The 144,179-nt window shown below is 37.8% G+C and overlaps 1 pseudogene; it reads left to right on the forward strand.

Moving 5' to 3' along the window:
- Positions 1-8,317, forward strand: part of LOC106972480 (UPF0711 protein C18orf21 homolog) — an 11,806-nt pseudogene extending 3,489 nt beyond the window's left edge.
- The last annotated feature ends 135,862 nt before the right edge of the window (positions 8,318-144,179 follow it).

The raw sequence follows: 144,179 nt of genomic DNA on the forward strand, positions 1-144,179 counted from the left end.
GTAACATATTCATGTGATATAGAAGGACTAAGGGCCATCTCAGAGAGCTGATCAGCAAAGAGCTTTTAAAATAGCTGAATGACAACAAAGAGCCAAGCAGAATGGGAAATGAACATTTCAGGCAGAGCGTCAAGGTTGTGGAGGAGAAACTTAGTTCTGGAGGAATGTACTGAAAGCCAGTAAGGTGGGAACTTGGCAATGAGGGTGAGTGGGTAGATGGGAGGTTAAAAAAAAGGAGGGAAAAACCAGGTTCAAGTTCTGAAATCATTTTGTGTTACATGTAACTATGGTCATCTCTACTTATATTTGCATTGACTTCCATGTTAAGATGTGAAACAAAACACCAAATATTATCAAGTAAATATGAACTCAGATCTATCCCCCTGCTTCATGAAAAAGGCTTAGGTTCAAAGAAGTCAAATCAATAAAATATAATTGGATTATTGGCACTCATCAGTGACACTGTGCTAGGTTTTATAAAGTAAAGGCTCACAAGAGCTCTTCAAGATAGAGATCACATATTTAACTAAAGGAAATTAAAAAAAAAAAAGAGTCAGGTGTTTCTTAGCATGAGAGAAGTCAATTAGTATTTCCTGAACACACACTATCTGCCAGGCACTCCAGTAGGTGCTTTACCTACACTATCAGTATTAATGCCCCAGTAAACAACTGCATGTCCCAAGCACTTTGATGTTAAGTCAGTGGCTCAAGATTCCACTCTTAGGAGAAGAAAGGCAAGTATACACTGGTCTGTCTGCCTCCAAAGGTCACACTTTCCCCATTAGGCCATGTGCCACTCACATTGAGCAAAAGATTCCCTACATAAGTCACATCACCTCATTCTCTTCCTGTACGAAATGACATGTGGGACTAGATGATCTCAAAAATCCCTCTTACCTCTAACATTCTGTGATTCCGTGATCCTATTACACTGGCACAGACTGTCCTCTCCCATTCTTGCAACCTCTGCACCTGGAAATTTCCTCCTCCACAAGTTGTACTGCAGTTGCTACCCACCAATGAGGAATGTTTCCTTCCACCAAGAAATCAGATTCTTGCCTACACCTGCGCAACACCAGAGAAAGCCAACCAACTTCCCCCTGTTGCAAGGGGAGCGCAATAACGGGAGTCTGTATTAGCTGACCATGTTTCTCTCCCATTTATTTCCTGCTCACTAAATGACTATCAACCATGTGACAGTCATTCTCAACCATGTTTGTGGGTTGAGACACCATGATGAGGAAAATTCACAGATCAACTTAAAGTACTGTTCTCAGCAGCTTAATTTGCAAATGTCAGTACTTCCCTTCTCCATACTGGGCTCACCTTTTTCAATTCTAAGTCAGATAGCAGCAAATACAAAATTTGCTTCTAAGCATAAACTGTTTCTGGGGAGTATAGTTCTCTGCCTCACAGACTTCTCACCTGAAAAATAAAATATTCAATGGCAGATGATAATTAAGTCAAGTTTCAAGATTTGGTGTGTAGGTAGCTAATCATTTTTCCTTGATATTAAACAAATTATACTTAATATTCTGGAACAAAAATTAAATATTTGAGTGTAAAAGTCATTATTTGTTATATATTTAATTATTAAGAATAAGGTGCATCATAATGAAAGAATCCGTTCTGATTATTCTGTAAGGCAACACTAGGACTAAAAAAATTCAGTGTTTCTTCTATGTACTGCTTTCCTTGATGTGTACAGAAGTTTTTCTGTGCTCTAGGAAAATCCTATGTGTCTTCCAAGTCACCACTTGTAGTAAACAGTTGCTATTTTTGCCCGCTTAGCATCCTGCAGGTGGGATTTCCTTTAGATATCACTCTACTTCAATGCTCTGTGCAGTGGTTCAGGTGGTTCAAGAGGATTATAACTCCAGATCCAGGAGCAAGTGATGCCTTGCCAATCAGCATACATCCTCCTAATAGTGATGGGCACATAACCCAAGTCTAATAGAGTTTAATTCCTAGTTTGCTGCTGGAGAATTCAAGATAAAAATGATCTCTTCCCCTGGAAAATGTCTATCAGTCTGGAACCATTGGGAGCTATCCTGCCAACACATGTAAGAGTTTACTTGAGCACAAACCAACATAAGACAGCAAAGAAGCAGAGAGAGTTTGGTAAGTTTTGGTGATGAAATCTGAACTCCTGGATCCACCTGCACTAAAGCCCACTTGGACTTTTCAGGTAGTTGAGACATCATTCCCTATTTGTTTATATTAGTTTGTGTTTTTTAGTACTTGCAACCAAAAAATGTCGAAATATCCCATTTTATACTACAATGTTAACGTAATATCCTTCAATCATTAAAAGTCCATGAAAGTCAACTAAGTTTGTCCATAGAAAAGATACACAAGTACTCTTAGAGAGATAGGATTCTTTCCACCAAAAGAAAATGTGTTTACAGAATTATTCTAGAAGTACTACAAAGGAGTATCTACATTCCCATCACTAGCAGCGGAAGAAAATTATGGCTGTTCTGTTAAAATAGAAGTTCCTCTATCCCTGATCTCATCCCTCATTTTCATTTTAAAATAAAATTTTGGGGTGCCTGTGTGGCTCAGTCGGTTAAGCATCTGCCTTCGGCTCAGGTCATGATCTCATGTTTCATGGGTTCAAGTGCCACATCGGGCTCTCTGCTGTCCATGTAGAGTACACTTTGGATCCTCTGTCCCCCTTTCTCTCTGCCTCTCCCTCGCTTGTTCTCTCTCCCCCTCTCAAAAATCAATAAATAAAAATTTATTTAAAATAATTTTCTTTGAAAGAGAGAGAGACAGAGTATGAGTAGGAGAAGGAGAGAGAGAGAGAGAGAGACACAGAATCCAAAGCAGGCTCTAGGCTCTGAGGTGTCAGCACAGAGCCTGACACAGGGCTTGTACTCACAAACCATGAGACCGTGACCTGAGCCAAAGTTGGATGCTTAACTTTCTGAACCAACCAGGTGTCCCCCATTTTCATTTTTAATAAGTCAACGACATGTTTTCTAAAAACGTATTCAAATTATGTGTATACATACTATATCCTCCCATGTAAAAACAGAAAGCCTTCCCACTAGAGCACTTTGTCTTTAATTGTACAATGTAGAAATTTTTATTTTTCAGTCTTTTGGGAACAAGAATATTACAGACTAGTACACGTAACTGTAAAAACAACCTGAATCTGGATATCTCAACAAGCAGTGAGATCACAATCCATTTGTAGAAAAATGGGCTGATAGACAAAAGCAAGTACACAATGCCATAAAGGCAAATCCCACATAGTCCACCCAGGGGAATATTTCAAAAGATATACATAGAGAACAGATGGGGAAAGTGGTGGACATAATCTGGTAACATTAAGTAGATCACAAGATAACAATAATGATACCATGCATATATTAGGAAGGGCCTGTTCTCCAACAATCACAAAGTACTTTTCCAACTCCTAGGTCAAACACCAGTAGTCAGAACTGATAGTGAAAAAGCATGATTCTTATTTTTCCTGTATTACAGACCTGAAACACTCACATTCTAAGAAATTGGCCAAATGGAGGCATGCATTGTGGAATATCTCTGAGTAGACATTAAAAGACAGCCACTGGAATAAAACATGCCAGGGAAGAAAAGAACACATCAACCCACACAAGAGAGAAATCCATTTTGTTCAACAATTATATTGGTGTACAAATAATGTATTTTTTAATGTACTGCAATGTAATGTATATTCCTGTAGTAACCACAAGGAATGGCCACCACAAAGGAAATACTATTTTTAAGTAGTAATATTTGAAATTTTGTGACATTAACTTACCATAAGATTGGAATTTCCTGACCTAAAGGGAAGTTCTTACTCTGGGGGAGAAAAGTAGCATATGGATTTATGCAGAAAACCTCACAGTGGGAAATGTAGTTAGCATAAAAATATAGATGATCCAGCTTCTACGAAACAAAGTTGAGCTACTGTGCCTACCTGTGGTTCAGAGTAGAATAGGAATACATGTAGGACTTCTGAGCAGGAAATTCTTTACTTGCAGACCCTATTTTCTAGTGGCCTCGGTAGGGTATGTTATTCCTGCACACCCAGAAGGGCACCACCTCCACTTTACGCACATGAAAGAAGGACAAATTCAATAAATTAGGTATGGCCCATTCAGGATTCACAGCTAAGATCCAGCTCCATAGTCACTTACATTTGTAATTCACTTTGCTTTCCTAATCTTGAATCCCCCGGGACCAGATACCATTCTCAGACCCAAGTACAACTGTAGTCTACAGCACTCACCCCTAGGTAATGCTAAATTTGTCCAGGAAGTTGTACTGGCCTTCTGCCTTTGCACAACCATGTGCCACACTGAGAGCATGGCCTTGTTTCCTGAATGCCTATTTGAGGCACAGACATCATGACTCGTTCTCAACAGTACCTCTCTCTGATGCCTAAAACTGCCTTGCATACTCTCAGCACTGACTCTATTCTCTATCAAATGAGCACCCTGGAATCAAGACACAACAAGTGGCCAGAAGCATGCTCTGCAGGCATCAGCATGGAAGATGCTCCAACATTGGAAGGGACTCAACATGTTCAGTGAACTGCTGGGAGATGACAGAGTCCATTTAGCAAGGGAACTTGTAAAAATCATCATCATCATCATCTCCAACCTGAGCCACTCATACTCACATAACCGACATTAAGATGTTTGAAATCCCCAAAATTCCAGTGTTATTTTATGTTACAAACACAGTTTCCAAGTAAAACATAAATTTATGTAAATTTCCTTTTACAAAAATGTAAATGTTTTTTAAAGAATTTTCAACACATGAATTTAAGCAAAGTGGGTTTGGTTTTTTGCTTTGTGTTCTTGATTTGTTTTGTTTTAATTAGGAAGATCCATTTCCATTTTCTGAGCATTTGGGTTAATTGTAGCTTAAAATTATGTACATATTATAGTTATCTGCTGAATTATAGAACATCCGAAACTTAACAGTATACAGCAACAACCAAGAATCTCCAAAATAAGGAGCCTACAACCAAGAATCACTGAACATTTTAGGAAAACCAACATCACAAAAGAAAAGGCATCAAACAAGGGAAGAATTGACACATGAAGAAGCTGAAACCCTCATACTTTACTGTGGCATAGTAAAATTTTGTGGCCACTCTGTAAAACTGTCTGACAGTTGCTCAAAATGTTAAACCTAGAGTTACCATATGAGTTAGAAATTTCACTCCTAGGTATATACAAAGGAAAATTGAAAATACATGTCAACACAAAAACTTACAAATATTCACAGCAATACTATTCCTAATAGTCACGTGTCCAACTGATGAATGGATAAATAAAATGTGGTGTATCTATACAATGAAATACTTTTCAGCAATAAAAAGGAATGAAGTTTTGATACATACTACAACATGGATGAAACTTGGAAACATTAACATTACATTAAGAAATCAGCCTTTTGGGGTGCCTGGGTGGCTCAGTCGGTTGAGGGTCCAACTTCGGCCCAGGTCATGATCTCACAGCTTGTGAGTTTGAGCCCCACGTCGGGCTCTGTGCTGACAGCTCAGAGCCTGGAGCCTGCTTTGGCTTCTGTGTCTCCCTCTCTCTCTCTGCCCCTAACCCACTTGCATTCTGTCTCTGTCTCAAAAATAAATAAATATTAAAAAAAATAATTAAAAAAAAAAAGGAAATCAGCCTTTAAACAAATAATCCAGTGAAGAAATGGGCAAAAGACATGAATAGACAATTCTCCAAAGAAGACATCCAGATGGCCAACCAACACATGAAAAAATGCTCAACATCACTCATCATCAGGGAAAGACAAATCAAAACCACAAAGAGATACCACCTCACACCTGTCAGAATGGCTAACATGAACAACTCAGGCAACAACAGATGTGGTGAGGATGCAGAGAAAGAGGATCTCTTTTGCACTGCTGGTGGGAATGCAAAGTGGAAAACAGCCCAAAGGTTCCTCAAAAAATTAAAAATAGAACTACCCTACAACCCAGCAATTGTACTACTAGGTGTTTGTCCAAGGGATACAGGTGTGCTGTTTCAAAGGGGCACATGCACCCCAACATTTATAGCCACACCATCGACAATAGCCTATGTAAACAGCCCAAATGTCCACCGATGGATGAATGGATAAAGACGACATGGTATTTATATACAATGGAGTATTACTCAGCAATCAAAAAGAATGAAATCTTGCCATTTGCAACTACCTGGACGGAACTGGAGGGTATTACGCTAAGCAAAATTAGTCCAAGAAAGACAAATATCCTATGACTTCACTCATATGAGGACTTTAAGATACAAAACAGATGAACATAAGGTAAGGGAAGAAAAAATAATATAAAAACAGGGAGGGGGACAAAACATGTATCACTCTTAAATATAGAGTACAAACAGAGGGTTGCTGGAGGGATATAAACACAGGGAGGGAGGATGGTCTAAATGGGTAAGGGGCATTAAGGAATCTACTCCTGAAATCACTGTTGCACCATTAATATTTTATATTATATATTTTTTAATATTTAATATTTTATATATATAATGTTTATAATGTATATAAATTGATATATATATTTATACATGCACAAATTATTTATACACACACACAAACATATGACAGAACATTGCTTTCATAAAATAAGAGCAGGCAACTATGAATAAAAACAAATTAGAAATGAAATAAGCAAAAATTTGTCACTGAGACAAACAGATCAATGGAACAGAATAAAAAGTCTTGAAATAGACCTACATAAATACAGCCAATTGATCTTTGAAAAAACAGCAAAAGCAGTGGAGTGCCTGGATGGCTCAGTTGGTTAAGTATCCAATTCTTTATTTTGGTTCAGGTCATGATCCCATAGCTCATGGGTTCAAGCCCAGAGGAATGGAATTCCCTCTCTCTCTGCCCCTCCTCCACTCCTTCTCTCTCTCTCTCTCTCTCTCTCCCTCTCTCAAAATAAATAAATAAACAGCAAAGGTAATATAATGGAGCAAACATAGTGTCTTCAACAAATTGTGCTGAAACAAATGAACATCCACATAGAAAAACATAAATCTAACACAGACATTATATTCTTCACAAAAATTAACTCAAAATAGATCACATACCTAACTATAAAATACAAAACTATAAAACTAGAAGATAACGTAGAAGAAAATCTAGATAACCTTGGGAATGGCAGTAACTTTTTAGATACAACATCAAAATCACAATCCATGAAAGAAATAATGGATAAGATGAATTTCATTAAAATTTAAAACTCATGGTCTGAGAAAGATTTATCAGTAAAAGGAGAAGACAAGCCACAGACTGTGAATAATGATTGCAAAAGACACATCTGATAGCGCCTGGATGGCTCAGATGGTTAAGCAACCAACTCTCGATTTCAGCTCAGGTCATGATCTCATGGTTCATGAGTTCGAGCCCCACATCACACTCTGCCCTGATGGTATAGAGCCTGCTCGGGGGTTCTGTCTCTCCTCTTTTTGTTCCCCCACTTATGCTCTCTCTCTCACTCTCAAAGTAAATAAACATTAAAAAAAAATAAAAACAAAAAGACACATCTGATAAAGGTATACTATCCAAAATAAACCAAGAATTTAAGAGGTCAAGGTCCAGCAGGCTGCCAGATCCTGGAGTCTCCTGTCTTGCAGGGAGCGGCTTCCAGCAGCTATAGCCAAGAGGCAGAAGCACTACTTTGAGGCTACAGCATGGCAACTACAGGAGAGCTGGCCAGGCCAGGCCCACTATCTCCTCTGGGCCTACAGTTCATCATACAATGATAACATCACTTTTGAAGGAACATGTGCACACTGTTTCCAGTTGCTCATCTTGGATAACTCTCAAGTGTACCTCAAACCCAAATCCAAACTGCCACCCAAAATACAGAAACTTCTTAGCGAGAGGCAAGAAAATATACACTCAGTTTTAAAGAAGCAAAAATTGAGAAAAAATACAAAGACCCCAAAAGTGTGTTGATTACTTGTAAAACATGCAACAGAACAGTTAAATATCATGGTGAAAGTAGAAGCTTTCTATCCACACTGAAGAGCAGTCCTACCATTTGTATGACTAAACTTGGCCTGAAGACACCAGAAAGACTCTGAGTTCTACAAACATAAATCATATGTGTGGTTCCAAATGCAAGAGCCCAACCTTGATATTCAGGACACCGACATCTCAACACTCAACACTCACTTGCTCCTCAAAGAGTGTGAGCAAAACTAAGAAACACTTCTCTCAATTAAAAACGTTGCTTAGCCAGAGTGAATCCCAAAAGAATTCAAAGGTGGACTTCAGAAATTTCTTACTATCTTTGTAAAGGGTACGCTGTGAAAATAAATGTTTAATGCAACTCTGAAACTAAAGGTAGTAAGAAAAACATCTGTTTTAAAGCTTTACTTATTTAAATACATGGATACTAGGGTCCAGGAGCAAACTTCTCTCGGCATTTTTCAGTGTTTATGGAGAAAATACTTCATTAAAATGAATAATTGAGGGGCGCCTGGGTGACTCAGTCAGTTGAGTGTCCGACTTCGGCTGAGGTCATGATCTCGCAGTTTGTGGGCTCAAGCCGCACATCAGGCTGTGTGCTGACAGCTCAGAGCCTGGAGCCTGCTTCAGATTCTGTGTCTCCCTCTCTCTCTGCCCCTCCCCTGTTCATTCTCTGTCTCTGTCTCTCAACAATAAATATATGTTAAAAAATTTTTTTACATGCATAACTGAAACCTGTCTACCTCATAGGGTGGCTGTGAGGATCAACAATATATGGAAGGTCCTTGTAAACAGCAAAGACATTATGAACATTGAGTGGTTATATTATTATTTTCTTTCCCTTAATTAGCACATTAGTCATGTTCTTTCATAAGGAAATTGAGACCTTTATGAGGGGACCTACTCACTCCTTTCTAGGTGTCTGTTATTGCTAATTCAGGAAAAGGATCAAGTGTCCTTGTTTTTCCACAATTATCTGCATAACTGTATTAGAGTGCTGAACATGATTCCTGTTTTGCATGCTAAAGTAAATATATGGATCATTCTTTATTGTAAATCATTCAGATACCCAAAATTTCATATTTTACAACTTTCTGTTGTTCCTAGTAATATTTTATCATAAGTGGCATTTCATTTGCTCTGGTGAAGACTTATTTCTATGCCTAAAATTTACAGCAAAATATAACATAGTAACAGTTTAACTATCTTAAACCTTTTCTGGAACATAGATATACCAAAATGATAGACTGAGGTTGTATTCAACCTGTCTTTTAAAAATTCTTTCAATAAATAATTTAGATACTTTCAACTACAAAAAAAAAGTCAACAATACGAAAGCAATCCAATTAAAAATAGGTTAAAGACCGTGACTCCTCACCAAAAAGGATACATATATTAAAAATATGAATATGAAAAAATGTTCACATCATATTCCATATCAATATAAATTATAACAGTTATGAAATACCACTACACACCTGTGGGAATGGCCAAAATCCAGAACACTGACAACAGTAAATGCTGGTGAGGATGTAGGCCAACAAGAACTCTCATTCACTGCTATTAAGACCACAAAATGATACAGCCACTTTGGGAGACATTTTGGCAATTTCTTATAAAACTAAACATACAATTATCATACAACCCAGCAATCTTGCTTATTGGTATTTACCCAAAGGAGGTGAAAACATATCCACACAAAAAACATCTGCACTCAGATGTTTATAGCATCTTTACTCATAATTGCCAAAACTTGGAAGCAACCATGATGTTCTTCAGTAGGTGAATGAACAAATAAACTAAGTACATCCAGGCAATAGAATATAATTTAGCAGTAAAAAGAAATGAGCTATCAAGCTATGACAGGACATTAAGGAAATTTAAATGCATATTACTAAGTGAAAGAAGGCAATCTGAAAAGGCTACATACTCTATGATTCTAATTACATGACATTCTAGAAAAGGCAAAACTTTGGAGAGCATGAAAAGCTCAGTGGTTGCCAGGAGTTGGAGGGTAAGAGGATGAGGAATATGAGGGTTTTAGGGCAGTGACAATACTTTGGATGATACTATATTACTGTACAATAATATATTCCATATAATATTACACATACATATTATAATAATGAATATATGTCATTACACACTTGTCCAAACCCATAAAATGTACAACACCAAGACTGAACTTTAAGGTCAACTATGGACTTTAAGCAGGATATGTCATTACAAGGTCAGGGGGTAAGATATGTACCACTCTGGTGGAGGATGTTGGTAATGGCTTAAGCTAGGCACATGCTGGGGTCAGGAGATATATGGGAAATATGGGAAATCTCTTTACCTTCCACTTACATTTATTGTGAACCAAAAACTGCTCTTAAAAAAGTAAAATCTTTTTAAAAATCACTGAAATTAGGGGCACCTGGGTGGCTTAGGTCATGATCTCACAGCTAGTGAGTTAGAGCCCTACATCTGGCTCTGTGCTGACAGCTCAGTCTCTTGCTCTTTGAAAAAATAACCATTAAAAAAAAAATCAATGAAATTAAATCCTCAATTGGTTATCTAAAACCAAAATGGACAAAACTAAAAATTAAAATCTTCAAGTTGAAAATACAGCCCAAGAATTCACTCAAAACACAACATAAAAACCTCAGAGATTAAGGAAGAAAAAAGATTTTTAAGACAGATGCAGAAACTGTAAATTTGTCTGCTAGGAGGCAAAGAAGAAAAGAGTGAGAGGGGTGGGGGAGGTAACACACACACACACACACACACACACACACACACAAACACACACAAATTCTGGCAATTTTTCCTAATGTCAAAGAAAGAAGCAAATCCTAAAAGATTCAAGATAAAGTTCTGCCTCCATTATGAGAACTGCCAATACATGTGCCACAGAAGATGCCTTGATTTAAAAGCAGCACTAGGAGTTCCATTCCACTTGCCCTTAGATCAAGGATTCCACAGAAGACTACCCAAGATTCAACAAACCTGGGCACCCAGGGCCATTTGGGTAAGATTAGCACCCTGTATTCCTTTATCCCTAACCAGCCTCTCCACAGAGAGAATATGCAGAGTGTCTACCATATGCCAGATGCTGGGCAACAGTAACAGCTATACTCTCTATCCTCTCCTTTTCCTAAACCTTCTAGAATATAGTGTTCTGATAGACTGTGGAACACATCTCTTAAAGAGGTGAAGAGATGAAGAAGCTTGAATATTTGATCTATTGACTTCCAAACCTCACTGGGTGAAGGGGCCACTCTGGAACCAAGAGTTCCACAGGATACCCTGTCTCGTCTTCACAAAGGCCAAGAACACCCTCTCACAGTTAGTGAATGTGCTTAAGCAGAGAGAGCCAGGAAGCCTGACTTATGGAAAATAACTGTCCACAGGTGACCTCTGGGGCAGCTGGGGGTATCTGGGTAAATGAGTGCATGCAGGTGCATATCTACACACACATAAAATCAGCCCTAAGGTCAACTTCTGATATAATGTAGAAACATTGGGAGCATTAATGCTAACGTTAGGCACAAAGATGTCATCACCATATTTAACGCTAACTTGAACTAACGCAATTAGGCTAGAGACAGAATTGAGAAGTGTAAGATTGAAATAAGGCAAAGCTATCTCTATTTTGAGATATGATTTTGTATCTGTAAACCCAGTAAATCTGCTAAAATACCACAGCAAAATACAAGATAATTCAATCAGGTGGCAGTATGTAGAATTAAAAAGAAATCAATACACTCTATATAATAAAACAACAGTTAAAAGGTATAATGGAAGGAAGAGCCTATTCACAGATAGGAACAAGCTTAATATGAAATGTGCAAAACCAAAAGACAGGGGAAAAGAACTACTACCAAAGGATAAATAGTAATATGAAAAAGAGATGCTGTATTCTTGGAAAGAAAGACTTAAAAGTCAATTCTCTCTTGGTTAATTTAATGCAATCCAATAAAATACCAACAAGGTGGGGTTTTTGTTTGTTGTTTTGTTTTTACCTAAAACCAGACAAACTGATTCTAAATTCATACAGAAAAATAAATTTTAAAATATCTAGGAAAACTCTGAAGAGAAGAAATGTAAGAAATAGACCTATTAGCACACTAATTAAAAATGTGTAACTGGTGACTGAAGAGACAGGCCAAAATGGTCATAAATAGACCAAACAGACCAAAATAGGGCACTTGGGTGGCTCAGTCGGTTAAGCGTCCGACTGCAGCTCAGGTCATGATCTCGTGGTGCACACACTGTGGGTTCCAGCCCCACGTCAGGCTCTGTGATCACAGCTCAAAGCCTGGAGCCCGCTTCAGATCCTGGGTCTCCCTCTCTCTCTACCCCTCTCCCATTTGCACACTCTCTCTCTCAAAAATAAACAAACATTAAAGAAAAAATAAAAATAAATAGACCAAAATGTAAATAGGAATTTATTATATTATAAAGATAACATTTCAAATTACTGAGATGAAGAAGGACATTTTAATAAATGTCTGGACAGCTGAGTAGCAGTTTGGGAAAAGATAAAGTTGTTTCCCAACTTCACACTGTACAGAAAAACTCCCAAATGATCCAAGCGTTAAAGGTAAAAAATGAAATACTAGAAATACATGAAAAATGGAGTGGGGAAGGGGCGCCTGGGTGGCTCAGTCAGTTAAGCATCCAACTTCAGCTCAGGTCATGATCTCATAGTCCATGAGTTTGAGCCCCACTTCAGGCTCTGTGCTGACAGCTCAGAGCCTGGAGCCTGCTTCAGATTCAGTGTCTCCCTCTCTCTCTGCCTCTCCCCTACTCATGCTCACTCGCTCTCTCTCTGTCAAAAATGAACATTAAGAAAAAAATTTTTTCAATGCAGTGGGGAAGTCCCTAGAAGTTAGACTGCAAAATCCAAAGGCAATGTAAAATTGGTAAATTTGAATGAGTAAGAATCTTAACCTTATCCGTGCCCCCCCCAAAAAACAAACAACAACAACAAAACACCATAAGCAAAATTAAAGTCCATGACTAATCTGGGAAGAGAGAAATTTAAGATTTATATTATAAAACCTGATCTCTCTAATTTATGAAGATTACCTAGAATTCAAGAATACATGAACAACAATCCAAAATAAAAATGGACAAAGGATACAGAGTCCTTAGTAAAAAGAAAAAAAACATACAAATCACCATAATTTTGACAACTGTTAATGTTGGAGTGAAACAGGCTCACAGGGTACACTGCTAATGGGAAAGTTAAATGGTACAACCCTCATGGAGAGTAATCTAGCTATCTCTACTAATAATACAGATGCATTTACCCTTCGACCCAGCAGTCCTACTTCTGGGAATCTATCCCACAGATATAACTGTACACATATAAAATGGCCTATGTATTTCACCTACCATTATACTTTCTAGCTCTTTCCATGTTGTGTCAAATGGCAAGACTTCATTCTTTTTTGTGGCTGAATAATATTCCAATATGTGTATTATGTACACACACACACACACATCCGCTATATTGTACACATGAAATAATGTAACACTATGTATTAACTATAATGAAATATAAAATTAAATTAAATTTTAAAAATCCTATTCAGAAACGTTATGTAGTATACTACTTTTTCTATAACAAAAAGGAAATAGAAATACACCTTTGCTTTTACTTTCCTTTGAATAAAGATATATAGAAAAGATAACCAGGAATCTCATAAAAACTTTTATCTATAGAGAGGGGAACAGGCAGGAGAGAAGAGAGAGAATTCTAAGTGCAATTTTTTTAAATTTTTTATTATTACCTAGAATAAGAAAAATATTTTAAACATTCCAGAGAGAAAAATAACACACATGAAGACATGGCCTAAAAGGAAGTAAAAACTGAAATTATTTCAGATTTCTGATGAAACAGTATCACTAATGTTCTAAGAGAAAAGGATTTGAACCTAAAATTCTACAGGCCTAATTATTTTTCAAAATAAAGACATTCTCAGACATATAAGATTTCAGTTTACCATATACAAACTTTCTCTAACAAGAATTTCTCAAAAAGGTACTCCAGAAAAAAAGAGACAGAGATGTTGGAAATAAAAAGCAAAGGTGAGCAAAGACACCAGCAAAATTAATCAAATGTCACTGCATGTTGATTTTAAACAAACAAAAATACTTTAACAACTTGGAACTCAAGACGTGAGAAGTGCCAAAGAAGATGGAAAGTGAGGTAAGTAAAAATATATCAGATATTCACCTCATTCAGGAACAACAGGTACTTTACCTGATGGTCCAAAGATATGTAATAAATGTGTTTGTTAAAGTTATCAATGTAACTAGTAAAAGAAAATAAATGGGAAGTATAACTTACAAACCATCAGTGGAGGGGAAAAAATGGAATAAAATAATCCAATCAACCAAAATTAGGCAGAAAGGAAGAAAACAAAAAAAGGCACATTGTAACAAAAAACATAAATAAGGTAAGTCCAAACACATTGTAAGTATGGGTGAAGAATGGGGTGTCTGGGTGGCTCAGTGGGTTAAGCATCCAACTTCACCTCAGGTCATGATCTCACAGTTTGTGGGTTTGAGTCTCATGTCAGGCTCTGCCCTAATAGCTTAGACCCTGGGGCCTGCTTCAGATTCTATGTCTCTCTCTTACTCTTTGGCCTTTCCCCACTTGTGCTCTCCCTCTATCTCAAAAAGAAATCAATACAAACATATTTTAAAAATAGAAAATTTGAATAGAACACAAGCAGTGACATCTGTGACATGGCTGTACCAACTTCTTTCTAGATACGTCCCCTGAGGCAAAGGAAACAAAAGCAAAAATAAACTATGGACTTTATCAAAATAAGAAGTTTCTGCACAGTGAAGCAAGCAATTAAAAGTAAAAGGCAACTTATGGAATGGGAGAAAATATTTGCTATTAACCTATCTAACAAAGGGTTAGTATCCAAAATGTATACAGATATAAAACTCAACACCCAAAAAACAAAGTATCCAATTAAAAATAGGCAGAAGACATGAATGAACATTTCTCCAAGAAGACTCCCAGATGGACAAGAGACACAATCATTACTTATCATCAGGGAAATGCAAATCCAAACTACAATGAGATATAATCACACACTTGTCAGAATGGCTAAAATCAAAAACACAAGAAACAACAGCTGTTAGGGCACCTGGGTGGCTCAATCGGTTAAGTGTCCGACTTGAGCTCAGGTCATGATCTCATAGTCTGTGAGTTTGAGCCCCGTGTCAGGCTCTGTACTAACAGCTCAGAGCCCAGAGCCTGCTTCAGATTCTGTGTCTCCCTCTCTCTCTCTGCCCCTCCCCCACTCGATATCTCTCTCTAAAATAAATAAACAACAACAACACAAAAACAAGTGTTGGTGAGGATATGGAGAAAAAGGAACACCCACGCACTGTTAGTGGGAATGCAAACTGGTACAGCCATTCTCGAGAACAGTATGGAGGTTCCTCACAAAGTTAAAAAATAGAACAATCTTATGATCCACCAATCACACTAGTAGGTATTTATCCAAAGAATACAAGAACCACTAATTCAAAGGAATACATGCCCCCTTACATTTAAGCAGCCTTATTTAAATAAGCAAGATATGGAAGCAGCCCAAGTGTCCATTGATGGATGAATGGGTAAAGAAGATTTAGTATATATATACAATGGAATATTATGCAGCCATTAAAGAGAATGAAATCTTGCCACTTGCAATGACATGGATGGAGCTAGAGAGTATAATGCTAAGCAAAACAAGTCAGAGAAAGACAAATGCAATAGGATTCCCCTCATGTGGAATTTAACAAACAAAACAAACAAAGGGAATAAACTAGGAGAAAGACAAATCAAGAAACAGACTCTTAATTATAGGGAACAAATTGATGGTTACCAGAGGGGTGGGGCATGAGAGAATTGGTTAAACAGGTGATGGAGGTTAAGGAGTACACTTATCATGATAAGCACTGGATCAAGTATGGAATTTTTTGAATTATTATACGGTACACATGAAACTTATATAACACTGTATATTAGTTAATTGAAATTAAAATAAAAATCTGAAATAGAAACTTTCATTTTACAATAAAAACTCCATAGGCTGTATGTAAAACACGTATCTAAAATAAGACAACACAGAAATAGTAACAATAACAGTGTAAGAAAAGATACAGTAAGTAATTCTTAGTATCAGAAAAAAATACAAAATTTTAGCCAAATGCACTAAAAAAAACAAAAAGAGCACATCAACTTTGGGGTATGTCTAACAACACAGCTACCTGGAACCAGTAGATAAAAGAGATGAAGAAAAACTAAGAATATAGAATATTTAAATAATCTAATTAACAAGTTTGATCTAACAGATATAAAATAGAACATTAAGCACATTAAAGAACATTTTTCTCAAAAAGTCAGGGACTCTCACAAAAGAAAATTGATAACACATTAGGTAATGAAGAAAAAATATCATCAACTCCTGTAAAGCAGAAAACATATAAGGCTTATTGACTGTACCCAATAAAATAAAATTAGATTCATCATCAAAAAGCCAAAAATATCTATGGACTCAGAAACTGTAAAACCCTTTGACAGTAACTCTTATATTTAAGAGAAAAATCAGTATAGAACCTGTAAACTATTTTAAAATGACTTGAGACCCAAGTAAAACCTGTAGGATTCAGGTAAAACAGTTTTCAGAAAAACTGAAATACACTCATTAACCTTGCTCGATTCTTGTCATCTTTCCCAAAGAAACATTTCCACTGTGCACAGAAATATGCACAGAGGTTTTTATTGCACCATCGTCTGTCATGGTTAACATTTCTCTATTTGGACACTTTGTTCTTTCCAGATCTTTCTAGCTCCACGTTATGGAATATTACACAACAGTTCAACAGAATACAGTTCTAAGTATTGAGATGGAAAATTTTTCAAGATGTAATATTAAGTGAAAAAATTTTTAATTCATACAAAATTATTACATATACTTTTATGTTAGAATAATTTAACAAAAATGAAAACTAATGTATTTCTAGAGGTACATATCTATTTCACAGAAAAAAATGTCAGGAAGAGTAGCTGCTAGCCAGTGTGTTACTTTTAGGGAAAAGAGTAGGTAAGAGGAATGACCGATGTAACATTCAATTAACTGTACTACTTTTTAAAAAAATTTTTTTTAAATGTTCATTTATTTTTGACAGAGAGACACAGAGCATGAGTGGGGGGAGGGGCAGAGAGAGAGGGAGACACAGAACCGGAAGCAGGCTCCAGGCTCTGAGCTGTCAGCACAGGGCCCAATGTGGGGCTCGAACTCACAGACCACGTGATCATGACCTGAGCTGAAGTCGGAAGCTCAACCGACTGAGCCACCCAGGCACCCCTTAACTTTTTTTTTTTTTTTTTACAACATGAGAGTGTTTATGTAAAATCTGTGTAATAGAAAAAAAAGTTACCTATGTGAATTATCTAAAATCATCATATAGGATTCCTCTCTTATAGACAGATTTTGCAGGAACCATTTATTCAGCTTACATAATTTTTTGCTCAGGCAAGTTTTTATTGATGAAGCTAGCCTTTTTTTTTTTTTTAACCATTTACAATCTTAGGTGAACATAAGGCATTAGACGATTTTCACTGATGTGTTTAGTTATATCAGATTTCTAAATTATCAGACTAGAAAAACAGCTAAAATGGAAAGGGGAGAAGCCTCAAATAAAGCACAATTTTACAAATCCTTTTTATTAATAATCACAAGGGTATCATCTGCAAAATAAATCTTCAAATCCTTAAATTCATCAATGTCAACATATTTTAAAGTCTGCATCTCAGGCTCACATTTAATACAAGGGTTTCTTTTAAGAGAAAACTCATCATTAACAGCACAAGATAGGAACCAAAATGTAAACTATAAATGTAAGAACAAAATAAAATGTTACATAAACAAAGTAAAAAGTGTGTACCCCTTTTCTCTAACTATACAACAAATTATTAAAATAATTCTCAGATACACTGGTTGTTAAACAGGGCAGCGGAAGTGTGAATAAGAAAGATACTCTAATTTAAACAAAATTAATAAAGAAATGTTCTGCATGGTTTTTTTTTCCTGTTTCTACTTCTAATCATTTATCATGCAAATGAAAGCAGTAATGGAAAATGTAAAGAAAACAAATTCTGCAATATACCAAAACCCATATCCAGCAAGAGATAAGATTGAATATCAGAAGGAAGGGGTCTGAAAATTAGCTGTCTGTACAATGACTGGGAGGGAAAACTGTTTTATTTAGCCTGGAGGGATTTTTTTGTAGCAAACTGACTAAATTAAAATCCAGTCTATTAAATCCAGTATCATACTAGGAAATGCCTTTTCCTTGCACTTTTAGATAAATTTTCATTGATCTCATTTTACGCATGATTACATTTTTAATGAGTTGTGCAATATTTCCAGGCTAATATTAAATCCCCTCTCTCCTCCTCTTCCCCCGCCCCCCACTTACTGCTTGCTGGATTAACATTTCTGATAAATTGTTGGACCAGAAAGAAGGAGCATTACCAAGAGGAAATAAATTACTTCCATTTTTTTGCAGCTCTAAAGCGATAATGAGAATACAAATGCCTACTGCCTAATTATGCCACATCTTCCAATTCATTTTACAAAAACAATTATTTTATTTTTATGTAACAGGCATGTTACCTTGTATTCATCATAAACGACCCTGAACACTGCATGGTTTATTAGAAAAAAAAGGGTTTTTTTCACCATAACACTGATCAAGTAAACTTATGATCATCTGAAAAGAAGCAACTTCATAAACTAAATCATATGGCAGTGATAGACAATTAGAAAATCTAAACGCTAAGAAATAAGTTTATTTTAAAGATAGAAATTATTTAAAATTAACTTCCAAGCAGAGTACAAAATGATATTATGCATAAATGCTTTAAGAGACCAGTTCCTGTGTGAGACAAGAGACCAGGAGAGTACCTTGCATATAGTCTCCCACTTTATGGAAGTAAGACCCATTTTTCTCTAGCAGCATCTTCAGGCTTATATGCCATAAATAAAGATAATGTCATGGACACTACTGGAATTCCAGGCTCCACTCAAGAAAGGAAGTCAGAAAAATCATTAAAAGTGGGTCTAGGACCAAGAACTTTGTAAGAGAGTTCTTAAACATCTATGCTTCCCCCTGTATTAGCTATAACTCCTCAATTCTTTGTAATGACTAAGAGCAAACTGTAAACATATTAAACTTTCTAATTCAAAGAATACAAGAACAAAATGAAATTCAGCTCTATGGTACTTACAAGAGATAGACCGAAAAAAATGGGTCTTGAAAGACTGAAAATAAAAATGTGGGAACAGATTTATCAAATACTAACTAGAAGACTGGTAGTGTAGTAATTTTAGTGATTTTTAGTAATTTTAGTAATCAATGTAGAAAATATAGCAAAAGGATTTAAAATAAAGGGGGGAAAAATAACAAGATTTATATACATAAATATGGAATTTATATGTATTATTACATGGGAAGAATGTATGTATTTGCATGTAAGAACATAGATATATATTAAATTTGAGTATTTATGTTAAATATTTATTTAGATACAGGAAAAAATATATATACACACATGTACATACACAGTACATATATGCCCACATGAATACACACATATGTACAAAGTATTAACTTGTATGCTCCCAACACATGGCTTTGAAACATAAAAATCACAACTGACAGAATTATAAAGGGAAAATGATAGAAGAAAGATCCAACATGTTAAATGGAGACATGAAATTTTTTTTTTTAAGTTTCTTTATTTATTTTTTGAGAGAGAGAGACACAAAGCAATCAGGAGAGGAGCTGAGAGAGAGAATCCAAAGCAGGCTCCATGCTGTCAGTGCACAGCGCAACACGGGGCTCAATTTTCATGAACTCTGAGATCATGATCTAAGCCAAAATCAAGAGTCACCTGCTTAACTGACTAAACCACCAAGCACCCCTGGACAATATTTTAAGAAGACACAACTGAATTTCTAGAGATGAAAACTACAATGTATGAGATCAAAAATATCCTGTATGGAAGAGACTAGACCAAGCAGAAGAAAAGATTAGTCAACTTCAAGACATGGCAATAAGAACTATACAAAATGCAACACAGATAGAAATAAAGACAGGAAAAAGAATTAACAAAGCATCAGTGAACCATGGGGCAACCTCATAGGGCCAAATATAAGGTAACTGGCATCCCTAAAAGGATGAGAAAGCAATACATATTTGAAGAAATAATGACTGAAAAATTTCCAAGTTTGTTGAAAACCATAAGCTCATTTTGTGGGTGGCAGCAAGCATAAAGTGGGCCCCATGAAGGCCTCAGATAGACTGCAAGAATATATAAGATGGTGGAGTACTGCCTACTCACTCCCAAATGCCACCCCCTGCACTCTACCACATGCCAATCTTTGCACCTAATCATGTCACAGCCAAGTCCTGTTTCTGGTACTTTCTGTCTCAGCTTAAGAAGTCTTTAAGGAAAGTGGTCTACTGGCAGCAGGTATTTAAGATACCTCCCCTGCAGCTACACAACTCTGGCACCTAGCTGTGCTACAACTCCTGTAATGACACCCACATATGCTGGATGTACAAGGACCTAGCCACTGTGGACAATGTCACCCAGGGCTATCATGACATGGGGGCCCAGCACAGCACCCAATCCCATACAATCCATATCATGAGGATGGAGGAGTTCATGGCCAGTCAAGCAGTTCCACAACCTCAAGATTAAGTTTTGTTGCCACACTGGGTCTTGGATTGACAGTAAAGGCCAAGGTTTACTGCCAAAAGCCCCAACACCTTCTTTTAGATGCAAGGTCCTCCCCATTCCCACATCTGCCCAAATAAACTCATAGGGACACAAAAATACAAGAATCTCCCATGAACCCCAAGCACCAAAAACAAAAAAATAAACAAACAAAAAAAAAAACCACAAGAAAACTAAGGCATATCACAATCACCAGGCTTAAAATCAGTGATAAAGAGAAAAATGTGAAAAATAACCACAGAGGGAAAATGGAGACATATTACATACAGAGTAATAAAGATAAAAAGGACAGTACATTTCTAATTAAAGACAACATAAGCTACAAAATAGTGTACCAAGATCTTTAAAATACTAACTGGGAGGGGGAAAAAAAAGAGGGGCACCTGGCTGGCTCAGTTGGAAGAGCATGTGACTCTTGACCTCAGGGTCATGAGTTCAAGCCCCATAAGGGGTATAGAGATTACATAAATAAAAATTTAAAAATTTTTAAAAAAGGAAAATAGATGGAAAAATGATAGTGAAATAAAGACCTTCCCCAGACCTACAAAAACTCAATCAATCACTAGTAGAACTGCAGAACAAGAAATAAAGCAAGTGCCCCAAACAGAATGAAAATGATACCAGATGGAAACCTCAATGCACACAAAGACTGGAAATAGAAACTACAAAGGTAAATAAAAATAAAAACTTGCTTTTTAACTGAAATCTCTAAAACATTATCAACCGTTTGAAACAAAAATAACAGCAATTTACTGTAGGGATTTGAACACACATAAAAATGAAATGTGTTGACAACAGCTTAAAGGCCAGGAGAAAAAGAAGTGATACCACTGTAAGGTTCTTCACTGTACGTGTATCACTTGAAGGTTGACTGTGCTATGTTAAACCTGTGTAATATAAACCCCAAAGCAACCAATAAAACAGTTTTAACCTATAAGACAACAAAGGAGACAAAATAGATTCATAAAAATAAAAAACTCATCTAAAAGAAAGCAGAGGGGCACCTGGGTGGCTCAGTCAGTTGAGCGTCCAACTTTGGCTCAGGTCATGATCTCATGGTTTGTGAGTTTGAGCCCCACATTGAGCTCACTGCTGTCAGTGCAGAGATTGCTTAGTATCCTCTGTCCCTGTCTCTCTCTGCCCCTCCCTCTCTTCAAAACTAAATATAAACATATTTTTTTTATAAAAAGGAGAAAATGAAGATAAAGGGAACATAGAACAGAAGGAACATACAGAAAACAAATAACAAGACGGTAGATTCCAATACAATCATATCAATAACCTTATTAAGTGTAAATGGTCTAAAAACCCTAATTAAAAGCTGGAGATTGTTAAATTGGGAGAATAAAGATGCAACACCAAACTCTATGCTGCCATAATTTTTTTTCAAGTAAAAAGAATGAAAAAGACACTCTGTACTAGCAACTTGAGAAAAAAGTCGAAGTGGCTGTGTTAGTATTAGACAAAGTAGACTTTAAACAAAGACTGTTAAGGATCAAAGAAAGTCATATCATAATGATAAAGGGGTTACTTCATTAAGAGGGCATAAAAATCTCAAATATTTATGCACCTAATAATACAGTTTCAAAATACATGAAATAAAGTAATTCAGTAATTGACAGAACAGTAGAAAATCAGTAAGATAGGAGATATGAAAAACAATATTAACCAACTTGATTTAATTTACATCCATATAATACTTCATCCAGAGACAGAAAAATATACATTCATTTCATATGTCTCTAGTCTAAGATGGACTATATTGGGGCTATACAAGAAGTGTTAAAAAATTATTAAGTATTCAAGTCACACAAAGTAGGCTGTCTAATGACAATGAAATTAAATTAGTAATCAGTAGCAGAAAAATCTCTGGAAAATCCCCCAATATTTAGAAACAAAATAAGATACATCCATGGTGTGTAATCCATGGGGAAAGTAAGAAATCAAACAGAAATTACAAAGTATTTTGAATTAAAAATAAAAACACAATTTATGGATTTCTGCATTGTATTTCTTAGGAAAAAAACTTCTCCCAAGACAATGCAGGTAACTAGGGTCACATTTAGGAACCTCATCCAGTATTTTATGTCTTAGATGCAGTACCAATTTCAACCTTGAATGAAAATCTTCACCTTGGTATTAAAAAAAGAAGTTGGTGTCATCATGACTCCCCAGCTCTTGTACTCATGGTGCAAAAGGAAGGAAGTCAATTTTTTATGGTCATTTCTAGTTCTACCTCTATGTCCTCTCCAAAAAGTAACAGAAAAATTCTAATAAACTTAACAAATTTAAACCAATAGCCAAATCTGACCAATTTCTCGATATATTTGTCATTTTTATCACCAAAACAGGTTTCAGGGAATTCAAGGGTATTAATAAAAATCCATGCCTGTGACTGAGCAATTTAACTATTTTTAATGATGGTGAACAGTAAATACATGACCAGAAAGATAAAATATTAACATCAAAGTGAAATAAAGAAAGTCTCAGAAAGTACCAATGGCCTAAAGGAATGCAGTAGAAAATTTAACAGACTATAAAGTTCACAAGAGAACATGACAAGAATCTAAGACTCAAAATAGTAAAAGCCAGTCTTATATTTGTTTAACCTACTGAAAAATTCTCTGCAGTCTGGACAGCCACAGTCTAAGACTTCAGCAATGAAAATGTAATTAAAATATGCTAATATTGGACAAGAAAATAGTAAGACCTGGGGATGTGGAAATGTCTCCCACATTGCTCAGGTGGGTAATATGTGAGCATGGAAAGGAGATGTCTAGGGGTGGTATGGAGAAACTGTCAAAGTCGCAAAAAATGTTTCTGCTGTTAGACAAGCCTGAAATCAGAAAGGGGGAGGAGGGAGGATTTCTTAATAAAATCATTTCACAGACCTTTGTCCTAGTCTGCGTGCCAAGGACAGGAGCACCCATTTCACGGAAATTCTGTGAGAATTCAGTGAAGTCAACAAGTCTAGTGGAGACGAATTTGACAGCAGTTTCTAAAAGAAATTTCATAATGGGCCTAAAAAAGAGCTACAATATTTCAGTACAAAAGTACCAACTTTGAAATCAGAAACCTCTACGTTTTCAAAGTTGGCTCTACTATATTATAAGCTCTGAGAACTTGGGCAAGTTTCTTATCCGTCCAAAGCCTCAGTTCTTTAAATCAAGAAAAGAGAAGTAATACCTTCTTCATAGGGTTGCTATAAGGACTTGCTCACATACATAAACAACTAAACTCAGTTCTGAGCACACAGTAAGGCCTAACTCAACAGTACCAATTACTAAGAATAATTAGGGCTACCTTCCCTAAAGAACAGAAAATGCTGGCTGACACTGGCAAGTAAACATAAGATTGTTCTTTTCAAAGAAACTGAAGACACATGAAAAAAATCTGATTTACAAAATTAAATAGTGCTAATTTAAAGTGAATAATGAGGCTGTGGCAAGTATGCTCCAAAGAAAGCTGCCATCAGGATACCTGGGTGGCACAGTCAGTTAAGTGTCCTACTCTTGATTTTGGCTCAGGTCATGATCTCACTATTGTGAGATCAAGCACCAGGTCAGGCTTCAAACAGGGTGTGAAGCCTGTTTAAGATTCTCTCCCCCTCTCTCTCCCTCTGCCCTTCCCCCACTCACACATGCATACTCTCTCAAAAAACAAAACAAAAAAATAACTGCCATCAATTATTTACTCTCTGTGTATGAACAAGGCACTCTCCCCATCAAGAAATGGAGTCTAATTGAATTTGGATTTTAACTTGAGTGGAAGTGACACTGTAGTAAATGCAGCCCTAGCCTTTAAGGGGCCCAGGCCAGCCACATGAAGAGAACATGTGGAGAAACAGCAAAACATGAGACATTTGAATGAAGGTTTCTTGGAACTTCCCTCCCAGCTAAGATGCCAAATGAATGCAACCAACAGAGTAACCTTAGTTGTTGACATCCTGTGAGGCAGGAGAACCACCCAGCTAAGTAAGCCCAGTCACCCTACAGAAACGTAAGGGGAAAAATCTATCATTTTAACTTCCAGGCAAAAGAGAACTGAAACGAAGACTAAAGCTGCCAACTATCAACTGGATTTATCTGTAGCCTCTGACTTTCAGAGCTGTTCCAATTATCTTTTCTCCTTTAACGTATTTTCAGAAGTTTGTCTGTATTAGGAGTTTCAGACAATGTTGGAAATGAGCATCACCCCCACAAGTAGAAGGGAGAGCTGAAATTTCAGAAATAATCTCTTTGCAGGGAAATGACTAACTCACTGGACAGGGGCCCCAAATAGAGACCCAGACAGTAAAAGCACCAAGAACACCTCTAGTAGAGGGGTGACTCTTTTTTTTTTTCTAACGTTTATTTATTATTGAGAGACAGAGAGACACAGAGCATGATCAGGGGAGGGGCAGAGAGAGGGGGAGACACATATCCTGAAGCAGGCTCCAGGCTCCGAGCTGTCAGTGCAGAGCCCGACGCGGGGCTCAAACCCACGAACCATGAGACAATGACCTGAGCCGAAGTCAGTCGCCCAACCAAGCCACCCACGCGCCCCAGAGGGGTGATTCTTTCTCACCTACAAATAAAATAATGTTTGTAAAAAAGCTTTCTCTGGAAAAGATTACACAAAAACAACTTGCCAATTATGTCTTACAGGAAACTTTATCACCAAAAGCCACTTTGCTAATATTTTTTTTCTTTCACTACATAGAACTGATATTTTAGAACACAACCACAAGTAGCCTTTTCAAATTCATAATCTCATTGGGATTTGATTTATGGTTTTTAAGAACCTGATGGAATCAAGTTCTCTGAACAAAAGATCACCATAACTAGTGGTCAATGCTGTCATGCCAGAAAATAGTTCTAAAAACACACAAGAATTCAATAGACAGAGAATCTTTGAAATACTTGGTCTTCTCCCCTTTTAATTCTCTTTCTTTCCTTAGAGAACAACTCTTTCTGGGTCTTTCAATGACTTAGCTGTCTTATTATCATCCTCAACTGATTTTGGAATAAAAAAAACTTTTCTACCTCTTCCCACAAGTTTTCTCCCTAAACTATTTCCCACACACTGTGGCAGGAGATGGCATGAAGAATAATTCTGGGCATAAAAGCTTTTCAGGTCTTTAATACTATGAACTCACCTCAATTAATCGGATGGAAATATTTCTCTAATTTGCTGACAGTGATCTTACTCTTAATGGCCTTCAATGAAGTCACCAAAGCTTTCACTCTCCAGAATTTCAAGACAGTTATTTATTCGTTTATTCCTTTTATTCTGCCATTTGTCTTCATAAAATAAGTTATAAATTAAACAAATTTTAAATAGCAATTTCTAACAGCAAGGGCAAAAAGACTTAACTTTTGATCTCACCATGGCCTGTTTTGACAGCCAAAGTAACATTCATTTTTATACACATCCTCCAAAGAGAATTTTCAAAAGCTTTAAAAAGGATTTTACAAGATAGAAACAAAAAGAGAAATTTTCATTAATTAAGCAAATATTTAATATAAATTGATTATGTGCCCATCATATCCCAAGGTACAGGAGCTGAAAAAAACAGACAAACTCCCAGGAAGGTCATGGCTGAATAGAGATGCAGACACTGAACAAAAAACTCTAACATTGTGGGAAGAGAAAATACAAGAGTGTGATACAAATGACGGGTTGAGTGTGTACACATGAAGTGGGAGGGGGGAGGAAGAAAGATTCTGAAGCAGTCAATTAGAGCAAAGCCTATAACACAATTCACTAGACAGTGAGAGAGAAGCAGGAGAAGGAAAGCATAAGGCATCTTCCAAACAAAGGAAAAGGCCCAGAACAGAAGCGTGAAGCACCATACATCTTCAAGAAATATTAAGAAAGAAAGAAAGAATGAGTATAAAGAGGACTGGGGGTGGGGGGTGGCGGGCGGCACCAGGTGGCTCAGAGGGTTGAGTGTCTGACTCTTGATTTCAGTTCAGGTTATGATCTCACGGTTTGGGATTGAGCCCCAAGTTGGGCTCTGTGCTGTCAGAGAGCACAGAATCCCTGCTTGGAATTCTGTCTCTCCCTTTCTCTCTCTGCCCCTCCCCTGCTCCCTCACTCTCTCTCAAAATAAAATAAACTTAAACAGTAATGATAAACATAACTGAGAAGGGAGACGGTATTAGTTTCCTACAAGCTGCTGTACCACAAACTGAGTGCCTTCAAATAACAGCAATTACTCTCTTGAAGTTCTAGAGGCCAGTAGTCAGAAATCGAATTGTCAGTGAGGTTTATTCCCTCTGAAGGTTCTGAGGGAAAATCTGTTTTGTCTCTCTCCTAGCTTCAGGTGGTTGCTGGCAAGCCTTGGCTTGTAGCAGCATACTCCAGATTCTGTCTCTATTGTTACATGCCTTTCTGATAAAAACACCAGTCATTGAATTTAGGGCCCATGCTAATTCAATAGGATTTCTTCCTAAATAATGACATCTACAACTCTATTTTTCTCACATTCTGAGGTTCTAGTAGTTTGGGGCACACTCTTCAACTCAGCATAGAAGGTATGCTGAGGAATTTGGATGCAGTAAGGCCCATAGTCCTAAACTTTAGTTGTTATGTACCACCATTCACAATTTTTCTCACACCTGTAAGCCACCCACTCTTCAATCTTATTATATTTTATTTTAAATTTTATTAGGTCATCTTTGTTTTTTACTTGTCTATATTTATTTCAAAATGAAGCATATCATTATTATAAATTAAAATCTTGCTTGCCATAACTGTATCCCTAAAATGTTTATCAAATTTTTAATGAAAAATCTTAACTATGAAATATCCAGATCCAATATATAAATCTGGTTTATAAAAACCTGAAAATAAGTTGCTCAGTGATAAGAAAGGAACTCTCAGTGACTAATTATAATAAAGGAGTTTTGGCTTATCTTCACTGGGTTTAAAAAGATGAAGTTCAACAGGGCACCTGGGTGGCTCAGTCAGTTAAATGTCCGACTTCACCTCAGGTCATGATTTAGCAGTCTGTGAGTTCAAGTCCCCCATCAGGCTCTGCACTGACAGCTCAGAGCCTGGAGCCTGGTTCAGATTCTGTGTCTCCCTCTCTCTCTCTCTCTCTCTGCCCTTCCCCCATTCACACTCTGTGTCTCTCCCTCAAAAATAAACATTAAAAAAAATTTTTTTTTAAAGATGAAGTTCCAGGGACACCTGGGTGGCTCAGTCAGTTAAGCACTGGACTCTTGATTTCAGCTCAGTTCATGATCCCGTGGTTTGTGAGACTGAACCCTCCATGGGGCTCTGAGCTAACAGCACAGAGCCTGCTTGGGATTCTTTCTCCCCCTGCCCCTCCCCCACACTCTCCCAAAATAAAATAAACCTTAAAAAAAAAAAAAAGATGAAGTTTCACACCAACAGGACAATTTCCCCTTAACAGCCACAGAAAATCCTGATTTTAATATGTACATAATTATAAAGAGCCAAAGCCACTTAACACCCTTCACTGATACAGTTACACACTGAGAATGAATTCCTCACCAAAAGAGTAATTATCACTTGTGCTCAACAATCTTTTGTCACCAGAAACCATCTGACCACAGCACCAGCACCTGTTCTGCTTCAGCATATTTCATGTTGTTTGGTAATACCAGAGAAATAATGGAGGAACGGTTCTCCATGAATTCACCCCTGACTCACAATTTGAGAAAATTCCTATGAGGACTTTCTAGCAAGTCTTTCAAGGGTCCTTTCATAACGTTCAAAATACTGGTGGTAAGTTCTTTAGGTGAGCTCAAAACCAGGGTTTTCAGATAAGGCTTTCACAGTATTGTTGAACCGATGAATGGAGCTGAAGGACATGGATGTCATCCCAATTGCTGCCATTTATTCAGCACTACTGTGTCTAGCCTCTGCAGGAAGCTATTGGCACTCATGTTCTCATCTCATTCTCCCAAGCACTCCCAAATAGCTACTGTTATTATCTGCACTCGACAGCCAAGGAGACTGAGGTTCCAAGAGGTGACAAGATTGGCATAAATTTACACTGTCCATGAAAAAACAGTCAGGATTATGGGGGGCGGGGGGAGTTGAGGGCATTAAATAGAAGGTGCAAGATGGTATGTGCAAACTATAAGTTGCTGTCACTTTCCGAATGGGCAAACTATGCCAGATACGATTAAATACCATTTCCTACTCCAGAATATAGAGGTCAAGGCAGTGATAGTCAAATTTCTGTAATTAACTTCTATAACAGTGACTACCAAGGCCTGTTTGGAGGGGCAGGAGTAACTGAAAAGTCTTTAAAATGGTTTAGATCCGGCCAGCCCTGCCCCAAGGGAGTTTTGGGCTAGATTCAAGAATGGGAGAGAAACTTCCTAAATGTTAATGGCTTTAACAAATAGACAAGTCACTTCTCAATAACTTATAAAACACTCCACTTTTCTATCACTTTGCTTTCAAACTAATGAAAACACAGCCTTAATCCGAGGGAGGAGAGTTGATTCCATCTAAATTTTTTCTGCTGGTTAAGAGATCCACAGGCAACCACTAATTTCCATTTTTATCACTGCTTTTTTATTTAAACATGTTCTGTCTATTGGCCCATTGTTTTAAGAAACTCCTACAGCTTGCTGGTTTTTAATCTATCTTTTCTTTTAATACCTATCATTGTTCATGAACTTCTGAAGCATTCTGCTTTGTGTCTATGAAAAGTTTAGGCATACGATTTTAATTTCCCTTCTGGGCAGCTAAAGGCATCAAGGAAATTTTCACTTTGTATTTCTGTGGGGCTTCAATCAAGGTGTGCTGATAATGCAGCTGATGGTCTGGTTACAAACTGAAGATTTGTGGTTCTTTCTCAACATGTACAACTTTGAGATGAGCTAATACCTGAAAGTAGAGCTCTAATGTAAACATAAGGTGACAGTTCCTACCTAAGATTCAGGAAGCTTCTTCCTTGTGGCAGTTTCTTTCATGAATGCATAAAATCAACTAGGTGTTATTTACAAGTAAAATTTAAACCTACAAATGCAAGGTATCTACCCTCAAGGTGTTTACAGATCTCCCCCAGCGCCCACCAACAGGCATATGGTAACAGAAGTATGCATGCACGTACACACACACACTCTCTCGCAGCCCCTCTTACTACAAGTACCTGGGTCACTGCCTGTGGACTTTCTCCAGCCACAGTACCATACCCAAAGGGCTGAGAGTATGAATTCCCTGGTGTGAGAAGGGAGAGGATTCATTTTCAGAAATACCAAATAAAAGCTGTGTTGTCTAGTTAACAGGTTTACAACTACATTGGAAATATGTATGAACTCCCCTGCTCCCCCCCCCCACCACCACAAGGGAGTCCCAAACTCTTAGAGCCTTCACTTACTGGTTCTTCTTCCCCTCTCCATTTTGTGGGCTTATTTTCAGGGGCTTGCAATGAGCATGCGCCAAAGAACAAAGGGAGGAGGGACTAAAAGTCTCTGCATCACCTCAGGGAATGTACATTTGTTCCAATCAGACTAATTTTTCCATTACGTGGGTGTAGGTGACATCAGGGTAAGACTGTAACCTCTGTAGGAGTCAGCCAATGAGGAACCAGAGGAAGGATTTGCACACTAAGAGATAAATTGCCTGCTATAACTGCCCCTTGTGTGCCTGTCCATCAGATACCCACTCTTCCAAGAATGTTGATTAAAGCCTTGTTCAACTGTTCTCTGAGTCTCTGGGTCCCTCCTTTGACTGGGATGGTGAGCTTATTTCTCATACTGGGGAGTAGTCTTCAACCAGTGACAAATTAAAAACAGTGAAGAGATATCCCAGCCTCCATGCCTCTCAGGTGGGAAAACTCTAAGACATGCTCTATACAATTTCTTCAAAGTCCTAAATAGGACTGCATCCCAATTGCCATCAACCGCCCCCTGCTCATCAATCCTCTTTGCACTGGCTTCTTCCTTTCCCTGTCTCACTTCCCTCCTTCTCTCCTAGAGCATCTTGGAATCCCTGTCCAAGTAAACTACTTACACACAGAGATGGGGAAATAAAATGGGTTCAAAAGAACTGTCACCAGGATAGAGATGGCATGTAATCATTCAAGTTGCATAATCTAATTAACCTGACAATACTAATAACTTTATGGTCTCTTTCATTATCTTTTAGGAAAAAGAAAAGAAACTTAGGAGAAAAAATAGGTTTGATTTCCATGTATAATATAAAAAAAAACATCACAGTCAGGATTCAGTCAAGGAAATAGAGTTTATGCCAGGTATTTTAGTAGAGGATATTTTATACAAGGAACTAGTTCTAAAGGAGCTGGAAACACCAAGAGGCCCAAGAGAAGATAATGAGATAAGACAAAGACTTGCAACAGAAAGAAGCCACTGTCCAGTTCTTCAAAAGTTTCAGTGTAAAATTAACATATGACCTAGTCATTCTACTGCTAGGTAAATCTTGTTTTGCTCAAGAGAAATGAGAATTTTAATCCAAGAATTGAAAATATAGGTTCACAAAGAAATGGTAACATATATGTTCATTTATAATTGGCATATATTATAAATGGCATTATTTATAATGGCCAAAAAAATGGAAACCATCTAGATGTTCAATAAACAAAATGTGGTAAGTCCATACAATAAAACATTCCATCATAAAAATCAAGTAGTAACATATGCTACAACATGGATGAACCTTGAAGACATTATGCTAAGTCAAAGAAGCCAGTCACAAAAGGCCATATGTTGTAGAATTACATTTGTCCAAAGTGTGCCAAAGAGGTACACACTCATAGACAGAACATAGATTCATGGTTTCCAGTAACTATGATGAAAGGAAAATGGGGAGTGACCATTGATGGGTATAGAGTTTCTTCCTGGGGGTGCTGAAAATGTTCAGAATTAGATAGTGGTAGTGGTTGCACAAGTTTATGACTATACTAAAAACCACTGAATTTTATACTTTACAAGTGAATTTTATGGTTTTTTATGGCATTATACTTCAATTAGAAGTAAATGAAGAAGGCAAAATAGGGGAAAAGGAAAGAAGAAAAAAAAGAAGAGAGAAAGGAACAACTATCACCACTTGGGCAAGAGGGACAAAAGGGTAAGATGTTTTTCCAGATCTCACAAGACAGGACAGAAACTGGGGCCAGTGTGGAAGGGGCTATGAGATGGGAGCTCAAACAAGGGGGGAGACACAGCCACTGCTAGGCCCTCATCCTGAAGCAGGAGGAGACAGGAAGACATGCTCTGATTTTTCCCTTCCTCCTATCCACCATTCTTTTCCCATTGGACAAACCTATTTGGAAACCATTAGGAAGGGAGCCTGAGAAACCATCTTAGGCATCTCATGTGTTGACCCAATAATACAGAGAAGTGCAGGGTAAGAACACAGAATGAGTCTGAGAACCAACAGGCAAATGACTCGCAAAGAACCCCATTGCTTCAAACATGAAACTCTTCCCAGTTGAGATTATTAAATACAACCTGGTCAACAGCATGGGTAGTATTATTTGTGAAAATTTAACACAAATCCTCAATGCTTTTTTTTTTTTTGAGATAATCGAAGAGGAAGGCAATAATTATTTCAGTAGTAGTTCCATTAAAACGGAAAATCAAGTGTTAACCTTAAGCCAAATGGGCATTCTCACTTGGCCTGACATTCCGCAAACATTACTGAGTACCCTAGGGACACAATGAAAGTGACACCATCCTTACCCTCAAGGAGATCATTAAGGAACTCTCAGCCTATACAAGGGAAAAATATTAACCAGGCCTGATTAATATGAATCAAAGATGTGGGAACCATAACAGAATTGAAAGTGCTTATTTAATAAGTAAATTTTAATAGCACCTCCCTATCAAATACCTCAAAGAGCTGAAAATCAGAAGGGCAACCTTTGGCAGGATGCCAAAGAAGCCTCATTCTCACTGAATTTCAATCTATCCAAACATCATTACCTTGGGGGCATACTACAGTCTTCCTAAACCATATTCCCACACGCCCATTTCCAACATGCCACTCACTTTAGTACACTCCATGGAATAGCTATTGGAACACAGAACAGAACTTGTAGTTTAAATTTCCCAGTGAGAACAACAGGGCTGGGGGAGGTTGGTGGGGGGAGGAGCCAAATTTACAGTGATCTAAGTTTGCCTAAAACCTTCAGAATATTTAAAATCTCCAAACAGACATGTCTGCAACCAACTCCTGACACTCAGATGGCCAATTATTCCTCTAACATTCGTGAGCTATTGCAACTTGCTGTTAATTTCATCCCTAGGAATAGTATTGGCAGACAATCGACTCAGAGGCATTAATATGAACTGAGGCTAGATTCCTGCTGACTATAGGAATGCCTTTAATCTAGGGTATATGTCATACCTTGAAGAAATCCTAAAAGAGAATTATTAAAGATGTCTTTCTTTCAAAAAAAAAAAAAAAGGCAAGAGGTCTTCCTTCATATAAGCAAGTGAATCACAAAAACAAATTTCCTTTTTTTGCTTAAGGCCAAAACAATGTCAAATAAAATAAAGCAAAAGATAAGCACATACCTCTGAGGCCATACTTTGCTCATTTCCACTTTTCCTCCTGGATAATTCTCAATATTAATACAGCTTGGGAGGATGGAGCTACCAGAATTGGGAGGGACAATGGATACAAATGAGAAAAAAACAACAAAACAAAACAAAACACCTATGGGATTACTAACCTGTTTGCAAGATATGCAAAGATTTCCAAGGATAAAATATTTCAAGACTGCCGACATAACAAAGAACTGAGTCACAATTATAGTAAAGTCAGACTTTTCAATAGTTCACTATTTATTTTGGGTTATACCTATACATCAAAGCATAGCACAAAGACAAAATCTTTTGTTTCTCAATATCTATTTATGAAAAGCAGAGCTTTATCAAGCAGTCAATACAGCTAATTTTGTTCTTAGATCTTGTCATTTGTGGACGCCTAAAATGGGAGTGCATTTGGCTGCAAAACTTAAAAACAATTTTCCTTTCCAGAGCTCCAAACGAAAATTATCAGGACTTAATGAGGTATGTGCATGAATCAGCAAATATATTAACTTTATTAATATATTATTTATTATACAGATGTTAACTTATGTTAATATATTTCATCAATATCTCAAAACCTAGCAAACCATTACTCAACATAAAGTTTCTCCAAGGGACTTTAAATACTTCCTTTAATTTGCTTAATGAAGAAAATTGCCAATTACCAGTTTTCAAGTTCTTACTGAAATAATTAACAAGAAATTAAGAACTCCTGAAGTTGCAGTATTCATTATCTTCTGATTACTTATACTGTGTACAGCCCAGCAGGGGGTGTTTCAAGCTAAAATACTTAATCTCATTCATACTGAAGACTACGTAAAATGCAGAAGCAGAAAAGGTCCACTTTCTCTTTCGTACCTACCTATTATGCAAAGAGAAACTTGGGAATATCCTGGGCGGATGAAGAATCATAAAAGGAAAGCTGAACCTTTAAGGCAAGTGTTGGTGAAATTATTAAATATCACAGATACCAGGTATTTGTATAAATGCACAACAAATTGCATCATCTTTTCTGTTAATGTGGTAATAAAAATTCACGATAGAATTCTGTACTCAAGTTACTATAGATTCTAAGATCAAGATGTGGATGGTATATGTGCACTACATCTGGAATTCTAAGGTATTCTTGTCAACGTTTTTTATCTAGTGCCATACAACTTAGCAATTAATACAACGTCTTAGGTAATTAACTGTTTGGTATATTGATCTCCTCTTGCTAACTAAATATTCCACTGTACTCGCAAACTTTATTGCACATGTAGCAGGTGTTCAAAAATACTTCCTGACTGATAAGAATGTTTGTCCAGATTGGAGGTTTCCGGCCTATAAATACACTGGCTAACTTCCAATTCTCCATTTTATGGTATTGTCTTAACAGCCAAAAGTTGATGTCTACCTGTTAGGGACAACTCACACCCAAGTAATGCATTAATATTCTTTTATTTATCACATTAAAAAATTTTTTTTATTTATTTTGAAAGAGACAGAGACAGCACAAGCAGGGAGGGGCAGAGAGAGGAGACAGAGAATCCCAAGCTCTGCACTGCCAGTGCAGAGCCCAATGTGGGGCTTGAACTCACGAAACTGTCAGGTCATGACCGGAGTTGAAACCAAGAATCAGACACCCAACCAACTGAGCCACCCAGGTGCCCCTATTGCTCAGATATTTAAGCACAACTTGAATTTTTGCCTTAATCTAGAAAAACAACCTGTTGTGTAAATCAACAATGAAACAGTGTGGGCTGTTGCTAAGAAAAATATTTCTTTTTCTCTTTTCATTGTTACTCTTGTGTATGATATATACATCCACAACATACACTTAGAAGTCAAAGTATTCAAGTGTAAAGAGCCAGGTAAAGAAACAAAACATGGCTATTCAGAGCCCCTGTGTGCCCCCTCTCCCCAACACGTCATATTACTGCTCTTCCCTACAGATAACCCCCATTCTAACTCTTCTATTACTTTTCCCTTTGCTTTCTTTGTAGTTTTGCCAACTGTGTCTACCCAAAAAGAATACTGTTTAGTTTGGCTTCTTTGCATATTTTTATAAATGAACAAATACTGTGTGTTCTTTCAGTGGTGTGCTTCTTTTGCTCAATATGGTCTATTCACCAAGTCCATTCCAACGTGGCAGCCAAACCAATCTTACTCAACTCTAAGTTAGGACACTTCCACTGCTCAAAACCCTCAAGTGGCTGCTCAATTCATTCAATAAAAGCAATAATGCCAGTGAGATTCTCCACATCTTGGCCAACAGCTACTACTATCTCCTGACCTAACACCCCTCTAGACATAGCACCTCCTTGTCTGAAATGTCTCTACCTTGTACCTTGTACCTTGGGGCTGTTTCCTCTGCCTGTTCTGTTCCCACCATGCCTCATAAGCTTATGACCTTCAAATCTTTTCCACAACGTCACATTCTCAATGAAGCCTATCTGACCTATTTAAAATTGCAGACATATACACACCATCTATCCCATTCTCACAATTTCCTGATCCCATTCCTTGCTTTCCTTTTCTTTCCCTCAACACTCAGCATTTTGACACTCCATTTAATATGCCTATTACTCTCTACCTTCCCTCCTCACTAGAATATAAGCTCTATTTCATATCTGTTGCTTTGAAAGATCTTTGGCTCATTTCCATTTTTGTTCTTTCATTTTTGAATCTTGCAAGCAATGCTACTGTGCATATTTTTAGATATGAATCCTGGTGCAGATAATGCAGTTGGTTCTCAAGGATGAACACCTGAGTGGGGATTTACAGTAAAACTGAGTATGCAAGTTTCAGCTCCCCTAGCAGTGCCCAACTCTCTACCAAAGTCGTTGTGCCAGTCTAGACCCACTGGCATCCAAGAGAACTCACTTTCCTCCACACTCTCCCCAGTACTCATTGCCAGGTTGCTCTTATTTGCCAACTTAGTGAGTGTGTATACTATCCCACTGTGCGTTTACTTTGTAATTCTCTGAATATCAATGAGATGAGCCATTTTCCCTACACTTAATGGCCTTTCTGAAGGGCCTATTTAAGACTTTTGTCCAGATTTCTATTGGGTTGTCTTTTCCTTATTGATTCTTAAGTTTTATAAGTCAAAGTCCAGTCAACAAAACCAAAACCACACAAGGTATTTTAAATAGAGGGAATTTAATTCGGGGAATGGTTACACGGCTGGGGAAGGCTGAAAGAACAGAAAAAGCAGGAGGAGGGAATCTTGAGGTAGCCTAGATCTTAATGACATCAGGAATCAACTTATGCCCCTAGGGAGGAAGAGACAAGAGAGAAGTCTGGACTTCTGGGCCGATCAGTCAATACTTGGACCCAATGGGAACCCCAACAACCCAGAGGTGAGTAGGAAAAGATTAATGCTAGAATCAAATACAGATGGAGACTCACATCCTTGTCTACATTTAACCTGTTAAATTATATGCTATTATCATATCCTAACAAGTATCTATTCATAACATCCTAGGAGGCCAGGTGTGAATTTTGGTGAATGTTAGTCCAAAGATGACCTGCAAACAAGTCCACAAACCAAGTCTACTTGTTCCATGCCAAATAAAAATAGACACTGAAGTATTTAAAAAATTTTACAGCAATTTGACAGTAATTTTATATTGGTTGTACACTTTTCAAGTTGTTTCTTGTATTTTTATTCTGTGTACCCAGAGTATCGGTCTCCAATAAATTTGAAGCTTAAAAAAGAAAAGAAAAATGGATTTTCACCACAGTTTGAGAAGCACTGCTTTTAACTTCTCAACCTCTCGAGGTGCCTGGGTGGCTCAGTCAGCTGAGCATCCGACTTTGGCTCAGGTCATGATCTAGCAGTCCATGAGTTTGAGCCCTGCAACAGACTCTGTGCTGACAGCTCAGAGTCTGGAGCCTGCTTCAGATTCTGTGTCTCCCTCACTCTCTGCCCCTCCCCCACTCATGCTCTGTCTCTCTCTCTCTGTCAAAAATAAACAAACTTTAAAAAAAATGTCTAAACTTCTCAACCTCTCAAAATTTTCAAGCCAGAATATAGCAGGCAGCACCTGGAAAGAGCCATACTCGAGGCTCAGACCCCTGGCCTGTGAGACAACCCTTCTACAAGCAGCTCCATCCCCCTCCATTAGAGGTCTCAAGTGCATACAGGTGATCCCCCCCAAGGCCACACATCCAAACTCCATTCACTCCCATACAATTATATATAAAACTATATATAAACAGCCATATTTTAAGCCAAGGTGTGCACAGCAGAGGCATGGCCACCCTTGGAAGGACAGACTCAGAGCACTCTGTGCATGGAACATCAGCATTCTGTGTTACCCATCCAAGGGCAAGTAGGGAACAGGCTCCAAGAAATCACACCCTTTTGGCCACAGACTCTTTGCCCCATAGGCAGAAATGCAGTCCCAAGAGGCTCAGAGTGGGCTCTCTAAAGCACAAGGTTCCATGTAGGGACCCCCTCACATAGTCTTTGAAGGGCAGTAATGGCCCCATGTGCTGAAAGGAGCTGGAATGTGGTTATGTGGTTGAGTCAACTGTATGGTATAGTTAGAGCCACAGTGGCAGGAATGAGAAAAAGGAAAGGAAATATCCCATCTCTTCCTATCAAGCTTCCTATCAGACTCTCATTTCCAAAACCTAACCAGAAGTCACCTGGTGAGAAGTGTGGGAAACATAGTTTGTACAGTCTCAGCTCCAGCCAGAGAGGTGTTTTCTATATCCTCTAGATATTGGTCCTCTGTCACATTCTGTTACAGAATATCACATTCTGTTACAAATATCTTCATGCTTACAGATATTTTTGTTTGTTGTTATTTTGCTCTCTTTCTCTCAGCTTCTGATGAATTTTCAAATTTGCTACAGTCAACTTTTGATAAATTTTCAATTTTAATTTGGACAAATTTATCAATCTAATCTCCTATATTAGTTTCTAAAAGCTCTATTATTTTAAAAATTCTATCTTAGGGGTGCCTGAGTGGCTCAGTCAGTTGAGCATCCAACTCTTGGTTTCAGCTCAGGTCATGGGTTCATGGGTTCCAACCCCAACTTGGGCTCTGGGCTGGCAGCATGGAGACTACTTGGGATTCTCTCCCTCCCTTCCCCACTCATGTGCATGTTCGCTAAAATAACCATTTTTTTTAAACTATAGCTTAAAAACCTCATTCAGTCTTAAATTTGATAGTGACTTTTATATATAGTGTGAGATGGGCGTACAATTTCATTTATTTTTTCCATCTCCATACCCAGATGTCCCAGCATCAATGACCATAGAATCCCTTTTTCCCGCCTCTGGTCTGAATGTGTCACATCTATCAAGTATCAAACATCATTATATATGTGGATCTCTGTCTGGGCTCCCATGTGCTCTTCCAGAGCCCTGTCTCTATAACAACACCAAACTGTCTCAGTTACTATAGTTTCATGACTCTTGATCTTGATAGGCAATTTCCTGAACTTTGTTCTTTGTCTTTAAGAATATTGCGGTTATCCTCAGTCCCTTGCATGGCCATATAAGTAGCTTATTAAATTTCACTAAGAAAAATAAATCCTGGGTAGATTCTAAACAGTATTACATTGAATCTAAATCAATTAGAGGAAACTTGACATCTTTACAATATTAAATCTTCTGATCCATAAGCATGGCTTATCTGTCCATTTGGTTAGGTCCCCTTTAATATCCTTCAATAAAATTTTGTAATTTTTTCCATAAAGCTCTTGCATCTTTGTTAGATTTATTCCTCAGCGCTTCATATCTTTGTGCTATTAAAAGCATCTTTTTATTCATATTCTGAATGTTTGTTACTGGCATGTAGAAATGCAATTGATTTTTGTATATTGATTTTTTATTCAACTACCTCACTTACTAATTCTAATGAATTATCTGTAGATTTCTTGTATTTTCTACACAATCTAAGCTGCCTTCCTTTATCACTTCACCCCAATCCCAAGTTATTTTCCTTGCTTGGATATTCCCATCCTGTAATTCTTCCCCTCATAGCACCTATCACATTATTTTGTAATTGTTTTTCTTTCTACATTTTCCATCTACTGTAAGTTCCTTGACAAAACAAACACTGTGTACTCTTTCACTTTTGAATTCCCAGTTCTTAGCACAATACCTGGCACTATTCCTCGCTTAATAAATATTTGTTCAACAAAGAGAGTCCCCTGTGTGAAATACTTCACTGGTTTTCTGTTGCCTTCTTACAAAAGGCAAATCCCTGTAGCATTTGGCCAATTCTGAAAGCTTAGTTAACAGAACACTACCATGATTATAAAATTTGTCCTGGCCACTGACCAGGGTGATTTTACCAAGGATATCCTGTGGCAGGTGGGCCTATGTGCCACATCCAAACGTGAATTGTCAAAAACTGGTCAGAAATGAAAGCAGGCTCCAGCACTGCCACTTGTAACTTCTGAAGTGAAATGCATCTAAGCAAATCTCTAACTTCCACATGTATACCACATTGTTTAAATATAGCTAGACAACCATCATCTCGTAAGTTAAAGGGAAAGTCCTATTTGTCAGTTTGATGAATACCTTGCTGTGCTAATTGAGACAGTGCAGTCTGAGCCTGCCTATGACTCAGGATGGTCCATTCTAGAGCAAGAGCAAGAGCATTTGTTATCTCTATAGCTGCTTGAGAGCACTTTCTACTGAAAAGCATTTTTTTAATATATGCTTCCTAAGTTGACCTTTCATACCCTAATAACATAAAAAGACAAAATTATGTCATTCTCAAAGTCAAAAGAATTCAGTAAGTTATTAATTAAACCTATGACTAGGACTTCATGTAAAGCCAGTTGTTCACCAATTATCAAGGGACAGGATGTCAGATTTTCCATTCCTGGTTCAATGCTTCAACAGTTCCTACTATTAGAAAAGTTATTATTCCTCACTTTGTCTCTGACCATTTAAACCTTCCAGGTTCTACCTGGCATTGGACAAGCCAGTAAAAGACAATTTACACCACATGAACTTATGTCTGTGCTAGAAAACCCAGGTGACCCAGGACCAACTGCCAAGACTTAGCCTTTTTGCTATCCATTTCCATGTCCTGGTCCTGTGCTTTGGAATTTGATATATGACTGACTTCTTCATTGATTCAGTGATATATTTTGCCTCTTGGCTTTGGGCAATGGATCTTGGATTTCTTTTTATTTTTTTCTTAGTTATTACCCAAATATAAACTTTATTCTTCTTAAGTTTTTATTTAAATTCCAGTGAGTTAACATTCAGTGTAACATTAGTTTCAGGTGTAGAATTTAGTGATTCAACACTTACAAACACCACCCAGTGCTCATAAGTGCCCTCCTTTAATACACATCACCCATTTAACCTATCCTTACACCTACCTTTCCTCTAGTAACCCACAGTTTCTTCTCTATAGTTAAGAGGTTGCTTCTTGGTTTGCCACTCTTTTTTTCCTATGTTCAGCTGTCATATTTCTTAAATTCCACTTATGAGAGAATTTATATGGTATTTTCTTTCTCTATTTCACTTTGCATCATACATGCTAGCTCCATCCATGCTGCTGCAAATGTCAAGATTTCATTCTTTTTGATAGCTGAGTAATACTCCGTTGTATATATGTATATATGTGTGTATATTATTGTACATATTATGTATATTATTGTAGTATTATCAATGACTTCCCTTAGGACTTGTTGATGTTTTATATATTTGGATGCTTTCAAGTTGGGGGCATAAATATTTATAATTGGTATATTATCTTATTGGATAGTCCCCTTTAATTTGATATAGTGCCCTTCTTTATCTCTTGTTACAGTCTTTGGTTTAAGATCTAGTCTGAGATTAATATAGCTACTCTGGCTTTCTTTTGACATCCATTAGCATTATAGATGGTTCTCCATCCCCATACTTTGAATCTGCAGGTGTCTTTAGATCTAAAATTATTCTCTTGTAGGCAGCATCTAGATAGGTCTTGTTTCTTTAATCCATTCTGACACCCTATATCTTTTCATTGGAGCATTTAGTCCATTTACATTCAGAGTAATTACTGATAAATATGCATTTAGTGCCATCTTATTATTTGTCATTTCTAGAGATTTTTCCCTCTCCTTTCTAGTCTTTGTCACTTTTGGTCTTTCCTACACACTCAAAGAGACCCCTTTCTTGCCGGGATGGTTTAGCAGTCATGAAATTTTTGTTTGAGAATAATTTTTGTTTGAGAAACTCACTCTCCTTTTATTCCGAATGATAGACTTGCTAGATAGAGTATTCTTGGCTGCAGACTTTTCCCATTCAGCCTGTTGAACTTATCATGCCACTCCCTTCTGGCTTGCCAAGATCTGCTGTTAGCCTTATGGGTCTCCTAAGTTACAGACTTGTTTGTCTTGCACCTTTACCATTTTTTATCACTATATTTTGCAAATTTAACTACAATATGTCTTGGTGTTGGCTTGCTTTTGGTAATTTTTGGGGGGGCTTTTGTTGATTTTAATGGGAGTTCTTTGTGCTTCCTGTATTTGGATGTTTGTTTCCTTCCCCAGATTAGTAAAATTTTCAGCTATAATTTCCTAAAAGAAACCTTCTGCCCCATTTTCTCCTCCTCCTCCTCCTCCTCCTCCTCCTCCTCCTCCTCCTCCTCCTCCTCTTCTTCTTCTTCTTCTTCTTCGACTTCTATGATACAAATGTTACTATGTTTGATGGAGTCACTGAATTCCCTAAGTCTACTCTTGTGATTCAAAATTCTTCTCTTTTGTTCAGGTTTATTATTTTCTGTAATTCTATATTCTATATCACTTATTCATTCCTCTGATTCTTCCATCCTTGTGGTCATTTCATTCATTTGGTTTTGAATCTCAGTCATTGCACTTTTGATTTCAGCCTGATTGATTTTTTAGCTCTTTCATCTCTGCAGTAAGGGTCTCCCTCAAGTCTTCTACACTTTTCTCAAGCCCAGCTAGCATCCTTATGACTGTTGCTTTAAACTCTGGATCAGGCATATTACTCCTATTTTTATTAGATCCCTGACCATGACCTTTTCTTGTTCTTCCTTTTGGGATAAATTCCTATGTTTTGCTATTTTGTCTAGGTCTCTGTCTTCTTCCATATGTTAGAAAAGCCTGTTATGTTTTCTGCTCCTGAGAGTGATGACTTTATGAAGGGGAGGTCATATAACGTACAGGGTCTGGCACTTCAGGTAGTGTCTCTGGTGTGTGCTGCGTGACTCTGTTATGTTTTGACTGCCCTATCCCTCAGGTCAGTCATTTGTAGAGGCTCCCCCTAATAGTGGGGAGCTTTAAATAGGTGTGTTCTGGTCTGCTTGTTAAAAAAAAGTGGATATTGGGGCACCTGAGTGATTCAGTCAGTTAAGCATCCAACTTCTGCTCAGGTCATGATCTCCCAGTTCAAGCCTAGCATTGGGCTCTGTGCTGACAGCTCAGAGCCTGGAGCCTGCTTCAAATTCTGTGTCTCCCCTCTCTGCCTGTCCCCTGCTCGTGCTTGTGCACTAGCACTCTCTCACTCGCGTGCTCTCTGAAATAAAATGAAAAAATAAAAAACAAAAAAGACATGATGCCATTGCCACTAGAATCAAAGACTTGCAGAATTCTGATCAACTGATGTGATGTGTGAAGGGGTTTCTGTTGGTCTTCTGGGGAAGGGGCCTGCTGTACTAGTCCTTAGGCATACTTGCCTGAGAAAAGCAGTGCGAGCAGAGTCTGGGGTGGGGGCAGCACTTGGGGTAAGCAGGTTAGGTAGCCAGTGTTGGTGCTGTGCTCTTTATTGAAGTTGGCTTATGCTGAAGAGCAGGGGCACTAGCAAGCTCCTTTGTCCCTGGAAGGGGGGGGGGGGGGCGGTTCTTGCTTGCTGCTCTCAGGGAAGCAGTTTCCATAAGCCAAATAATTTCCCCTCATGCATATGAGGCATTTTTCAGATTGCTGATTTCACACTATCTCCATGTTGCTTGCCTACCTTCTCTCCAGGAGCAGGGCAGTGCATTTTGGGCTCTTTCCCAGCCCCAACTGCTTTTTAAATTCCAAACTTCAGTGGCCTGGTATAGCAGGGACCTTCACTGGTCCTCTGGGAAAGGGTCTTGCCCACACTAGGACTGGTGCAGTTTTGACCCAGAAGGGCAGTCATGCCAAAGGGTAGGGGAGTGGGAGTTGGAGTAAATCAGGCTAAACAGCCAGTATCTGGGTTAGCTCCCCTCAGTGTCTCTGCACTTATGCTGGGGAGTGGGGGGAGGGAAATGAAGACCCCTGGTTCTTGTGTACCCAGAGAAGCAATGCCATCTCTCATAGATGCACTCCAAAAAGTACATTCAGTCTCCCCCCATGCACCTTAGGTGATCCTTGGATAGTGCAGTCTGCCCTGGGTTTCTTACCTGCCTTCTTTCCAAGAGTAGGACAGCGTCCTCAGTTCTCTATCCTAGCCAGGTCCAGGAACCTCTGTAACTCCAGTCTGGTCACTAACACTCATGAAAATCAGCCCCTCTCACTTTCCAAGCCAATGGCTTTGGGGAAGTTTTCTCTTTGTGTATATCCCTGTGCCCTCTACTCTCCCTCATCTTTCTCTGCTACCAGGGCTGCCTCCTCTCCTCAGTACCTGCACTCCATTTCCCCAAACCACGGCTCTCCATGCCCTACCTTCCTCATGTGGCCTCCTCACCCCTTAGTTGTACAGTTTGTTCTATCAGTCCTCAGGTTGATTTCTTGGATAGTCAGAATGATTTGATAGATTTTTAGCTGTGTTTGAGGGATAAAACAAGCATAAAGTCCTCCTCCTATGCCACCATCTTAGCTCCTCCACCTTGGATTTCTGATCTAATCTTACTCTGCACACCCATGATTTCAGCATCACCTACTCTGCTTTTTGTTGTTTATTTTCACAGAGAGAAAGAGAGAAGGCCCTCAGGGGAGGGACCAAGAGAGGATGAGAGATATCCCATGGTGTCAGTACAGAACCTGACACAGGGCTGGAACTCATGAACAATGAAATCATGACCTGAGTCAAAATCAAGAGTCAGACATTTAACCAACTGAGCCACAGAGGTGCCTCAGCATCCCCTATACTTTAGGGATAATAGACAATCCATCCACCTGGCTTGCTCCTATGCCAGTCAGCTTAGCTTTCTTTAACCCCATTCTCTCCTTTGCCTGCTCACACCCACACCCACACAAATGACTTTATACCACAAGCCAGAGAAAGGGACTTCAATTTGTCAGATATATCTTATTACTCCAGATTAATTCCACATTCTCTGATTCTATGTTCTATTAAGATACAGAGTATTTGGTCATCATCCTTCATATACTCAAATTCCTTTTAAAAAAAAAACAATGTTTTCTGTAAAATGAGATCAAATATGTTGAAAACACCAGTAACATTAATTATATTTCTGTGTATTTTCAACATTCAAGTCAACTTAACTCAATGACAACATCTGGAACAGTAGATCAAGAACACAAATACAAACAGAAGAATAAGCTATAACCTTTCTATTGATATAAAGGGAAAGCTAGATAATTGCCTTTCATTTAAGAACGAGTCTACACACCACTAAATGAAGTAAAAGGCTATGCAACCACCTAGGTAAAACATGTACCTTTGCCCTCACTCAAAAAACCTGACAAAATAGAAATCTAAAGAACTAACCTAAAAATGTAAACTAATCAGCCAACACTATATAGGGTAATGGGGGAAATTGTCACTCAGACCATTTGTAGAAAATGAGAGGACAGAAAAATAATTAAGCCACAAAAATTACCCAGAAGGTATAAAGAAATATTCCAACTCAGTAGGAAATAAGTCTAAAAAATAAGCAGGACTGAATGCCAATAACCAAAAAAATACAAAGCATAATGTTAATATTCTGTGTCATTTTCAGTAAATGGATTTCTGTCCTTTTATTCTTTTAATGGCTTCTATTTTCTATTCACTTGAAATTACTCATTCAAAATCCTCTTCATATGGGGTTGTTAATAACGTTGTCCATCTACAAGCAAAAAAATTCCATATACAAATATTATTTTGGCTTTTCCTCCTAGTCTTTGTTGGATAGGTTATAGATAGATGTCATAATGCTGTACTGCTGGGATCTAACACCAAGGGATATCTTTGTTCATGGACATTTTTCTTTTACATCCTTTTTGACAAAAACAGTGAAACATACTAAACAGTGTTTGAGTTTGTTTGAAATGATATGCAAAAGACAGAAATGGAAAGTCTGAAACAGCCCTTGTTAACAAATATGTCAATGGGAAGAATTGGTTTTATAACCCACAGAGACACAAAGACCATGCCATTTAGCACTCTGTTGAAACCTGTATTCTTAATGTGTTGCTTTAAAAACAAAATTATTGGGGCACCTGGGTGGCTCAGTCAGTTAAGCATCCGACTTCAGCTCAGGTCATGACCTCACGGTCCTGATTTTGAGCTCAGCATCGGGCTCTGTGCTGACAGCTCAGACCCTGGAGCCCATTTCAGATTCTGTGTCTCCCTCTCTCTCTGCCCCTCCCCTGTTCATACGCTGTCTCTCTCTGTCTCAAAAATAAATAAACGTTAAAAAAATTTTTTTTAATAAATAAATAAATAAAATAAAAACAAAATTATTGATCAAAGGCTACTACCTGTCTTTCTTTGGTATTAATTATCTCATCTTTTTCCATAAGAAAAACCATGTTGAATACATGGCTTCCTGTACCCTTGCAGCATTTTGGAACGGAGATTTAGTGGTAACATTTGTTGAGGTGAACGTGCATGTTGCCCATTGGCGATTTAGCACTTGTTGACACTAAGTATGCCCTTCTTCCTGAAACAGCTAGCGTAAGAATCTCTGGGCATTTGAAGTTTTTTGTAGAGAAGCCTTTTCTTCACTTTTATTGGCTTTCTTCCTGTCAGGAAGAATTTCAGGTCCTCTTTTTTGCCTGGGTTCTACAGTAGATTCTTAAAAAGGTAGGGACAAGGAAAGACATACAACCAATTAACTAGTAAAATGAAATCCAGCTCAAATTCTATCAGGGAACACTTCTTGCCCATATTCCCACCCAAAGGCTCCACACACACCCATGATCTATCCATTCTGATTATCTTTTTCCTTTTATCGGGGATTTAGTTCACTCACACTTATGATTAGCAACACATGTGTTCCTATTTATACCATCTTACTTTGTACTTTGAGCTTATTTTTCTTTTTTAACCTCTTATTAAAGTGTAATATAGGAAAACACAAATCCGAAGTATACACACAAACTGAACAAACCAATGTAAAAAGCACCCAGATCAAGAAACACTACATTACCACTATGCCCAAACCCCTGCCTTTTATATCCCCTTCCAATCCTTAAACCTGCCTCCACAAAGTTACCAAATATCCTGACTTCTAATATAAATTCATTTTCATATTTTTCAACTTTTGTTAAAGGAATCGAATTACAGTATATCACAGAGTATTTATTGTGCCTGGCTTCCTTCACTCAATGTTATGTTACTAAGCCTCACCCATATTGTTGCAAATACCTGTAGATCATTCTCATTGCCATGTTCTCAGCATGTGAATATATTTATCCATTCTATCATTGATTGTCACTGGGTAGTTTCCAGTTTAAAGCCTTAGGAATAATGCTGCTAAGAACATTCTTATACATATATTTTGATTAACATAAGCATGTATTTCTGTTGAGAGCATACTTCAGCATGGACCACTAGGTTATAAGCCAAATATATATTTAGTTTTAGCAGATACTCTCAGTGTTCCAAAGTGGCTCTATCAATTTCCACACCTGTCAGCAATGTATGAGAATTTGTGGTGCTTCACAGCCTCACCAACACTTGGTGTTTTCTATCTTTTAAATTTTAACTATTCCGCAAGGTATATTGTCATCTCACTGTAGTTTTAATGTTCATTTCCCCAATGACTGATAAGTTTATCATTTCAACTATTTATTGACCATTTAAATACCCCTTTTGCAACATGCTTCTTCAAGTCTCATTTCTTTATATATTGTGAATATTGGCCCTTTGTCAAATATACATGTTGCAAATATTGTCTACCATTCTTTCCACTAATATTGTCTTTGATGAACGGAGTTCTTAATTTTCATAGAATTCAGTGTATCTTTTTTTTAATGAATGTTTTGTCCTGAATCAGAAATATTTCCCTACTACAAAGTCACAAGATATTCTCACGTTTCCCTCAAAAGACTTTATCATTTTACCTTTAACATTTAAGTGTTCAATAAATCTGAATGTATATGGTGTAGAGGTCCAGATGTATTTCTCCCCATCCAAATATCCAATTAAGCCAATAATAATTATTTAAAAAACCGTATTTTCTTCACTGCACTGTACTTCTCAAATCAGATATGTATTGATCTGGTTTTGAATTCCCTATTCTATTAGTCAGTTTTATGTCTAGTATAAATGGTGAATGCCTATCAACCACAATGTCTGAATTTAGCTGTAACATATTTTCATACCCAGATTATACGGCCTACAAGTTGGTCATTCTTCAAGACTGCTTTAGCTATTTCTGACACTTCATATAACCATATAAATTTTATAAACAGCTCTCATTTTCCACACTCAAAAAAATCTTCTAGAAGTTTTATTAGAATAATGTCAAATCTACATGTGTGAGGAATTAACATAGTTTCTTTTGAGTTTGTCAATGAGCATGATTTTTTCCAATTTTTGTTTTTAAATGAATATAATTCACATATCATAAAACTCAATGTTTAAAACCTACAATAGTTTTCAGAATATTCATAACATCAGACAATTATCACTAAGTATAGAAAATTGTCATCACCCCACCCAAAAAAAATCCTCATCTCCATTAGCACACATTTCCATTTCTCCCAAACCCCTATATACACCACTTACTTTTCTGTCTCTATGGATTTACCTATTCTAGACAACTCATATGAAAGAAATCATAAAATATGTGGCCTTTTGTGACTGGTTTCTCTCACTTAGCATGTTTTCAAGATTCATCCATGTTGTATCATTTATCAGTACTTCATTCCTCTTTACAGCTAAATATTCCAAAATGCAATGTCCAAAATATTATCACTTTTCGTTTTAACCACTCACAGATATGTAGGTTGTTTCCACTTTTTCAGCTATTATGAATAATGCTACCATGAGAATTCATGTACAAGTTTTTGTGTAAACACAAGTTTTCAGTTTTTCTTGGATATATATTTAGAAGTGGAATTTCTAGGTCACATGGTAAACTATGTTTAACTTTTTCAGGAGCTGCCAAGTTATTTTTTAGAGCAGTTGCACCATTTTCTATTCCCATCAGCAACGTATAAGGATCCAATTTCTCCATTTATTTATCCACACTGATTATTGTCCTTTTTTCATTATTATTATACCCATGTTAAGGAGTTTAAGCAGCATCTCACTGTGATTTTAACTTGCATTTCTCTAATGACTAAAGATATTGAGCATTTTTCATGTGATTATTGGCCATTTATCTTCTTTAGAGAAATATCCAATTTTTTCATCCATTTTAATTGGGCTGTCTTTTTATTGTTAAGTCATAAGAATTATTTATCTCAATAATCTAGTATACAGAATAATTTGCTATTATTTTCTGTCATTGTGTGGGCTGTCTTCATTTCCTTGATAGTGTTCTTTGATGTACAAAAGTGTTAAATTTTGATAAAATACAATTATTCTTCTATTTTTTTTTTTTTTTTTGGTTCTTTGTGCTTTACAGGTCAGATTTTTTAAAAACCATGACCCAATCCAAGTCTACAAAGATACACATCTATGTTTTCACGTAAGTGTTGCTCTCAAATTTAGGTTTTAATCCATTGAGTTAATTTTTATATGGTGTGAGGAAGGGGTACAATTTCTTCTTCTCCATGTAGATAATCCACCTGTCCCAATACCATATGTTAAAAAAAAATTATTTCCCCCTATTTTATCCTTAGTACCTTCATTAAAAATCAATTAACTGTAACTATTAGGATTTATTTCTGGACTTCCAATTCTATTCCAATGAGCTCTATGTCTTATACCATGTCTTCACTACTGTATCTTTGTATTAAGTTTTGGAATTGTGGACTGTGAGTACTCCAACCTTGCTCTTCCTATCTAATTTGTCTATATTGTACTCTTTGCATTTCCAGGAGAATTTTAGAATGAGCTTGCCTATTTCTACAAAAAAATACCACCTAGGATTTTGATAGAAATTATGTTGAATCTGTGTATCTATTTGGGAAGTATTAAAATACAAATAATTTAAATCTTCCACAAACATGAACAGTTTATGTCCTATTTAGGTTGTCTAATTTTTTCAATGATGTGTAGTTTTCAGTATATAAGACTTGTACCTTCTTAATTACATTTATGAAGTATTTTACTCTTTTGATGCTTTTACAAATGGAATTTTTTAAATTTCCTTTTAAGATTTTTTATTGCTAATGCATGAATATAAAATAGTATTTTTTTTTCCTTTTGTGACTAGTTTCTTTTTTAAAATTTATTTGAATTCAAGTTAGTTAACATACAGTGTAGTAGTGGTTTCAGGAGTAGAACCCAGTGATTCATCACTTACATATAACACCCAATGTTTACCCCAATAAGTACCTTCCTTAATGCCCATCACCTGTTTATCCCATCCCCCCACCCACCTCACCTCCAGCAACCTCAGTTTGTTCTCTATATTTAAGTATCTCTTAGAGTTTGCCTCCCTTTATATTTTTATCTTATTTTTCTTTCCCTTACCCTATGTTGTCCATTGACTGATGAATGGATAGATAAAATGTGGTGTATATGTGTTTGTGTATGTATGTATGTATGTATGTATATACATATATACACAAACATGTATATATATACATACATACACAAACATACATGCATACAAATATATACACACATAAACATATATGTATATACATACACAAACACATACATACACATACATACAGTGGAATATGACTCAGTGATCAAAAAGAATGAACTCTTGTCATTTCCAACAACGTGGATGGAACTAGAGTGTATTATGCAAAGTGAAATAAGTCAGAAAGACAATTTTCCTAGGATTTCACTCATATGTGGAGTATGAAAAAAACAGATGAACACAATTTATTTCTATGTAGTGCTTGTGTATCCTACAAACTTGCTGAATAGTTTTAATAGTTTTTTTGTCGATTTCTTAGGATTTTCTATATACAAAATGACATCCTCTATGAACAGGAATAGGAACAGGAATTTATTTCTTTTTTCCCTAAGATTTTCTTAGGGAGAAAAGCTCTAGTCTTTCACAATTAGATATGTATGATGTTAGCTGCAGGTTTGCTATTTATTTTAATATTTATTTAATGGACTTTTTTCTAACCAAGACTAAAGTATACTATACATTTCTTTACTGCTAAGCCTTGTAGGCTTATAGTAGTTTAGACAGTTGCTACAGACTAAGAAGGGAACTTAAAGGCTATTAAACCACTAACAGATTTATTAGTCCTTAATCATTAAGACACAGAATTTCCCAAAATACATTGAATGGAAATGTTTTAGTTAATGCTACACAACCACCACCACCTTTTCTGTTGGGCAAGAAACCTAGATTTGTTTCTAACATCTTCTTCTTCTTTACCATTCATAGCCAATCTATAAACAGGTCTGGTTTACTTTAGTCTTCTGGATCTGTTCACATCTCTTTACCTACACCATCACCACTATAATCCAAGCTGCCATTATGTCTTGCTTAGACACTGGCAATCCATCTCCAAATCTTTCCCACAATCCCTCTTGAACCACCCCCCCTCCCCACCCCCCAGTCAATGTTCTATCATGTAGCCAGAGTGGTCTTTCTGAAGCACCATCTTCAAAACATACGATCTTCTGTTTAAATCTCTCCCATGCTCTCTGTCTGATATGCGCATGAAGACAAAAATCCTCAGCAACTGCACAAACTCTCTCAAGTTTAGCTCTATCTTATTAATGTCCTTCAGTTTTCCATAGTCTAGCTTTACTGGCCCCTTTTACTTTCTCAAGTGAAACAGGCTCGTTCTCATCACACTGGTTTTATGTATCATGTTCTATCTGCTTGGAAAGTTCCATATACAACGTCAAGTATAAGGAAGTTCTACCAGCATTAATATATCTGTACAAAACACCTGAAATTCAAGCGTTGGATTTATTCCTTTTACTTCACTCACGCATTCATATGACAATGAAAACAGCAGATAAAGGATCACCTTCATAGCTGATGTTTATGTTTAACTTGGTACAGAAACAGACAATTGGGATCTATGAATTCTTAAAGCCTAAAATACTGACATTCAGCTCCATTCCTTTCATTTAATAATCTGAGATATACTTTTTAAAATAAAAAAGTACTATCTTAAGCAATCCTCAAAAATTGTATTAGCCTTTTTAACAACTGTTTAAAAGTGATTTGAAAAGACATACTTATAGAAGGGTAAACATAGCACAGAAAACTCTGGGTGTGGGTTGAGGGAATAAATAATCCTAGTGGGGAAGAAAAAGATAAATGTCAACTATTTCACTCTTCTGTCTCAAGACTGTCAATTTTAAAATGTCTCAGATTAGTGATTTTAAAGTATATTACAGGATTATCTTCTATCATGCAAAGTGTTATAAGTAGAACACACATTCTTTCTAAGTGCACAAGGAAAAGTCAGTAAGATAAACATGTTGGCTCATAAAACCAGTCTCAATAAATATTCAAAAATTGAAATGACATAGACAACATTCTCTGATCACAACAATGTAACAAAACTTAGTAGCAAACAGATACCTAGAATATCCCCAAAATATTTGAAATTTGAACCATGCGCCCTTGAATTACAATGGGCAAAAGAAGAAATCATGCAATTAAAAAATAATAAAAGCATAACATATCAAAAATCTGGGGGTGCAGTCTAACCAGTGCTTAACAGGAAATTTCAATTCTTAAACTTAAATTCGTAATTTAAATGAATATATAAAGTCAATAATCTAAGCTTCTACCTTGAGAAGCTCAAAAGAAGTATAGCAAATGAAACCCACAATAAGTAGAAGAATAAAAATTAGAATGGAAATCAAGGAAACAAAAAACAGTAAAGATAGTCAACAAAACTTAATTCTTTGAAATTATTTAAGCCTCTAGCAATCAAGAAAAAAAAATCTATTACCATTACCAGAAATAAAAAAGTCAACATTATAGATCCTTAAGATATAAAAGCACAAACTGCCAATAAATTCAACAACTTTACATGAAATGACAAAATTCCACACAAATTAATAAAGCTTAAATAGAAACTGATATACAAATGGTTTCAGAAAATGGAAAGAGGGAATATTTCCCAACTTGTTTTACAAAGCAAACACAGAAACTTGATAAAGATCAAATTACTGATGGGTATCCCTCATGAACTTAAGAATAAAAATCTTTAAGAATATGTTAGCAAATTGAGGCACCTAGCTGGCTCAGTCAGGAGAGCATGCGACCTGATCTCAGGGTTGTGAGTTTCAGCCCCAAATTGGGTTTAAAGATTATTTTAAGAAAATAAAATCTTTAAAAAAATAGGTATTATCAAATTGAATCTAGCAATATATTAAAATAATATTTCATAATGAAGTGCAGTTTAACTCAAGAATGCAAGTTGATTTAACATTTCAAAATCAATATACTACATTTACAGAATAAGGGGGGGAATCATATGATCATCTTAACAGATGAAAAAAAAATCATCTGACAATACTTAATACCTCTTACAATAAAACCTCTCAACAAATCAGAAATTCTTTTAAAACTTTCTCAACTGTTGAAGGACATCTACAAAATCCATACCTATGATCATACCTAATGGTTAAAGAGTAACCTTTTTTCCCTAAGATCAGGAATAATATGAAGATGCTCATTCTCACCAATTCTTTTCAAATTGTTCTGGAGTTTCCAGCCCGTGCAGTAAGAAAAAGAAGGCATAAATATCAGAAATGAAGAAATTAAAATATTGAAGATTTTAAGAAATTTATAAAAATACCAATATGCAAAAAACCTATCTTTTTAAAAAATTTTTTATTCATTTTTGAGAGAGAGAGATAGAGTGTGAGCAGGGGATGGGCAAAGAGAGATGGAGACAGAATCTGAAGCAGGGTCTAGGCTCTGAAGTCTCAGAACAAAGCCCAACACAGGACTGGAACCCACAAACCAGGAGATCATGAACTGAGCAGGTAGTGGATGCTTTGCCAACTGAGCCACCCAGGTGCCCCACAAAAAACTATTTCTACAAAAGATAACCGCTATTAACATTTTGGTATTCTTATTTTTGTTGTATGAATACATATGGTTTTTTCCAAAAGGAGATTTTTTTGTTGAGTTCTCCACTTAATGGCAGTGGTCTATTTCCATGTTATTAAATATTCTTGATAACATTTTTCATTTTAAGTAGTATTCTATTGTATGAATATTGAATATTCTATGCACACTTTAATCGAAATCATGTGGTTGGATATGTGAATTGTTCCAAACTGGTAGTTAGTCAAAATGCTTCAACTTTAGATACATAATAGCTGGATATTTATATATATCCATGATTCTGAGATAAGTTCCAAAGAACACAATTTCTGAGTAACATTATAAGCACATTTTAAGATTTCAATTCTTATTGCCAGTTTCATGCCAGAATGTATATACCACTTTTTATGCCCAGAGAAATGCATGGATAATAGACACTTTATGTGCTTTCCCCAAACCTTTTATCTGCCTCTTGGTAACATCCCCAATTTTCATGCAGCCTTCTCATCTCTCTCCCATCCAACCTATGTCCTTAGGTTGAAGGTAGCCCCACTCCGTATCTGTGAATGAAACACATAGCTCCAACCTAAGCTGAGCAATTTAATGGGATAGGCTCATGTCTTAAGTTGGGCCAATAAGACCTATAGAAATTGAGCATTTCTGTATAAACAACTTCCTCTCCCTCCTATCATTCCTGTCATTCCTCCTGCAAGTAGATAAGGCAACAGACTATCTTAGGAATTGTTGATAGCCTCAAGCCAGCCTTAGGATGAAGCTGAAACTACAGAAAGCATAAAGGAGAGATGTTTAAAAAAAAAAAAAAAGGTTCTAAATAATACTGGTGAACCCCTGAAACAAGCCAGTCTTCTGAAATTCAAACAATGAGAGACAATAAATATCACTGAAGTTATTTGAAGTGGGTTTTCTGTTACTTGCAGCCAAATATATCCTAATACAGAAGAGTTATCTGTATTATTCTTCATAATCCATGAAAATCATCTTTCAAAAATATTACCTTATTGGGGCACCTGGGTGGCTCTGTTGCTTAAGCATCTCACTTCAGCTCAGGTCATGATTTCGATGGGTTCAAGCACCACGACTAGCTCTGTGTTGACAGCTCAGAGCCTGGAGCCTGCTTCAGATTCTGTGCCTCCCTCTTTCTCTGCCTCTCCCCCATTCACACTCTGTCTCTGTCTCTCTTTGTCTCTTGCCTCTCAAAACTAAAAATATAAACATTAAAATTTTTTTAAATATTGCTATATTTATATATTATTTTTGCTTTACATTTCTTTGACTACTAGTAAAGTTCAAAAATGTTTTCAAAGGGGCATATGGGTGACTCAGATCAATGTCCAACTCTTGATTTCAGCTCAGGTCATAATCTCGGGGTCATGGGATTGAGCCCTGCATTAGGGTCTTCGCTGAGCATGGAGCTTACTTAAGATTCTCTTTCCCTCTGCCCCTCTCTCCAGCTCACTGACGCTTTCTCACTCTCTCTAAAATAAATTAAAGAAAATAAATAATGTTTATTGGATGTATGTATTTCTTCTTTGGTAAATTTTCTGTTAATATGTATTACTCTTTTTTTCTGTTGGTGTGTTCAAATTCTTTATTTTTAACAACTTAATACATAAAATATTAGCACTTTGTCACATGTATTAAAGTTGTTTTTTGAGTTTGTTTTTAATTTTTTTGTTGTTTATTTTTGAGAAAGACAGAGCGTGAGTAGGGGAGAGGCAGAGAGAGAGGGAGACACAGAATCTGAAGCAGACTCCAAGTTCTGAGCTGTAAGCACAGAGCCAGGTGTGGTGCTCGAACCTAGGAACCCTGAGCTCTTGACTTGAGCCAAAGTCTGATGCTTAACCAACTGAGCCACCCAGGTTTTTTTGAGCCCGTTTTTTTGGTTTATTGCTCACCTTTTTGTTTTTATGGACAAAGGTATCAATAATTTCCTTTATAATTTTATCCATTAGTAATAAACTTAGAAAGTCTATTAACACTTTAAGATTACATAAATAGTAAGTACATTTATTGGAAAGACAAATAGTCACTGCTGAGTCCTGAAATAACAATAGTATGGAAGTTCAAATAAAAGAAACATTTTTAATCCAGAAAAAAGTACAAAGAGATTAAAGCCAAGGAAAAAAAGATCCAAGACTTGAGGGAATAGACACTAGAAATCCAAGATGTGAATACTAAGATTTCCAGAAGGAGAAAAGTGAAGCTATAGAGAAAAGACAATAATTGAACAGTAAGAGAAATTTTCCCTGAAGCTAAAGCCTGCAGGAGGAAAAGGCTCAAGAGTTCCAGGTAAAACTGCTAACAAACATACATTTAGGGATATCCTTAAGAATTTCTTAATTCCAAGGATTAAAAGAAAGTATCACAATCTTCAAGGCAGAAAGCACAAGCAATAAAGAAAAAAATTAGGCTGATATCAGACATTCATCTCCAACACTAAAATATAGATGATAATGGAATCACATTTTTAAGATTATTTTTAGAGGGGGAAAAAATGAATCCTAAGAATTCTGGAATCCAGCAAAAATATGAAAGGAAGACATTTGTAAAAATGCAATGAGTCAGATCACATATCACCTAATATAAGAGAAATTCTGATAATAAACTGGAATCAAGTACTAAGTTATCTTAGCACAATTAACATTGGGACAGTGAGAATGGAAGAGAAATGATAAGGAAGAAAACATTCCTTATTATTCTCTGAGAAATGGTAATAAGAAGAAAGAAGCCAAAGTGTTTTTAAGAACAAAATTCATTGCAAGAATAGCCTCTCTCGCAGAAATATTGTTCTAATATGAAAATAATAATGATGACAGTTGACATTTATATGGTACTTATCATTTACCACAAACTGTTCTATGTGTATTACATATATTAAGTCACTAATCCTCACAAAAACTATGAATAAAATTACAAGTAGGCAAATAAACATAAAAGTGTAAACTATATAATCAAGGTAATTAGGTCTTAGCTTAAGAGAAAGAAACTCTCTTGGTAGCTCAGTTGGTTAAGCTAATGACTTCAGCTCAGGTCATGATCTCACAGTTGGTGAGTTTGAGTCCCCGTGTCAGGCTCAGGCTCTATGCAGAGAGCTGAGCCTGGAGCCTGCTTCAGATTCTGTGTCTCCGTCTCTCTCTGCACCTTCCCCGCTCACACTCTGTGTGTCTCTCTCTCAAAAATAAATACTTTAAAAAATAAATAATAGGGGCGCAGTCAGTTGAGCCTCCGACTTCAGCCAGGTCACGATCTCGCGGTCCGTGAGTTCAAGCCCCGCGTCAGGCTCTGGGCTGATGGCTCAGAGCCTGGAGCCTGTTTCCGATTCTGTGTCTCCCTCTCTCTCTGCCCCTCCCCCGTTCATGCTCTGTCTCTCTCTGTCCCAAAAATAAATAAACGTTGAGAAAAAAAATTTTTTTTAAATAAATAAAAATAAATAAATAAATAAATAAATAAATAAATAAATAAATAAAAATAAAAAATAAATAATAAAAAAAGAAACTCAACTAATGCATTAAAAATAAATCTAGTTACACCATATTTAATATAAAGGTACCAACAAAAAGCTGAAAACAAATCAATGGGAATTCATATTAAAGAAAGTATTTGTGTTTATCTCTTTTCCATCCTGAAATCCAAAAGAGCAACTTTTAAAAATGTAAAAATACACAGAAACCCTGAAAAACAATAGAAAGGTAGTAATTAAGAATATTATCAAGTACTTGAGTCTGGAAATGTATCCAACTACTAAACTCAGTTGATCAGAGAATAATAAACCCAGGCCAGCAGCCAAATAAGGTAATTGTTAGCTGCACAGTTCCAGTAGAGCACATCAAGTAACCCTAAAGGCTGCAGTTCAATGAACTTGAGTATAAAGAAGAGTTAAAGTCCATACCCTAACTCTGCACAGTCATGATTGAAAGCTAGCTCTACTATTTATCACCTGTGTAATCCCAGACAAATTCCTTAACCTCTCTGAGCTGTTACTTCATCTGGCAAATGAATATGCTAGCAAAACCTACTTCAAATTACCATGTGAAGCCAGGAGAACATCATAAATTCTGATTGAAGATCAAGTATTAATAAGAGCTCCAAAAAAGAGAAAAGGGAGAGAAGTAAATTGTCAAGTAATCTTTTTAAAACCCTCTGTAACTAAAGAACTTGAGTTTCCAGATTAAATAGGCCTAGCTGTCCCCAATACAATGAATTCAAGGAGACTCCTTCCAGGGCACATTATCTGTTTCAAAAAAGGAAAACATCTAAAAATGTCTGAAGTGGAAAAAAAAAAAGCATTCTAAGGATTACAATTTAGAATTGCATTTAGTTTCCCAACAGCAACTGTGAAAACTACTATTTTTTCCTCAGAAAAACTAAGGGAAAATGAAATTCCAGCTTAGAATTTTAATATTTATTTTTGAGAGAAAGTCGGAGCATGAGCGGGGGAGGGACAGAGAGAGAGGAAGACACAGAATCTGAAGCAGGCTCCAGGGTCTGAGCTGTCAGCACAGAGCTCGACACAGGGCTCAAACCCACAAACTGCAAGATCATGACCTGAGCCAAAGTAGGACACTCAACCAAATGAGCCACCCAGGTCCTCCCTCTTTAGAATTTTAGATCTAGCCAAGTAGTAATCAAATGGGTGAGCAAAGACATGTTCACACATGTAACATCTCAAAAAAAAAAAAAAAATCTCCCATGCATTATTTCTCAGGAAGCTACTCAAGTATGTGACAAAACAGAGAGCTTAAAACAAGAAAGAGGAAGACTTAGAATATAGAAAATAGTGGATCCAACACCAAGAAATGATGACAAGAATTCACAGAATGCTTCTAAGAGAAGTCCCAGGGTAATGGCTGGGCAGAAGATTTAGAAAGCAAGCAATCTATACTGGAGCACAATGTTGGATGGTTTCAGAAGGAATGCTTAAATGAAGAGTAACACTGAGGGGTGCCTGCATGGCTCAATCAGTCAAGCGTCTCAGGCTTAGGACATGATCTCAGTTTGTGAGTTTAAGCCTCATGTGGGGCTCTGTGCTGACAGCTTAGACTTACTTCATATCCTGTGTTTCCTTCTCTCTCTGCCCCTCCCCTGCTCGTGCTCAGGCTGTGTCTCTCAAAAATGAAAAAAATGTTAAGAAAAAAAAGAGAGAGAGAGAATAGCACTGAGACATTATCAATTCTTAATCATAGCAACTTGGCAATTAATATGGAGTGGAATTAGTGATATACATAGTAAAATAAAATGACAAGAAATATGAAGCAATTACCAAATAAGCCTCAAGACTAAAGATACCTGTAATATTATGTATTATATGCTTTGCAATATTATGTAATATTATGTACTTTGATTAAAATAAAATATAAATTTAAAACAGTAACACCAGAGGGGAAGCCAAGATGATTGAACAGCATGGAAGTTTTTTTGTGTGTCTCGCATCCATGAAATACAGCCAGACCAACACTAAACCATCCTGCACACCTAGAAAACTGATTTCAGGATTAACACAACAATCTGCACAACCTGAACCACAGAATTTAGCACCACAGAGAAGTGAACTTCAGGAGCAACAAGCCACAGCAGGCAGTGCCCTGCTTTTGCAGGCAGATAGAGGACTGAGATGGGGGAGGGAGGGAAGAACACTGGAAAAGCACCCCTCCCCAAAAGCATCTGGAGAGAAAGTGGAAAATTGGAAACAGCCACCGGGACTAAACTAAAAAGGGAGAAAGGAGAGGGTTTAAATTCCATTGAGACTGTAAACAAGAGGAGCACAGAGTCTGCAACTCCGCAGCTCAATACCTGGAGGTGCTGTGGTGGGAAGGGCAATCCCCAGGAGCAGAGTGTGGTCTGGGAGGTTCTTGGGCCACATGGGAAAAAGTGGTTCCACTGCTGGAAGGACATTTGGTAGAGACTGTTGAAGCCACCGGGTCCCAGCAGACCCCAAAGAAGGGCCACATTCGCTGGTGCTGGAACAAGGTCATTAAGGGTGAAGCCTGGTGCCAGAGGTGTGTTGTGATTTTCCATAATCCCTGAAACACTGCTGCTACACTATCTTGTCAACTTTTTCTGGTGTGGGCTGGCACCTGGCCGCAGTCTCAGGGCACCAGCAGCCGCAGGGTCCAGCAAGCATTCCTGGGTGCAGCTGACATTCGGCCACTGCTCAGTGAGATCCTCCTGCAGAGGGGCAGAAGGGGTCAAAGCCACGGTCCTTCAGAAATAAGGGGAGTGAATGAAAGCTGAAATGAAAAAGCAGGGAGTGGATGAAAGCTGAAGACAGAGGATGGGTGCACGATTGCTGATGGGGAGAACAGAGTTGCGGTACTAGAGACTGGGTAGCTGGGCGATGCCATTTTCACCGCTCCCACGTGTGCATATGCACCTACAAGTGCCACAACAATCCACCCCATAGGCTAGCAGCGCCATCTAATGGAGAATGGAGCCATTACGCTAAGCCCTGCCCAACTGGGCCAACCTTGCTCTTCAAGAACACAAGTCTCACTGTCTGCTTAGTTTATGGATTATGAAGCACTTCATAGTCTGACTTCTAGGGGAAAACGAAGTAATTTCAGTTGTATTTCATTATGTTAGCAGATCCATCTATTCGATTTGTTTTTCCCCCTCTCTTTTTCACTTTTCTTTTTCTTGAATACAGAAAGAGAAAAAAATTCATTTTTATTTTCAATTTTTATTAATTTTTTACTTTATTTTTTACTTCTGTGTAAATTTTTTCAAATTCTATTTTACTTCCATCATTTTAGTTTAGTCTACTTCAGTGTATTCACTTTTTCAAATTTTCAACTATTTCCATTTTTTCTTTTTCATTTCTGTTTCTTGAGTACAGAAAGAAAAATTTATTTTTATTTTTAATTTTTATTAAAAATACTTTCCTTAATTTTTTCTACTATATTCTTTACTTTTGTGTAAGTTTTTTTCAAATTCTATTTTACTTCCATCATTTCATTTTAGTCCACTTCAGTGTAGTCATTTTTTTCAAGTTCTCAAATGATTTCCTTTCCCCCCCTCCTTTTTTCTCTAATCTATCAAACCACTTTCAACACCCAGACCAAAACACATCTAGGTTCTAGCATCATTTATTCGATTTTTTTGTATATGTGTTTTTAATTTTTTAATTTTAATTTTTTAATTTTAATTCTTTTAATTTTAATTTTTCTACCTCATTAATTCCCTTTCTCCCTTCAAAATGACAAAACGAAGGAATTCACCCCAAAACAAAGAGCATGAAGAAACGACAGCCAGGGATTTAACCAACCCAGATAGAAGCAAGATGTCTGAACCAGAATTTAGAATCACGATAAGAATACTAGCTGGAGTTGAAAATAGACTAGAATCCCTTTCTGTGGAGATAAAAGAAAAACTAGTCAGCATGAAATAAAAAATGCTATAACTGAGCTGCAATCACAGATGGGTGCCATGGCGGCAAGGATGGATGAGGCAGAACAGAGATTCAGTGATATAGAGGACAAACTTAGGGAAAATAATGAAGCAGAAAAAAAAGAGGGAGATTAAGGCAAAAGAGCACGATTTAAGAATTAAAGAAATCAGTGGCTCATTAAAAAGGAACAACATCAGAATCATAGGGGTCCCAGAAGAGGAAGAGAGAGAAATAGGGGTAGAAGTGTTATGTGAGCAAATCATAACAGAAAACTTTCCTAACCTGGGGAAAGACACAGACATCAAAATCCAGGAAGCACAGAGGACTCCCATTAGATTCAACAAAAACCAACCATCAACAAGGCATATCATAGTTAAATTCACAAAATACTCAGCCAAGGAGAGAATCATGAAAGCAGCAAGGGAAAAAAAGTCCTTAACCTAGGAAGGGGAAGACAGATCAGGTTTGCAGCAGACCTATCCACAGAAACTTGGCAGTCCAGGAAGTAGTGACAGGATATATTCAATGTGCTGAATCAGAAAAATATACAGGCAAGAATTCTTTATCCAGCAAGGCTGTCACTCAAAATATTAGGAGAGATAAAAAGTTTCCCAGACAAACAAAAATCAAAGGAGTTTGTGACCACTAAACCAGCCCTGCAAGAAATTTTAAGGGAGACTTTCTGAGGGGAGAAAAGATGAATGAATGAATGAATGCATGAATGAATACCAAAAGAAACAAAGATTAGAAAGGACCAGAGAACACCACCAGAAACTCCAACTCTACAAGCATCATAATGGCAATAAATTCATATCTTTCAGTACTCACTCTAAACGTCACTGGACTCAATACTCCAATCAAAAGACAGAGGGTAACAGAATGGATAAGAAAACAAGATCCAACTATATGCTGTTTACAAGAGACCCACTTTAGACCTAGAAGACACCTTCAGACTGAAAGTAAGGGGATGGAGAATCATCTATCATGCTAATGGTCAACAAAAGAAAGCCAGAGTAGCCACACTTACATCAGACAATCTAGACTTTAAAATAAAGACTGTATCAAGAGATGAAGAAGAGCATTATATCATACTTAAGGGGTCTATCCTCCAAGAAGACCTAACAATTGTAAACATTTATGTGCCAAATGTGGCAGCACCCAAATATATAAATCAATAAATCACAAACATAAAGAAACTCATTGATAGTAATAGCATAATAGTAGGAGACTTCAACACCCCACTCAAAGCAATGGGCAGATCATCTCATCAAAAAAATCAACAAGGAAACAATGGCTTTCAATGACACACCAGACCAAATGCACGTAACACATATATTTAGAACATTTCATCCTAAAGCAGAATATACATTCTTCTCCAGTGCACATGGAACGTTATCCAGAATAGACCATATACTGGGACACAAATCAGCCCTCAGCAAGTACAAAAAGATCAAGATCATACCATGCATATTTTCAGACCACAATGCTATGAAACTCGAAATCAACAACAAGAAAAAATTTGGAAAGGTAACAAATACTTGGAGACTGAAGAACATCCTACTAAAGAATGAATGGGCTAACCAAGAAGTGAAAGAGGAAATTAAAAAGCATACGGAAGCCAATGAAAATGATAGCACCACAACCCAAAACCCCTGGGATGCAGCAAAGGCAGTCATAAAAGGAAAGTATACAGCAATCCAGGCCTTCCTAAAGAAGGAAGAAAGATCTCAGATACACAACCTAACCTTATGCCTTAAAGAGGTGGAAAAAGAACAGCAAATAAAACCCAAAAACAGCAGAAGACAGGAAATAATAAGAGCAGAAATTAATGCCATCAAAACCAAAAAACCGAACTGATCAATGAAACCAGAACCTGTTTCTTTGAAAGAATTAACAAAATTGATAAACCACTAGCCAGTTTGATCCAAAAGAAAAAGGACCCAAATAAATAAAATCAAGAATGAAAGAGGAGAGATCACAACCAACATAGCAGAAATAAAAACAATAATAAAGAATATTATGAGAGATTATATGCCAATAAAATGGGCAATCTGGAAGAAATGGACAGATTCCTAGAAACATATACACTACCAAAACTGAAACAGGAAGAAATAGAAAATTTGAACAGACCCATAACCTGTAAGGAAATCGAATTAGTAATCAAAAATCTCCCGAAAAACAAGAGTCCATGGCCAGATGGCTTTCCAGGGAAATTCTACCAAACATTTAAGGAAGAGTTAACACCTACTCTCTTGAAGCTGTTCCAAAAGATAGAAATGGAAGGAAAACTTCCAAACTCATTCTATGAAGCCAGCATTACCTTGATTCCAAAACCAGACAGAGACTCCACTAAAAAGGAAAACTATAGACCAATTTCCCTGATGAACATGGATGCAAAAATCCTCAACAAGATATTAGCCAACCAGATCCAACAATACATTTAAAAAATTATTCACCACGACCAAGTAGGATTTATACCTAGGATGCAGGGCTGGTTCAATATCCGCAAAACAATTAACATGATTCATCACATCAACAAAAGAAAGGATAAGAACTGTATGATCTTCTCAGGAGATGCAGAGAAAGTATTTTACAAAATACAGCATCCTTTCTTGATAAAAACCCTCAAGAAACTAAGCATAGAAGGAGCATACCTCGAGATCATAAAAGCCATACATGAACAACCCAACACTAATATCATCCTCAATGGGGAAAAACTTAGAGCCTTCCCCCTAACATCAGGAACAAGACAGGGATGTCCACTCTCACCACTGTTATTCAACATAGTATTGGAAGTCTTACCTCTGCAATCAGATAACACCAAGAAATGAAAGGCATCCAAATTGGCTAGGAGGAGGTCAAGCCTCCACTCTTTGCAGATGACATGATACTCTCTGTTGAAAACCCTAAAGATTCCACCAAAAAACTGCTAGAACTGACTCATGAATTCAGCAAAGTTGCAGGATATAAAATCAACGCACAGAAATCAGTTGCATTCCTATACACCAATAATGAAGCAACAGAAAGAGAAATCACGGAATCGATCCCATTTACAATTGTACCAAAAACCATAAAATACCCAGAAATAAATCTAACCAAAGAGGTGAAAAATCTATACACTTAAAACCATAGAAAGCTTATGAAAGAAACTGAAGAAGACACAAAAAAATGGAAAAAGATTCCATGCTCCTGGATAGGAAGAACAAATATTGTCAAAATGTCAATTCTACCCAAAGCAATCTACATATTCAATGTAATCCCTATCAAAATAACACTAGTATTCTTCACAGAGCTAGAACAAATAATCCTAAAATTTGAATGGAGCCAGAAAAGACCCCAAATAGCCAAAGCTATCTTGAAGAAGAAAACCAAAGCTGGAGGCATCACAATCCCCGACTTCAAGCTATACTACAAAGCTGTAATCATCAAGACAGTATGGTACTGGCACAAGAACAGACACTCAGATCAATGGATCAGAATAGAGAACCCAGGAATGGACCCACAAACGTATGGCCAAGTAATCTGACATAGCAGTAAAGATTATCCAATCTTTGGGAAAACTGGACAGTGACATGCAGAAGAATGAAACTGGACCACTTTCTTACACCATACATAAAAATAAACTCAAAGTGGATGAAAGACCTCAATGTAAGACAGGAAGCCATCAAAATCCTTGAGGAGAAAGCAGGCAAAAACCTCTTTGATCTTGGCCGCAGCAACTTGTTACTCAACAAGTCTCTAGAGGCAAGGGAAACAAAAGCACAAATGAACTACTGGGACCTCATCAAAATAAAAAGCTTCTGCACAGCGAAGGAAACAATCAGCAAAACTAAATGGCAACAGACGGAATGGGAGAAGATATTTGCAAACGACATATCATATAAAGTGTTAGTATCCAAAATCTACAAAGAACTTATCAAACTCAACACCCAAAAAGCAAACAATCCAGTGGAGAAATGGGCAAAAGACATGAATAGACACTTCTCCAAAGAAGACATCCAGATGGCCAACCGACACATGAAAAAATGCTCAATATCACTCATCAGGGAAATACAAATCAAAACCACAATGAGATACCACCTCACACCTGTCAGAATGGCTAACATGAACAAAAAAAAAAAATTTTAGAAGAAAAAAACATTAAAATAATTAAATAAAAATGAAACAGTAAAACCAAATGAAGGGATGGTTAAAGATATTCCAGGCAGACAGAAAACAGCGAAGTGGCAACATAAATAGCAAAAATAATGAAATACATACAAATTTTTTTAATGTTTATTTTTGAGAGCACATGTGCACAAGTGCACAAGCAGGGGAGTGACAGAGAGAAAGGGAGAGAGAGAATCCTAAGCAGGCTCTGTACAGAGCCCCTCGTGGGGCTCAATCCCACAAACTGTGAGATCATGACTTGAGCCAAAACCAAGTGTCGGAAGCTTAAGTGACTGAGCCACCCAGGGGGACCCAATGAAATATAAATTTAAGTATAAAATAAAAATACATAATTATTGATAAAAGGTACAATTTTCAAGATGAATTTCAAAGATGAATCAACACTCAGACACCTGCTTGCACCAAATGTACCAGAGCTAAACATATGAAGGAAATCTTTTTTAAAATGCAAATCTGACTAGAATCCCATTATAGGGACTTCCCAATCATCATGGAGTAGCAGGAACCAAACTGACCCTACTACCATAAACAACTAGGTAACAGTCAAAATAACAGTCTAAACAGTCAAAAACAGTTTAGAACACTGGCTATTAGGCAGTGGAAAACAATGATCCCTTAAACATGCAAAATCAATGTGATGAGCCCCAAGACTGCCCCAGCTTACTGCCTTGAGGGAGGTTCTAGATCATTGTACAGGGAGAGCAAAGAGTGAGGCAGAATCCAGTGAACTTCCAGATTTGAGGATATCTGGAATCTTAAATACAATGAAAATATGTTTGATAAGAAAAAGACTTTTTCAAATACACAAAAGCTGGAAGAATTCACCAGCAGACCTGCACTACAATAAATGTTAAAAGAAGCCTTTCAGGGGCACCTGGGTGGCTCAGTGGGTTAAGCTTGTGACTATGGTTCAGGTCATGATCTCATGGTTTGAAAGTTCAAGCCCCGCATCAGGCTGTCTGCTGTCAGCTCAGAGCCTGGAGCCTGCCTCAGATTCTTTGTCTCCTTCTCTCAGCCCCTCCCCAATTTATGCTCTCTTTCAAAAATAAACATTAAAAAAAATAATAGATAAAAGAATCTCTTCAAACAAAAGGAAAATGCCACCAGATGGGAATATGGATTTATATAAAGGAATTAAAGGAATTAAGATATAACCAGAATTAACAACATGGTAATAGATTTTTTTCTTATTATTTAAATCTCTTTAAAAGATACTTGACTTTCAAAGTAATTACAACATAACGTGGTAATTCTAACATATGTAAAAGTATAATACATGACAATATTAATACAAATACAAAGAAATCCAAATCCAAGATTTTGTTTGTTTTTACTCAAGGTGAAACGGTATAACGTCACTTAAAAGTAAGCGGTGTTAAGTTAAACACACATACTATATACCCTAACACTAAAAAGGTGAAATGGGGGTGCTTGGGTGGCTCAGTTGGTTAAGCATCCAATCTCACAGTTGTGAGATCAAGCCCTAGTCAGGTTCAGCACTGGGCATGGAGCCTGCTTAAGACTCTCTCCCTCCCCCTCTGGCCCTCCTCACTTGGGTGCTCTCTCTAGCTCTCAAAAAAAAAAAAAAGAAAAAGAGAAAAAGAAAAAGAAAGAAAGAAAGAAAGGAAGAAAGGGAGGGAGGGAGGGAGGGAGGGAGAAAGAGAAAAAAATTAAAGAGTTCTAACTAATGAACTAAAAGATCAGATAAAATGAAATCATAAAACGGTCCAATTAGTACAAAAGGAGAAAGAGAAAAGATGACAATAGGACAAACCAATAGCAAGATGACAGATTTAAGGCTAAGCATAACAATAATCATATTAAATATAAATGGTTTCAATAGCCGTTAACTAAAAGGCAAACATGATTTAGCTATATTCAGCCTACAGAAAACACATTTTAAATATAAAATCACATACAGGTTAAAAATTTAAGGATGGAGAAAGATAACCATGCTAACACTAATCAAAATAAAGCTAGACTGGTGATATTAATCACACTTATTATTAGATTTCAGAGTAAAGTCTATCACAGCTACATAGGTATCAGTTTATTACAATATAATAATCTCAAACTCCCATGTACCAAAGCACACAGCGTCAAAATACATAAAGCAACAACTAAAAGAAATGAAGGTTTTAACAGAGAAACCCACAATTATAGTTAGAAATTTCAATACCCATCTCTTAATAAATAATAAAACATGTAAACATAAAATCAGTAAAGATATGGAAGATTTAAACAATATAATCAAATAATATGTATTGGTTGACTCTTCCAAAAACAGAATATGCATTGTTTTCAGGTGCACATAAAACATTTATCAAGATAGATATTTTGCAGTATTAAACATCAAATTTATAAGGATTGAAGTCAAATAAAATACACTCCATGACAACAATGAAAGCATATTAAAAACAACACAGAGAAAAAGATGGTAGGAGTTAGCGGTAACATCAAATTCTATGTGATGTAGCCTGACATATGCCTCAGTTTAATTTAGGAGCGTTGTGCAGTGCTCTTCCTGGTACATATGCCATAGCTTTGTTTGTTTCCTCCCCCATTCATAAAGACCACTCTTGTCCCCAGTACCGTCACACTTGAAGCTTACAGTTCTGTCCTCCTCAGAATCTATTCCTCTTAGGAAAGGAAGACATTTCTTTCACATGCTGGTTGGCTCTCCTCATAGTTTAATCTTATGTGAGTATTTTACAAGTATCTCTCCTAGTTTCTGAATGTTAATAATGTGTCCTGGTTTACATTCCTTTGGTCATTTCAATCAGAATTTAGAAGATCTAGTTAAATGTCTATGCTCAAATCACTTCCTTTAATCATAATCTACATGTCTTTTCTAATGTACCTTTCTTTCAAAGCACCAAGAAATGGAAAACTTCATTGGGGTGCCTGGCTGCCTCAGTCAGTAGAGCATGTGACTGTTGATCTCCAGATTCTGAGTTTGAGCCCCACAGTGGGTGTAAAGATTACCTAAAAATAAAATCTTAAAATAGACACACACACACACACACACACACACCCCTTCACAAACTTTCCTTAGTTCATCAAACTGCACCTTTTTCCCTCTGGATAATTACTTTCAAACATCTGGTTAAAGTAAAACATCTTCCCAGATATGTAAATCAGGAAAAAATATATCCATAGAGTTAACAAGCATATTCTTCCTGCATTGGCTTAATAAAACTGGTAGTAAAGGATTTTCAGAATTTTCAGAAGCTCAAGTTAAAGAGTGAGACTTCGGGAAAAAAGAGTGAGAAAGACAAAATTAGTGACAGACCCAATAGCTGAAGTCCCTGTTCAATCACAGCCTTAAATGTGTGCAAGAATACACACACACACACACACCCTACTTCTTTATTAAAATGCATAAAGCAGCCAGAAGCAAGAGCGCCAGTAAATTCTTCTGTATAAGCAGAATTTTTTAATGGCTCCCCGAACACTAATAACCACTGCTCTCTTATGTGTACTTGACTCTGTTTAACCTTTTTCTGGTGCTTTTTAACTTCTCCAAGTCAGGTACTAATATGGAACTAATGTGGGCTTTATTTTCCCTATAGGAATAGCAAAAAGAGCAGTGCACATTATCGTAATAGCACAAGTCCTTCTAGTAACGGTAGGACTTTAGATCAAAGCCTATGCGTTACAGCCCAGGAAAAGAACTTAATAACAATTGCAAGGCTAAGCAATCTTGTTTTTAAATATCAGATATTTCACTGAGTATTAGTCCCCCCCCCCAAAAAAAATACTCTTGGCTACTCAGTGACCCAGTAGGAGGGAAAAAGGACATCCTTTCTGTCTTTGCTAAGTTGCTGTTGACCTCAGCAGCAAGAATATCCGTGCAGTGGCTGACCATCACAGCCTGACAATGATGAAGTATTGCTAGAAATATGAACTCTTTTTATATTGGGAAGATAATTTTCGAGGTGGTTCTCAGTGCTGGAAGGAAATAGTAACAATTTAAGTGAATGGGGTAGGGACAATGCCACGCTCCCATTCATATCAATGACACATCTCAATATTCCAGGTTCCTTATGCATTGCTAACTTGAAATGTATAAAAACATATCCCAGACTCAGCATTTCTGCCTGTTTCATCTCCATTTAACATTTTTTCCCCTCTTTTTGTTTTGTGTGTGTGTGTGTGTGTGTGTGTGTGTGTGTGTGTGTTGTTGTTGTTGTTGTTTTTTATGACTTTCCTCACACAGGATACCTTGGAGATGCTAAAAACATTTCCATGGTAGAAATGAACAAGATGCATTAAGATTTTTTTTTTTGCCTACAGACTTTTAGCTGCTGGATACTTTTCAATTATTTTATTTTTCTAATACAGAGGTCACCCCAGTATCCTGACACTAGGTAGTTGTTTTCCAGCTGCATTAATCCATTTCCTGCTGAGCTTCTGCAAAAAGAGGAATTCATTGGACACTAGCAGAGAAAAGACAAGGGAAAAATTAAGGGAGAACGAGGAAGTAAATAATTTAAACAAAAGAGATTATCAAGAACAAAGTAAACGACAAGACAGAGTAAAACTGGATAGGAAGAGGGGTCCAGGAACCAAAATATATTCCTTTAAATACAAAGAAAGGAAAAAAATGACAATGTGCTGGTCTTTTGGTGAAATGTAGCTACCTTAAGGTTCTTATCTGGGTCTGATTTAAATATCATCTTGAAATAAGAACTGAATCCATCACTTCTCTCAGCTGAATAAAAATATGACCACCAAACAGTCCAAAGCAATACAATTAGTTGCTTCCAGTATCAGCCCAGTATTTTCATCAAAGCTGTAGTCAGATATGTAGCTAAGCCAACATAGTTATAAATCATTGCTATGACACTGTATATGTATGTTTGCCATACCTGGAAATGCATTGTGTTTGCATTCATAATTATTTTCAGGTACAGGATCACACATGGACATCAATCTGGGTAATAGCTACTTCTTATCTAAAGTTACCTAGAAATATCAAAATACCCTCTAAGGATACCTACCGACACAAAGAAGTTGCAACACATTTCCTTCTGTTTTAATTACAAGATAAGTGAAATGACTACAATAAGCAGATATACTTAGTACATAAATTCTGAAATACTCTTAAGCATTTTTGAAAATATAGCCCTAAAGGGATCATTTGCAACATGATAACCAAGATAACTTGCAACCACAATACTGATAATGAGGACATTAAAAAGATGCTAATATCTGGCTAATTAGCTAAAATGATTTTTACTCCTGTATCTCATTTCCTTTCATTATACTTATGTAATAAAAACTTGCATCAGGAGCACCTGGGTGGCTCAGTTGGTTAAGCAACCAACTTCGGTTCAGGTCATGATCTCACAGCTCCTGGGTTCGAGCCCCGCATCAGGCGCTGTGCTGACAGCTAAGAGCCTGGAGCCTGCTTCGGATTCTGGGTCTTCCTGTCTCTCTGCCTCTCCCCTGTTCGTGCTCTGTCTCTCTCTCTCTCTTAAAAATGAATAAACATTAAAGAAATTTAAAAAAAAATCTTTCATCAAACCAACTCATTTTATGAGTAACTTCCCTCTCATCTCTAAATGTAATAACTAATAGCTATCAAAATTGGCCAATTTCTATGAGTTTTCCTTCCCCTACCCCCCCACCCCCCATTCCCAGTCTCTAAAATGAGCAACAGCACATGATGTGCCTGGGTGGCTCAGTAGGTTAAGCATCCAACTTCAGCTCAGGTCATGATCTCGTAGTTCATGAGTTGGAGCCCCGCATGGGGCTCTGTGCTGACAGCTGGAGCCTGCTTCAGATTCTCTGTCTCCCTCTTTCTCTGCCCTTCCCCTGCTCATACTCTGTCTCCTGCTCTCTCTCAGGAATAAGTAAACATTAAAAAAAATTGTGGGGGTTGGGGGCAGGACGCCTGGATGGCTCAGTCAGTTAAGCATTTGACTTCAGCTCAGGTCTGATCTCACCATTCATGAGTTCCAGTCTCGAATCTGGCTCTGTGCTGACAGATCAGAGCCTGGAGCCCACTTCAGATTCTTTGTCTCCCTCTCTCTCTGACCCTCCCCAACTTGCACTCCCTTCCTCCCTCCCCCCTCTCTCTCAAAAATAAATATTAAAAAAAAGTTTAAAAAATTTTAGTAAATAAAAAAATTAAATGAGCAGCACAAAGTTAATTAAGAGATCTTGGTTATGCAAAAGCTTCATGAATATGTTGGTTATAATTAAGAGTGACCAGTATAGTTCTAGGTCAACATTAATTACGACAATGGTAACAGTTAGCTGGGATGATAACCTCTGTTACTGAAAGCTTGTCTATGTGCAATGCACTGATTCTGCTGTGATTTTATTATCCCCGACTTATAGATGAAGAAACTGAGGCTTAGAACAATCAATGATTTTAATTCACATGGCTGATAGCCAAAATTTGAATGGCAGCCAGTCTACCTTTAGCTTAATAATCCTCATTCCCAATTGCCTCACTAATACTGACATATCCTAAGCCAAAATACCAAGTATAGGATTGCTATTCACACTTGTTCTGATATTTATGTAAAACTGTGTATCTTTCTGTGTATCCTGGAGTCTGTTTCAACTAAATCTCAAAGGTCAGTGCTTTACAAAAATTCTAAATAACCCTATTTCCGGCTTGAACTACCAACACGACCAACAATTAGAATTTTTACTTACATGTTGTACCTGGAAAATAATCACCGATATTATCATCTTCAACGACAAAGAACTGTAACAAGAAATCTAAGCCATTTTCTTTAAAATTTTTTTTCTTTAAAATTTTTACAGTAGAATTTTTCCTACTGTCGCTCTGAGTGTTTTTCAAGATACGCAACTCTTTCAATTCCTTCTATAGCAGTTCTACATTCTTTCGTAAGTGGCCAGCTTTCACAAAGGGCAGACGGGGTTTCCCGCTCCACACAGTAATAACAGCGACAATAATACCTTGCATTTCTCTAGCGCCTTTTCTCCAAGGAGCTCCAAGTTATTGGATTAGCTCCACCAGTTTCCCTTGCCAACACACTTCCAAGTATAATATTACCTTTTATTACTGTGCATTATAAGGAGAGAAAAATATTTCAAGTGCAAACAGTATGCTAAAGAATCAACAAATATAGATTATCCCTTAATGCAAACACATTTTGAGAAAAAGGTACATATGTTAACACATTCTTCAAGCCCATTATTAGGAGAATTCTTGATTTCTTTTCACCTTTCACTCAATTTTATTTCCATAGCTAATGGCTACCAGTCAAGTTTTAACTATTTGAATGTTTGGTTAATGCATAAGGAGATAATCAAGTTGGCATTTTTGTACCTTATTGTGAAACAGAGTATTGAAAAATAGATCTGAATGGGGACAAGCATTCTCTTAATTAAATGGTGTCTTAAAAAATATTCTGTGAAAATGGAAAAAACAATTTATCTATAAATTCTGAGGCAGCTAACCGTTTTCCTGCAGAAATCCAAGAATGTAACCTTAATATAAGTTTGCTTCTACCACAAGCATTCCCTTGTCATACTGAAACACTCAAATGCTTTAATCTGCCTACCCAGTGCTGATTGAAACACAATGGCTGAATAACTTTCACTCTCATAACTAAGCAAAGAATCAACCCAAACACATTTTTTTTTACTTCTTAGAAAATATTGTAATTATGTGAACAATATGATGCTGACTGATCCACGACTTCTTTCCTTCCTTCCAGAAATATCCATACAACTGAGGATCCAGACAGCCAGATGTGGAATATTTACTTTTGTGATCTCATTGTTTATGACAGTCAAGTCAAACAGAAACTTTTCTGTGAATCAACCCGTTTCCCAGTCATTGTGTATGAATGCTCCCGTGGACATTTGTTGTAAATAGTTTGACCACATTTGTCACGTGTCTGGAACTTACTTCAGAGGCAAAATGGGGATATGCAGCAGATGGGCTTAGAATTCACAAAAAGCTCTCTCATGAGGGGAAAGATTAGAATTACATGATCACAGCAGAGGAAGTTGTTAACTCAGCAATGTCAGACAGAGTGTCCTGCCAAGCACCAGAGGGTGAATTGGGGGAGATGGAACAGAGTAAGAAATTAAAAAATGACACCAGAATGTCACAAATTAAAAATGATAGTGACTAAGTCAAAGTTATAATAGTGACTAAGTATACTATATGTATTTTTTACAGTCCTATTGTCTATATCAAGGGTAGTACCTGGTAAGAATCTACAGTTAGAATTCATCACAGGATTTCATTTCTTCCCCATAAAAAGAAACTTCTAAGACAAAACAAGCTGATCTTGTAGACATTTTTAATGGCCAACATTTGCAAATATTTTTTCAGTGCCCTACCATATGCCTCCAAGTGTACTGATAACTACATAAATATTAAGAAGAAATAATTAATTTAAAATCCCCTGCAGGACACCTGGGTGGTTGAGTTGGTTAAGCGCCCAACTTTGTCTGAGGTCATGATCTCCCTGTCCGTGAGTTGTAGCCCCATATCGGTTTCTGTGCTGACAGAGTCTGGATCCTGCTTCGGATTCTGTGTGTCCCTCTCTCTGTCTCTGCCCCTCCCCTGCTCACACTGTTTCTCTCTCAAATGTTAAAAAAATTTTTTTAAACCCCTGTATACTTGTTGCTTTTTTTATTTGAAATACTACAGATTATTAACTCAAATTTTATTCTACTAATAAAACTAAGTAATAATGATTGGTCTACATTGACTTGTCCAAGCTTTCTTGTAACAAGTAGAATGCCAGCTTCATTAAATCCTGTTGCAAAGTAAAAATACTGGCTACACATATAAAATATGGTAAACTTAGCACAATTCCACAATATACCTTTTTTTTTTGTTTGTTTATTCTTGAGAGAAAGAGGGAGAGGCACAGAGTGCAAGTGGGGGAAGGGCAGAGACAGAGAGGGAGACACAGAATCTGAGGCAGGCTCCAGGCTCTGAGCTGTCACCACAGAGTCCAACATGGGGCTCGATTCACAAACCGTGAGATCATGACCTGAGCTGAAGCTGGACGCTTAAAAGACACCCACCCAGGCGCCCCCAGAATACAGTTTTTATTCTTCCTTTTGAAAATATTATCAATGCTGTCCGAGAGGAACAATGGATCTCTTGGATGTAATGGCATACCCAATAAGTAGAGTACTAGCCAGAGGTGAATTTTTTCTTCAGTACCCAGTACACCTAAGAAAACCTACCCTTTTTCAAAAGGGTGATTATCATCATCATCATCTTTAAAAGCTCTCTATTCTCTACTGGTGCTAAAATTAGAACAGATTTGAGGGTGATTTTTGGAGGCAGGTTGTGTTTCCAAAGATGGTCACACCTTTTGCAATGAGACCTCCCTAGAAGAGGTAGAGTTTACTCCCCTCTCCTGAAACCTGGACTGGCTTTGTGACCTACTTTGACCATGGGATCAATTCAGATGTGGTGGAAGTAACATTGTACATCATCACAGGTGCAGTCTTAAGAGATCTACAGCTCTGGTCTGACATTCAGACACCGTGTGGAACCAGCTGCCATGCTGTGAGCAGGTGGGCACAGTTCAACCCATCCTTCAAATATGTTCTTCCTGCCTTATTTCTTGCCAGAGATGGTATTAAGTAACCAGGGCCACCTGAAATCCTGAAGCACTAAGCGTTAATGTCTAAAGTAACTCTTCTTAAGTAAGAAATATACCAACTTTCTTAAAATTCCCCAAAGAACATCCATGTAAAAAGAGCTCAAGCACCTTTCTATTTGGGTTGGGGGCAGGGTAAGTCCTCAGCTGAATAAGATCAGTTTGAATCCCAACTCTCCCAACATTATTTGGGTCTCTATTTTCTCACCTCTCATTTTTCTATGTTGTTCTAGATTTTAATTAGAACAATGATTATGAGAATGCAAGGAGATATATGGGAAAGGGCTTGCAAATTGTCAGCATCATGTAAAAATATAGGAGAAATTATTCAATAAGCTATTCTTTACATAGGAAGATTTTTTAATAATTTTTTATGCAGGCACCCCTACATAGTCAGATTTTAATCTCGTATAGAAATGGCACTGGGTTGCTATATCCAGCTTTCAGGAAGCATGAAGTTGGAATGTGACTTTCCCAGAATTAGGGTACCAACTCCAAGTACAGCAGACTCAGCAGGCATTTGCCTTTGTGTATTCACTCAACAAACAGTAATTAGACACTGATGATGTACCTGAGCACTGCCCATCACACAGAAACACAGTATGAACAAAACGAAATCCAGGCTCTTTTAGAACTTTCATTTGCATGACTCAAGACATGTTATCATGCTACTAAGTGCTAAGAAAATAAATAAATAAATCTAGGTAAAAAACCAGACAGTAACCAGGAGAAAAGGGAACTATTTTAGGGAAGGCCTCACTGATAAGGCCAATTTGTGTGGACACCTAAAGGAAGAAAGTAAATCAAGCACATATGTGCAGAAAGGTACTCCAAATGGTGGGAAGAGCCAGTGCAAAAGCCCTGAGGTGGGATCATGCTCACTACTGCCTATGACCAGCAGGGAGGCCAGGACAGCTGTGGCAGAGACAGGTGGGCTGTGGCAACAACTTTACTTTTATTCCTAGTGAGAGGAGGTAACAAAAGAGGTTTTGAAGAGAGGCAAAGCATAGCGCCATCTACCTTTTTAAGAAATCATTTGGCCCGAAAACAGAGTATATTATGGAAGGCGAACAGGAGCCTATATAGAAAAGCTTTTGCACAGTCCTCGCAAGAGAGGATGCAGCTTTAAGACAGGCTATAGTTGTCATCGGGTGACAAGTGGCTGCATCCTGCATCCATCTAAAAATCAGAGCCAGTGGATTTGCAAATACATCAGGGATAGTGGGAGGGGGAAAAAATAGGAGTCAAGAAACACATGGGTTTATGGTTTTCAAAACAAAAACAAAAACAAACCAAAAAAAAAAAAAAAGGTGGGGGGTAGTAATTTTGAGATTGCTTTGCTGAAAGATAACCAAAAATTTGGTCATTTTTAACACCAGGTTTTCAACGTCCTAGGCCTCCCCCCAACCCCCCCCCCAAAAAAGTAAATGTCATTAATTTCTTTACAAATGATTTAATTGTCATATAAATGTACTAACTTGGGGAAATATTAGGAGATGCAAAAAAGTAACTCAAGTTCTATTTTTTTTCTTTAGTTAAAACTTTATAACTAAGCACAGCTGCAGACTGCCCAGGCATAATTATAGCTCCACCTGGCAGGGAGGCCCCTGGGTTTGAAGCATAGCATTCATGAATAAAATGAAAGAATGTGTGAAATTGTATTTTTAAACAGTTGAAATGGAAGAAGACGGATAGGTGGCAGGCTGTCTTGGCTAGACCACAGCCTAGTGTGTGGAAATGTCATATGAACATCACCTGTCACACTGCCCATCTTAGCAGAAATGAAGCTGCCTTACTATGGGGTGTTCAGGTCATACACTAGGTTTTCTTAATACCGATACTCTTAAGTTCACAGCACTGCAGAAAAGGAAAAGGCACAACTAACAGGCATCCTTCTTGTGCCCACATTCTACAAATATCTTTGTTTTCTTGAGGAGCCAGTTTACCCAGAAGCAATAATAAAAGAAAATGTGTACAGTACGCTTCAGGCCTGGGCCCTGGGATGTGAGCAGAGTCCCTCCAAGTGCCAGGGATCTACCCAGCCAGGCCATGGCTGGTGTGGCCCAGACACTCTGCTCCCTTTGTAGCCACTGATGCTGCATTTTGCCATATCTACACAGTGGGTCAACCCTCTGCAGTTGGCTCCAGTCAGAGAAAACCATGCCTCTTTAAAGAGAAAAGAAGCTGGGGCACCTGGGTGGCTCAGTCGTTTGAACGTCTGACTTTGGCTCAGGTCATGATCTCGCAGTTCCTGACTTTGAGCCCCACATGAGGGTCTGTGCTGACAGCTCAGAGCCTGGAACCTAATTTGGATTGTGTCTCCTTCTCTCTCTCTGCCCCTTCCCCGCTCTCTCTCTCTCTCTCTCTCAAAAGTAAATAAACATTAAAAAAAAGAGACAGAGAGAAAAGAAGCAAAAATGATTAAAAACAAATTTAAAAAACCATTCCCGATCACAGCAGAGATCATATCGCTTAGATAGGATCATCTGACCTTCTATCATAGGCTTTTTGCAAATTGTGTTATCAGTGCAATGGGAAAACCCCCCTGGGGGCTCTGTGACACCTTGTAGGCTGCTGCCCAGGCTGTAAGCATGCTTTCCCAAACCAAATAGTGTGGGTGTTATAGAGAATCAGGAAGTTTGGTGGCCAGAGCAATTAGTATTGGCTCAGGCCCCTGCCCAGGGCAGAGTGATCCGTGTGCCGAAGGTGCTAGATCCGTGTCACTCCCCTCCTACCCCCAGCTGCCTCTCACACAGAACATGACTCTCTTGAACTAGAGCTGCTCTAATGTCTCCGGAATCTGTTTATTACTTTTACTGTGTAAATAAAGCTCCTTGGTTCATATACCCTCCTCCCAAAAACAAAATGTGTGCAACTGATGAGAATTACACTGACCACTGTTCAATTTCTATTTGCTCAACTATTTGTATTTTGCCATATTATCAAGTTCTTGGATACATTAACTAGCACCGCAATTCCCTCAATATGACATTGTCAACTTCTCCTGGAGCTACCAACAAAATCCAGATACTTTGCTCTCTGTGCAGTCTAATCTTTGATAAAAAGAAAATTTAGTCTTGTATTGTTTCAATTTACCCATCCTTAAATCTAAATAAGAATTAGATTTTCTAACTAGACACTAATGTTACACATACTAAAGCACAATGCTTCAAAATAACTGAAGTATGTTTTCAGAAATGAAAGAATTAACAAACCCCTATGATAGCACTTGTTTTTCAATACAGCCCTCTTAAAAACCTATGGATAAGTAAATCAAAGTAATGTGTATGAGTAACAATTTAAGAAGTTATTTATTATCTCCATAGTATTCTTTTCAAATGTTCATGTAACATTTTTAATTAATCCAATGGTAAAATTTAAAAAATAACCAGAGAGTTACATTCTGTGGTTATAAGGAAATGAAAAAATTAACAAAAAGAAAGCCAAAAACTAACCACTTAGTAATTTTAAAACACTCTTCTGAATAACTCAACATCTAAGAATAAAATTACAGACCATGACGAAACAATGGTTCCCACTAGAAAGAACCTGAAATTCCTGGAAGAATGACAGATTCCAGATCTGGGGCAGGCGTTTGCTCCAAGGTCAGCCTGGGAAATCTTGTCCCTTAAAACAAAAAGTTATCAAAAACTACAAGTACCACATGAACAGGACCCTAGGAATCACTGCAAAATCCCAGTGGCCAAAGATGAGTAAAACGATATGAACACTGAAAAAGTAAGGACTACAATGGATTAAAACATAGCAAATATCTTAAGATCTATCCACTTGTAGTAATACTTTAAAAGTAGTCACTGTTGGAGGTTTCTAGAACACCAACCCATTTTGAAAAATGGTAAATAAAAGATTCAAGAATTTATCCTATTATTTCTACAAAATCTCTTTCAGAAACATTTAGTTGATATAAAGAAATAATAGAATTGAAACCACTTTGTAACTCCTGGTGAAATAATTTATCTGGAGACTGATCATAGATGGCTATTAGAAACATTAGATACAACAAATAAGAAACCCTATAATGATGGAACAGACTGAAAACACTTGTGGTCAGTGATTAATCTTAATATTGCTAGACAAACAGTCAGACATTATGGGTTTCTTTATAGGATAATAGGAAGGGCATGCTGTTCCACCTATGAGAGATTCTTGCCAAAATTATTAAATCCACACCTAAACCTGATCAACTTTTTGGTTGTAACCACCAGATGACAGGAAATAAGCAGAGATAGATGAACATGTGAAACAATACCATGCGAGTAAACATCCGCCAAATTTTAAATAAAAAATGTCCAGGGGTGCCTGGTCAGTTGAACATCCGACTTTGACTCAGGTCATTGAGTTCAAGCCTCATATTGTGCTCACTGCTGTCAGCACAGAGCTCACTTCAGATTCTCTGTCCCCTCCCCACTCTCTCTGCCCCTCCCCCATTCGTGCTCTCTCAAAAATAATTAAAACATTTTTTTAAATGCCCATTTCTGGCGCCTGGGTGGCGCAGTCGGTTAAGCGTCCGACTTCAGCCAGGTCACGATCTCGTGGTCCGGGAGTTGGAGCCCCGCGTCAGGCTCTGGGCTGATGGCTCAGAGCCTGGAGCCTGTTTCGATTCTGTGTCTCCCTCTCTCTCTGCCCCTCCCCTGTTCATGCTCTGTCTCTCTCTGTCCCAAAAATGAATAAACGTTAAATGCCCATTTCTTTACTAAAAAATAAAAACCAAACAGGAGGAGAAGGAGGATAAAGGACCAGTACGGACCAAAAGACACATATCAGGGGTGCCTGGGTGGCTCAGTCAGTTAAGCATCTGACTTCGGCTCAGGTCATAATCTCACCGTCAGTGAGTTTGAGCTCCATATTGGACTCTGTGCTGACAACTCAGAGCCTGGAGCCTGCCTTGTATTCTGTCTCCCTCTCTTTCTGCCCCTCCCCAGCTCACACTCTGTTCTGTCTCTCAAAAATGAATAAACATTAAAAAAAATTTTTTTAATAAAACAAAATAAAATAAAAAAGACACACATCAGCCCAGATGCCATGCATGGGTCTTATTTGTTTGCTGATTCAAACAAACCAACTGTGAAGAGATATTCACAGACTTAAGTAAAGAAAATTTAAACATTGACTGGCTATGAAAGGATATGAATAATTTGTTACCTTTCCATTTGGAGATAATGATGTTTATTTAGGAGTCCAAATCTGTTACAAATGCAAATAGAAGGATTTATAATATTATGTCTGGCTTTGCTTTAAAATAACCCTGAAGTGTGGGGGTGTATGGTATGGATCAACAAGATTGGCCATATTTGTTGAAATTGGTGGTATACAACTAAGGGCTTCATTATTCTAGTCTTTCTACTTCTGTGCATGATTAAAGTTTTTCATAATAAAAAGTTTCTTAAAGGAAATGAATGACGATAAGAATACCACACAGGGTGAGCCATCTGGGTGGCTCAGTTGGTTAGGCATCCAACTCATTTGACTCAGGTCATCATCCCACAGCTTAGGAGTTCGAGCCCCGCGTCAGGCTCTCTGCTGTCAACACAGAGCCCACTTCGGATCCTCCGTCCCCCTCTCTCTGCCCCTCCCCCGCTCATGCTATCTCTCTCTCTCTCTCAAAAATAAACAAACATTAAAAAGAATACCACACATCAAAATGTGATATGAGGAGTGATGTCATCACCATGGCCTAAGACTTCCCTCATTTTGTACCCCCTCCCCAATGATGTAATTCAGCACCCATCTGTAGAAAAAAGTGCCTTGTGGGAGCTACAGGATCCAGTACTCAAGGGACCCAAGAGCAGTCTCACCCACTCATGCATGGAATAATATGCACCTCAGTCCTGGTTATAGCCTGTGGAATAATATAGACCTCAGTCCTGGTTATAGCCTGTGAACCAGCTCCAGCCCTTTGTAGCCATAATCTGGGAGCCCCTGGAAAACACTGTCCTAGACTACCACCCATGGGCAAGAAACCCTTTGCAGACATTCTGGTTTCTAGAAAAGTTGTTCCAGTACACTGCTGGAAACAAAAAAGTATTAGTTTTGATGCATTAGAGAAAGAACAGTTTGACTTACCTGCACCACCCCCTCACAAGGCAGCACAGCCAAGAGAGATCTTCTCAGCTTCTGATTTCTCTTGCCGTAGAAAGCGAAAACATGTAAGTGAGCACCCAGCTTCCCCAGGTGTGTGGGACAATGCCAAAAAGACTTATGTCTCTCTTTCCCCATCCAGAATACTAAATTATGAGCTGCATGACTGGGAGGCAAAATGGGGCTACAAGAGCATGACGGGACACTAATACAACAATAAAGGGACATGAACACTATCAACTGCATTGTGGATTTCCTCAAGAAGCCTCCTCATGATCTTCTGGGAAATCATTACCTGTGGATCCCTTCCAAGTGGCCCACAGGCACTGCCAGCACTCAGTGTACCTCACCCACACACACCCCAACTCTGTGGCCAGGTCCGTGTGCACTCTTTCAGTTGCAGTAGTGAGAGCAAGCTTTAGAAGACGGCTAGTGATTGTAAAGAAACTCAGCTCAAATCTGTCAGCCATGGAGAGACCACAAATTTAAGCTTTAGCACTACCTTTTGAAAAACAAAAGGAAGGCTGATCAGCACAGGGCCTAATGCCTTGCATGATTAAGAGAAGTATTCTGCCAAGAGGAACCCAGAAGTGTGCAACAGGTATATCCACAGAGGGTCTGAGAAACCCTCAAATCACTAGCAGAACTGACAAAGTATTTCTCTCCTGAAGGCAATTAGTAAAATTGGAAGAGGTGACTGCTACCTCAAATGAGAAGTAAGTAATACACACCTCAAGAAACATGAAAAATTAGGGGCACCTGGGTGGCTCAGTCTGTTGGTGTCAGACTTTAGCCCAGGGCATGATCACCTGGTTCATGACTTCGAGCCCCACGTTGGGCTCTGTGCTGACAGCTTGGAGCCTGGAGCCTGCTTCAGATTCTGCTTCTCCCTCTTTGACCCTTCCCTGCTCTCACTCACTCTCTCTCTCTCTCTCTCTCTCTCTCTCTCTCTCTCTCTCTCTCTCTCGGTCTCTCTCAAAAATAAACATTAAAAAAAATTTTAAAGAAACATGAAAAATCAGGTAAATATAACATCAACAAAGGATCACAATAATCTAGTAACTAATCCCACAGTTATGAAGATTAGTGATTTACCTGATAAAGAATTCACAATAGCTGTTCTAAGGAAACTCCATGAGCTACAAGAAAACACAGAAAGATAATGAATAAAATCAGGAAAATGATACATGAACAAATTGAAAAGTTTAAAAAAGCAATCAAAAGCCAAATAGAAATTCTAAAGCTAATAAACACAATGAATCAAGTGAAAAATGCAATAGAGACCATCAACAGTAGGATGCATCCAGCAAAAGAAAGAATCTGTGAGACAGAACACAGGAACTGTGAAATTAGACAGTCAGAAGAGAACAAAGAAAAAAAATGACAAGGAATGATAAAAGCCTAGATGATCTATGGGATAAATCACTGTGTGAATTACTCAAGTTCAAGAAAAGAGAGAGAACAGGGAAGAAAGCTTATTTAGAGAAATAATGGCTGACAATTTCCCAAACCTGCAAAGAAATTTTGAGCTTCAATTTCATGAAGCTCATTGGTCTCCAAACAATTTAAAGAGATCCTCTCCAAGACTTATTAAATGAAGATTTCAAAAATCAAAGGCAAAAAGAGAATCCAAAAAGCAGCAAGACAAAAGAAGTTTGTAACTTAGAAGGGAACCCCCAATGAAGCAGAAACCTCACAGGCCAGCAGCATGGAAGGGTACTTTCAAAGGGCTAAAAGAAAAAAACTGCCAAGCAAGAATACTTTATTGGCAGAGTTATCTTTTAGAAATGAAGGGATGATAAAGACTTTCTCCAACAAACAAATGCCGAGGATATTTTTTACCAATGACTTACAAGAAAGCAAGAAGTTCCTCAAGCTGAAATGCAAGGACACTAACAAGTAACATAAAAATAATACACTGGTTAAAGTATACAGTCAAATTGAGAATACTCTAATACTAGAATATGTTGGTGTGTTAACTACTCAACTCTAGTATAAAGGTTAAAGAGTATTTACAGCTAAAATAATTTATTAATAAAAAACACAATATAAAAAGATATAAATTGTGACATCAAAATAATGGGGGAAAGTAAAAAGGTAGAGTTTTTGTATGTGATCAAAGTTTAACTATTATCAGTTTAAAATAAGTAACACATCATAGAGCTGGAACAATTTAAGTCCCATGGTAACCACAAATCAAAAACCTACAGCGGATTCACAAAAGGGGAACAGAAGAGAATGAAGGCACACCACTTGAGAAAATCATCAATTCACAAAAGGCATCAGCAAGAGAGGAAGGAAAGAGAGAACTATGAAACAGTCAAAAAACATTAAAATGGCATCAGTAAGTCCTTACTATCAATAATTATTCTAAATGTAAATGTAAATCTAAATCTAAATTCTATCAAAAAGCATAGAGTGGCTGGATTTAAAAACAACAACAACAACAAAAAGACCCAACCATCACCTGCCTACAAAACACTCACTTTGGCTTTTAAGGACATCCATATGCTCAAAGTGAAGTGATGGGGAAAGATACTCAATGAAAGGGAAAGCCAAAAGAGAGAAAGAGTAGTTGTACTTATTTAAGACAGAATAGATTTTTTTTTTAGTTTTTTTATTTATTTCAGAGAGAGAGTGCAAGCAGGAGTGGGAAAGAGAGAAAGAATTCCAAGCAGTATCCTTGCTGCCAATGCAGAGCTGGATTCAGTGTTCCAACTCACCAACTGTGAGATCATGACTAGAGCTTAAATTAAGAGCTGGACACCTAACCAACTTAGTCCCCCAAGCACCCCTAAGACATAATAGATTTTAAGCCAAAAATGATGAAAAGAGACAAAGAAAGTCATTAAATAATGATACAGGGATCAATTCATCAACAATATGTAATAATTGTAAATATGTACAAAACCCAAGTCAGACTACCTGAAAATATTTAGCCGATACTAATAGATTCAAAAGGAGAAATAGACAATCTAATAGGGAACTTCAATATCCTACTTTCAATAACGGATAGATCATCCAGAAAGAAAATGAACAAAGCCAAGTTAGACAACACTTTAGACCAAATGGAGTAATAATATATAGAACAAGACATCCAACAGCAGCAGAAAACACATTCTTCTCACATGCCCCTAGAACATTCTCCAGGATAAATCCTATGTTAAGTTACAAAATAAGCCTCAGCAAATTTAAGATTGTTATCATACTAGGGTGCCTGGGTGGCTCAGTTGGTTAAGCATCTGAATTCAGCTCAGGTCATTGTCTCACCGTTCAGGAGTTTGAGCCCTGTGTCAGACTCTGTACTGACAGCTCGGAGCCTGGAGCCTGCTTGGGATTCTGTGTCTCCCTCTCTCTCTCTTTCCCCCTCCCAACTCACACTCTGTCTCTTCCTCTCAAAAATAAACAAACATGAAAAAAATACTTTTTTAAAAGACTGTTATCATCCCAACTATCTTATCCGACCACAATGGTATAGCACTATACCTGAGTAACAAAAGCTGGAAAATTCACACACATGTGGAGATTAAGCAACATACTCCTGAACTATCAATAGGTAAAAAAAAGAAATTGAAAGGGAAATTCTTTTTAAAAATAGAAATACAATATACCAAAACCTATGGAAAGCAGCCAAGCAGCTATAAGCGTAAAGTTTATAGCAATAAATGCCTACTTTAAAGAAAGAAGGAAAATCACTAACATCCTAACTTTACACCTCAAGAAACTAGAAAAAGAACAAACTAAGTCTAGAGTTGGCAGAAGGAAGGAAAAAAGAAATATCTGAGCAGAAATAAGTGAAATAGAGACCATAACTACAGAAAAGGTCCATGAAACTAAGAGCTGGAGTTTTAAAAAGAGAAACTAAATTGACTGGGTATGGTTTCAAAATGTCAACAGAGGAAGTTCCTGAACTTACTTTCTCCCACAGACACACCAAATCAATAGCTACGCATAGAGCAATTCTGAGAAACTAACTGAATGACTCCTAAACATCAGGCAAATGAGAAAATACATGTTGAAGCAGGTTAAGAGAGGCTGAGATGTAATCTTGCCATAAACCTCACCCCAGCATGGAGACACATAACTGGGAAGAAATACACAAGTCCCAGCTTCTCCCTGAGGAGCAAAGGATTTGGACTCTACATCTTGTGCCTCAACCTTTAAGATTTCCATCTGAGAGATAGGCCCCCATACTAACTAATTTTGAAAGCCAACAGGGCTTACATTCACAAGACCCACAGTTCTATAGTAAATTAAGAGACAGTTATTAAAGGGCTCATGCAGACTCACATGGCTAACCCACCTGGGCCCAGCGGGGAGTCAGCAGACAAAAACACCAAAAATTTCCATGGAGACCCACTCACTTATCTCAAAAGCTTCTGCCTGAAGGGCAGGCTTCTATTTTAAAAGTTATCTAGGGGTCAGTTGCAATACTCTCCAAGACCACAGAAACAACCTCTGTCAAGTATATCTAAGGAAATAAGAAAACCCAAATGAACACATCAGTGAGAAAGAAGCCATACTCACAATATGACAGAAATTTTAAACAAAGTTCAAATAAACAAAAAGTTAACTGTATGATTTCTAATAAAAAGGACCTAAATTAATGCAAGAAAATAGATAAAACATAAACATAAGAATAACCACAAAATAAAGAGAAATGGTAGTTTAAGATCTAACTCCAAAAAAAGCAATTTTCCTTCATTCATTCATTTATTTATTATTCTTTCTTCTATCCATTCCAAAATATCAGTTGAACACCTAATACAGAAAGCACTATTCTTAATGATAGGGATTCAAACAATAAACCAAGCCAAAAAAAAATCCATACCCTCATGGAGTGCACATACTAGTGGTGATGGGGGCAGGGGGTGGAGAACACAGACAATAGAGTAATTAAGTAAAATATATCATGTATTAGATGGTATATAAGGTGAATGATTAATGCCTTCACCCCTAGCCCAAAATGCCCAGTCCTCATTCCCTGGAACATGTGAACATGTTACTTTTTATGACAAAAGGGACTTTGCAAAAGTAATCAAAAATCTTGACCTGGGAAGATTATCCTGGATTATCTAGGTGGACCCAGTGTGATCACAGAAGTCTTTATAAGAGGGAGGCAGGAGTGTTAGTAAATTCAGAGAAAGAGACAGATTTGAATATGCTACACTGCTGAGTTTGAAGATGAAGGGACCAAGGAATTCAGGCAGCACCTTCAAGTTGGAAGAGGAAAGGAAATGGATTCATTCCTTCTGAGAGCCCTTCCCAGCCCTGCTAACACCTTGATTTTAGGACCCATCTCTAGAATTATAAGGGAAAAAAACTTACCGTTTAAGCCAGTGAATTTTTGCTAACTTGTTTAGCAGCAATAAGAAACTAATACAGATGTGAAAAAATAAAGATGAGTAAGGACATGGACCTGCCAGAGAATGCAAATGACAAATTTTAATAAGCCTTGTTATGTAAACTGTTTCTGGGCATAGGGGTAAAAAGTCGGTATGATAAACTACTTCATTAATAAAATTCAAAGGCAAATAACAGGAAATTGGGGAAAATGATACAAATGGCAAATAAGCATGTGAGAAGCAAAAGAAATGGAAATTTAAACAATGAAATAATGTGGGGTTTTTTGTTGGTTTAACAGATTGGCAAAAATGATTAACATCCAGCACAGGTAAGTATGTGGACAAAAGGCAACTTCTTATATGCTTCAAAGAATTTTAAACTTGTAGAATCTTTTTAGAGGAAAATTTCTTTCTTTTCCAATTTTTCTTTTCAAATTTTTATTTGAATTCTAGTTAGTTAACATACAATACAATATTGGTTTCAGGAGTAGAATTCACTGATTCATCACTTACATACAATACCCAGAGCTCATCTTAATAAGTGTCCTCCTTAATCCCCATCATCCATCTAGCCCATCCCCCACCCACCTGCCTCAGTCAACCCTCAGTTTGCTCTCTATTGTTAAGGTTCTTGTGGTTTTTATCACTCTCTTCTCTTTCCCTACTACACATATATTCAACTGTTTTGCTTCTTCAATTCCACATGAGTGAAATCATATGATATTTGTCTTTCTCTGACTTATTTCACTTCATGTAATGCATTCCAGCTCCATCCACATCAGTGCCAATGGCAAGATTTCTTTCTATGGCTGGGTAATATTCCAATTTTGGTGTTTATATCTATATCTATCTCTATCTACTGATAGAGATAGATATAGATATAAACCCTATCTACTGATATAGATAGATGGATAGATAGATAAATAGATAGAGATAGAGATAGATAGATATACAGCACTTCTCTATCCATTTATCAGTTGACAGATATTTGGGCTCTCTCCATAGCTTGGCTATTGTTGATAATGCTGTTACAAACATCAGGGTGCATGTACCCCTTCAAATCTGTATTTTTGTATCCTTTGGGTCAATACCTAGTAGTGCAATTACTGGATCATAAGGGAGTTGAAATCTGGTGATTTTTATCAAAGTTTCAAATATGTATACCTTTTGTCCAGTAATACATTTCTAAGAATCATCCCACAAAAATGTTTGCATTCAAAATCAAAGAAGGTCTCAAATGGAAAGATATTCCATGTTCATGGATAGAGAAACTCACTATTGTCAATATGTCAGTTCTTCCCAACTTCGTGTATACATTCAATGCATTCCCAATGTGTATTACTAAGTGAAAGAAGCAAGTTATTTTATGGATATAAATAAAGTGATTCTCACGTGCATATGGAGAGGCAAAAACAAACAAACAAAAAAAAACCAGAATTAACAACTGAGTATTTCAAGGGAAGAACAAATTTGAGGAACTAATGTTACCAGACTTTAAGACTTATTATAAAGCTATAGTAATCAAGACATTCTGGTATAGGCAAAAGAATAGAAAAATAGATCATGCAACAAAAAGAATTCCAAAATAACCCCACATAATTATAGTCAATTGATCCTTGACAAAAGAGCAAAGTCAACCTAATAGTACAAAGATAGTGTCTTTAACAAGTGGTGCCCAAACAACTGGGCATCCACATGCAAAAAAAAAGAAAAGTATATAGACATAGACCTTAAACCCTCTACAAAAATTAATTCAAGATGGATCATAATCTTCAGGTAAAATGCCAAACTATAAAACTCCTAGAAAATAACATAGGAGAAAACCTAGAGGACCTTTGGTATGGAGATGCCTTTTTACCTCAACTACACCTAAAATACAATCCCTGAAAGAAATGATGAATATGCTGAACTAAATTAAAGTGAAAACTTCTGCTCTGTGAAAAAGGATATCAAAAAAAATTATAAGACAAACCCCACAGACTGGGAGAAAATAATTGCAGAAAACACATTTGATGAACAACTGTTACCCAAAAATTTTCTGGATACCCTTGAAAAGTCAACTGTAAGAAAATGAGCAACCTGATTTAAAAATGGACCTAAGACCTTGACACCTCATCAAATGAGATAGAAGATGGCAAACAGGCATGTGAAAACATGTTATACATTATAAGTCATCAGGGACTTGAAATAAAATGAAAAATGAGATAACCACTACATGCCTCTTAGAATAGCCAAAATCCTGAAGACAGATACCACCAAACGCTGGTGAGGATACAGAACGGGAACTTTCATACATTACTGATCAAACTGTGAAATGGCTCAGCCACTTTGGAAAACAACTTGACAGTTTCTTACAAAGCTAACCATACTCTTACTTTACAATCTAGAAATTGTGCTCCTTGGTATTTACCCAAAACCTTAAATGGTCAGAACAGCATTTTCTGTTATCTGAACTTCAGTCTTCTTATCTCAGCAAATAAAATCACCATAGCCAAGAAACCCAAAGTCATATATTACTTTCTTTCTTCACCAATCACATACACTCATAAGCAAGTCCAACCAACAGTATGTATCTTCAATCTGACCATTTTTCTCTACTTTCATCGCTGCTGCCTCAATCCCAGCCACTATCACTGCTCCCCTAGGCCACTATAATCATTCTCTAACTGGTTGTCCTGCTCTCACATTTGCTCACCTATAAATCATTCCTCACACAGGCCAGTATGATCTTTTTTCCTTTTTATTTTGCAATCGTTTCCATCTTACAAAAAAGTTGCAAGACTAGAACAGGAATAGAACAAAGCATCTCTGTGTACCCTCCCCCCAAATTCCTAAGAAGTTAACATTTATCACATTTATCATTCTCTTTTTTTTCTATCCACACACACCTTTTTCTGGAACATTTGAGATACCTACCCTTTTACCCCTAAATATTCCCAGGTATATTTCCTAAAAACGAGAACTTTCTCTTACATTAACAGTCTACATATTTTATTCAAATTTCTACATACTTTATTCAAATTTGAGCAGTTGTTCCAATAACTAAGGGATCTTTTAAAGAATAAATCAAAACACAGCATTCTTCTGCTTAAAATGCTCCAGTAGTTGTCTATTGCATTATAATATCTAAATTCCTAACTTCAGCCTGAAAAGCCCTTCGTGTTCAGACTCCTGCCTACTTCTTCACCCTCATTTCCTTCCATTCTCCCCATTTTTCACTTTGATCAAGCCCCACAGGTTTTCTTTTTTTTCTGCCAGCACACAATCTCATTTCTACCCCAGAGCCTTTGCAACTACCATTATTTCTGTGTGGGACGGTCCTCCACACAGATCTTCAATGGTTGACTCTACATCCCTCAGTTCCAGTGTCCCCTTCTCCTTCTGTATGTTATATTACTATCTCCTTGTATGATTTTCAGGAAGGAAGGTGGGGACATTTAAGTTCTAAGCTGTTACCATGTTCCTACAAGAACCCTCAAAGATTGAGTTCTCTATATTTTTTGTGTACTTTATTGTACTCAAATTATGAACTCAGTGTAGAGTACATATGGTATATTCAAATTAAACAATAACCCTCTTCTACAGTCTCTCTAGTTTAATGGCTGTTTGTCCCACCAGAATGTTCTTGAATATTTGCCATTAAGTTGGTGTCTTTGAGGTAGGAATAATTTCTATCTTCAACACATTAACAGTGTAAAATAGTATGCATTATAACCCAATGGAAGCTTATCAGTAATCCAACAAAGTTTTTCTGATTACAAGATGTAATTCTAAGGACATAAATAAAATACTTTGTTTCAATAACCATATATAATCAACGTTAATGTGTACTTAACATATTTATGTAATATAATGTGGCCCAAACAGTGCTCAGAACCACTGCAGCCCCTTGAAATCATGAAGAGAACATCATGGGACATGATGTCAATTTTAAAAACAACATGGCAAGAAATAAAAAATGACTATTGCTATTACTTTTGGCTTTATGTCATTTTTCTATAGTGCTATCCTGTGTTGTCCCTACTCCAGATAGCAATCTCTCCCCTTCTCACACTGAATGAAAAGGATTACATGTTTGAATAAAATGTCAACGCCCCATATTATGCAGGGTAATAGGAATCCATCATCTAAATATCATTACACGCAAAGACTGTCATCTTCAAATTTTCCTTTACTATTCATAGCTGAGAGAAACAATATCTTTAAGACCTTGCCTGAGTTTTCAGCTAAAATCCACTTGATTTCAAGGTGACAGTGTGTGTTCTTAAGAGCTATTACCACCTTGGATAATTATAAAGCTAGAGAAAGGCTGCTAGAGGGAACAAAAGAAGATTAACACCTCTGTGTGTTGATGCAGCATAACTGAGGCAGAATTGCCAGTGACCCAGAACTAAGAAAGCTGCAGCAACCGCCCGCCAATGGGGAAAAAAAGTGAAATAAGGTCAAAGTGAAGAAACCTTCATCAACAATTAAAAACAAAGAGCTTACTTCATCTTTTTGAAAGCTAAAGACATTTGTGGCCAAGAACAGAGGATCGATGCTGTCAAGGTCACAATTGCTGAAGTGAGTTGTTTGGCAATATTAGAAAGTACAAAGAGACAAAAGTAAACAAAAATATTGTTGAAATGCAAAACATAGGGCACTGGGAACAGGATTTCATATTTGGCCTTGGCACAAGCACAGGAACAGACACTGACTACCAAAGCTCTCGGGGTTTGCTACTGTTGTTTGTCATGGTGGCCTGAAGATTGTGACGAGTTGAACTCAGTACTACTCTTTTTCACATTTGTTTCCCTCAACAAATACATTCTAAACCAGTGGGCTCTGTCTGAATCCTAAACCAATGTCATTAGAAAAAAGATGTTCAGACTTTTTAGATTTATTATCTCACTCTTTTAGAAAATATAATTTGTGTATGCTATAAAATGTGTATACTATATTACAACAAAAATGCCTATAAATTCCTAACTATATGAACAAGCCTATAGTGAAGACAAATGATAAAAATTGTTTACTGGTAAGTGGCCCATGATTTAAAAAAAAGGTACAGGGATTCTGACTCCATACGTCTAGCACGGAGTCCAAGTGACATTGGTGCACAGTTTTTACATGTATTAGTTCATGCTAATCCATACAACAATTTTACCGTTAGGTTATTCGATACCCAATGCAGGTATTATTGTTATCCCCATGTACAGATGAGAAAAACAGGCATAGAAAGGTTAAGTCATTCCCCAAGTTGACACAGCTAGTGAATGGGGGGAAGAAATTCAAATCCGTGTAGATGCACCAAAGCCAGGGTTCTAAGCACTACAAAAAATAGTCTCAAAAAGTTAGCAAACTAGGACTATCCCAAAGTACAGTTAAGCAGGGAAAATTGAACAAGTGAAAATCCCAAGTAGGAAAGATGGGTGGGTGTCCAGCAGGGAGTTTCACCAATCTGGGTAACCCCCAATATGGGGCTTCTCACTCACGAACAACATTACTCTCACAACCAAATCCCTCACACGTGTTCATCACATTTAATCAGTTTCGTGAGATGGGACTATTCTAAGACGACAAAGATAGGAAATAAGACACAAAAATTGCTTCAATAAAATATCACCCAACCAGAGCAGTTCACTGTCAGCTTTTTTTTTTTTAATAGAAGCCTTTCACCATATGGAACTAATTATCACCATATGCCGTTCCATACTTCTATTTCCTCTCTAACAGCTCATTCTTCAAAAACTCAGTAGCTTCCTCCCTTTACATTTGTAAATGCTGTTGACTATGGATAAAATCCATGTTTACTTTCTATTCAAAACCTCATAGGAAAGCTTGTTTTAATCATCCACAGATGTTTCATTCAGTTCTGCTTAGCTTGGCACAGAACTTCTGAAGGAAATAAAAGAAAAATCTTTATTTTATATTTCAATTGTAGATTGTTACAGACTAAATAAAATGCCAAATTGTTATTGGAAACAACACAGCCACTGTAATAACGATAGTCGACATCTCATTTCTACAATTATAATTTCTTCTGGCATTTGTTTAACTCAAGATGGTTTCCATATTTTACAAAGGGCTTTATTTTCCTTCTGTGAATGAACCCACACTGAAGCCATAGAACTTTGTAATTTATTTTTAATATAGTCTTAAACATTTAAGAAATACTGAAATTGTTGCATAACATATAGTGATTAGGCTTTTAAATACTTTCCACCCTTGTGTTATCATGTTTTAATACGTATTATCATTTGAATTTCTTTAAAAACACACCTTACCCCCCAAGACCACTTCATACACATCGAACATCTCTATGGCTCAGTTCTTCCTGATTTCCATTTCTTATTTCTTTAATAAAAAAACAACTGAAGGGACACCTGGGTGGCTCACTGAGTTAGGCTCCAGTCATGCTCTCACGTTTTGTGGGTTCAAACCCCATGTAAGGCTCTGCACTGAGAGCACAGAGCCTGCTTTGGGTTCTCTCTCTCTGCCCCTCCGCCACTCTCTCACACGCTCATACTCTCTCTCAAAATAAATAAATTTTAAAAAAATAAAACATTGCTGGGGCGACTGTGTGGCTCAGTCAGTTCAGTGTCCGACTTTGGCTCTCACGGCTCCTGAGTTCCAGTCCTGCATCAGGCTCTGTGCTGACAGCTCAGAGCCCGGAGCCTGCTTCAGATTCTGTGTCTCCCTCTCTCTCTGCCCCTCTCCCACTAATGTTCTCTGTCTCAAAAAATAAACATTAAAAAAATATTTAAGTAAAACATTGTTTTAAAAATTGAGGTTAAGCATTCAGTATGAATTACATTTATAATTCACAGTTATTAAATGTCAGAGGGAGAGTCAGCTTTTCTGCTGCAAAGTTTATTTCTATGAATTTGTAGATTTTCTACTTATCTCTAAAATCTGTTTAACACCATTTCCTTATAATCTTACCCTTCCAAACAACCCAAAGCTCACCTGATTTCACTGATATCCTTGAGTTTTCTAATGAGGTGCTTTCTAATCTCTTTTCACTCCTCTAATGCCAAGAATCAAACTACACCCCCCAAGACCCAAGTCCAAATTTTACCAAACATGTATCTCTTCCTAAGGCCAGGCAGTCACATTGCTCATTCAACATTTTATTTGTATTTGCATGGCAGAGCACATCTTCAACTTTCTTTGCATTCCAATGTGCTAAAATAACATGGTATTAAGTTGTTTTGGTTTTTATTCAGTACACAGAGTTGAAGATACTCTCCCTTCAAGCACTAGAAGGAGTCTCTGTGCACATTCAAAAAAAATAAAAAATAAAATAAAAAAATTTTTTTAAATCTGCTCAAATAAAGAATACCCCAGTATGAGCCCAAGTGATAGTGAAAGAGGGTCAGTTATGACTGCTTATAATTATTTCAATACATGTGCCAGAACTCTGGTTTGATTGTACTTATTCTGGTTTCTAAGAATTATATCCTATTGCTCTTCTTATCTACTTCGTGTCAAAGAATTTGGGCATTACTGAAGGAAAGAGTGAGCATATGAGGGCGAACGATTGAGAATACGTCTAAGAAAAGCCACCAAAACAAATAATATGTTTTAAGTCAATGTAGGGAAGGAAATGGTCTCCTTTACCTTGCCGTGTTTTCCTATGTAAAAGTGACAGGCCTTCAGATAACAGTTCTGTAATCTATGTTGATAGTGAGAAAAAATATTTACTTTCCCCAATTACCTGATCTACCAGTTATATACATTTATGAACCAACACCAAAGAAAATGACAAATCTATTAAAGACCAGAGTGTACTTTTTTGACAACAAAGTCATGAATACTATTTAATATAAGATTTTCTGCCTCTAATTAATTTTAAGCTATTAGCGGCTATGAATAACTTAGGGTGGTTTTTTTTTAATGATTATTTCACCAAGATTCATTTCAGAAAGAGGAGTAAGTCTTAGTCATCCCCTATATACAGACACTGTAATCAGGATGACTGAATTCCTGCGAGGCAAGGACAACAAATTATAATCTACACCCCCATGAGAATAAACAAAGCTTGAACTCATAAAATAACTATAGAATTTTTCCTGGTATAAATTTCTGGGGGTGCCTGGACAGCTCAGGCGGTTGAGTGTCCAACTTCTGCTCAGGTCATGATCTCATGGTTCCTGAGTTCAAGCCCCATGTTGGGCTCTATGCTGACAGGTTCAGGGCCTGGAGCCTGCTTCAAGTTCTGGGTCTCCCTCTCCCTCCCTCTGCCTCTCTCTCTCTCTCTTTCTGTGCTCCCCTGCTCATGTGCTCGTGTGTGCACTCTCTCTCTCGATTGTTAATTTAAATTGTAAAAAATAATAAACTTCTGCCACCATTTCCATGGTGTCCTCTAGACCAGGTCCCCTTTAAAGAAAAGGGAGAAGTGCAGTACCAAATGCTCACTTGAGCACCAGCTCTCCATGAAGGATCCTTTTCGGAACATAAATACAGGCAGCTAGTTGCTGTGAAAATAATAGGGAGAGTGAAAACAAAGTGAAAGAATGAATGGCTTTCTAAACAGATCATGATTAGAATGAAACCAGAGGGGAAGATAAAAACAGTATAAATCTATACAAAGAGAGACACTACATTTTATACCACAGTTCAACGTTTGTGTAATTTAGTTCGTTTTTTGCAATTCAAATATAAGGTTTTTAAACTTCTTTAACACAGGGATGTATCACCCTGTAAGTCAATCAATCTGGGAAAGGTCAAGAAAGTTCCACCTACTTCTACCAAAAAAAAAAAAAAAAAAAAAAAAAAAAAAAAAAAATCAGACGGTCATTAGTTTCTTAACCTGTGAAATTGCCTATGTAATAGATTTCCTCAAGCCTAAGGTGTGATCAATTGTTAGATATTTACTAAGAAAAAACATATAATTCCAATTAAGTTATGATGGTTTATCAACTGTAAAACATCACAATTTTAGATGTATTAAATTGTGAAAAAGAATGTACTTCTCAGTTTCAAAGAAATAGTCTTTTTCATACATCCAAGTAGAAACAAAACCCTAGTTTTGGAACACAACACAATACATGCTTCTAAGGAATTTCAAACGTGTAATACTTGCTTTAAAAAAAGAAACAAAGAGGGGCACCTGGGTGACTCAGTTGGTTAAGCATCCAACTCTTGATTTTGGTTTAGGTCATGATCTCACGGTTTGTGAGATCAAGCCCCTTGTGGGGCTCTGCACCGATGATACACAGCCTGCTTGGGATTCTCTGTCTCCCTCTCCCTCTGCCCCTCCCCTGCTCATTCATTCTTTCTCTCTCTAAAAATAAATAAACTTTAAAAACATTAAAAAAAAAGAAAGACATGGAAGTTAACTCTCAAGTAACATGGAAGATTAAATTGTCTGCATAGGTTCAGGAATCTGTTCAAATTTTCCAATGCTAATTATAAAAGTAAAAAGTGTTTACAATTAACAAGAGAAAAGCTTTAGAAAATTAACAAAATATATAGGATTCTAATAGAGATCTGGCTTGATTTTTATCCACAACAGTCACTTTTCTCTTGTTTTGTTCCTTACTTCTCTATTACCCCTTTCCACACACTGTTCCCATTTTAATTGCTGCTATAGTCCCTCTCAACCCCTACATTGTTCACAGCTTCTAGAACTTTTGCCCCATTTGTAACAAGAGATATTCAGCCTCAATCCTCCTATTTGATTCCTCTGAAAGAGAGAGGAGGGAGCTGGGATAATAGCGGATTAGAATTCAAAGATACCAGGACTCAGGATTTGGAAACAGCTTCAGGGAAGTTCAAGGTTAACACTATTAATCTTCTTTCAAGTATTTAAACTATCTTACAGATGCAAAGATTAAAAGGATGCTTATGTTTCTCAAGTGTTTTTTGTGCTTTCTAGTTGATCACAAGATTTTGTTTTAATTAGCATGGTAATACATATGCACATAGATTAAGTAAAAAACTCAGAGTCCCTTTTCTACTAGATGTTGAATGCCATGAAAGAACATTGCTCCCACTCTAACAACAACAAAGTCAAATTATCTACAAAATTCTTGCAATGCTTGAGCCAATCAGAGAGCGAAAATCCTAATGCAATGAAGCAACCTGAATTCCAAAAAGGGACAAGCATTTCCAAAGAGAGACTGGACATATAAACTGTTTAGGCTTTCATTGAGCAAGGCAGAAACAAGTGGTCATCATCCAAACAGGTAAGAAGTGGGGCGCCTAGGTGGCTCAGTAGGTTGAGTGGCCAATGAGTGGCCAACTTCAGCTCAGGTCAGGATCTTGCGGTCCGTGAGTTCGAGCCCCACGTCAGGCTCTGTGCTGACAGCTCGGAGCCTGGAGATTGTTTCGGATTCTGTGTCTCCCTCTCTCTGACCCTCCCCCGTTCATGCTCTGTCTCTCTCAGTCTCAAAAATAAATAAACGTTAAAAAAAAAAAAAACAGGTAAGAAGAAACTAGCCAAATTTGTAACCCATTCATAAAGGGCAAGTATGGGCTGGCATACCCATTTGGAATAGTGTAGGAGGCCCAGACACAAGGAGGGTTTCCACTCAAAATTCCTGTTCTATGAGCATCTTCTGGGTACTCACACTCATGACAAAGACTGGGTACAGGGACAGCCTTCTTCAGGGGCACATCTCTGTTGCTGCAGATGGAAAACCCAATGGACTCTTCTCTTATGAAGCAAGAGCCTTAAGGCATTACAGGAGGGACAACAAAACCTGTCACACTCAGAGTCCAGGCAAAGATCCATCACCTATGATAAAGGGGCAAAGGCAGAAACCTGGTCTCTGAAGTGAGGCAGGCAAAATTTTTGTTGGGTCCAGGATTCTGGACTGTTACCAAGTAAAGGTCAGCTCCTGCAAGGAGCGAGACAAGAAATTTTCTCCTACTTGAGGCCAACCACAGACACAAGACAGAGGGTAGCCGCCACCAGAAAGAGAGGAAGGAATGCCCACGGAGAAAACTACCCCAAGACTCAGGCACACAGGGCTTCCTAAGACCAAGGCTGGACCAACACAAAAACTTTCTGCCCCAACCAGGAGCCCAACATCCATTAACAAGCAACAGCAACCTTTCATTGGGAAAGGCAAAAACATAGGTGATGAGGTTTTGGGGTGATAGTGAGGTTCGTGGGGTCCCGAGCCGACAACCAAGGAAGAATTCTTGAGGAGGTCTTGGTGCAAAAAGGTGACAGGGACAGGACAGAGGGCAGAAAGAGCTGCACTGTTAGTGTGTGTGTGGGGGGGGGGGCGCGGTGAGTGGTTTATGGAGGCAGGGGTGGAGATAAAGTCAAGAGGGAGGTTCCAAAGAGACTTACTAAAGACTTACTGGAGGCCTAGCTATTGGTAAGCTCAAGTTGGTTTTCACCCTAACAAAGCATTAACATTAAGACAGTAGGGAGTTCCTAGCCTATTGATGGGATTGCCTTTTTCTGGTAAACTGGTGGAGACTCTTATCAGTTTGACCATTTGTTTTTTGTCCTTTCCCATTTGGGGGCAGCTGAGAATGTCCAAGAAATATCATACATGTTCCACGGTGGGAGGCAGGGGCAGGGGGGTGCTGTTACCCTCTAGTTTGCCCTCAACTTGCCCCATGCTCCCTCATCACAGGGAGAGGTTCCTTCTGTGGCTCAAGCAGGTAGGGTAGGATAAGAATATTGAGAAAAGCCTCCCAGCACCCTATGCCTGACTCTAAACACAAAATAACAGCAGCCACCAGAGGGGTAATTTGAAGCCTGTGGTCAACTGAAAGTAACCACAGCAACAGCTAAAACAAAATCCACCTCAGGCCTTGAATAGATTGATTGAAAATCCACACAAATGTCATGAAAGAAGACAAGTATGCCTACTATGAGGCAAAAATACTATTTAACACAGTGTCTTCGAATCTTCTACACATAATGTGTAGCATTTGATAAAAAGTCTAAGACCTACAAAAAAGCAAGATAAAGTAAACTATTGTCAAATGATTAAACCAATCAAGAGGAACAAGCACAAAGATGAATTAGATGTTAAAACTATCCAACAGGGATTTAAAAATAACTATGATTAGTGACGTTGGGTTGGCTCAGTCAGTTGAGCATCTGAGTTGGACTCAGGTAGTGATCTTGCAGTTCAGGGGTTTGAACCCTACATTGGGCTTGCTACTGCCACTGCTGAAGCTGTCACTCCAGGGCCTGCTTTGGATCCTCTGTCCCCCTCTATCTCTGCTCCTCCTGCACTCATGCTGTGTCTCAAAAGTAAATATTTTTTTTTAAATAGCAATGAATATATTAAAGGACCTAGAGGAAAAGATGAATAACATGCATGAACAGATGGGAAATGTCCATGAAGCAATGGAATTTAAAAAGAGAAAAAAAAAAGATGTAGTATCAAATGGCTTAACCCATGTGTAACTGAAGTCCAAGAATCAAGATAAAAATATTTGAAAGTATAAACAATCAAGAATTTTCCAAAACTAATGAAAACCAATAAACCACAGATCCAAAAATCCCAAAGAACTATATGCCAAGCTATTTTGAAAAAGGAAAAATTATTAAGAAAAAACACCTAGACATAACATAGACAAACTCTTGAAAAAAGTTCATCCAATGCTCTCAGCGGCTGGGTCCCTGAAGACGTCAGCTTCACCATTCTGGCTTCCCATCTGTCCCAGTCTATGGTCAGATTTGAGGTTTCCTGATCCATTTCTCTAGCTCTCTGGTTCCTCCACCATCAGTTTATCCCCCAGGCTACAATCTATTCTCCTCCAAGCACTACTACTGTATTTGTTCAGACAGGCTTTCTAGAACCTTCCTTGTAAATTGCATACCAGGTTCTAATTCCAGCCCCAGGAGTAGGTTCTAGACAAGGAGTAATCTTAAAAAGGTCTGAATATAAACAAATGTCTACATAAAGCCAAAGTAATAAGGTGTTATTACCAGGTTTATAAATAATTCTTTTACCAGAATTATAATTTAAGTGAAATGGAGCGAATTTTCACACAATAAATGTCTATGAAATCAAAGACCATAATTCCAAACTTATTATTTTAGCAGAATGTTTAAATAAATGGAATATTCAGCCTGATTTCCCATACAAATATAGTAATTATTTCATAAAAACTAGTACCACTCTAAAGACTAGGATTTGCCAGGTGCTCTTGAAAATAAATGCTTCTGAGGAAACTCCAAGGGTCTGAGGTTAAAAGATGAAAAACATTAAAACATCCACTCTATTTCTTTGACTGACCCAAGGTATTATAGTTGATTCTCATTATGCATGGTAGTTATATTCTATGAAGTTACTGCAAATATTCAATTACCAAACCATTGCTCATAAGGGAAATATAGAGTTGAGAACTTCTGGCCACAACTGTTTCACCAACAATGTACAACCTTGTTTTCTTTCTGTTTTAGGACACCCTATTTAATATATATTGTTGAGTCATTAAACTCACAGCCAACAGCACTGTAACTCATGCCTGAATGAAGGTTATCTAACATTTTTTTTTTTTTCTGTAAGGCACATCACAGCCTTCTTGTGCTTACTTAGGCTGGAACATGAGACAGTGCATCAGCATTACACCTGGGCGGGGGGGGGGGAGGCACATTTTAAAGAACACAAGTCACCAACAAAAAGCACAAAAATGTGACAAATGTGGCCCTAAAGAGTCCATGTGTGCATAAACACACACACCTACACTATTAGCATTGAAAGACAAAGGTAGACCATCACCTAATTCTACCTTAGCTGGGAACTCATAGGGTAACTCAAATTTTTCCTCATTCTGAGCATGTCCACAAATAGCTGCACAAGTACTACAAATAATGATTTGGGGGTTGTAAGTAAGTTTTACCAAGTAGGCAAATTATTTGCAGATTCCATATTTATGAATGAAGATCAACTGTATCTCCATCTCAAACGTCCTCCTTAGTGGCCCAACTTGATATATACTTTATATACATCTCGCCTCTTAATTTTCTTACCTTCATCAACCTCACCCGTTTGTTTCGATGCTTATTTTCATCCTTCCTAATCAAGACTCCAGGGTCCTTGTCCTAGCAATGCCTTCACATGGATTAAACTGGGGAAGGCATATTCTGCCTCACACATAAACACTATCATGGACAGTACTTCCCCATAGTTCATGATTTCTATTTCAACAACATCCACACAAAACCTATATTCACAGCCTAATATCACTTTCTTCTTTGATCTACTCGTATTTTCAGAATCTATAAACTTCCAACAAGAAAGCTTCAAGTATGAGTTTCTAAGGTAAATCATTATTTGGACCATTTGGTTCTCAATTACTTACATCGTTTACAATTTTATTAATTTAGGAAACTCTCAATAATTACCCCAACTTTACTTCACTTTGCTAAGAAAAACCTGATCAAATACTGCCTCCCGTTTGTTCTCCATAGAGATGCATTAAGTCTATAGGCTTCTGCCTTTCTTTGGACATATAGAAACTGTCCATAAAAATACATATAGACAGAACTATGATTATTCACTGGTGAACCAGATTTTCAGCTGTCTAATTTAGTTCCCTCTGTAATTGAGAAGGAACAGGAAATCAGGAAAACTAAAACATTCAAGTCTAGATATCCTTAGCTGCTTGACTAGAGGCCTCCTAAAAGGTTCATGATTTACTTGCATATAAGCTGTCTCTGATAGCACACATCTAAAGGTTTGGAAGGAATCTTGAAGGTCTTCCCCTCTGAATTGTGGGCACCAAAGGAGGGATCAAGGGTGCTTTTGTTCCCCCACTGTGAACCCAACATCAACACTTTGCCTGCCTCACCACAAACAATAAGAAATATTCAGTTCTCAGCAATAAATGATAAACATGGATGAATCTTAGAACACATGTTCAGTGAAATAATGCTTACACAAAAGACATTTTTTGATTCAATTTATATGAGGATCAAGACTAGGCAAAACTAATCTATAGTGGAAAACAACCACAACAGTGGTTCCCTGATTGGGGTAGGGAAATGATCTGAGTTGGAGTCTGCCTGGAACCTGCCTGAAATGATAATGGACTAACATTTTGGAAGGTAGCTATGCTCACCACTATACCACTAACGCTGCACGGCAATAATGGACTACATTTTGAAAGGGGTTTTGGATATGTAAGTGCATGCACCTGTGACAGAATGGTAAACTTAAGCTTGTGCATTCCATCGTATATAAGCTTTACATCAAAAGAAACAGGATAAAAATGAGTAAAGCAAAATGTCGTTAATAAGAGCAATTAAGTAGTAGGTATATGGGTGTTCTCTGTAAAATTCTTTCAACTTTATTGTGCTTTTGAGAATGTTCTTAACCAAACATCTCACGGAGGGCAGGGATCATACATTCTAAAAACACCCTGAAAATAGGTTTAATGAAATGTAACTGAATTTGTCTCCAATATTCTATCCAATGACTAAATTCCTGCACAATGGGTGCATCAAGGAGTCATGGAAATCAGTCATATCCAAACGTTCATGGACCAGCTAACATCAGAAGTACCTCAGGTGTTGAAAAAATACAGATTCTAAGCCCTAGCCAGAACCACTGGAGTACTTTCAACAAGCCTCTCCCCCAGGTTCTCTCATGTGTGACCAGATTTGGGAGTGACAGATCTGAATTGTATACAACCACTGCAATGATTATGAAATTTCTTTTGGGTTGGCTCATTCCATTTTTGGAAAGCCTGATTCAGTTTTTGGTGTTGGTTTTGTTTTTGTTTTTTGTTTTGTTTTGTTTTTCCCTTACAAACTATTATGTCCTTCTTCGAGATCTACCACTTATCTATTCTTAATTTGGGAGTCATACACTGAATCCCTCTCACCCATTATTGTAATTATAGCTCTTATTATCTGTGCCGATTACATTCTATTAGGTACCATGTTCTGTGCTACATTTGATGTACATTACCTCACAGCAGCCTTTTAAGTTTCATATCCATACCTACCCCTCTTCTTCCCTCCTTTCCTTCTACCAAGCAACCATTGTACATTCAACTTCTATGAAGGTTTTGTAATATATACCTTCTTGTCTCTTCACCATCTTTTTCAGCAAGCAGTTGTAAACTAAACCTTTGACATTTTACTCTGCTGTGAATGAGTTAGGAGCTTTTTCTGAAAATAGGTTTTGGCATAAGCAGACACTGCACAACATAAAAAGTCTGGAACAAAATGTAAAACAACTTTTGGCTACTTCACAGTTATGCCTGACACCAGTTCTACTTAACAGGAGATAGTGTGTTCCTCTATTCAGTCACATAAATGATTTCAAATGATCTGGAAACCACAGTTTCTACTATTTACAATTTAGACATGTTTGAAATTTGAAATTAATCCTTTCAGCTGCCATATTTCATAAGCTAAAAATTATTTGTATATCTCAATATAAAAATAACATTACCTCAAGGTCTGTTTCATTTTGTTTTGAATAGTATGTTCAAACACTCCTGCTAAATGCAGAATTTGCAACAAGCTGGATTGATTTTTTTTTTTAAGATTTGGGGATAAAAATCACCAACTTACCCGTTTTTTTCTACATTCCACTGAGATTTCTCAAATTTACAATTTTTACATGAACTACCATCATCTTCTGCTCTGAATCAGATGGAAAGTGTAACTACTTGGTGTCTTCTGTTGATATTCTTGGATGGCATACATTTTTTCCACAAATTTGATATTCTTGTTAATGTATATTGTGTTTCATTAATGTATTCATAAAGTTTCTTCCATTGCTCATTTCAAAATTGGAGTGTCCTCAATTTCCATTCTATTTAGCCATTGCTAGGCTAAATCATGAAATTGCTAAGTATTGGCCAAAACAGTTCAATCTAATACTAATTTAATTTGGATTTTACAAGATGAAGCACAAGTACTGTCAATTAACAATTCTCCTTCTTCTTCCTCTCACTAGAATGATTCTCAAACACTTTCCTCTCTACTACAGTCTCAAGTAGAATTTTGTCCTGTGAATATTCCTTTGTCATTTTGAAAATGTATACTTAAATCTGACTTGAAGACTAGCTTTTCATCATTTTGACTCAGCAGTTCTTCAACAGCCACCCATCCCAACTTTGAAGGATTACATGCAAAGTCAAGGATGACATTCAAAGGCAGGATGTAAATACAAGTGTTTCTTATTTTCTTCTAAATATTCTTTAAATTCTACTTCAAGTGACTTTAAGGAATTGTATAGAGAAAATGCTTATAATCCTCTTGCCATGTGGCACAAAGCCCTAAGGAGCCCAGAAAAAAACATCAGCTCCTACAACTATCAGGAATAGGTAGAAGGAAAAAAATTTTAAATAGTAAATAAAATCTTTCCGTAAAGATATTTACTTTTTGAATAACATCTAGATATCAAGATGTGGAGATTTCAGATGAGTTTTATTTTGTCAATATAAAAAAGCAAGAACTATTGAGAATAATTTACTATGAAATATTGTTTTAACCAATGCTCAAAGTTTAAATTTCCTAACTTGGAAAGATTCCAAGTGAGAGATACTTATCTTTTACTGGTTAATTTCCTTCCCAGACTTAACCATTATGAAATACTTGGCATCTATCTGTATTACCTGCCAATTCCATTCCTTTGACTCTCATACTATCTTGTCTTACTAGTTTTATACACACATAATCTCACCTACTGATTCCACACTCCTTAAGGAGAGGGAATGGATCTTAAACATCTTTGTTTCTCTCTCAAAGTCTTGTACCCTGGAAATACCCTTGCACACCAGAACTTATCTCCTGTGATTAAAGGAACTATTTTTTCCCTTTGAACAATATACTTTCTCAATTTGCATCTTTCATGTTCTATCTCTGCTATTTCTAGAAAGGCAATGGCTCAACAATATACAGTGGTCAGGGTACAGGCACACCGGAAGTTTCTTTCACACTTCTAACTCAGGTGCTACATAAATTCAGGTACTTGAAGTAGTCGTGTTCAGTGTAATTATAATGTATACACATACCTCATTTACCGGAAATTAATCAGGAATGAGCTCAACATACCTAACGGCCAATTAAGATATTCCAGGTCTTAATTTTAGAGATGTCAAAATACTTAATATTATTAATCTTTCAGAACTATGTTAAGATCCACGTGTAGATTGAGTCCCTCTGCTAAAGAAACTTACTCTCTGTTGCAAGTTATAAACCTAGGAAATTCAAGTTGTTTTGTTTTGTTTTTACAAGATCTAAAGGAATCTGCATGAGAGCTAACTTTCAAAGGAGCACACAAATAGCTCGTGCCTTAATATTGATTATTACTGGCAAGTGAAATACGGACAGATTTCCAAAGGCTAAAATCTAAGGCAATTGTTCAGGTAATTAAAGTTAAAAATCACAATAAACATCTAAATAATTGAAACAATATAGTCATTATCTAGATATGGAGTCCTGGGCCCAAGGTTCACTTCCTGATTCTATCATTATCTTAAACTGGGTGGATTTGGAATAGTAATTTAGTCTCTCCAAGTGTGTTTTCTCCTATCTAGATAAACTTGTACTATGTGTCCATCTACTTGAGAAAGAGATTTTGAAAACTAAATTACGCCAGCATTTCTCAACCTTGACACTGACATTACAGGCCTGATAATTCTTTGCTGCAATTGTGCGCATTGCAGGATATTCAGCAACATACCTGACCTCTACCTACCAGACAGCCAGGAGGGTGTACACATACACACACACTCCACAGTTGTAACAATTAGACGTGTCTCAAGACATTGCCAAATGTCTTTTGGGGGGGGGGGGTGGCGCAAGGTCACCCCACCGCCAGTTGAGAATGACTGAATTGTTTACATAAAAGCCTTCATTTATATATCAAATACATACTGGTTACTTAGTATGTGCCAGACACTGTGGCCAAGTCAAATAAAATGTGATTCATGTCCTCAAATAGTTTACAGCCTAGTAGGGCAGACAGATAAACAAATCAGTATTTGCAGTGATGGCAGTTTGGGAGCCTGTTGGGAAGGTGGGGCAGAGTCTAACATTCAGATATTAAAAGGTAGAAGCCACAGGAATTGGTAATTAAATCGATGTGGAAAGTAAGTAAAGGGAGGGAAAAAAAAAATGTCAACAATGGTTTGTTATTTAGTACCTAAGTCAAGGAGTTTTTTTCCACAAAAATAGGAACATTTCCCAGAAGAAAAAAAACTCACACCACATAAGTGTTCATAAAATAACTATTGACTTCCTTGTGACTGCGTGAATTTTAACCAGTGGAAAAACACACTTAGATTAACTACTCCATTTCTTCCAATTTGTGCTACTATCACCAAAATTATCAAGACCAACAGGGGTTGGTTAATTCCTAGTCTGTAACTGCGCTATCCAGGTACACAAAAAAGGCAGTAACGTGGTAAGGGACGACATGCACCACTTATGGCTTATGGCACTCACTGACCAACACGTCATTTTAACATTATCTAAGAATTTCATTTGCTGTCCACTTTGAAAGCCCAAGTCAAATGCTTCTGTCCCAGTGCCAGAAGAAAACAAAATGTAAACCAGTATAACAAACCACCTTTCCCCCCAGACAGTAGAAGTATGTCACTTTTCAGAATACGATCTGCATGTGAGGTCTGCACAGAGGCAACTCTATTAGCTCCCCTTTGCTGTGGAATGGCAGGGCAAACAACTATCCCATTATCTCACGGCACTTTCCAGTTTGTGTGAAACCAAGACAGGATCGTTTCAAGACACATAACACAGCAGTCATTAGAGAGAGCTAGTTAGACGCTGCTAATGGGACCCTTTGGCCTCTGGTCCTGCTGAGGTATTTGGAGGAGTTCCAAATACCTAACCATATTGATTTCAGATGAATTTTTCTTTGCAAATACATGTTACCCAACACCCAAAAATATATGAAATCCATCCTAGTTTTTAGAGTTTACAAGCCCAATGACAATAGCATTCTGTGTGGAAATATCTAAATTCAAGTAACAAAGGCAATTTGAGAGATCAAAAATAGAAACCATTATTGGCATATTAAAACATTTTAGTTACTTAAGAATTCACATTTCTAAGAAAAGAGGCCTTATTAAGCGACATTTGCTCAATAGGCAATTTTCCCCCATTTAATTTTCATAAATAGATCCCGATGAAATGTATCTCCCCTAACAAAGACTGCACATTAACAATAAATGATACATCTTCAAATTTTAATTAATGTCAAGAGCTTTATTTTGCTTCCAAGCAACTTACAGAAACATGTTATTAATATAATTTAATTTAAGGGGTAGGCATGTGTTTTCTATTTTTAAAAAGGTGGTTCTGAAATCCTGGCCCTGTCAACATCATTTAAACATTCTCCTTCCATGCCTCAATATAATAAATTAAATCAGCATTTTAATTGTGCCCATGTTTTGCGGTTCCTGGAACTACAAAAAGATTCTCTATGAACGCACGACATCTCCCCCAAAGAAAAACCCTACCGAGTGATTTATTACTCGTCTGGAAGATATAAATAGGTCTCTCAATAAAGATAGTATGGACTGCTGAAAGCTCTAGCCTTATACATCTCTGTAGGGTGCCTTAATTTAGCAGATATGCTAAATCAAACAAGGTTCTGGCTATAGCATTCATGGACAATTCTGCCATGATGCACCATTCCTCTACTGAACAGCAGGTTTATTGTAACCAGCATCATTTTGCACATGCATAAGAATCAGAGGGGAATTGGGCTTTTATGTGTAAATATAAAGAAATCAAGGGGTCTCAGCTCCCGAAGAAAGGAAGAAATTATAATAATGCAGAATAACCTTTAGTCTTTTTAAAGTACCATCTTTTTATACAATATTTTAGATCACACCTCATTATCAGTCATGCTTCATTCCGAGTTTGAGTCCAGCCAAGAAACGATTATTTTATAAACTAAGACATGAACCAGCAGTTGAATTTGGCTATGCCTGAACCAAGTAGGTATCATGATCCCTAGAAGGGAGAGAAACTTACAGAAAGGACTTATTGGCCACTTCCCCCTTACGTCCAAATCTATACACAAAAATTGATCTAATTTCTAGAACTTAATTCTAGACCCAAGTAAGAGCAATTATACTAATCTTTTAAAACAGAAATTACAAATTCAACTAATTTGAAAACAGAGATGAATACCAAAAATCAAGAGTAGAAGCTGACTCTTTTAAATTGTAGAAATGTCATGTGTAGCTTTTGTAGTTAATGCTTTGTATTCATGATCATGGCATTCACTGCCAGATCTAAGTATGACATCTCCTTCATCCTACCAGGATGTGTTTTTAAAAAGGAGGTCAGGGCAGGGTGCCTGGGTAGCTCAAGTCAGTTAAGCATTTGACTCCCGCTCAGGTCATGAGCTCACTGTTTGGGAGTTTGAGCCCCGCATCGGGCTCTGTGCTGACAGCTTAGAGCCTGGAGCCTGCTTCGGATTCTGTGTGTCTCTCTCTCTGCCCCTCCCCTGCTCATGCTCTGTCTCTGTCTCTCAAAAATGAATAAACATTTTTTAATAATTAAAAAAGTGCTGATAGCTCAGAGCCTGGAGCCTGCTTCAGATTCTGTGTCTCCCTCTCTCTGCCCCTCCCCTGCTCATGCTGTCTCTCAAAAATGAATAAACACTTTTTAAAAATTAAAAAAAAAAAAAAAAAGGAGATCAGGGGGACAAGATTATCATATACAATACCTCATTCTGGTTAGTCTAGAAATACATATCACCATTCCTCATCATCCTCTTTAAAACAGTAAGTTTTCCCAAAAAGTCAATACAAATTTGACCAAAAAAAAGAAAAAAAAGTCATTCATATTCAGACTTCTACTCTATTGCTATTTGCATTTCTATCTGGCCTTGTCAAAGATAGATTTTGAGCATGAGCATCATACATACTTACAAGAATTAAAATCACTCATCAAACATGAGTCTGAATTGGAGTTCTTTGTGGACCACAAAAGTGGCCATGATATTTTAGCACCTCCCATCAGGAGATACAGCCTTTTTTTCTACCCCATGAATCTGGAATGTTCTTGTAACTTTGACCAAGAGAATGCAGGAAAATGGCAATATACCAATCCCAAGCCTAAGTCTCAAAAGGCCTTGCAGGTTCCAATCTTCAACTCTTGCAACCCCGTGCCCACCGTGGGAACAGACCAGGCTAGCCTGTTAGACACTGGGAAGCCATGCAGGAAACAGCCACAGTCATCCTGGCTGTCCCAGATGTGGCCATCATAAACCAGTAAGCCCAGACAATCTAGCAGTTCACTATAAATGCATAAGCAAGCCCAGCCAAGATGGGCCAAGCTTGTCCTACCACCACCACAACTACCCAGTTTAACCCAATCAACATGGGCAACCTGCCATATTATGAGCTTAATCAAATAGGTATTTTTTAGGCCACGAAGCTTTGGAGTTGTTTGTTATGTACAAATAAGTAACGCCTACAGGTCCTGTAACCTCCTAACTGAATCTTCCCCAGACTCTAAACTTCAAGTGTCGGACTATGTTTATAGCCTTTACCAGCCTTTATTATAGCTAAATAATGCCCCCAAATGATTTTATAAGGTGTATCTAAGTATTTGTGATTTACATACAAATGCCCTAAAGGGAGAAACAATGCTCTGTATTTTTTCCCCTCACCCCACCCCCCAATGCTTTGTATTTAATTTTCCCACACACTAAACACATAGTAGGTATTAAATAAATACTTGTTGGTTTGATTTGAAAATAGATGAATTTTACAAGGCCTTTAAATTTCGTAAGCTATACTTACCTTATTTGTAACAGGTCAATAATACTAGCCTATTTCTCCACACAAGAAATTTTTTACTTTTCGCGTTAGCCTATGAAATATAATTTCATAGTAAGAACACTAAAACTAGATAAAATTTAACACTTCTACCCGCATCAAAACATAAAAACACCATTAAGAGAAAATAATCATGATGTATTTAAGAGCTAAAGTCCATAATATACAAAGAGCTCTCACAAAGTGACAGAAAAAGACAAACAACCGAAAATAAAACTGAGAAAATAGAAATTCACGTATTGTGAAGTACAAAGGAAAACAAACCTGTGAAAATATGCCTTGTCTCACAGATAATCAGAAAATGTAAAATAATATTAGGAGACGTTTATCCATCAAATCATCAATAATTAACAAGATTAAATAAGATCCAGGATTGATGACTATATATGGAAATAGGGTGTCTTACACCTTGATAGGAGTACAAAACAGCACAGCTTTTAGAAGTACAGTCGGGAAGCATCTAGCAAAATGTTAATGGGGCATATGCCTTTTGAACACAAAATGTTCACTGAAACTGAACATTTTGGATTTTTAGGATTAAACTGGACAGCTGTATCAATACTCTCCAGGCAAATATGGATACATCCATCCCTGGAAACTACACAAAAATTTGGGGAGAATCTCACAAATCTGTCGGTTCTATGCACTGACATGAAAAGATTATGAAGTTTTAAGTTTAGGGGTACCTGCGTGGCTCAGTCAGTTAAGCCTCTGACTCTCGGTTTGGGCTCGGGTAATGATCTCACAGTTTGTGAGTTTGAGGCCCGCGAGGGGATTTGTAGTGACAGCATGGAGCCTGCTCAGGATTCTCTACCTCTCTCTCTGCCCCTCACCTGATTACTCTCACTCTCCCTCTCAAAATAAATAAACAAACTTAAAATAATAGAATTAAAAACAAGAAATGGTAAGTTTAGAAGGAGGTTGCCAAAGAATAGTGCAATATCCTGTTTTAAAAATAAGTACATAAATGCACAGAAAGAAGGCCAGAATGAGATACACTTAAAAAGCCACTATTAGGGGCACCTGGGTGGCTCAGTCAGATAAGGGTCTGACTCTTGATTTTGGCTCAGATCATGATCTCACAGTTTTTGACACCAAGCCCCACGTCGGGCTCCACACTGACAGCAGAGCCTGCTTGTGATTCTCTCCCTCTCTCTCACCCCTCCCCAACTCACACATACACATGCACGCTCTAGCTCTCTCTCAAATAAGAACTTTAAATAAATAGCCACAATTAGTGTGGTTGGGAGAATGGAAGAAGACAATTCACTCATGTATCATTTGAATTTCCCAAAAGCACTGACTTACGTGATTGGTGTAAGATGTATTTACAGTACACATACCTGGGCAGCAGAAGGGGGCAGAGCATAGGTGGATTCACATGAGTCAAACAGAGCTGTGCCTTCCTGGAGGAAGCTTTCGCTTTCACCCTGGTTCAAAGCGGTGGAGTGGCCGGCATAGCACACAGGTGGGAGCCGGGACTAGCACGGGGTACCCTCGTAGCATGACTTCTTCAGTGGCAGAGGAGACTATCAAGCAGTTAGCTGCACTGGGAACCTTGTACTTGGCCTCGAGGAACCCCACAGAGCAACCTCTGGGAATCTGGAATGAAGGAAGACAACATGAGCCTCTGGAAGTTAAACGTGAACATTGATACAAACTGGATCAGAGGAGAAAGAACTGTCACCTGAAATACTCTTAATAAAGTTAGCCATTATTCATCACCACACCATCTCCTATGCCAAGCACGATGACTTTTCACACAGTGTATCTCAGTTAATCCTCACAACCCTTAGTTGTTTTTAATTTATTGAAGGGAAAATGAACTTGGACAGATTAAGGAAATGACCAAGGGTCATGTAGCTTATATAAGGCAGTGCCAGGGACGTGAACCCACCCTGGTTTAACTCAACACCAATGTCTTTAACTAACATATGCTATCTCTGGTAATGGACAAAAAACGCCTCTGGGTCAGCAATACTGGACTACATCCCTGCTATATGTATCAGTGCAGCCAAGGATAAAATGTATCAATTAAAACCAGCACTGCTCAGCCATGGGAGCACAGAACAAAGGGTTTCAGAGAAGCATAGGGGATAATGGTACCTATTCAAATACTTCCTGTGCAACAGTGACTCTGATCCAAGGATCCATTTGGTTCAAGTAGCAGGCCAACTAGGACACAAAATTTACACACGAAATCAATTTTTTCTACTGTCAGGATAAAGGTCAGGGCCTCGAATATATAGCAAGGCAATATCACCTCAGAAGAACTCTTAAAAAATGAACTGTTGTTCCTCCATGTGTTGTAGGTAAGTTTTCCCCCACTATTTGGAACCTCTATGGTCTATTTCCACCATCTTTTGCCATGCTGTTTTAGGCCTGTTTTGAATTCACCCAGGCGTTGTTGAAGAAGATACATCACAAATCTATCACAAACCTAGGTCAACTGGATTCTCCCCACAGACCCAGAAATAATGAAGAAATGGGGCAAGTGAAATAAGAGAAGTTGCAGCCAAGAGTACTGTGTCCTTAAGCCGAAGGAGTGGATTCATGAAACAATTCCGACAGAACACACAGGAAACTCATGGACATTTCTATCAGTTTTATATACTGGGGGGGTCTAAAGTTTTGTTTTTTTTTTTTTTTTTTTTTTTTTGAAGAATGGATTCCACTGCTTTACACAAAATGTGTGACCACTGGTGACATAGAAGGAAGACATGATTGGAGCGCCTGGGTGGCTCAGTTGTTTAAGCATACAACTTTGGCTCAGGTCATGATTTCACAGTTCCTGAGTTCAAGCCCCACGTCGGGGTCTGCGCTAACAGCTCAGAGCCTGAAGCCTGCTTCAGATAATGTGTCTCCCTCTCTCTCTGCCCACCCCCCCCCCCATTCATACTCTGTCTCTCTCTCAAAATAAGTAAACAGTAAGAAAAAAGAGAGAGAAGGAAGAGATGATTGATGCCTTTTAGTCAAGTAATGACTATTGTTTCTTTGGAAATCAGTTCACAGGCATTCATGGCTGTGGTTGATCGAGGTATGTGGCTGGCAATGGATTCCAAGGAGTTCTCCAGAGTGACTCTATCCAGTATTTGCTGAAGGGTCTGACTTAAAACTGTAGAAGAGCCCTCATAATTAAGATTGAAGTTTGGGTGAGGGTTTTAAATAGTTGTATTTTTTAGGCATTATCATGGGCACAAAGAGAATGCAGAGTTTTCTGGAAATACTAAGCAACTCCTTTTGAGTGGAAGCCTCCATCAAGAGGCCATGGTAGTTTCAATATGGGGTCCAGAGCTACTCATGAGCTGTGGTCTCAGGCATTACATACCCTCCCTAACCATCTCTAACCATTTTGATTTACTAGGTAAAATGACAATCACATAGGAATACTGTGAGGATTAAAGGTCTGTAAAGTGCTATGTATGGAGGCTAGCACAGAGTAAATCTTGCCAAATGTCAGTGTACCTAGCATCATAGTGGCAACAAAGATTTGAAGAGGAGATGGGAAGTGATTTGCAGAACAGAAAGCAGTACAACAGAGGAAAAGCATGAAGCAAGCAGGAAATAAGGAGAGTGAACAGGGTAGATGGGGGGACTAAAGAAGGTTTGGGTGATTTTCTTTCTGTTTGGGCCTCACTCTACAGGGTTATTCAGTAATTTACTCAAGCATAAAAACATATACTAGGAGCTCATTCTGTCCCCAGCACCACTGTAGTAGAGGAAATACAAAGGTAGATAGGGCAGAATTCCTTCCTTTAAACAAGTCCATTTGTTAGGAAACAAAGACAAATAATTACAGTCCTAAGAATGGGGTTATAATGGAAGAATACACAAAGTGCTAGGGGAACAGAGGATACACTATGTTTGACAAAGAAGGGAGAGATCTTCCTAAAACTGTCAACAGTTGGTCAGAGAAGGATTGTCCAAAAAATGACGAGAGATATTTAGAAAATCAAAGCATTATCTCCACCCACTCAAAGTCTAAAATAGCTGGGATTCTAACCTACTTGTACTTCCACACATCAGGATGAACCTAAAGCAATGGGCCCTAAAAATCTGTCTCATCCACAATCTTCTTAAAAACAAGGACAAGACAGGGCACCTGGGTGGCTCAGTCAGTTAAGCATCCGAATTCGGCTCAGGTCATGATCTCGCAGTTCGTGAGTTGGAGCCCCACGTCGGGCTCTGTGCTGACAGCTCAGAGCCAGGAGCCTGCTTCAGATTTTGTGTCTGCCTCTCTCTCTGCCCCTTCCCCACTCCTACTCTGTCTCTCAAAAATGAATAAATGTTAAGAAAAACATTTTTTAAAAAAAGGACAAGACATCTCCAATTGCCTAGGGAGCCACCTCTGAAAGAAGTTTATTTCCCTGAAGCTGATCCCTGTTCTGACACTTAATAAGAACTCTGGCAAAGGTGAGAAGTTAACTCCTCTCTCTTGTGCATTCAACAAGTTCACAGTTGTTGCCACTAAGGATGGAATGAAGTGTGTACCCACAAATGGAAAGAAGCCGGGTGGAAATTACAAAAATGTTTTGTAGCATCATGTTGGAAGGGGATGGACTAAGTAATCCCTCTCCTCAAGATGTCCATGTCTCAATCCCCAGAACCTGTGAGTAGGTTACCTTACATGGTAACAGAGACTTCAGAGATCTGGTTAAGTAAAAAAAAAAAAAAAAAAAAAAAAAAATCTCCAGAATTAAATAAGATAATGGAAGCAGAGTTACAGTGATGTACTTTGAAGATGGAGGACGGGGCCATGAGCCAAGGAATATAGTCACTACAATACAGAAAACACAAATAAAGACTCTCTCCAGAAGCCTCCAGAAGGATACACAGCCCTGCCAACACCATTAGCCCCCACAAGATGCTGTTCAGATGCCTGACCTCCAGAACTCTAAGAATAAAATTTGTGGGTTTTTTAAGCCAGTAAGTTAGTAGTAATTTGTTAAAGCAGCAACAGAAAACTTACATAGGAGAAAGGGGTTTCCTCTAGAGACCTCAAAACCCAAGCAAATAATCAATACTCTCAACATCCTAGAGAAGACAAGACAAGACAAGACAAGACAAGACAAGACAAGACAAGAGGAGAACATCTAAGAGAAGAGAAACAAAATGGAGAAAGAAGTTTGAGCAGGTCATGCGAGACTAAACCAAATTAAGAGAACAGAGACAAGATCAAATTTAACACCTGGAAGGAGACATGAGCCTCCCAAATCCAAACGCAGCTCTTGGGAGCTTCATTTGAGTGACAGGTTTGGATCCTGCTCTTGGGGAAGCCCGGCATTTCATTGTGATGATTTCTCCAGACAGTGAAGAAAATGGTGGCCCATGTTTGGTTATCCTCACTGATAGCAGGGTGATGTTCCATGCCACAAGTTCGGACCCATTAACACCACAGCCAGGAGTGTCCAGACCCACCCCCAATAAGGAAAAAGCATTATTGATACTAGCCACAGTGATGAAGAGAGAAAATTCTCTTACACTCCCAGAGCAGTCAAAGTTTGTGCTAATGTTTATGGGAGAAAAAGGAAAAAAGTGGCAAAGAAAATACATCTGCATCATTCACATCCCCAAGGAGATAGACTAAGAACTCTAGGGAATGCTGAATTTAGTTCTTTGCATCACTCCTAACATGCAGATCCTTTGCATATTCATTTAAATGGTATTATCAAAAAAACATCACCTTCTAAAACAAACGTCTTTTCATCTATGAAATTTTCCCCATTTTGACCATGTAAAACCTACAAATTAAACATATACCAGGAGACGAAGGCAATACAGCAGACAATCTCCAGCTAAGAAATTTGAAGAAAAAAAAATAGGGAATAAAAAAAAAATCAACCTTTGATGAAATAATTGCTTCTGCTGTTATTTTTTGCTATTGCTTCAGAAATGTTCTGTCTCTCTCTCTCCCTTTCTTGTCCCTATAGTGAGGTGCCCCTGCTGCTGCGAAGATGAAAGGTCCAGTCTCTTTAAAATTTCATGCAGAGCTCTTCACAACATGGAAGCTTTAAAGGCCCATGGCAAATTCAACATATTGTTACACTTGATGGAAGGAGGTAAAAATTACATGCAAAATATACTGTATATTCATTGTCTGGAAATACTATAAAGTTACAGATTCCCATATTTCCCTAACCAGTATGGACATATATATTCTGATTTCAATATTTGGAAACACAAAAGATACACATGGAGTGCGTATTGTAGCAAAAATAAAAATGAAATTCAAACCACCTAAGGTTATATTAGGGTCCTAGGATATGTGAATAGTTTTATTCATCATGCTCCTAAATTGTTCTAGATGTGTGAAGCATATTTTAAAAGACACCAAAAGATACAAAGGGCAAAAAAAAAAAAAGTTTTTTTCTAAAACTTGTATGTATCATGGGGTTCTTTGCCCTAAGTTATTCTCTATAAGGAAAAATTTAGGGATAACTCATTTGTTTTTATGTATAAAATTATCACAGAAAAAAAAACATTAAGAACTAGAACTGAAGAGAGTGGGATGGAGAGCACAGTAATCACAAAATCAAGTTCATCGATCATTAGTTTAACAGGTAGACTTTATTTTAAAATTTATTTTAGATTCCAAAGTTCAGCATTTAAATTTTAGGTCTGTGTTTTGCTGTAGTTGTTTTTATCTGGCCCCATTTAGCCAGACTCATTCATTTATATTCAGTCACTCTACCTTCAAACATTTATTCAACATCTGAAGTGCCTGAATGGCTCAGTCAGTTAAGCATCCGACTTTGGCTCCCATCATGATCTCACCATTCATGAGTTCAAGCCCCACGTTGGGCTCTGTGCTGACTACTCAGAGACTGGAGCCTGCTTCAGATTCTGTGTCTCCCTCTCTCTCTGCTCCTCCCCTGTTCATGCTCTCCCTGTCTCAAAAATAAACATTAAAACAAATCAAAACCACAGTGAGATACCTCACACCTGTCAGAATGGCTAACATTAACAACTCAGCCAACAACAGATATTGGGGAGGATGTGAAGAAAGAAGATCTCTTTTGCATGGTTGGTGGAAATGCAAGCTGGTGCAGCCACTCTGGAAAACAGTGTGGAGGTTCCTCAAAAAACTAAAAATAGGGGCTCAGCCTGGGTGGCTCAGTCGGTTGAGTGTCTGACTTCGGCTCAGGTCATGATCTCACAGTTCATGGGTTCGAGCCCCGCATTAGGCTCTGTGCTGACCACTTGCTCAGAGCCTGGAGCCTGCTTCAGATTCTGTGTCTCCTACTCTCTCTGCCCCTCCCCCATTCATGCTTTGTCTCACTCTGTTTCTCAAAAATAAATAAAGGTAAAAAAAAAAAAAAAGAATTAAAAAAAAAAAACAAACTAAAAATAGAACTACCCTACGACCCAGCAATTGCACTACTAGGTATTTAGCCAAGGGATACAGGTATGCTGTTTCAAAGGCTTATGCACCCCAATGTTTATAGCAGCACTATCAACAATAGCCAAAGTATGGAAAGAGCCCAAATGTCCATCCATGGATGAATGGATAAAGAAGATGTGGTATCTATATATACAGTGGAGTATTACTCGGCAATCAAAAAGAATGAAATCTTGCCCGTTTGCAACTCTGAGGATGGAACTGGAGGGTATTATGCTAAGCAAAATTAGAAGAAAACAAGTATCATATCACTTCACTCATATGAGGACTTTAAGATACAAAACAGATGAACCTAAGGGAAGGGAAGCAAAAATAATATAAAAACAAGGAGGGGAACAAAACAGAAGAGACTCTTAAATATAGAGAACAAACAGAGGGTTACTAGAGGGGTTGTGGGAGGGGGGATTGGCTAAATGGGTAAGGGGCATTAAGGAATCTACTCCTGAAATCATTGTTGCACTAGATGCTAACTTGTATACAAATTAAAAAATAAAGGGAAAAAATAAACATTAAAAAAATTACAAACATTTACTGAATATCTACTACATGCCAGGCACTGTGCTAGGTGTGGAAAAAGAAAAAAAAGGGAAGAAAAAAAAAGATGTAGTCCCTGATTCTGAAGGGATTACAATACAGTAAAAGGAGGTGAACACAGTAAAAGGAAAGTGTGATCAAGTCTTAGAGGTCCTCCAGCTGAAAGAGGACTAGTTCCAACTGTAGGAGAAGAAAAAGTTCTATCCAGGACTCAGTCTTTAAGCAGAGGTTTAGAAACCATTTGGCTGCTGCTGATGACATAAACCAAGGCAGTGGTGGTGAAAGGGGACAGATTTCAGCAAGTCAATAGCACAAAACCTGCAACACTTGGCTACTGATTAGAAAGCAAGAGCATGAAAGGAGTGTAGGATGAATCTCAGATTTCTAAAGTTACCATCACTCACCAGTTATTTCAATGGTCATTTACTACCAAATAGGTGCCAGGTACATACTGGAGACAATAATAAAGAAATCATAAAAAAAGAATACAACTCAGTATTAAAGAAGATGGTAAGTGAAAAACTAGTCAACAAATGACCAAGTACTATTAAGATATATAAGTGCCACGAACAAAATAAAATAGGGCAGTTTCCAAAAATAAAGAGAAGGCCAAGACAGCTATGGCATGGTGATCAAAATGCAATCTCCTGGGGATTAAGGAGGGCACTTGTTGCAGTGAGCACTGGGTGTTGTATAGAAGCCTTAAATCACTAAATCGTAAAACTGAAACTAGTATTACACTGTATATTAACTAATTGGAATTTAAATAAAAACTTGAGGGGAAAAAAAAAGATGCAATCTCAGAGATGGCCATGTAGGGCCAGATCACATAGGATTTATGGGCTGGTAAAGCGTCTTGCAATTTAAGTGCAATGGGGAAAAATTGCATCTTTTAAGCACAGGAATGATGAAAGGTCATCAGAGAAGTAGATTAAGGAGTAAAAAGAAATCACGGAGGGCAGCTTGAAGGCTTTTGAAGTGATGAAGACTGGAGATGATATTGATTTGGACCAGAAAGACAGCAAGGCAGGTAAGAAAAGTTGGGTAGTCTCAGGGTCCCTTTTACAGACAGAACTGACAGATCTTATTAAGGGGGTGGTTCTGCAGGGTGACCAACTTTCATTCCTAGCCTGTGGCTTTAGACACTGGGTGGTTAAAGCAACTGAGACAGGGGAAAACCCATAGGGAAGAGGGGAATCAAAAACTAGGGCATGTTAGATTTGAGAAACCTCTTAGACATCCAAGTGGACTTATCAAGAAAGCAGTTGGTTATAGGAGACTGGAACTCATCAGAGACGTCAGAGCTGGATATGAATTTGGGAGTCTCTCAGTATGTAGATTCAACGTCAAGGAGCTGAAGGAGATCACAGAGGGTTGGGAGGCAGAGTATGATTCAATAGAGTAAAGATCTATGAGACTCTCCCACACTAAGAAGTCAGCAAAGGAGAACAAGAAGCCCCAGCCATAGAGATAGAAGGGAAACCAGGAGAGCATATGGACACAAAAGCCAAAGGGACAAACAACATTTTGAAAAGGCTGTGGTCAAGTAAAGCCAAGGCATATGAGGACACAGAAGTGACTCCTAGATTGAAGAAGAAAAAAAAAAAAAAGATTGTTGGTGACCATAAAAAGAGTTTTGGGGAGCCTGAGTGGCTCAGTCAATTAAGTGTCCAACTTTTTATTTAGGCTCAGGTCATGATCTCACAGTTTTCGGAGTTCCAGCCCCAAGTTGGGCTCTGAACACTGACCTTGCAGAACATGTTTGGGATTCTCCCTGGCTCTCTCCCTCTCTGCCCCTCCTCCACTCCCAACCCTCTCAGTCTCTCTCAGAATAAATAAACTTAAAAAAAAAAATTCGATGGAGTTCAGAGAGCAAGAGACCTAGGACGGTTCTAAGACAAGAATGAGAAAGTAGAAACAACCATTGTCAGCAACTTTCAGGATTTAAATTTTGTTGTAAAAGGTAGCCAAGAGAAGGGGCCATAGCTGAGTTGGGAAGTAGGGACATGTGGAGTTAAGGGAAGGGGAATGCCAGAGCATGAGTTTATGTGCTGATAGTAACAATTCTGTCAAGAGGCAGAAACTGAGGACACAAAGAAGAGAAGCCTTCAGGCAAAAGAAGTTGTGATCCAGAACCTTTGATAGTTGGCATTTAATTTTTTAAAAATCTGTGAAGACCATTTCCATATGTAGGAAATTCGAATACAGATTATACATTAAATGACATCATTGAAACAATTATCTTAGATGTGAAAATGATAATGTCCTCTAAGAAAATGTTCTTTTCATAAGCAATTAATACTCCAGTATTTAAAAATGAAGAAACATGGTATCTCTAATCTAGTTTCAAGTGATTTTAGAAAAAAGAGATGGATAGAAAGATCAAACAAACGTGGTAAAATTACCAGTAAATCTAGGAGAAGTTTGGCTAGGTGTTTGCTGTGCTATTCTTTCAACTCCTCCATTGATTTGAAGTTTTTACAAACAACAGTTGTGTGGAGGAGAACTACAGAGGCTTGGGATGACCTCCTAGAGATGGAACCCAGCAATCTGCTTTTTATGAAAGCTCCTATGATGATGCTAATTAACAGCTAAATAGTGATTAATTGTCTATTGCTGCATACAAGTCACTTCAAAGCTTACTGGCTTACAACAACCACCACTTTATTGTGGGAGAGTCCCAGGGATCTCTTATCTACTGACAGCACCCACCCACCACATGATCTCATTCAGCCCCATGATTTTGCCTCCACATACTGAGAGACTGACGAAATCTACAGGCCAAGAATCTGGGTAGGACTCAGAGCAGTAGCTCTGCTGGGACTGCAGGATTCAAGACTGCCTTACTATCTGGAGCCTGGACAGAGGCTGCTCCACATGGCCTCTCTACAGCAGGATGGCCTGCACTTCTTTACCTAACGGATGACTCCCCCTCTAGTACCCAGAAGCTCTAAGACCTAAGCTTGGCACACATCACTTCCCTGACATTCTATGAATCAAAGCAGGTCACAAACCCAAGCCCAGACTCAAGGAGGAAGAGAAGGGGATTCCATTTCTTGATGGGAAGAAAAACATCAAGTTACAAAGTGGGTGTGGCGCATACAACTGTGAATCACTGTGGGCTGTTTTAATCATCTGCCACAGACACCTGCTAAATTAAATATTACCAGCCCCAACTTAAATACAAGCTTGCATTACACCATAATTATCCTGTCCATATGTAAATGGTTCTTCTAAAACTGTTTGAAAATAATTCATTTTCTTAATTTGGAAGAAACTAGCAATTTAATTATGGTATCAATTTGCTCAATAGGCCATAGTCATTAGCAAATAGTCACATAGTCACTGATAGATTTTAAACTCAAGTCCACCTGGCTTAACACTTGAGCTACTTGGACTACACTCAGCAGTGACAAAATCAAAGGTATGAATCTCTGATTCTTGGGAAAGTCAAATGCCTCCTTCTTGGAATCAATTACCTAGATGAGAAGGCATTTGACTTTCTCAAGTGCTCCTGAAACCACCCACAGAGGAGGAGTGTTAAATGGAAATGCATTAGAGTTCCTTGGGCTCTAGCTGTAACTCTATCATGAATATACTGTGTGACCTAGGGCCAATCATTTCTCTGTGCTCTCTATCTTCATCTATAATGGGAAGGGTTTCTATTATAGCTGATTACTCTTAAGACCAAGATCATCTCTGTGTGCTCATGGACATTCATATGAAGAGCACTTCCATCAGATGTATGCACTAAGGACAGATAAGCATTTACAAGGAAAATGTTACTGTCAATCACAATACATTTTAAGAGTGTATATTTCTTAAGTTTTTACTTCATCCTATTCTCTTCTAAATAACAACTGCCACTTGACAATATATTGTGTTTAGTTTCAAATATATATTCATTTGAAATTTGTATCTTCAAATTCTTAGCCTCCATTTTTTTTTCATTTTCCAAATGGTATTTTCAAAACTCACATTACATAAGAAACAAAAGTGTTGGTGAGGATGTGGAGGAAAAGGAACCCTCAACACACTACTGGTGGCAACGCATACTGGTGCAGCCACTATGGAAAACAGTATGGAGGTTCCTCAAAAAATTAAAAGTAAAACTATCCTATGAACCAGTAATCACAGTACTGGATATTTACAAAAAAAAAAAAAAAATAGAAGCACTAATTTGAAAGGATATATACACCCTATGTTTATTGCACCATTGTTTATAATAGCCAAGATATGGAAGCAGCCCACGTGTCCACTGATAGATGAATGGATAAAGTTGTGGTACATATACACAAAGGACTATTCAGACATAAAAATGAAATCTTGCCATTTGCAACAAGGATAAAACTAGAGAGTATAATGAAAAATAAGTCAATCAGAGAAAGACAAACACTGTATGATTTCAGTCACATGTAGAATATAAGAAACAAAACAAATGAACAAAGGGGAAAAAAGAGACTAACCAAGAAACAGACTTTTAACTACAGAGAACAAACTGATGGTTACCAGAGAGGAGGTGGATGGGAGGATGGGTGAAATAGGTGATGGGAAGTAAAGAGTACATGTAACGTGTAACATGTAACCACAGAGTAATGTATAGAATTGAAGAAGTATAGAATTGACAAAGTACTATAGCCATTCATGATAAAAGCCCTCAACAAAATAGGTCTAGAGGGAACTTATCTCAACATAATAAAGGCCTTACATGAAAAACCCATGGCCAACATTATACTTGATGATGAAAAACTGAGAGCTTTTCCCGAAAGGTCAGGAACAAGGTAAGGATGTCTACTCTCACCACTTTTATTCACAACAGTACTGAAGGTCTTAACCATAACAGTGAGACAACCAAAAAATAAAAGGCATCCAAACAGTTAAGGAAGAAGTTAAACTTTCCCTATTTGCAGATGACATAGTATATATAGATAACCTGAAAGACTCCACCAAAAAACTACCAGAACTGACAAATGAATTCAGTAAAGTCACAGGATACAAAATTAATGTACAGAAGTCTGTTGCATCCCTATACACTAATAATGAAGCAGTAGAAAGTGAAATTAAGCCAACAATACCATTTACAGTTGCACTAAAAACAATAAAATAGCTAGGAATAAATTCAACCAAAGAAGTTAAAGACCCTTACTCTGAAAGCTATAAAACATTGGTGAAAGAAATTCACCCTGGGATGCAAAGAAGTGGAAAGACATTCTGTGCAAATGGGTTGGAAGAACAAATATTGTCTAAGGTTCTATTCTACCCAAAGCAATTCACAGATTTAATGCAATCCCTATGAAAATACCAACAACATGTTTCACAGAACTAGAGCAATCCTAAAATGTCTATGGAACCACAAAAGACCTCAAATAACCAAGACCATCTTGAAAAAGAAAAACAACTAGAGCTATCACAACTCCAAATTTCAAGTTATATTGCAAAGCAGTAGTAATTAAAACAGTAGGGTACTGGCATAAAAATAGACACATTGATCAATGGAATAGAACAGAAAGCCCCTCAATAAACCCACAATTATATGGTCAATCTTCAACAAAGGACAAATGAACATACAATGGGAAAAAAGACAGTCTCTTCAGCAAATGGTATTGGGAAAATTGGACTGCCACATGCAAAGGAATGAAAGAGAACCATTTGCTTTCACCACACACAAAAATAAATTCAAAATGGGTTAAAGACCTAAATATGAGACCTGAAACCATAAACATCCTTGAAGAAAGCACAGGCAGTAATCTCTCTGACATTGGCTACAGCAGTATCTTCCTAGATATGTCTCCTGAGGCAAGGTTAACAGAAGGAAAAGTAAACTGTTGGGTCTACATCAAAATGAAAAGTTTCTTCACAGCAAAGGAAATAATCAACAAAAAGGCAAGCTACAGAATGGGACAAGATATTTGCAAATGACATATCCAACAAAAGGTTAGTATCCAAAATATATAAAGAACTTAGATAACACCGAAAAAATAATACAATTAAAAAAAGAGAACACAGAGGGGTGCTAGGTGGCTCAGTTAAGTGTCCAACTCTCAGTTTCAGCTCACTGATGATCAACAGTTTGTGAGTATAAGCTCTGCACGGGACTCTCCTCTGACAGCGTGAAACCTGTATGGGATTTCTCTCTCCCTATCTCTCTGCCCCTCTCCCACTTAATCTCTCTCAAAAAAAATAAAGAACATTAAAAAAAATTTTTTTAAGGGTGCTTGGTTGGTTCAGTCGGTTAACTGTCCAACTTCAGCTTAGGTCACAATCTCACGGTTCATGGATTTGAGTCCTGCATCAGGCTCTGTGCTGACAGCATGGAGCCTGGAGCCTGATTTGAGTTCTGTGTCTCCTTCTCTCTCTGCCCTACCCCCACACACGCACTCTGGCATGCGTGTGCATGAGCTTGCTCTCTCTCTCAAAAGTAAATAAGCATTAAAAAAAATTTTTAATTTTTTTTAAATGGGAAGACATGAATAGACATTCCTACAAAGATGACATACAGATGGCCAACAGACACAAAAAAAGATGCTCAACATCACTCATCATCAGGGAAATACAAATCAAAACTAAAATGAGCTATCACCTCACACTGTCACAAAGGCTAAAATTAACAATATAGGAAACACAGATGTTGGCAAGGATATGGACAAAGGAGAACCCTCTTATACTGCTGGTGGGAATGCAAACTGGTGCACCACTCTGGACAACAGTATGGAGGTTTCTCAGAAAGTTAAAAATGGAACTATCCTGAGATCTAGCAATTGCACTACTAGGTATTTACCCAAAGAATACAAAAATGTTAATTTCAAGGGATACATGCACCCCAATGTTTATAGCAGCATTATTTATAATGGCCAGACTATGGAAGCAGCCCAAGTATCCATCAATAGATAAAAAAGATGTGGTACATATACACAACAGAGTATTATTGAGCCATAAAAAAGAGTGAAATCTTGCCATTTGTAACACCACAGACAGAATTAGACAGTACAATGCTGAGTAAGAGAAGAAAAATACCATATGATCTCAATCATGTATGGAATTTAAATAAAAAATGAGCAAAGAAAAAAAAAAGACAAACCAAGAAACACATTCTTAACCATAGAGAACTGATGGTTATCAGAGGGGAGGTTAGAGGGTAGGGGGTGGTAATCAGGGAAATTAGGGATGGGGATTAAAGAGTACACTTATTATAATGAAAATTAAAATGATTAAAATTTTAAAAAACTGTTGGATCACTATATTGTACACCTAAAACTAATATAACATTGTATGTTAACTGGAATAAAAAAAAAAGTCACACTACACTATGACAGGTTTCTGCCTTTTTTGTTTACTCCTTTTTTACCCCTATTCAAGTTACTGGAGGCAATTCAAAGAACTATCCCCAATGCCAATCAGTGGCTTTTTTATGCAACAGTAAAAATGATTATATATCAATATTTATAAATATCAGTATGTAAGCAGTCTGTGTTCTACTGAATAGGTGGGGTGTATTTACATGTGAAGGGCATTCTTATGAGCTTTCAAAATTTGGTTGATGACCAAGATGTCCAGAAATAATCAGTTTAGGCAAAACCAAATGTTAAAATTGGTCATTATTAGTACTGACAATATACTAAAATGATAATGATGTGAGAAATGTTTTGTAAATTGTAAAATATTACATATATGTCCAAGTACTATTGTGGAATTTAGGGGGCTACCGTATGGCTCCAACTTTGATCTGATGGATACATCTTTGTAATGTTAAATAAAACTCCCAGAGAAAAAGACCAATGAATCAAAGATAACCTCAAGAAATAGACTGGATCTGAAAACCTGATCAATTTTCAGGTTCACTAAGTAATGACAGAAGCTGGCTTTCAATAACAATGATGAGGTCGGTCCCAGGCACAGAGCTAAAGGTTTTCTGTTCAGCATATACATACTTTGCATTCTCACAGCTTTGCCTCCTCCACTTTACCACCGCTTAGCACATACAGAAACCAATCAAATTGTCCCACTGTTCAAATCTTCAGGTGACCTAGCCAAGAGGATCAACTATCTGAGAGGCACACAAATCAGAGAGGCTCTGCTGAGGAAATGGGAGATTTTCCCATTTTACAGATGAGGATACTGAGGAATTGAGGCATTAACCAACTTCTTCAAGATCTCACAGCTGATACATGGCAAAGCTGAGATCTACAGGCAACAAGTCCCCAAACCTCGATTTTAACTGCCATGCTCCAGTGCCTGGCAGTGGAAAAATGTGTGCAAAAATCTTCCCATCAATTAATGAAAAATTAAGCTCAGGTCATGATCTCACTGTTGGGGAGTTCGAGCCCAGCATCAGGCTCACTGCTGTCAGATCCTCTGTCTCCACCACCCCCCCCACTATACCCCTCCCCAACTTGCGCACTCTCTCAAAAATTAACAAACATGTAAAAAATTTAAAAATAAGACAGTACTACTTCCACTTCCCCTGTTCGGAAATTGGACCCCAATTTTAAGACATGCACGTGCCCTGAAATATCCTGTGGGGTCCTTCTCTGCCTCATTCTCCCAAATCTGTGTTTCTATTAGTAAAATATTAACAGCTTTGCCCTCATATGAAGCCAATAACAGAGTATAGAACTGATATATTCTGCAAAAATAATATTGACATGCAAATAGCTTATACAAAATTATAATTAAATTAGGGCCAAGTGAATAGGTGTTATTTATTCAAAAGTCTCCTTTAAGTTAATCAGATACTGAAGAACAGACACCTAAAGAATCACAGAAATAGAATGTACCCTCAAGTTATATCACGAGGAGAAAAAAAAACTCTCTGGATACAAAATTCGGGTTTATTTTATCTTACATCAGACCAAAGGGATTTAGGTTGCTTTTTTAATCTACTTGTGCATAATCATCTCTCAGATTAATCATACTGTTTAATAGAATATTGTTATTAATTAGACATGTCATTGCTTCGGGCAGAAAATTATTGCAAAATATAAAGGCCTATATTCCAAAGGCTCATAAGAGAAAGATTTCCATTTCTATCATCACACATCTCTTTCAGTTCCAATTCTCAGTGGAAATTCCTCACTGAATTCAGTCCTTGTAACACTAACATTTAGAAGTGTCTCCCCTTAAAAGATAGCAGAATTAAGGTTTGCTTTGTAACATACTTTGTTATTCATAAACCAATTACATTTTCTTAAAAGGGCATCTGGGTTCCAAAGAAAATCCATCAGCATTGCCCTCATTTTTACCATCTTCCATTAGGGGTGTTTGGACTGGGGCATGGGAAAAAAACAACCAGGTCATAGGTTTTATCCACCAACATGCCATCCTCTAAAATGTGCTCATTCTCATCTGGACACCCCTGCTTCCTCTTCATTTCCATAAGCCCCAGGTATTGTATCTGTGCCTCTCTACCCATACAGAAGAACTCTACTGTTCTCCTTTAGGCCAGGATTCCCTAAGGTTCTCTCAGGCACACATAGTAGACATTTCTTTTGCCCCTACACTAAGCCACATGAAAGAACCCCCCACAATCATACTGCTTTTCAGGGCTCCAGTATTAGAACAAGGGCACAAGGACCATAGGTACCCAGGTTCCTGCCACTTATGATTTGGTCCATTGACTCTCACCCTCTATCCTCCCTTCCCCCTCTAGCCTCCCCACACTGAGCATCCAAGCAGATGAATGAGCTTCCTATTTCACAGTGAAAAATAGAGCCTTAGCAGAGTCAAACTTCTTCAACTTCTGGCATGTCTAACATACTTTGCCAGCTGTACAAAGTTAATCTCCTCACTTGTATCCAGAATCTCATCTCTACCCACTTCAGGAATCTCCCTCAATCAATTGCCTTCCTCCTGTTGATCTTCATCCTGTCTGCTTTGACTCTTTCCTCTCTGCTTGTGAACTTACAAAAAACAAAAACAAAAACAAACCCAGCCACATGGTTTATTTATTTTTAGAGAGAGAGACAGTGTGTGTGTGTGTGTGTGTGTGTGTGAACAGGGGAGGGGCAGAAAGAGAGGAGACAAAGGATCCCAACCAGGCTCCATGATGTCAGTGCAGAGTCCAATGCAAGGCTCAAACCCACTAACTGTGAGATCATGACCTGAGCCGACACCAAAGAGTCAGACACTTAACCAACTGAGCCACCCAAGCGCTCCTACGGCTGTTGTTCAAATACACATACAACACCAGCAACAACAACCACACACAAACTCTCCCTTGACCCTTTTAACTTGCATCTTCCCTTCACAGCTAAGCTTCTTCAAAAAATTATGAGAAGAATGTTCCAGCCATACAGCAGAGTATGTGATAGACTCGGAGATGGAAAACATCATGGCTCTTTGAGAAAGGTAAAGGTCTGGGTGGGTGGACAATCATGAGCAAGTAGTGGAAAGATGGACAAGAGCTTAGTAACACTGACCTTAAGGGTCATGAAGGATTTTAGCCTATATCATGGATTTGTTTTGAAGATTGTTTATTTTTGAGAGACCACACAAGCTGGGGAGGGGCAGAGAGAGAGAGGAAGACACAGAATTTGAAGCAGGCTCCAGGCCCTGAGCTGTCAGCACAGAGCCCTACATGGGGCTCAAACTCATGAACCATGAGATCATGACCTGAGCCAAAGTCTAAATCATAACCAACTGAGCCACCTAGGGGCCCCATGTCATGTTTTGAAGATTAAGTAAGAGTGCATATATTACATGCCTACTACGTATGATAAAATGTAGCAATTACTTTTTAAAAATACATAACCCTGACTTTTGTCTAAGTTCATTAGGGCACTTACTAGGCTATAAAACTGAGATCATTCCCTTTGTTACCAGGCTTGAAGTCTATTTGAGTAAGCAGGGTAAGAATGAACTTTCTCAACTGCACATACAGGGCTCACCTAAAAAAGTGTTCAGAAACGGTAATGGATACACAAAAGATATATGTAGCACAATCAATACGTACTATACATAAATATGCAAAAATACGAAAAAAATAAAACTTGATCTGAAGCTCCTATTGTGACAGTTGGAGGTTGGGTTTATAGAGTAAGAAATTGCACTAGAAATTGTCAATTAAAAGTAACTCCATCTCATAGGACCACTTAATTCAAAAGGTGATCCTGGACAGAATCCTAGAGTGGGGAAAAAATGCTCAAAAGGACACCACTAGGAGAAATAAATGATGAAATTGAAATATACACCATAGACAAGATGGAAATAGTGTATCAGTGTTAAATTTTCCAAATTTGATAGGATTATGTCAGAGTATCCTTGTTCTTGAAAAATATACACAGAAAGACTGGGAAATAAAGAAGCATGGTTTGTGAAATCTATCAAGTGTTTCGAAAAATTATCTAAGTGGTCTTTCTAAGTCAAGAGTATAGGGGAATTCTTGGTACTATTTTTTTTCGTGTTTATTTTCAAGAGAGAAAGAGTACAGGAGAGGCAGAGACAGAAGGAGACAAAGTATCTGAAGTGGGCTAGGCACTGACAGCAGAAAGCCCAATGCAGGGCTCAAACCCATGAACCATGAAATCACGACCTGAGCCAAGGTCAGACACTTAACTGACTGAGCCACCCAGGTTCCCGTGTACTATTTTTACAACATTTGGGACTCAAGGGCCAGACTTTGACCTGTCCTGTAGGTCCTCACTTCCCTGTAGCCTCCACACAGATAACTCTCTTTCCCTCTTGGCCACTCTCAAGTGCCCCCTGCTCAAGTATTCAGCTAGTAGGGCTTGTCATCTGTCCTGGCACTGTTGGGGCCCAGTGAAATTTCCCTATCTTTGCATCTCATCTTTGGTCCCCATCTTTGGTCTCATCTCTCAGTCCTTGCTTCTGGTCTCTTGATAACCCAAAAGGAGTTTTGGGAGTCAGAGTGAAACCCTTTTCTCTCTTGACAAAGCCTGCCAAGACTGATAGCCTCACTCCAGCTTCCAAAACAAACAAACAAACAAAAAGCAAAAAACTTCATTTGAAGCTCAGAGCTGAGCCTTGAGCTGGTGGTTCTAATCTGACATCTGTGCTTTAAGGAAAGGGACAAGCCATGCCATGTTGGTTTCCACTAACAAAATACACATCCTCTTAGTGTTTTCATAAGGATAACTCTTACTTACAGTTTCCATTTCAAAAATTAAACTGCTCACAACCTCTATCTCCTACTTTGCTAGGTAGAAAAACCACAGTTAACACTAAGTATAAAACCCTGAAGATTCTGATAGGCTTCAACTGCAATTAAAAATGGTTTTCCTAGGGGCACCTGGCTGGCTCACCCTGTGAAGCATGCAACTCTGGGCCTCAGGGTTGTGAGTTTAGGCCCCACGTTGGGTGTGGAGCCTACTTAAGGTAAAAAAAAAAAAAAATTAAACTTATACTATTAAAATAAAAGCTTAAGCAGTGGGTAATTCTTAATATGGTTATAAGCCATGGCTATCGCACCAAAGCAAAGCATAAAAACTTGTAGAGTCTTTGGGCTGCCTAGCTGGCTTAGTTGGTCAAACAGGTGACTCTTGATCTTGAGGTCATGAGTTCAAGCCCCATGTTGGGTGTACAAATTACATTTTAAAAATGGAAATGGCAGGGGTCGGGGGGGGCAGGAGCCTGGATGACTCCATCGGTTAAGCATCCGATGTCAGCTCAGGTCATGATCTCACAGCTCATGGGTGGTTTGAGACCCACGTCAGGCTCTGTGCTTACAGCTCAGAGCCTAGAGCCCTCTTTGGATTCTGTGTCTCCCTCTCTCTGCCCCTCACCCGCTCACACTCTGTGTCTCTCTCCTTCAAAAATAAACATTAAAAAAAATTACAACAAAATGGAAATGGTACAGTTTTACAACAGGCACCCCCTGGTTCATGTTCCAGCCCCAATAATGGGATCAAGATGAAAATATTCATTTTCTGCACAAATTAAGTAACCACGACAGTTGTAAATATATATAGAAATTCTCTACAGGGTTCAACAATTACCCATAGGTAGCAAGAATTTAAGGTGGTAAAATTAGACGGATATAAATAACAAAGCTTGCCTGCACTGGGACCATCTCCAACTTTCCCACAGTGAAGAGAGATCTGTAAGGCTCTAATTTGTTTGGGCCCTGGTGGGCTAGGAAGCCACAAAAGCGGCCTGGACAATGGGAGCAGGGGAAACAGGAAGAAGACATCCAGGAGCCCATAAACTTTTGCTTGTAGATTAACTTGAAATATTCCGTGGCCTCTCTCTCTAGATCCTATTTGTATGTGTACTTTTATTTAAATTTATTCAACATTTTTGTCATCAACAAACTTAAGACCTAAATAATCTAACAGAGTAAATAAAAATTCTCTTCTTCTAAAAATAATACCCAAAATAAAGCAGTACAATGTCTTTTTCATAAAGAGTAAACTGTGCAAGTTTTTATTTAAAAAACAAATTCTTATTATATTTTTGAGTGACTAGGAATAAAGGGTTGTAAGGAAATTTTCTTGGAGCTTTAACAAAAATTTATCGGGATTCAACAAATATATATTAAATCTGTATTATACAAGCTTAAGCATCAAATTATACACAAAATAGACCCATGCACATACCCTAAGATTATTAAACTTTAAAAATCTACTCACATGTATCTTCTCATCGTTTTCTTTTACAAAAATTCCTGTTTTATATTCATACTATACCTGATCACAAGGTAAGCTAAAGCACATTTGCTTTAATAAGTTTTACACATTCATAAATATTCTTTAAATCCATAAATGTTTAACATTAGTATAGCATATCAAAGTTCTCTTCTTTTCTCTGTAAATAAATCATTTCTAATCTAAAGAATTGGGGGTTGGGGGTTGGTACACAGAGTAACGAAAATCCTTCTGGCCTGTGAATCAAAGGACATTCCCAGACACTAGCTTCTCTTTCCAAATATGAAAAACATATTAAATATATATCTTTAAGTAAGATGTTTTCCTCATGTTTCCTTTGGGTAGTCTGTTTAGTACATTCTTCTTCACGTTGTGCTATGGAATTGTTGCAAAAGACTGACTGCTGGAAGGAAGCCAGAACTGCCATGATATTGTTCCTCAATCAAGATTAAGCATGTTAAGTTCAGGCAAAAATTAATTATAATACAAAAGAAAAGTCAGAAAAAAATATGTAAAAATTACATATATATGCATGTGTGTGCTCACACCATCCATCATACCACTTTTAAAGAAAAATAGCTAACTGCCACTCTTTGTGTTTTGAAGAGGACAGGCTATGGAAACGGACATAAGGCATTCAACAGGATTGAAATTAACTTTTATTCACTAAGAGGTGACTGGGTGACTTAGTCTGTTAAGCATCCAGTTCTTGATTTGGTTCAGATCATGACCGCATGGTTCATGGGATCAATCGAGCCCCGCACTGAGCTCTGTGTTGACAGCATGGAGGCTGCTTGGAATTCTCTCTCCCACTCTCTGCCACTCCCTTGCGCAGGCTTGCTCCCAAAATAAACACTTTGTTTTGTTTTTTTTAACATGGAGTGCTAAATATTCTACAGTTTAATTTTTTTTTTTCCCTCCCAAACCCAAGGGGCCATCTGTATCTGCAATTAGGAGTGAAACAAGAGATTTTTCAAGCAAACACCTTCCTAAAACTGCCAACTGCCATGGAACTTAAAAGAAGGGGTGCCAAATGACTTACGTGTTTCTGAGCAGCCATATCACAAAAAAATTGTGCACGTGGGTGGCCATGTTGCTTACACTTACAATTGCATCTCACAAGTTCATCAAGCTTCCATGTTACTTCTGTGCTATCTCACATCTTTTTGCCATGCGTATCACTGCGCTATGCCAACCGATTAGGTCTGTTGCTGTCAATAGTTTTTTCTCCATCAACATCCTCTTTGAATAAATCTTTTGCCACCTGCATTGTTCCACTTCACTTCCTTTTAGCAGTGCTAACTACTTCAACAGGACAACTGCCATGAAAAAAAGTGGGCGTGAAGTAATCATTTGGTTCTGTGCACACAGTTTCATTTCATGCCCTATGGGGGAGAGTTGCTATCGGCCTTAAACAAAACTGAATCTTAAATGCTTTACTGTTTTACACAATTTATTTCTCAAATAGCAGGGGAGGAAATGTAGGGGCAATCCCCAAATCGGAATTCCTCAAGTATTTCCCCAACCCTATTTTTATGAAAGCAAACTGATTTTGTCAGAGGTCCCTTTCACAGTATAGCCTGTTCTTAGTGCAGTGAGACATAAGCCAACCTTTTTGTGATCCCAAGAGCGAAGCATTTAGTTATTGATACCACAGATTTAGGTGAGTTTTGTAGCATGGCTTATAATGTAAAGTTCCCATAGGGGCGCCTGGGTGACCCAGTCAGTTAAGCTTCTGACTTCGGCTCAGGTCATCATCTTGTACTTTATGAGCTCGAGCCCCGCATCAGGCTCTGCGCTGACAGCTCAAAGCTTGGACCCTGCTTTGGATTCTGTGTCTCCGTCTCTCTCTGCACCTTCCCCACCCGCACTCTGTCGCTCCCACTCAAAAATAAGCAAACATTAAAAATTTTTAAGTTCACATATCAAAAAGTACAAAGGCAGTGCAGGAGTGGGAGCCAGGGGGAAGCAGTGAAGAGTAAGATTTAATATGAGCAACAGAATGTATGAACGTGGATGGATGATAAAGACTGATCCCAAACCTATCTTGTGGCTGTTTTCCTTTGACACAGGTGTTAGTTTTTCAGGGGCACAAACAGCCTGGGAACTGTGGGTCTAGGCCTTTCTCCCATGCATGTATTTAAGGGTCCACAGTCAGCAGTCAATGAAAACGTGCTGCCTTGGTCACTGGTAACCATCACCTCACAACACTTAGTCAAGCAATTAAAACCTAGCATTAGAATCTAGAGGAGAGAAAAGGGGATAAGGAGAGCAGAAAGGTAACCAACCAGAAGATAGGAGAAACACTGAAAATCATCCACTCACAGAACTTTCTTGAACTGGAAATTTTTTTCTGTTTTAAAAAGTATATATGGAAGGTCAAGCAAAGCACTTCTTCCCATAAAGGCTTTCATGAAAAATTAAATTTACAGCCCAGACTTTCCTGCCCCCTTGTGGAGAAAATAGAGAGCTATCACCATAAACATGACGGCTTTTTTAAAACTTGTTGGCTTTTTCCGTGGTACATCTTATTTACTGGCATGGTTGGATCCCCTGATGTTCACAGAGCTTTACTAGCAGTGAAATATTATACCAAAATAAAACATAAAATCTAAGTAAAAAACGAGACTGCATGAAACCATCTAATTTGGGACAAAGTGAAAAAGTGTAATCATTAGTTTTTAATACTTAGATGCATAAATACATTTTTATACAGAAGAGAAAGAGCAGTTTTTAAAGGGGCCATCAGAAGCTCTGGTACTGGGTTGCCTGGGTGGGTCAGTAAGTTAAGTATCTGACTTCGGCTCAGGTCGTGATCTCACGGTTCATGAGCCTGAGCCTAGCGTTTGGCTCTGTGCTGACAGCTCAGAGCTTAGAGCCTGATTCGGATTCTGTCTCTGGCTCTCTCTGCCCCTCCCCCACTTGTGCTCTCTCTCAAAAATAAACAAACATTACAAAAAAAAATAAAAGAACAATAAAGATCCGGTATTACTGAAATTTTCAACTCAGAGAATGGCCCATCATCTCTCTGTGGAGACTGCCTTGATAGACTCATCTGTGCAAGACCAACCTGGGACACAGAACATACTAAATCCCATCAGCAACTCCTACAAAATCAGAATTCTCAAGTTGCTTAGGTTGCTTTAAAAACCAAAAACTTGTCTAGGGGGTGCCTGGGTGGTTCAGTTAAGCATCCAACTTCGGTCTAGGTCATGATCTCGCCGTTCCCGAGTTCAAGCCCCCATTGGGCTCTGTGCTGACAGCTCAGAGCCTGGAACCTATTTCAGATTCTGTCTGTCTGTCTGTCTCTCTCTCTCTCTCTCTGCCCCTCCCCTACTCATGCTCTCTCTCAAAAACAAACATTTAAAAATTTAAAACAAAATTGTCTAACTTGGTTTCAACTGACCCAAGGAGATTGGAGCTGGAGGTTGTCAGCCCCATATTTAATGCCCTTCCTGCTCTAAACAACAGCCAACTTTACATGATGGTTTAAGCAGACATCTCCTCTGGCCATGAGCAAGAAGATGCTAAATTTCATTGTATATGTTGTGTCATCATATGAAAGGGGTTTTAGTAAAATCCAAAGTTCTTTTTAAGTATTTTTTTTAAGTTGGGGAGAGGAAAAAAAATCATTTTAATAGATAAAATCATGGCAATGTGTCAAAATTTCTGAAAGGCAACATGACCAATCATGGATAAAACCTTTTTCTCAGGTTACAGACCCTCAGATATTAACCGAGCATTCCCTAACCCAGTGCTAAGTGCCAAGGCAACACAAAAGAAACACCAACCTTGATTCCCACCTTCCAACACTAGACATTTACCAAAGTGCCAACCATGTGCAAGGGCTCAGCCTACTGGGGAAATGATGTGTATGCAGCAGCTGGGCAAGACGGCCCAAAATGGGCCAACCAGACAATAATAAATAGGCCAGAGAAGGGAAGCTGAGCATCGGGGAATTCCTGAGGAATAAAAATAAGACCTAGGTAGAGAAATAAAGTTTAAAGAGTGAAGAGGAAGAGAGAAACCTGCTCCGTGCAGCACAATCTAAGAATGGCTTTTAAAAAGATTAAGCATATTGGATCTGAAAAGTCTCCAGGGACGGTTCTCTAAGTAAAAAGTGCCTGTTGCTACAGAAGGCAAGATTGTGTGCACAGGTAGAATGGAACCCGATTAGCCAGAGCCTAGACTACAACGCTGGAGTCTGGATTTCATCAACGGAAAGCCACCAGTGATGTCAGGGTGGGGATTATTGATGACATTTCTGCAGACGACTGAAAAGATGGTTTCCAGTGCCCTTAGATTAGGGATGTTTTAAGAAGGGACACGGTCAGGCTGCTGTTAACGTGATTCAGGCTGAGCTACAGAGGAGGCAATGAATCCACAAGCCATTGTCTAAAAAGATTAAATACAGTGACTGGTTGACCCTAAGAACAAACCAAAAAATGCCTGCAGTTCAAATCCCATGGGGTTGGTATAACATGACATCAACAGAAACAAGAAATTGGGCAAGGAGAAAATTCATGTATTTTATGTTCACTGCCATCTTTCAGGTAAGCTTTCAATGCTATCTAAGAGTGGCAATTTTCTCTCCAACTTTTCTTTTTAAATCAACATAAAGGTTTTTTTTTTTTTAAGTTTTTCAAAAAGCCTTTAAAAAAAAAGTCCTCAGAGTTACAGTCTTTGTTTCTATGCCCCAAAATTTAAGGTTTTGGATGTCCTCAAATTTTACCATCTATCATAATTACATATCCACAAAATCACATTAATAATGCCAATAATTTCCCAATACATCTTCATTTAAGCATTTATTGACAATTTCATGAATGCCCAGCACAGGACTAGGTACTACAAAGAATTCCATTGTTTTTTAATGTTGTTATTTATTTTTGACAGAGAAAGAGCACAAGCCAGGGAGGGGCAGAGAGAGATGGACACACAGAATTCCAAGCAGACTGCAGGTTCCAAGATGTCAGTGCAGAGCCTGATGTGGGGCTCTAACCCCTGAACCCTGAGATCATGACCTGAGCCCAAGTTAGACGCTCAACTGACTGAGCCACCCAGGCACCCCAGTACTACAAAGAATTCAAAAATAAGGATATCAGTCCCTGATCCCAAGCAATTTTTAATCTGTAACTGGAATAGGTACATAAACCATAAAATAGGGCAGATCGTAACGTTGTCTTAAAGGGAATACGAATGAAGTACATAGAAAATCAGAGGAAATACACCATTTCAACTAGAAATCAAACAGGAATTTATGTTCCAGAACGAGAAACTCTGAAACCATGAATGTTGAAGATTGAACATTCCTATATCCCAAGATCTTCTGTGCAAATGAAGGAGAACCTACTCCAGGGTTGAGAGGGAAAACCGTTTCTTTACAAAGACAAGAAAGTAGGAAATCGAGAGTTCTATTCAGGGTTCAAAACACTATAGATGAATCATGAGAGATGAAACTGGAAAGGCAGGCAATGACCTTTACTGAAATGTACTTTGATTGGCAGATAAATGATTCCTACCTAATTCCACAGGCAAGGACAGCCACTCAAGATTTCAAATGGAATTTTGCTATGATGGGATAGGACCTGTCTGTAACTCAGGAAATTCATGTTCTTTAGTACATTTAATCTGGCAATAATGTACTTGGGACAGGAGAAACAAAAAATGATTGCAATAGGTAAGGGGTAACAGAAAAACCATCATCTAAAGTAATCATTATCAGAGTCTTAGAACAACAGTGAAAAAATAAACTAGATAATCCAATACCATGTTTCTACCAAATACCTCCCATAATCTAGCAAATATGAGTGATGACAGGCAGAATTCCAGGAGCATTTAAATAAAGTAGACAGGAGCAGGATGCCTCCAGGCTACAGTTTTTCATTGGAATTCCCAATACCCAGGCTAATCTCCCAACAAAGCTGCCAAAATAAATGGATATAACCTTGTAGTAGAGTTCAAAAATTGAGCTAGCGAGGTCAACCCATGAAAATATTAGTGAACTTTCATTAGTGCATAGCTCAGCTCAAACATAATAACAATTTTTCTAGAAGAATGTAAATACTGTACATTGGTTAGAGTATTATCCTTTCATGCTATTTACCATTCTTCTCTACACCTAGCATTAAACCCCAACTATTCTAAGTGATCTACTTATTCCTGGTTAGCTTATGTCCAAGGCTACCCGTTTGTTTTTTTTTTTAACATTTATTTTTTGAGAGACAGAGACCGAGCATGAGCAGGGGAGGGACAGAGAAAGAGGGAGTCACAGAATCTAAAGCAGGCTCCAGGCCCTGAGCTGTCAGCACAGAACCCAATGTGGGGTTTGAACCCAAGAACTACAATATCACAACCTGAGCCCCGCGAGATCATGACCTGAGATGAGGTTGCACGCTTTAACTGACTGAAACACCCAGGTGCCCCTACCAGTTTGATTCTTAATTATAACCCCAAATCAGACTCCTGCAGTCATTAGACCTGTGGTGCAGTATCAATCTACAAATGCCTAGTTAGTTTTTCAAATGTGAATTTGCTGAATTTCCACACAAATAAAATCTCATCACAATGAACTGAACTGCAATAAAAAGACATGGGAAAAGATCTGTATCTCAAGAGAAGGATGGATGCCTTACCAATGCCATGATTTCCACAACTATGAAATTATTACTATACTTGCACATGAAATAATCCTTTCTTTTGGAAGTATTTTATCTCCCCCCACTAGAGAAGAATATTCTCCTTTGCTCTTTTCTTCTTCATAAAGAAATTACCCTTAAAAAAATACACTTCATAGGAGATAAAGGTAGAATTTCAGATCAGCTAAAATTGAAGAATTATTTTTTCCCTACAAAATTAGCAAATATATATATATTTTAATGTTAGTTACTGGCTTTAAGGAAGGTGTGCAAGTATGAACCAGTACTTTCTGGAGAGCCATTTGATAACAAAATCTCAAGTGTTAAAATGTGCTTACTATTTGATTAAGCAGTTGCTTACCTAGGAATTCATCCTATAAATAAAGAAATACATGCAAAAATTTAGCTTTCAGGATATTCAGTGTAATGCCATTTATAATAACATAAAATTGGAAACTACATAAATATCAAAAATACCTATTATCTCTCTCTCTCCCTCTACACCTCCCCAGCTTGCACTGTCTCTCAAACATTAAAAAAATTATACCTACAATATCTATATAATACCATGCAGCACAGTATAATATGTACAAAACAGTACAGTATGACTCCTTTGTAAAAATGTACTTAATTTAAAATACTGAACAAACTGTAAGAAACTGCAATTATAGTGGTGGTTTTCCCTGGTAGTAGACTCGTTAAGTATTTTTAATTTTATTTAACTTTTATTTCTAAATAATTTTTTCATTTATTTTTTTAATTTACATCCAAGTTAGTTAACATATAGTGCAACAATGATCTCAGGAGTAGACTCCTTAAGGCCCCTTACCCATTTAGCCCATCCCCCTTCCCACAACCCCTCTAGTAACCCTGTTTGTTCTCCGTATTTAAGAGTCCCTTATGTTTTGTCCCCCTCCCTGTTTTTATATCATTTTTGCTTCCCTTCCCTAATGTTCATCTGTTTGGTATCTTAAAGTCCTCATATGACTGAAGTCATATGGTATTTGTCTTTCTCTAATTTCGCTTAGGATAATACCCTCCAGTTCCATTCACGTAGTTGCAAATGACAAGATTTCATTCTTTTTGATTGCCAAATAATACTCCATTGTATATGTATACCACATCTTCTTTATCCATTCATCCATCGATGTACATTTGGGCTCTTTCCATACTTTGGCTATCATCAGTAGTGCTATCAACATTGGGGTGCATGGGCCGCTTCAAGTCAGCATACCTGTATCCCTTGGATAAATACTTAGTAGTGCAAATGCTGGGTCATAGGGTAGTTTTATTTTTAATTTTTTGAGGAACCTCCATACTGTTTTCCAGAGTGGCTGCACCAGTTTGCATTTCCACCAGCAGTGCAAAAGAGTTCCCCTTTCTCCACATCCTCACCAATATCTGTTGTTGCCTGATTTGCTCAGGTTAACCATTCTGACAGGTGTGAGGTGGTATCTCATTGTGGTTTTAATTTGTATTTCCCTGATGATGAGTGATATTGAGTTTTTTATGTGTCAGGTGGTCGTCTGGATGTCTTCTTTGGAGAAGTGTCTATTCATGTCTTTTGCCCATTTCTTCACTGGATTATTTGTTTTTTGGGTGTTGAATTTGATAAGTTCTTTCTAGATTTTGGATATTAACCCTTTATCTGATATGTCGTTTGCAAGTATCTTCACCTATTCTGTCAGTTGCCTTTTAGTTTTGCTGCTTTTTCCTTTGCTGTGCAGAAGTTTTTATTTTGATGAGGTCCCAGTAGTTCATTTTTGCTTTTGTTTCCCTTGCCTTGGGAGATGTGTTGAGTAAGGAGTTGCTGCAGCCAAGATCAAAGAGGTTTTTGCCTGCTTTCCCCTCGAGGATTTTGATGGCTTCCTGTCTTACATTTAGGTCTTTCATCCATTTTGAGTTTGTTTTTGTGTATGGTGTAAGAAAATGGTCCAAGTTCATTTTTCTGCATGTCGCTGTCCACTTTTCCCAGCACCACTTGCTAAAGAGACTGTCTTTATTCCATTGGATAATCTTTACTGCTTTGTCAAAGATTAGTTGGCCCAATATTTGTGGGTCTAAATATTCTTTAACGAGTAATTATTTTAATGGTAAAAATACAAAAACTACCCTTCAATTGTCTTTTTCTTTCCACGCTTCAAATATATCCACCTGATCCTACCCCTTCAGATAAATCCTCACAGATCCCACCCCTTCAGATAAATCCACCTGAAGTCTTACACCACCGAAACAAAAAACAAAAGAACAAGAAATGCAAATACAAACGCATAAAGCAGAAAGATAATTCAATGCTATTTTGTAATTTCTCCTCCTCAATGTACAGTACTTATTTTTATTTCTCATTCAAAGTCTATCTTTATAATTTCTACTGATAAGCATGTCAATCACAATACGTTCATTCTTCATGACAAATCCTAATACAAAAACAAAAAAACAAGTAACTTGGATTGCTCCTGTTTACTAAGTGGAAATGGACTTAATATTTGCTTGTTAAATCTGGATAGGTCACTATGAACAAAAACAATGGTAATTTCATAAAATTTACTTGTCACATGAGAAACACCAAAAAATTATTTGAGACCGAGTTTTTTAGACTTTAACCTAAAGAGCTCATCCTAATGATGCCCCTGGTGGCAGGTAACATTTAATTTTTCTCTGTGTCATTGAAAAAGAATTAGATGTAAAACTCAGGTAAGAGATTAATATTTCACACCCTGAGGCTAAATACTTCAACATGAATATTCATAAAGGCCCATTCTGAGTGAAATCTCATGTGAGTGTAGATTTTAAATGCTTGAATATTTTACTTAGTTCAGAGGCTGGGCATTCCATAGACAAAGACAAGAATTCCATCAACTATCAGGCTCTTAATTGCAAGTCTAAATTTGCGACTGTGAGAAAGGCTATTTTTCTCTTTAAGTTTATTCATTCGAGAGAGATAAAGAGTGTGAGGGGAGGAAAGGAGAACCCCTAGCAGTTCTGCGCTGTCAGCACAAAACCCACAGAGCCAGACGCAGGGCTCCACCCCATCAAACTGTGAAATCACGACCTGAGTCAAAATCAAGACTCAACTGACTGAGCCACCCAGGTGCTCCAACAAATGCTTTTTCAAAAATTTTTTTTCTTAACGTTTACTTTTTTGAGACAGAGAGAGTCAGAGTATGAACGGGAGAGGGTCAGAGAGAGAGGGAGACAGAATCCAAAACAGGCTCCAGCCTCGGAGCTGTTGGCACAGAGCCGTCACGGGACTCGAACTCACGGACCGCGTGATCACGACCTGAGCCGGAGTCGGACGCTCAACCGACTGAGCCACCCAGGCGCCCCAACAAATGTTTTTCTTACAGACACACACCGGTATTCTTATATGCACTTTCCCCAAGTCTGAACTTGGCTTTCTTTTTCCTTGGTCTCTTCTTATTGGTGATAAAGGTCAATGTTGTTAATCACTTGGATCAAAAAATCAGTTACTCCCTGAGGCTGCAGATGCCTGCATGTTCTCTGTTGTTGCTAAAAGGATCTTGGGGGTGGGGTGGGTAGGTAGAAAGGTAACTTAGGACCATCCTGGGGCTAATTGGATTCACTTTATTGTCACCCCCATCCCTATGGTCCAAGGTTCTAGATGAGTGTCCTAACTCATCTTCCTCTGTGACAACATTGAGCTTGGTCCCTAGTGGTACCTTCCACCTTACAGAAAAGGAAAACAAAAAGGACTGCTCAAAGAACTCTTAAGCCTTGTGGAACAAAGCCTCAAGTTAAGTAGACATAAACTGGGGTGGGAGGTCAGAGGGTGGAGAGTAGAAATAACAAAGACAGAATTGAAGAGATAAAGAGTGTAAAAGTGGTGGCACCTGGGTGGCTCAGTCAGTTAAGTGTCCAACTTTGGCTCAGGTCATGAGCTCACTGTTTGTGAGTTTGAGCCCAGCATCAGGCTCTGTGCTGACAGCTCAGAGCCTGACACCTGCTTCAGATTCTGTGTCTCCCTCTCTCCTTCCTTTCCCCACTTGCACTGTCTCTGTCTCTCAAAAATTAATAAATGTTTTAAAAATATTAATAATTTTTAAAAAGTATACACGTGAAAATAAGGAGTTGTCTCGCCAAACAACAACTGAGATTACTAGGAAATCATAATAGACAATGAACGCCTTAAAGGTACAAACCAAAGAGGAAGAATGTTGAGTGTGGTATCCCAAGCGATGAAGTAATAGAATGAAATTTAATCAAAGTAAAATGTAGGCCTAGGGTAAACTTGTCAACACATCTAGGATTTTGTAGAATGTTCTCCCCATGCAGTAAGAGCTTTTTCCTTCTTAAACGTGGCAGTACACATCAGCTGATCATTATATGGAATTATCCTGCCTTAAGTCTCATATTCATACCTGATAAACACATACACCATGTTAAGATTCCTCCCACATCTAAAACCTGAGATGTACATTTCCTTTCTTCTCACATCAGATGTGTAAACACTCAATGCACAGCTGTCCTTCCATTAGTGTTCCTATCCCTCTACTATTTCAACTACGTAAAAAATTTCTGTGTCACCATACATGTGTAAGTGTTTAGGGAAATATATTTCAGCAATCCACCAAGGGTCAAATGGCAAAACCAACAAGCTGCCTCTCAAAATATCTCCTTAAGCACTGAGCTCCATTGGTTTCCTGCTAATTCTGATGTCCCGAAGGTACAACCCACACAGAGCTAACAGTCTTGTGGTTCTAGTACCATATAAGGAGCTAGACACAGAAAAATGAGGTAAAAAACACTATCAAAGCACAAGGCTTCCAATCATTCAGTGAATATTTACCAAGTATATACTATAGGCAGAGCTCCAGAGATGCTGAGGCTGAGTCTTTACCCATCATCATCCAATAAGAGATTAGCTGAACATGTAAAGTGATTATGTGGGAATAAAGGTAAGAACACAAAAGACCAGGTGGAAAGTATGGCAGACAAAAAAATTAAAATAAAAAAATGCTAAGCAAATCAACTAAAATCTTGTGTTTTAGTTTAAATAACTGATTGTAGGATACATAACAATTGAGAACCGAAATCCAAGATAATCTGAACACAGAAAGTGACAGAATGGGGAAAAGTGAGCAATATGCTACTTCAAAAAAAAATAAATAAAGGAATAGGCTAGGATTCTTGTTTTATACATAATAAGTATATGTTCACTCTAGGTATGAAAAAAATATAAATTGGAATGTTATTACTAAAAAACACTACAGACTTGGGATGCCTGGCTGGCTCTGTTAGTGGTATGCACAACTCGCTCTCCAGGTTTTGAGTCCCACATTGAGTGTAGAGCTTACTTAACAAAAACAAACCCGGAAAACAAATAACCCAGTGAAGAAATGGGCAGAAAACATGAATAGACACTTCTCTAAAGAAGACATCCGGATGGCCAACAGGCACATGAAAAGATGCTCAAAGTCACTCCTCATCAGGAAAATACAAATCAAAACCACACTCAGATATCACCTCATGCCAGTCAGAGTGGCCAAAATGAACAAGTCAGGAGACTATAGATGCTGGCGAGGAGGTGGAGAAACGGGAACCATCTTGCACTGTTGGTGGGAATGCAAACTGGTGCAGCCACTCTGGAAAACAGTGTGGAGGCTCCTCAGAAAATTAAAAATAGACCTACCCTATGACCCAGCAATAGCACTGCTAGGAATTTATCCAAGGGATACAGGAGTACTGATGCATAGAGGCACTTGTACCCCAATGTTTATAGCAGCACTTCCAACTATAGCCAAATTATGGAAAGAGCCTAAATATCCATCAACTGATGAATGGATAAAGAAATTGTGGTTTATATACACAATGGAGTACTACGTGGCAATGAGAAAGAATGAAATATGGCCCTTTGTAGCAACGTGGATGGAACTGGAGAGTGTTATGCTAAGTGAAATAAGCCATACGGAGAAAGACAGATACCATGTTTTCACTCTTATGTGGATCCTGAGACACTTAACAGAAACCCATGGGGGAGGGGAAGGGGGGAAAAAAAAAAAAGGAGGTTAGAGTGGGAGAGAGCCAAAGCATAAGAGACTCTTAAAAACTGAGAACTGAGGGTTGATGGGGGGTGGGAGGGAGGGGAGGGTGGGTGATGGGTATTGAGGAGGGCACCTTTTGGGATGAGCGCTGGGTGTTGCATGGAAACCAATTTGACAATAAACTTCATATATTGAAAACAAAAAACAAAAACAAAAACAAAACACCGTAGAGTTTACATATAATTCCCACAACATCATAAATAATGGAACAAGGGAAAGTAAAAGAAAAAAGTTTAAAACTCTACAAAGGAAAAGGTAAAAATGAAACAAGGAAGAATAAATTGGGGGGGGGAAGGGGGAGTTACGATGGCAGGCCTAAGATCTGTTTATAATTATACTTATAAGTTAAATGCCTTCTTTAACAGACAAAAAATTTCAAACCAGGTTAAAGATCCAGTTACATCTAAATAAGACATACCTAAAATAAATTTTCCATGAAGAGTTTGGGAACACATGATTAAAAAAAAAAAAAGATATTCCAAGTGACTTAAATAAGATAGAAGTGTATTTCTCCCTCCTATCATTCTACCTGCCACAGGGCCTTTACATCAGTCTTTTAGTTCTGCCTTCATTTTTCCCCAGATCTTGGCCCAACCTTCTGGTCATCCAAGACATGGGTAAAATTTGACACTATCCCCATTCAGATAGGCCTTTCAGATCACTAAATTCTAAAGTATACAACCCTATGTATTTTATTGTCTTCCTAAACTTTTTTCCCCATTTCTTTTTTTCTTACTCTTACCCCACTGGAACATAAACTCCATATGAACAAGGACCTTTACTGTCTTCCATCCTCTTTTGGAGGAGGAAGGGAAGTTCTTAAGCCAATTTTTGCTCATTATTTTTCTTTAGAAGACAGAAAAAACAGTATTCAATGACTTCCACTATTTCCTTTCTTTGGCTTACTTTTAACTTTCTCTCTTTTCCAAGTTTCTAAGTTGGAAGGTAGAAGTTTCTTTAGATAAGATCTTTGAATAGAGATTTTTCTTTTCTATTACAGGTATTTAGTGCCATAAATTTCCTCTAGGA

This window comes from Acinonyx jubatus, chromosome E2 (genome assembly GCF_027475565.1).
Source record: "Acinonyx jubatus isolate Ajub_Pintada_27869175 chromosome E2, VMU_Ajub_asm_v1.0, whole genome shotgun sequence".
Classification (NCBI taxonomy): Eukaryota; Metazoa; Chordata; class Mammalia; order Carnivora; family Felidae; genus Acinonyx; species Acinonyx jubatus.